The sequence below is a fragment of the Echiichthys vipera genome (assembly GCF_963691815.1).
Source record: "Echiichthys vipera genome assembly, chromosome: 4".
Lineage (NCBI taxonomy): Eukaryota > Metazoa > Chordata > Actinopteri > Perciformes > Trachinidae > Echiichthys > Echiichthys vipera.
Window position 1 is genome coordinate 6,756,541 of NC_139829.1, and position 144,179 is coordinate 6,900,719.

The 144,179-nt window shown below is 40.4% G+C and overlaps 1 protein-coding gene across 1 annotated transcript; it reads right to left on the bottom strand.

Moving 5' to 3' along the window:
• Positions 1 to 19,692: 19,692 nt before the first annotated feature.
• Positions 19,693 to 110,490, bottom strand: antxr2a (ANTXR cell adhesion molecule 2a). The gene is made up of 17 exons (XM_083912693.1): positions 110,001 to 110,490; positions 104,601 to 104,672; positions 101,959 to 102,030; positions 101,263 to 101,344; positions 101,045 to 101,149; positions 99,691 to 99,759; positions 98,357 to 98,437; positions 94,767 to 94,827; positions 92,895 to 92,990; positions 87,870 to 87,939; positions 76,667 to 76,745; positions 75,844 to 75,939; positions 68,775 to 68,825; positions 67,100 to 67,189; positions 64,614 to 64,784; positions 64,071 to 64,151; positions 19,693 to 22,355 (listed from the first exon to the last, which is right to left on the bottom strand). The coding sequence occupies exons 1-17, from the start codon at positions 110,174 to 110,176 to the stop codon at positions 22,317 to 22,319; spliced, it is 1,491 nt and encodes a 496-aa protein (XP_083768819.1). The 5' UTR covers positions 110,177 to 110,490; the 3' UTR covers positions 19,693 to 22,316.
• Between the last annotated feature and the right edge of the window lie 33,689 nt (positions 110,491 to 144,179).

Below are 144,179 nucleotides of genomic sequence, written 5' to 3' on the forward strand. Positions count from 1 at the left end.
AGATGATGCAGCTGTTTACAAAGTGCAGACGTGCCGATGTGTTGCAATTGTCCATAGAAAGCACCTTCATCTCATTGAAATTAATCTAAAGGTATTTCTGATTAAGTAAGAAGCAACACTTGTGGTGGATCCTGGATACTGTAGTTTGGGCTGAAGTTTCTAACATACCTGTGCCCATTGACTCAAAATCCATCCATGGGCAAAGTGGTTGTTTTTTTTTACATGTTACACAGACTCTGTTGGTTGTGTGTGGTTGCTACCAGCTTCACTATGTGCCATTGAGTAGTACAAAGAAAAAGTAGTCTACATCCTTCTTAAATATTCCTGAAGGAGCGAGAAAAATCATGGACCTGATCTCATAAGATAAAACTGTGAAAGAGCAGGAGGAGATCAGGGACATGGCAGACATCGTCCTGGCACGGTCTGCACTGTTAATTTATCTAGATTAAGTTGTCTTGATCCTCTTCAAAGAGCGACCTCCTCCATACAGCAGCAGGTGCTGAGGCAAGTAAAATGGCCCAAGATGATTGATGCCTTTTCAATTAGTCACAATGTGAGACCTTCACATGTCACTCTCCCTTCCTTATTAATGACATGCTGCGTTAATACCGGTGTGTAACAGAGCCTCTGAGTGAGGTTTGTAATTAATGTGCACGGCATTAAAGGCACACGATGACTGAGGAATCATCTGAGAAGAGCTGGAGGTGTTTATGTACTTCATTATCTACATGTAGTTCACAATGCACGCACAAACAAAGATTTCTATTCCCACAGAAAGATAGTACTGACATGTACATGATGAAGAAGAAAGAAGTTGGATGTAATCTCTCCCTGAGGCATTCTATAATTTTGTGTACAAGAGAGATGTCTCTGATGCATTAATATAGAACTTTTAATGACTGTTATTTGATCAGATGTCACCATCAAAATAGAATATATTGTAGGTAGCCTCGTTTGATTTTGTGTCATAATTAAAAGGATAGAGCTGGTGATTTTCTATATTATTTGTTATTGATAACTAATTCCATTAAAAGATTAATAATAAGAAGAACAAATAACACCTGTGTAGCCGCTTTATAGTGTTGCATTGTTGCCAGTTTGTTAGGTCCAAAAGCTAAAACTAGTAATGCTGATTCCATATGAATTACAGTGTATTACTTTCAGTAGTTATATTCAGGTCTTGACACCAACGTTTTTGCTCACCAGCCACTGTGTCCAGTGGTTTTCAAAAGTTACTAGCCACTCAGCATTCTCAGCAGCCACACGTTTGTCTATATATAGTATATTGAGAAAGAAATGCCCTTTACAAAGAGCTGCTTCTTATCCATATAGAAAAAAAGTGCAGGGATGTAGAAGATTAATTAGAGAGATAATTCTCCTGAAAAAACTCGGAAAGATGAATACTGTCTGTTTAAATACAGCATTTCATCAACATCATTTATCTATAACAACAATAAACACGGAAGTCTAATGCAATTAAAATACTTACAATTCATAAAACATAGAACATTTAAATATTTTTAATTGAAAGCCTTAGTAATGACTCTATATACAGGATATCTAAGCAGCAATCACGTACAGGTGCATCTAAAACATTAGACCATCGTGACATTTCCCCCCCCGTATATTAGATCAGTTACTGAAACTTTATGTTCTTTTACAGTTTAAAATTTGAAGTTTGTATTACAAATCACAAACAAAACCCCTTTTGCTAAGAAAATATCAATCAATCTGCGCAGTACTTTGTTTTCCTAACGCCATTATACATTAGCCTCTCTCTACCTGCCTTCCACTTGTCCTTGATAATCACGTCTGGATCTACTTCTCTAGTTGTAGCCGTTTTTCTCAACTTAACTGTTTTTTTTGTCCATCCGACACGGAAGTGTCATCCGTCACGAGGGCTCATGGGAGTTGTCGTGTTATTGTATCACTTTGCCAACAGTTTTTTAATTCCGATGACCTTTGAGAAGACGACAATTAAATTCAACCAGCCAAAGTGGCGAGTCGGAGCAACTGTGTTACCCGCCACAGCTGAAATTCACCCACATTTGGCGTGTGGGCGGTTGTTAATGTCGAGCCCTGGTTATATGTACAAACACAAAATGAGGACATTCTGTTCTTCCATTTAATATAAATTATGATAAAGTTAATATAATTAATCATAATAAGGAAGAACTAACAAATAAATTGACATGTGACGCGTTGCTCTCCTTTTACGGTTTCATATAGAAAAGACATTCTACACATTTTAATCTCATCTAATTTCCAATACAATAAGACATTTCACGTATGTTTTCCAGGCATTACAGTATTAACAATATACTGGAAACAGGATAAGCTGCAAAGCTGCTGTAGCGTGACTTCCGATCACCACCTGTCTTAAGAAGTGCAGGCCTTAAGCTGTGTAATATGTCAGCAGCAGATTTTCATTTGGCCCTCAGGACAACATCAGTGACCTGATAGCCATTGATCCTCCAGTATAGGTTTGGAGGTCACAGAAGTTTGGTCACGCTACTGGAGATTACAGCAATATCTCCAGACAATTAAAATATACAGGATTATACAGCAAACACATAACGAATAAACATGCATATGTGTTCACAGTGCATCATGTATGTTCCTGTTGTAGATAATACCCCGAGAGACACTTCTGACCTCAGCACTGGCTGAACAACTTCTTAATGCAATCAGGAACTTGGGTCTTTCACTGATCCTATCAGCTAAAATCCCCTTAGGCAGAACATGTGTGTTAGCCATAAATTCAGTAAATGCACAGCACTGCATTACCCTGTTCATAAAACCAGACATGTTAAATATATGATAATGATATACATGAAATACTGAGGTACTGACTGCGTTTGAAATAGTCGATGGAAATATTGAGAAGCTTGAGACATCCATCCAACAACAAAACACAAGCTTTACAAAACAGTGGCAGTTTTAAATAGTGGTCGATATGGGTTTTTCAAGGGTCAATGCCAATATTAAGAGAGTGGGGTGGCTGATATATAAAATACCAATCATGTTTGTTCTTTTTGCATCAAATAAAATACAGCAATTTAATAATAAAACAGAAAATTGCTAAACTTAAATTAGCATGTATTTAATGCTGTTGTTGTCTGCATTGTCTCTGTTTAGTTGTAGGCTAAAACTTGCAGCATTGTTTTAAAAATGGAGATCTGGTCACGGTTGCAGTAAGAGGTTTCCTGGTCCGAATCAGGGCTGCGGCCCTTCTGTGTGGAGTGTCTGCGTAGGTTTTCTCTGGGTTCTCCGGTTTCCTCCCACAGTCCAAAGACATGCAGATGTTAGGTAAATTGATGACTCTAAGGGCGCACTCACACTGTCCTCCCACACCGCCACACAGGCTTTAGGGTACTTGTCCCCCCTCCCTCTCCCCCGCGCCCCAGTCCCGTTTGTACTCACACTGCCTGGGCCTCGGCCAATGCTTCTTGCTGTCCATACGACATCACGCCGTAACACGTCACACGCATTGATTGCGTGTGTGTGGCTTTGTTTACAAATCTTTCCACAGACCTCAGAGTTTTTGTGCGTCTTGTCGACTGTTTTTGAATATTTTCATCCGACCAAATCTGCAGTAAACACTCCACCTCCGCATCACACCAACGTGAACCTTTCACCGCCATTGTTGTTGTTGTTAAATGTCCTCGCATGGTCCGTCTTTCTATTTTCTATGTCCGAACAGGCGGACATAACGCTACTGCCGTAGGGCTCGTGCTCATGCTCGTGCTCTTACACGTGCGCACGCTCGTGCTCGTACATGTGCAAACGGCTCCGCTAAAGCCCACCTCTTTCAAGCGGGCCGTGGGCGGCAGTTATGTGCGGAACGTGTGCACTCACACTGCTTAAACGTACTAGGCTTTAGCTGAAAAACCGGTTTTGGCCCGGGACAGAACGACAGTGTGAGTGTGCCCTAAATGGCCTGTAGGTGTGAACGTGAGTGTGAATGGTTGTCTTTCTCTGATAGACTAGCGTCCTGTCCAGGGTGTACCCCGTCTCACGCCCGATGTCAGCTTGGTTTGGTTCCAGCCCCCCACGACCCTGTTTGGGACAAGCGGTTGAAAATGGATGGATGGATGGATGGATGGATGGATCTGGCCATGTAAGCTGGTTTAGCTGGAAGAAGTTTTGTGTCTCCAGACACTTGTGATCATTGCCGTCCTGAGTGAAGGCATCGGCCAATGCAGATTATCTCCAAATGGCATTAATTGGCTTGATTTAATCTGCCGAAATGTGGTTATTGTTGTGAATTGAACCAAAAGTGCTTGGTTAGGTTCGGGACTAGATAATGGTCTGGTTTAAAATGAATACATTTGTTAAAAGACTGTGGGTCAAATGTTCCACAAACATCCTTAAATATGTCCGGGAATGGTCGTGGTGCAAGAGCGGATATTTGATCTTCACTTTTATTTTCGTGTTTTTTATTAATCACGTGTGTAGAGGCCTTGAGGCTGTGTTCAGAGCCACGTCATGAATGCAGCCTCTCCATTCATTTAAATAGGATCCCAGTGTTGGCACAGTGTGGGTCCCAACTCAGCTCCCCAAAAGATTGCAAGATTTTCTGGCAAAAAAAGTTCCACATGGCTCAACTTTTGCCATTTGGCAAGGCACTGCTGTTGGCAAATCAAATATGTGAAATCACACATTCCTGATAAATTACTTGGTATCAAGAATGGTGTAAAACTATTTACCTCCCAATTGTTGAGGCGAATGACACATTTAGGTATTGTTATCACGGAAACAGGTGTTTAGTTGTGCGGATTTTTGGCATTGATCCATTAACTCTTGATTCATGGTCTCACCTGTACAGCAGTGTAGGTACACCAGTGCAGACCCTTACATTATTAAACACAGAGCTATTTTAGGTCTAAACATGAATGAAGATGCAGATTACCCCTGAGTTATTTTCTCAGGACAGGAAGATATCATTTCCCCACAATAACTCCAAAGTGAGACGTCCTGATCAGATCACGAACGACTTAAACCGGCAACTTTAAACACTGAAGTCTCATAACTTCCATTTTAAAATCTATCTTATAATAAATAATTAAATGGTATTTTTCTGGTGTGAAGGAGGACTGAAGGACTGATCCTAATGTTTGGAAAACTGAGTAAAGTGAGTAAAGTACCATAAAGTTAGGCTGACCCTGGCTGGAGCGGTCTGAATACTGACCGTAAAGTGAAATTATATTTAATGTTGCACGGAAGACTGGGCAGCGGAGCCTACCAATTGATGTGTTGTGCTGTTTTTTTTTTCAGTTAACACGGTGAAAATACATGAAACTGGAATCGTCCTCCTTTATTATTTCATAGATAATAACATTGGATATTTTATTGATATATATTGATCTGGTTTTCATTTTAGATCACCTTAAATTAGTTATTTCTTTAAAATAAGCTACAGCAAGTACAAACGAGTGAGGTTCACTTCCCGTGGCCGTTCATGTCCCGGACTTGCTAAACCAAACCACAACCTTCTTTTATAATCCTAACCAAGTCAATTTGATGCCTAACGTTAACCATCACCTGTTGTAGGCTTAAATCTGTCATGTAACGGTAGTTTTGGGGCCTAAACCTAACCAGCATCGAAAGCAACCATCGCGGTCGACGTACGTTCGCCGTACGTTCGCGATTCGTAAGATATCATACGATTTTTGTGCAGAACTATTTCGCACGGTAGCCTCTGAACATGCGTGGTGCTGTATAATCAAGGGTCAAGTCAGGTCAAGTTTAAACAGAAAAGTCTTCAGTTTTGATTTGAAAGAACTAATAGTTGCAGCAGACCTGCAGTTTTCTGGCAGTTTGTTTCAGAAATGTGGTGCATAAAAACTGAAAGTTGCCTCTTGGTGTTTAGTTTTAAATTTAGGGACACAGAGCAGAACTGTGCTAGAGAATCTGAGAGGGCTGGATGGTTCGTAGCTGAGCAGAGGATCTCAGGAGTTGAAAAATGGAAAAAAGAAGCGCTGCTTGGCTCTGAAGTTTTGCTGAACCTAAAGTAATGAAAACAACCATGAAAAAACGGAGGCAATGAAAGGAATACCCACTTTTAAATGCAGCAACGAGGCTGGAACTGTGGGTAGGTGATGGTCTTTTATTTGGATCATGTGATCAAATGTTACATGTGGCACCCGATAACAACAAGTGCCAGTTCTACTTGATGACCGCTGATTTTGGGGTGCAAAAAGATGAGACGTGTAGTAGCGTTACTGCTGGTGTCTGACTGCGGTGAAGTCTTCATATCAGTGACTGTGCGCCACAGACGGGAGGGTGAAGGTTTGGTAGTGAAACGAGTGGGGGTGGAGGGGTTGTGGAGGTCAACCAGCAGCCTGGGGGCTTCCTCAGGTGAGAAGACGTCAAGGGAATCTAGAGCCGGAGATGGATTTTTCTTCACTGCAGAGCCGTTCAGAGCCCCGGGGGCCACTCTCACTTTGTCTTAATGTCATTGTCTTTCATCCGTCCGGGCAGGTGAGATGATTGAGGCTGTCCCAGCCAATTGTCCGAAAAGGATTTGATAGAAGAGCGAGTCAATGAGGAGGAGAAATGTAATGTTATACACAGGCAGTCAGTGGGACTGTGGTAGTCGGATGGTAGTTAGTTGTATGTGAGTAAAATTAGATTTGCATATTATTCTGTGACAAACAAGAACTGGCTATTCTTACAGGGCAATTATCTTAATAATCTTTCATCTAAGAAAATTCCAGTTTTAATGACAGAAAACTAATCATGGTGAGAGCAGGTTTTTGAATCTGTACCAAATCACGAGACACATTTAAATATACTGCTCGTTCTGTGTGGAATAATGTTTAGAAGGAGCTTCTGTGTCTGTCCTCTAAAATGTCTCACACTGACTATAGTGACTTGTATATATCAAAGTTTGTCACTAGAGTGTTTTCACATTCCTCTCCTGAAGGAGATGTCTGTGCACTACGTCACTTATCCATAAACTAATCAGCTGTCTTAAACTTGATGAGTGGCATGAATCCCGTCCATGCTGGAGAACAGCATGTTCGTCTTGATCTATATTTCAGTCAGTTAATAAAAGAGTTGGTTACAAAACACAAAAAAAGAACAGATTTTTAGATATTTTTCTTTTACTTTAACTTTAATCCCATTTTGTAATATTTACCTTTATGTTTATGAGCAAACCAAAGTCCTCTGTAACTACTTCCTTTTTAATCTGGTCGGCAAAACAGGATAATCATGAGGATAATCTCAATTATTAATAGTATGGTACAAATATGATTTACTGAGCAATTGTTTGGACACACGACAGAGCTGAAGCGAAACAAAGGCAGAATTATCATTAATGTATTGTGTGATCTGTTTGGGCGGCTTGGGCTCTGAAACTGCCGCTCTATTGGACGACGGTCATGTTGTTGATGTGGGAGTTTGACCTTGTTTGATTTAAGGTACCTTTGCAGGATTTGAGGATCAGAAAATGTTAATTGAAATGTGAAATTAAATTGACACTTCTATACATTCTGAAGAAATAGTGAGTGAAATGAAGTATCAGCAGTCTTCAGCACACACTTCAGATGGTAGCACCCAACATCCTGCCAGCCTCATGAATAAATTATTTCACTCCTCGTTGCCAAACTGTGCCACAATGAGCTAGACTGTATTTTTGCCATTTAAATTTCTGAGCCCATTTTCATGCAAATGGAAAATTTACTGTCACAAACCATGTAACGCTGGCAGTAACACCTTATCTTAATGAATATCAAGTGCGGCTGTATTTCCCTGCTGCAATAGCTCACTAATCAACTTTTAGTTGAGATGTGATTCATAAAAGGGACGATTCATGGCCTCTCGACTTACACTCAGACTCTGCCGCCTCTACGGCCGCGTTATAAGTCATCCATCAGATTGATCGCCAGCATTCTACCAAATGAAAATGATTATCGAATTACTGTGGCCGAGCCGTTAAAAGACCCCGGACTCGTAAAACTCGGAAGTTAGAGCTTCTCTGAACCCACTCAATTAAAAAGTACGAGGTAATCGCTTCTACATGCTGTTAGTTTGAGTTATGGTGGTTAGCGCAGTCTCTCGTCACTGGGGCTCCTAAGTCTATTGTGCAATTACTTAAGAAATGATACATTAAACCTTTAAAAAGTACCAAAGGTTTCAGTTCAGGTGACCTTTACAAAGTGCAGTAAAGTTAATAGAAAGTATGACTATGAGGGTGATTTTCTATTAAAACGGATAAGCTGCTGATGAAACATAATCCTTAAGCTGCCCTCCGCTGTCAGTGGCGTGACATGAATTCTTAGTCCATAAAGCCAAATATTGATATTAATCAAAACCTGAAAATGAATTAAGCCTCTTTACTTGTTTATTGATTTGTTTTTGACCGTTCCCACCAGGATGAACATGCAGAGTAAACAGCCAGCCTGTTGTTCCCAACTGGAACTCCTCGAGACTCGAATGTTTGATTTGCACTAAATACACGTTTAACTGTCACAACAGAACTTCACAGGTTAAACAACAACAACCACAACAACAACCACCCTGCCACCTGACAGGAGTGTTTTTTTCTACAATCTTTATTTATATGGCACTTTTCATTCTTTTTACATTAGCACAAAGTGCCTTACAGAAAATGAAAGCAAAACAAAAAAACAAAACAAAATATGAACAACAAAGAAACACCAGTAAAACCCAAACCTCCCAGTCCCAGAAATATACACACAGAGATACACAAAGACACACACATCCGCGCACATATACTCGCTGTTGCTGAGGAGACATGGCTGGGCACTGAGATCTGAGGTGAGGAAGAATCTACCTTTGGGGGTCGCACACACCAAGAGGAATCACGGTCTATGGCCACAGGGACCCCCCCAGCCCAGGCAGACAGGAGGCTCCACACCACTTAACTTTTAAGTTCACTTATCGTAAACTAAAACTGAAACTAAATTAAAACAGAAAAAGAAAAGGAACTCATTGCCATTACTTTTACTAATTTATATCCAGTGATGAAGATGAAAAAGAAGAGCCTTTATTTAAGTCAAAGTATTAATACCTCACTGTAGAAATACTGATTACTGTTACACGTAAAAGTCCTGGATTCAAATTTACTTTTTATACAAAAGTATAAAAAGTAAAAATTTTGCAGCATGGCCCATATCAGAATATTATATTATTATATTATTCAGTAATTATTGATATGTTAATGTAAATATACTGGAATGTTGCAGCTGATAAAGGCGGGGGTCATTTTATTTACTCTTGTGTAGCTTCATCTATAACAATATATGTTATTTAGTCAGTTGATAATATTTTGTATGAATAATCAGTCTGTGAAGAAACTAAAGTACCCAAATAAATGTAGTGGAGTAAAAAGTACAATATTTCCTTTGGAATGTAGTGGAATAAAAGTATAAAGTAGCATAAAATGAAAATACTCAGTTATCAAGTACTTCAAAATTGTTCTTATGTACAGGACTTAGTAAATGTACTTAGTTTCTTTCCACCAATGGTTATATCGAATGAGACCTCCACAAGTAATGGCTGCCTTTACTATTTCTGCAAATACAAACTACTGAATGAATAAAAAACATTTAAACCCAACTATAAGAGACATTAGAAAATAACTCATTTGAATGCAGACATTTTTGAGGAAGATTTCAAGTATCGTGTGATGAAAAACAAAAACATTCACTCTCACAAATGCAAACTAAGCTTTTAATTCCTTTTTATTTTTTGGTTAACAATCAGAATTATCTCACTACACTGAGGCATTCCTCACCTTGTGTCAATAAACACGATTCATCTAAAAATAAGAGCTTTAGCGCCAACACGAATAACGATTGGTCCATATGTGATAATACTCTCCATTTCAGAGAGGAGAATGACAACAACAGTAATTCCCTGCAGGCTTTTGTCCCTTTTGTTTTTGACGGCTACTTCGATTACCACCATATGACACTCGGGACAAGGTGACAAACATGTTGTCTGTGTGCACGTGGAACTGTTTGTTTGCTTCCACAAACCACCAGGTTGAGCTAATACCTTGCAGCCGTGGGTACATGAGACCATTTGGGAGGTGTCAATCAGCAGACCCGCCTTCTACCTCTCCACACTCTCTGCGCTGTGGACCAATAGGAAGGCAGAGAGGGACCTTCACCCTCCACCTTTCCCCCCTTTCACTCTCTCTGTCTCCCTGTCCTTCTCTTCCTTTCATTCACTGAGGATCAAGCCTCCATAATCCCAGGATTTTATATCTACCAAAACAGCTTGGGCCCATCAGCAAATTGCAATGGCATATGGTATAGGTTTATGATTCATCTGGCACATGCATAGCAATGAGAGCCTCATCATCCGTGGGCAAACACCGGGAAAATATTGTAATGTTAAACGATGCCAGCCATGGAGAGAAGTGGCACCGGCCGTGTGGGAGGGCTGTGTTTGTTCGGCCCAGCGAGCGCAGCAGCTGAGGTTGTAAACAGCTTTTTCGGATCTGCCGTCCCTCCTGCGGTCCGGGCTAGATTACAGACCGACTGGGACTGGACGCTCCAAGAAGAATCTCCAGAGGGAGGAGATGGAGAGGCAGGGAAACACACACAACAGAAAAAAAACACCATTTGATTAGCAACGTGAACATGTTGGCTCTGGTTTTTAAATGTTTTAGCTCTATAATGCATTACCATCAAATTAATTTAACATGAAATCGAAATGGAGTTAATGGAGTCGTTGTTTAACATGTTGGAGACAGAATAAGAGTTGGCCCTTTACGTTTCTGCAAACCACAGAAACGTTGTTAATTCACTACAATCTCTGCAAAGCCCCATTGGAGAGGGGATGGGTCACCGAGGCGATGGAGGCAGTGACTTTGTAGAAAGTAACCTTCGGTCTGGAAAATAATGACGCGGGTTATGTTGAAATCTGGGCTCCAATGGAAAATGATTTGATGCTGTTGTGATGTACATGTTTTTGTTCTCTTTATATTTCTTTTGAGGTTGCTTATGAAGTTTGCAGTGATAGTGCCTGAGACCATTTAAGGGGTGGGGTGGAAGGGACTGGAAGTGTGCTATTTGTTTGTCTACATGTGTTTTGCCTTTGTTTTGTTTTTGTTGTTGTTTTGTTTTTGATTTTTTTCTTGCTTGTTTGTTTGTTTTTTTCTCGTTACTATTATTTGGAAAATGTTTGTGTGGTTATGTGTGCATCTGTGTTAAAAAAAAAAAAAAAAGACACCGACTGGAACTGGAGGCTCCAAGAAGAATCTCCAGAGGGAGAAGGTGGGGAGGCAGGGAAATGCACATGACAAAAAAAATAAATCACCATTCAATTAGCAACGTGAACATGTTGGCTCTGGTTTCAAAAAGTTTTAGCTCTATAATGCATTACCCTCAAATGAATTTAACATGAAATTAAAATGGAGTTAATGGAGTCGTTGTTTAACAGCAAGATGTTGGAGACAGAAACATCAACATGTTAATATCCACTACGATCTCGACTAACATTACAGCTGTTTTGTCGTTCACTTCCTGCACAAGTTCTTCCATTTCTGAATTGTTGAAGTTGTTTTTTCTCTCTACTATTCCTTTCCATTTCTGTGTGGCTGTTTGCACACGGCCCTGCAGTCACATGACCTTTTACAGGGATTGGCTGGGGTGTTTACCTGCTAATTAGGATCATCTAGCACGCCCTTACAATTTACGAGGTACGAACATTTCAGAGGTTTAAGAACGCGTCCTGAATCCGAATAGACTTTTTTAAATAACAAATTTGGGGAAAAACTTAAAAAAATGTTTGGGTTTTGCATCTATTTTTTAGTAATTCCACGTTTCTATGTCGTTGTTTAGTTTCTGTCTGTGGTCATTTTACATCTATTTTTAGCATCTCCTGGTGGTCGCATCTCTGTAGTCATTTTTTGTCTCTTTGTGGTCCTTTTTGGTTGTTTTATGTATACTTGTGGTCATTTAGTATCTCTTTGTGGTCATTTTGTGGGGTTTTTATGAGTCAGGGCTCCTGACTTAATGCGCCTCTGGGCTCGTGCGCGGTAGGCCCGTTCACTAATCCATCCATGCTCGCTACCCGACCACCTGCACTAACCTTAACCATCTATACTCAACCATTGGAGGTTTATATACCTAGCCTTAACAATCTTGCAAGAATTTTGCACATTTTGGGTTAGCGTCTAGAAATTACCATGTAGTTTTCGTTCTAAACATATATGCACATTTCTTTACTGTAATTGAATGAATGTAAACACAGCCATTACACAACGGAGGTCAGTTTGAGAACTTAACCTCTCTCATGCACACACCTGACACCCAATGATCAGGACCAATGAGCGACACAGTTTAACACACTGCAGTCTAATTCATTTGGAAATGTAAGAGTAATGTAAAAAAAGCTTCACTGGGACAGCTCATGTGATTACACCAAGACTTCCATAAACGTGGTTATATCATATTTTATGCATACATTTCTGATGAAGGTAAATTTCACCCGAGTTGTCATTAGTTCTTCGCTGCCTGTTCACCCACAGACACAATCCACAACATTAGCACCATTTCAGAAACATCTGCTGGAGGAGTCGGGAGCGATCTGCCGCCTCCTCTCTGCCCGCTCCTCTTTGGAAATGTGACATGATTACATACAAACACCTCCAGCCAAAGTTTCCCCTCTGCCTTCATTAAAGCGCGACGCAGAGCGCTGCTGGCAAGGTGACTCGACCTGACTCTGCCACGGCTCCTCCCCCACCGGGACGGCACGGGCTCACACAGCCCATCGTGATTGGCTCAGAGGGCCTTTCGTCAGCCGCTGTGCTAGGTCAATATGGGTTCAGACGTGGAGCAGAAGCGACCGCGGCTGCCTGCGTGGATCTGCTGCTCGGAGGAGGCCTGCCATGAGCTGACAGTTGTTGGAGCATTATCATTAGCAGGCTCCAGACGGCCCGTTGACCCCTCCGGGCCGGACAGGTGATCTCACTCGGCCGTCTGACTCAACATATGCCCCCGCGGAGCTTTAACACACATATTGTGCCATCATTATTTCATACCTAGCAGGAGCATCTCTGAGCGGCGGCACAGATTGAGGTGCACAAGCAGGTTGCTGTGAAAATAGTTTTTTTTTTTCCTTCCATGTAGCAATAGGTGGGAGAGGAAAAAATGGCGACCTTTTGCATATACTGACCATCTGTTCGCTTGAGAACACATCCACACAATATTTCAAATATTAAAGTATTCTTAAGGAAATTATTCATAAAGGCAGTTTCATTAAGACATCAGTGATATTACTGTTGGTTCTCTCTGTCTGCGTAGGAACAAGACTTTGTCATTTTGTTTCTCTTTGTAGTCATTTTAAATCCATTTTAGTTGTTCTGTATGAATTTGTGATTGTTTTGCATCTCTGGTTGTTTTGCATCTATTTTTAGTAATTTTACATTTCTATGTCATCGTTTTGTTTTCTCTCTGTGGTCATTTTACATCTATTTTTAATTATTTAGCATGTCTTTGTTGTCATTTTTGGTCTCTACGTGGTCATTTTTGGTCGTTTTTTTGTATACGTGTGGTCATTAAGCATCGCTTTGTGATCATTTTGTGTTGTTTTCAGCAATGTTTTATGAGTCAGGGCCCCAGGAAGATCAGCATGTACTTCAATCATCATGCACCATGGCCCCTGTGAGACTATTATTCATTTATTTATTTATTACTAATGTGCTTCTGACACATTTTTGTAGGTAACAATACTCAGAACCAATAGTTTAATCTATAACAATGTATCATACTGAATGGGCTGATGAAATGTTTTCTATGTAACATAAAGTTGTATTTTCTCATCCATGAATTGTGTGGAGCAGAGGGCTGGCTGATAGGATGCACAGCAAAATTGTTTCTGTTGCGAGGCTGAAAAATCAGAGGCTGAACACTTTACATTCTGATTCTCACACGTCATGTTCATTTCATACTATAATATAATATATTTATATATAATATAAATTTGCAGTACTTACATATATTTAAGTACCAGAACACATACGATATCATAATATATATCAACGTATTCTCATTCAACAGGTTTATATGATATCTTACCAAATATGACGTTTTATTTTTCTTTAAGACCATGAACTGACCTTGAAGGTTCCATTTATGAAACAAAAGATGACGGTTAGGGTTAGACACCAAAAGGACTTTACTAGAAAAAAGGTGGTGGTTTGTCTTAATTCTTCCAGGACATGAACATCATCCCCCAGGTGAAAGTCTTGTGTTTTAGGGTTTATATTGTTATTAAATATAAAAAGGCCTATAATGGGACAGAACATTTCTCCCAGCCCGAGTGGAGTTTCACAGAATGAAAGTACAAGAACAAGAAATACAATACTTGAATAAAAGTTAGAGATCCAGGTATCGGATCGGTGCATCTCTAATTAAAGTACTGAGTTACCCAAGTCTGTTTTCTTAGTCGGTTTATAGGTTTGGAAAGACATTTTATTGCCTCATGGTTCATTATGATTATGTTTTATTGAAGTGCGAGCAACTGCCCAAATCTTGCGTGTAATACCATTGGACTTCTATTACACATACATTTGTGGGTTTCCGCTTCCTCGCTGCTCACTGGGAATAACTGTACACCAGTTGTAGTGACACACAGTGTGATCATCTTACAGGAATCCTAAAATCTTTATCAGCATATATGGTATATTGGGCTTTAAAATTCACTGGGAGCTCACAGAAAAGAGCATCGAGATAAAGCTCTCCTAATCCCCCCCACCTGCATTTTCCACAGCCGTCGCTGAACAGCAGCCCTCTGCGTCGCCTGAGAAGGGGATTTAGTTGTAATGCTCTCAGAAATACAATGCATAAAAATCAAGTGTCAACTCTAACAAGCTGTTCTTAGGGCGGATGGGCTGCCCCTCTGGATCTGACAGGGGTCTGGGGCTCAGGCTTTGAAAGGTTAGGGGCCGTGCAGAGTTGCTGCATTTGATCCCACCGTTATCCGAATTTCAGAGACAACTGTGCAAATCTGGATAACCTGGGAAGCCAGACGGGCTTTCAGGGGAGCAACAGCTGCTTAAGTCTGTCCGCTGCCTGCCAGAGAAACTTTATTAGGGGAAGTGGAGGTTGACATTTTATGGCAGCTAAGCCCCCTCCATCAAATTGCGAAAACAGAACCTTGTGGCAAAGCTCAGGATGGATTTAGGAGTTTGCTTGGTGTTTTCTTGGCGAGCGAGCGTTAATATAAAAATAGAAGAATGCAAAGACCTTCGGATGGTGCCGTCCTCGTGTGCCACTTTTATTCCAGTCAGCGTGTTAGACGAGGGATCACACCCAGATACAACAGTGAATTATTTTCCTCCTTGACTCATGGAAATTCTTCACAAATTTGCTGCAGTGATGCGTGACTTAGACTTAGAGACTTAGACTTCTCTTTATCGAACCCTTTGGGATGACTCCGGCAGGGAAATCAAGTTTCCAGCAGCTTACAAAAAAAACACAAGGGATGTGTAAAAAAAATACAGTATAGGATAACCAATAAACTCTTGGCTAAATAAATACAGGAGGTAAAACAATAAACAGTAAGCAATAAACTCTGAGTTTATTATATATAAAGTAGAGATATGAATACAGGTCAAATACAATTAATAGAAAATGAATTCAGATAAGTAAAGTGTATAAAAAACACATAAAGCGTATCAGATAAAATATGCATGACTGTATATGGCAGAAATGAGCAGTAAATTAAATATTGCATTGCAATTGACGAGTGAGGATGAGCGTTTAATCAAAGTCTTCAAATTTAATTTCTTTGCTACACATCGATCGTCGTGCTTCTCTTTTGTTTTCATATTTCCTGCTGAAATAAAGGATATCTGCAGCTTCTGAGCTTCTTTAAACACGCAGCATCTTTTGCTCAGCTGCTTTTACTCTCCTTTCAGATGTCTTTTCATCTCCAAACTATTTTGTTTGTTCGAGTATGGCAGAGTGTTACTATAGACTGAGCCCGTTTACATTACACATGATGTAGGGGCTTGAATGGCAGCGTGTTGAGCTTCTCCACTGTGACAAAATGGCACTTCATTAAACAATAAAGTCAGAACAAATGTCTCAAAGAAACTGAACATTTGCATTGGGAGTTTGTTATCCATTGAAGGCTACAGTTGAGTTTTTTCAGAATCTCTTCTCTTGGTTATGGTGGGGTTATTCTTTGCAGATGAGTTGTTTCCTTTTGTCATGTCGGTAGATTTTACTTTCCTTTGTTGCACTTTTCTTTACTCACTCTTTAGTTTCAGTCGATCTTTATTTGTCCCTCCTGTGTGAATACATTCATCTCATATGTTTTAGAAATACTTTGTCTATTTCTTCTCTCACATTTGATCCCACATTTACCACTTCTTGTTCTGTAGTGAGTCAGTGAGTCCTCATTCTCTGTGTGTCTGGACGGCGGTCAGCACCAGACTTCGGTGCAGAAACGTCAGCTTCTACAGGATGAATAACAAAGTGAGGTTAACAAGTGTTTTCTGCAGCTGCCGATCTGAAGCGCAACGGTGAGCAGAGCAGATAAGCAGATATTTCAAATCAAGCAGTTTGTAAACTTTAAGCACTTAATGAAAATATGGCGCCTGATGTCTCCAGTAGCTGCTGTTGGTGTTGCAGAGTCTGTGTGAACTGGTCAGCTGAGAGCAGTAATCAGCTTACGGAGATGATTCAGTTAGTGTGCAGCCGTACTGTCTGTAGATCAGCGTGACCCATCCAGGATGTATTTAGTCTCATTTACACAGAATCAGCAGCTCAAGCTTTGGAAACTACAGATGACTAACTGGTTTTAAAGGGTTCTTTTCTTGTTTTATGCAGATGTTTTTCAGCGAAATGTTGGTCAAGACTCGATTAAACTAGCAGACAGAAACACTGAGTCTAGTTACTTTTCACTGCTCAGCAGAACAGTTGGTACAAAGTCAGTGCTTCTGTGTCCGTGGTAAAGCTGCTTTTATGATTTTACAATATATAATAATAATACGATCTATTAATATATATATATATATATATACATATAAATATATATATATATTTTTGATTCTTTGATTGTTCAGTCTATAAAATATCAGAAATAAAGATTAATGCCTGTCCAAAATCTCCAGATGTGTAATCATCCATCTGTTGATTTTGTCTGCACAGTTCCCGATTTATAAAGTTGATTGTACACTCAAAGCCCAACAGGATTCACTTTATACAGGTCCTCATGTTTGGAAGCTGCAGACAACAACAGTTTGGACATTATCGGTTGATGTATTACTTACGTTCCGTACAATGTGTAATTTTCTGCCATTCTTTATTAAAACAATGAAAAAAGATGCAGTTGAGTGACATGCTGAAACAGCGTGGGATCATGGGAGTTTCTGTGTTCATTGCAGGGAGGTTTTTTTGTTCACCGCAGAGGTCTCCTCCACTAAAACTTTTTCATCCGCTTAAAACATTTAGTCAAAGATCTAAAAAGTAGATCGTAAAAATGTGTTCTAAGAGATAAAGAGGATAGGAATGTGAGCATTACCTAGAATGAAATGACACATTTCTCTGGTCTGAACATTGTTGGGAACATTTGGGATACTGTCAGAGCAAAAAACTCAACTAAACACAGAACATAGGTCCAGTTGTTTTTAGACATTTTAATGCAGAAAAGTTACATATTATATCTTTAAAACTGTTACAGTAATTGCTCTCGTCTTGTGTGAATTTATGGTTGAATCAGATCATTCTCTGCCCTTCTTCCTCTTCCTTGCATGGCCTTTCACGTTTACATGAATATCTGTGCAAAGTTATTTTGTTGAATAAGAAAATGTGTGAACATTACAGGTGGTGACAGAGACACTTGTTAAACTCAACACCATTTAACTTCCTCTACTGATAGAAAATGTTGAATAATGGTGGAAACTGGTTGTTATTGCTACAGCGTCCTGATGAACACCGGATGTAACTCAGGTTGGACTTAACTTGAGTATTTGGATTTTGTGCTACTCCAATACATTTGTCTGACAGCTACAGTTTACAGTTACTTTATAGATTACAATTTTCTTTCAAGAGCCTTTAAAACTATAAAACTTTTATCAGAAATGAAACCGACTGACTTTGTTTCAATGAGCTCCAACTCGCAAAGCTACAAGATTTCAATGCCAATTCCACTTTAATGCATCAAGAATAACGATCAGATATTTAAATTTGAAATATTTTGAGTCCTGCTCTCGATATTTTTTCAAGTACTTTCCTGATACTTTTACCTAAATTAATTTTGAAAATAGGAATTTTACTAATATTTATATTAGTATTTCTATAGTGTAGTAATGCTGCATTTATTATATTGAACGATCCAAATACTTCTTCCACTACTGAAGTGGACCCTGTGGAGGTAAACTGGCTGCTTTTAACCACTTGTAACTAAAACATACCTAATGTGCCTTAGTCATTAGCATGTTTTTACTTATAAAGCTATTCCTATTCTCTTTGTGCACTTTAGTGTTAAAGTCAGAACTGAAGTGGTAGAGAAAGTGTTTCGGTGTTCTGCACCCGCTGCATATTGATTTTAGCTTATATAACACAAACACTGAATGAGTTTCAAACTGTGGTGAAATGTGTTGAGTCCAGGCCGTCCATGTGCAAATGTTTTATGTCATTTTAGTGTTTTTTTTTATGTGCCCTTATGTTGAAACTCTGTTGTTGCTATTTTTGATTGATCTCAATGGGACAAACCTGGTAAAATAAAGGTGCAAAAACTAAATTAAATGACGTTAGATTCAATGATTAAATGAGGCTTATGATAAACTTCCTCTGCTTTTGGAGAATTTTTTATTTCCTGGTATCAGTTTTTTGTCATTTTGAAGAGCATCATTAAGGTTTTTACCATGCGTGAATTTGCTTTTGTATTTCCCAGTTCACAAAGACGGTTTATTCCTCACAGGATCAGCTTTGCATGCCGGGGACAACACGAGAGGATTTCTTAAGACTTTTAGAGGCAGAAATGTGATCAAATGTGATTTTGTTAAAACTACCTCCACAAGACAAGAGTTCAGCCCTTGAAAAATGTTTTGCTCTTAATAACAGCTGGACTTTGAACAAGGAATCACTTTCCCGGTCTGACTTCCAATATGGAGGAGGGGTTTAACGGCACACACACCCACATATACACACAAACACACACACACACACAAAACTCTCCTGGCATCTTGTCACAGCATGCAAACATGGATAAAGCAGAAGGTGTACGAGCGCATATTTTTTACTAAATGCAAGACCTCATTTTTGGGGCGTTGAAGACCTTGGAGGAATTCTCAGTGTGTGTGTGTGTGTGTGTGTGTGTGTGTGTGTGGTGCCTCCGGTGACTGACTTCACAGGGGAGAGGCTGCACACTGTCCACTCCTCCGTCCACACACACTCTGTATAATCACGTTCCCTGTCGGGCCCTATAAATCTGTGAGGGCCCAATTAAAGATGGCCTTTAGCATGTCCACCCCTACCAGCGCGCGTGCACACACACACACACACACTCACACACACACACACACACACACACACACACACACACACACACACACACACACACACACACACACACACACACACACACACACACACACACACACACACACACACACACACGTGTTAAAAAGAGAAAAAACAAAACACAAACACTGTTCGCTTTTCATTGGATGTGTATTTGACAACAGACTGCAGTGTATAACAAGAACATAACAAAAAAAAACAGTGTAAAACTCATTTAAAAAAAAAAGCTTTTGTTTTAGGTATTTTGGATGCAACTCACACACGTGTGTGTGCAGCTCAAGTGACCTGAACCTGGACTTAAAAGTGCTACGATACGTGAATATAAAAATGCAGTGAAAAAGACAAAAACTGTACAATTTTAAAGATAATAAAATGATAAATTACAGTTTTTTTTGCACCTTAAATGAGCTGATAATAATATAAGAAGCAAAAATAGTGCATGCAAATCAAATTCAACCCATAATTGGACAAACTGTTGACAAATATTTAATTAAAACATATCAACAATTGTGATAATCTACTGTCGAAGTTATTTTTTTAAATTTATAAGTTGAAAAACCTCATTAATTGTACACAATAAAAAATGTCAACACTATTTTTTCTTGCTTTTGGCGTTTAAATGAAATTAACACAGCCTCATTTAACAAGTGCAGAAATACAAAAATACTTCTTTTAAAGAAGGCATCATTTAAAAAAAAAAAAGGCACAGAGAAATTCAAACAATGATCCTTAACAATAGGTCATAATAGTGAATACTATGGTGTGTAATGATGTGTGGAGAGGACACAGAGGGGACGTATGATGTGTTATAAGGGAGACTCGTGTTGTGACTGCTATGTAAATATCTCATTAGTTCGGGTTAATAACATTCCTGTGCTCTTGGTTGTAACATATAAAAGACACAATGTAAGTGCTAAGAATTTGCTCGTCCAGCGACCGTCCAGAAAGAGGCTGATGAGCCTATTAAATGTCAGCCTGCAAAAATTATGCAAGAGGCTAAAAGCGTTTAAGTCGGACATAAATACCAGCACACCCCGAGGATTTGATTTGGAATTATTTATGTCCCTCCGATCGGGACGGAGAGGAAACAAAGGAATAATTAGACTGGCGTGTTGTGCGCCGCCCGTCCCGCGCGCCCTCGTGCCCTCCGAATGTGAGACGCTCACCCATTCCCCCTGAAACTTGATGGTTGTTGAACTTATTTTTAGTGTCATTTGATAAGCTTCCCTGCCTGCACAGAGACATCCCACTGACCCAGCCACTGGTCATTGTCTATACCGCTTCCCGTCAAAGCCGGCGCGCTTTGTCAGGTTTCGACTCGAATATCCATTTTACATCTGAAGTACGGCATCCGAAGTGACTGGATCATTCGAGCCTTTTTCTTCAGCTGCTGCCCCCTTTCCTCCCCCACAGTGTTTCCGCTCACACTAACATCATTTGGGATTGGCGTCATGACAGCGCGCTTGAGAAATCCACAATATAAAGAAATATATATACCCTGCTTTTTGGGGTGAGGGAGTTGGGGGTGGAGGTGGGCTGGAGGGGGGAGACATAATTTCTGGAAATGAACAATACTTATCCGTCCATCGCATCCGTTACTTTGGGTTTGCGTTTTGGACTCGGTGCGCCGTCACCGTGGTGCCGTGTCCTCTTTTCCCCTGTGAATAACGCAGTAACGGGTCATTCAATGTCAAAAGGCATAAAAAAGAGACAGCCAGGTCTTCACAGGCTGCTGCTTGCTGTTGCCTTTAATTATTTTAATTAAACTTTGATATTCCGTTGCCGGGTGAACTAGTGTGTTGGGACGCGGCCGGGGAAGCCCTCAGAGGATTGAGACGGTGAGGCAGGGCGGTGTCCAGGCAGCTGTAACTGTATCTTAAAAGTCTTAACTGATAGGCCTGTTTATGGGCTGTGATGTGCTACGCCTTGCTGAGCAGAGAGCAGACTGCACTGAAAACAGGGGCAAAAAACACCAAGCGCCATGTCAAGGTCTTAAAGGCATCAATCCCTCAAACGTAGCTGGAGATCACGCTGGTCAGGAGGCTGTCCTGCGGTCGAATAACGCTCTATTAATTTTCTTGTCCCGAGAGCATAATGAAAGGAAGGTGTCTTCTTTAAAAACTACAGGGCAAAGTCTTGGTGCCTTCCAATACCTTGGGGCATCCTGTCTACAATTTGTCATGCGTGTGCACTTCTCAGTGTTAAAATGACAAGATAAGCCAGTCAAAGGGCAGCCGCTGGGCACGCAGCACTGCTGAAGTTGGAGAGGATCTGTGATGAGACATTGCCAAAAGGCAACGGACTTCTGCACTTGTGAGGCCCACTGGGATTATTCCGACTTCCACGCCAAAGGCAAACAGCCCCTTCCTCCAGTTTTTTTTTCCTTTAGATAGCTTCCGTCTGTGTCCATGAAATTAGATTTTTCACAGAAGGCACAATATGGTCAGAATATGTTAAGCCTTTGGTGCGCACGAAAAGCTAACCGAGTCTGAGTGCTGAGTTCTGGGGCGCCCTGTGCCGCTTCTTCTTTGTTTGTTTTCTTCATTTAAAAAGATATTTGGTATCAGTAAATAACTTATTGAATAATTACCATTTCCCCCTGTGTGCTTTAAAAGAGTCTAAAGAGCAGGAAACCAGAAGGGAACTTTGTGCACAAAGTAGAGGGGAGTGAACAGATAGTGGTTTGAGCTGCAGGACGAAAGATCTTTAAAATAAAACCTGAAATTCTTCTCTCTCTCTCTCTCTCTCTCTCGTCCACAGCCATCAGCACACGTGGGTTTTCACTCAGTAGTCTCTCTTCTACTGATGCTGCACGCGGTTGAAATTAATACACCGACCCTGAAAAACACAGAGAGAAACAAAGGAAGAGAGGATGGTGTTACAACTTTCATAAATCAGAACACCTCATACTTTTCCTATTCAAGTACAGAAATTAAGCCCTCTTTTTGGACATTTTCTAATATTTCTAATTAGCATTTGTAATTTTTTCATCACGATTTAAAGGACATTATTCGATAACAGATTAAAATAATCAAAATGATGTCCACGACAATATAAAGATGAAAGTAAAGAACAAATATAAATATACTAAATATGTCTCCAAACACAAGTGAAAACAAACTACCGTATTAGATATAATTCAATGAACACAGTGTCATAATAACAGGTTGTACGTAATTAACATACATAAAACTAAATTAAAATGAATCTATCGAATGTCATTTCAGGACAAATAAAGTAAGAATACATTTAAATTAAGAATTTAAATTAAATCAAATGAAGCATCACTAACTCTGTGAACACTGACGTTAAAGACATCTCACTTTGGTCTCCTTGTGCATGGTCTCACCCACCATGTTTGTGTGTGTGTGTGTGTGTGTGTGTAGGCAGCTGTGTGAGCCTCTAGGTGCAGCAGCAGCCTGCTCACCAACAGTAGACCGACTGGCACCAAGAGGGAGCTCTCGCACAGCGAATCCCCAGCAGCCAGCAGGCCTCCACACACACACACACACACACACACACACACACACACACACACACACACACACACACACACACACACACACACACACACACACACACACACACACACACACACACACACACACACACACACACACACACACACACACACACACACACACACACACACACACACAGCACCTCTCTCCTGTGCTTACTGTGACCTGGTCAGTGAGCACAGGAGATCTTTGTTTCTTTATTTGTCTTTGTTCTGTATCCTTCAAACCAGTAAATATTCAGAGGCAGTGATCAGCATCACGTCTGAGGATGGCGCCCCGTTTAACAGCATTATCAGGAGTGTTTCTAATGGGACACGTTTGCCTCAGTCAAAGTGTCAAAACACACATTATCTCACGTGCTCCTAGTCCTGTCTGTCCATGAAGTTGACCAATGCAATGAGGGTGGAGGGAGTTTTGTGTGAGCTGCTCAAATCAGCTTTTTACCACAGATAATGTTTGTTCTTATGAGGACAATTTCTTGGTTCTAAATACGTTTTTGGAGTAAAAATAGTCATAGAAACATTAGTTGTCTCCCAATACAACAGGAGTCATAACTATTTGTGCAGGTGTAGTTATTATAACATAATCATGTCCTCTAAAAGATCTACATCTCTGTTTGTACATACAACTATGAAAAGTAATGCACTGTAGCTTTTATGTAATCCACGAAACACAGGACTTTCACCTGCAGGACGTGTGTTCACTAAGACAAACCACAATCTATTTTCAATCTTAGCCAAGTGGTTTTGGTGCCTAAACTTAACCGTCATGGTCCACTTACTGACGCTGTTTCACGCTTTTAGAGGCTTTAGACGTTGACCTGCACTTTAGAAAATAAAAAAAAAGTTTCACACCATGAGACTAATTTCAAAGACCGCAGACCCTCTCTCTTTCTCTCTCTGCACAGTGGTCAGAGTCATAACTGCAAGCTAGCTAACTAGCCAGCTAGCTGATATACTAGTAAAAATTAACAATTTAATGCTTCATCCCCAGCTTGGTGGCTCAGGGGACGCACAGCTTCATCTGAATCTTTACCTGGTATTTTTGTAAGCACACATGTATGTGATAAAGACAGTGGACAGATATTGTATCTGAAATTAGACAATCTAAAGTCCCACTGACACTGAGATAAATCAGTCTGAATAAGATGATTTTCACAGCTCAAAAGAGAAAAAATCCAATGAACTGTCGTCTGTCCAAAAAAAAGATCAAGCTGCAGCGTCATGTCAACAAAGAAGGAAACCTATCATGGACTAAAAATAAACCAGTGTTGGTTCAGAAATACAGAATGAGGAACGAGAGAAACACGATTGCTGAAAATAAAGATGTGTACTGATTTCTCTTATGTGAATGTCCTCTGGATGTCTCCTCTCTCTCACACTCCCACCCCAAAGATCGGTTCATTCGTTCATATATGAACCCAGCAGTCGCACTCGTATGTGGGACAAAACAAGCGGACCAGGATCGCCAAGAAAAGGCATACTCTGCTCGCTTCCAGTCAATCCCTGGAGCACTTAGTTTGTGGTGTGACCGCAAGCAACTGAAGGAACTGACTCATAACCATGGACATAAAAAGAAAGAATGGACAGCGGACCTAAAAATGGCGCTCATTCATTCCTATGGAAAGCTGCTCAGTGGCGCAATCTCCTTTAAGGCCTCCGCAATTTTTTGTTCTCGTGAACGCGGGAGGACTTACCGGGTGTAGAAATCTTCGCGTTTCGGAGTCCATGTCCGAGCGTGAAGCATGAAAAACAATAAAAAAAACATTGGACACAATGCACAAAAGGTTTGAGCAAAAGAGTTGTGTTGCTGCCTGAGCCTTGCACTGGGCTGTACCGACATGGGACCTAAGCTGGTAGATGTGTTTCACTATGGCTCTTTTTAGCCTCGGACCATCCTTCTCCTGCCCATTACTCGATTTTTGGTAGGGTCTAAAATAATGACCACATACAATTTTTTAATAGAGGGTCTGAAGATAATTATGAGCCTTTTGATTTGGTATCTAAAAGAAATTCCCCACATGGATGGGAGTGAGCGGGCGAATATGCTTCCGGGCACAGGACCGCCACTCCCACAGGCGAGTGCTGCAGTACCACGCTTGGCCGCTAAGCCCATGGTTGCATACGATTAGAGGGCCTGTCCTAGGGGCTTGCTCACAACATGTGGCTTACACTCCAACAGTGGCCTACCCCATCATAAAAAAGCAAGAAGAAGACTGCAGACAGCAGTTTACTGAAGCCAAACATCTTGGAATTGGGGAATTCTTCTGTTAAAATTTCTGACCAATGGGAGGGCAGTTTGCTGTCATTGCTCGGCATTTGTTCACACAGTGTAGTGTTGCCAAACTGATCAAAGGATGAACCCATCAGTTGTTTAATTTTAGCCCCTGAATCGGAACAAAGCAAACGAACAACATGTGGAATATCGATTAGATCTTATTGTCCAGGCCTGACCTCTAGAGATTCACCGTGTTTGTTTACTTATACTTCATAGTAATAATGCAGTTGAACTCGATGCAGTAAGAATATGCTTTCTGTTTAGGACATAACATATTTCCTTTTGCTTTACCATCACAGCCCAGGATGTGCTGAAAAGAATGTGTCTGTTTGCCGATTCTTGTCCCAACAGGTGACTTAATATAGGTTGTTTCATGCATATTTATTTATGGCTCTCCCCTCTTAGTCATATAGTCTTGGTTGATATCTTAAGGCACGCTCATGGACAACAATATTCATAAACTACTGCATGTTATGGTCCTTAAAAAAGTCCTTCTGCATTCTACACAAATCTCCAAAAGACAATCTGTGATTTTTAGTCGACTTAAAACGTCTTTAATTGATCGCAGCCTAAGGTGCACTGGCATTGAATCTGATTTTAAAAATACCTGATTTGTGTGCTGAATTGAATATGCAATCAAATCTCTTTCCTTCACTGTCTGAGAAAACAAAAGCAAATTCTTGCACACGCAGCCTTCACACAGTCCAGGTGGAAGCCTCCAATTGAGGTATTATGCACAGAAAGGACGGAGACATTGTCTCCTGAGATGCAGAGTGAACGCAGAAGTCAGTAGCCAGTTCGTCTGGTGTGGGAGCGACTACAGTATCTGCACTACAGTTTGGCTCTGGAGCAGAAGTGTGCACGGACCGACTGTGACGAGGGCTTTAGACAAGCTGGAGAATCTTCCATTTCTCATTATTTGGCAGGGCTGCTGGGTGTTTGACGGCGGGGTGGGGGCTTCGCTCCATCTCTGCATGGTAAGCCCCTCGACGTGCACCCTCTGCAACTAATCTCACATAGTCAACAAATAAGGCACATCAGATGCTGTTTTGGCCGCAGCCATCAGAGCGGCTAAGTTCAGTGGATTTTACGGGTTTTACAGCGCAGGGCGCTCGGTGAGGGAAGAAGTGCTCTGTGCGGCGGGCAGGATGGCAGGCGAAGCAGGGGGATCTGGTGCGAGGGTGAAGCAGGTGCAGCACAATACGGTCAAACCCATTCCAGCTCCCCTGTTCCCGGATGAGCAGGGCCTGACTTGGCAGGGAGCACTGCCTTGTAACTGGGCCATGTTGGAGAGATGGAGGCCCACCTGTGCCACCCTGAGCAGCAGAACAATAGTCTGAATACGTCAGCGTGGAATGTCAGTGAAATCTCGTCAGACGGACGGGAGCGTGACTGCAGATAGACGGGTGGATGAGTCAGGTGGAGAGATGGAGAGGTGAAGAGACAAGAGGAGGGGGGTCAGAGAGAAGCACCGACTTCCAAATGGAGACTGTGATTAATAAGCCTCATTACAGGCACTCCACTGGCTTTCTATTGAAACTAATGGAATTATATTGAACCTTGAAATCCAACTAAAATGATCACAACAGAATCCAATGTTGATATGTTTGAGAGGTCCAACACACAGAAGTAGACGGAAAAGAAGATCAAATGATGTTTATTAGCATTAGCAATCAATTACTATTATTATTATTATTATTATTATTATTATTATTATTATACATTAATTAGTCTGAAATGTCAGAAAATAAAGTGCGGTCATTGTAGAAAAAGATTCAGTAAATGATGATTTGAGGTGGAAAAAGCTGCAAATTGTGACACTGAAGAAGCTGAGATGTGGCATTTTATCTGATGAATTACTACAAATGATTAAATAATGATTAAAGCTCATCATTACATTGACTGCAACACTGTTTAAAGTATTTTTAGTGAGACCTTTTTTAAACATGTATGGAGAACACTTTTGTTAAGACACACGCACTGATAGTGTGATGTGTTTATCCACAAAAAAAACCCCCTAATATGCACATTTTGTTAATTCATTAATAAAACACAAGATGTCTCCTACTTCACTGCAGGCCCATTCTCAGTGTTTGTTCACTGGCTGCTCTAAGTTTGAACATCATACTTGTAGAAGTTTTAAATCATGATTAAAGTGACAAAAATGATCCCGGTAATTAAGGTTTTATCGCTGTCAAAAAAGGCCTTCATTTATTTTCTTTAAACATGTTCTGCTTACAGGGCAACCATCTTCAGCACTCTAACACAAGGCTGAGAAATGTTTTCATCGCCGCTAATCAAACCCACGTTGCTGCACCTGCGTCTTTAAGACCGTTGACAACTTCAGTTGATGCTGGACAGTTTTCACCATGAGTTTTTCAAAGTGTGGTAATCAAACATGGTTTTAATGATGATTCAAATGTACTGTCAGGAATTACACTGCACTTTTTTTCATTGAAACAGTAACCACTTCATCCCTAATAAGTTGCAAATTGGACCAGACCAAACTATTTGTGATGTCACAAATCCTGCTTCACAAAATCAGATTTTCAGTGATCACAGAGAATTTCCACTGTCAGCAGATAAATGTGTCTTCTGGTGTGAATCTCTGCACGGACGTCATTCTGCACAGTGAAGCTTAAACGTCCAGCTGTGGGAACACGAAGAAAACTTCCTAATCTAGTCTATAGCGGACCCTCGCTGCCTGTTGACAGGAGCAGCAGAGGTCCACATCTGCCCGCTTCTCAGACATGTTTGTCTCTTGGACTGCTGTTTTTTTTACTTAGGGCAGATTTCCAAACTCTGGGCCACTTAATGTGCTTTTGATATGCAACGATTTTAAATAACAGTTATCGAGATCTTTAAAATATTGTTTGGAAAAGGCTACTATATATAACATCATTTCCAGGGGGTTGTGACGCTCAAAAAAATGTTACAGACGTCTCTTTTGCCATTTAAGTCAACAGGAAAAAGTATTTTTTTGGGCCGTCACCTGATGACGGGTAGTTGTGATTCCATCGTTTGGCCTCTATGTCAAATTGGCTACACTTGCAAAATCTATGCCTGGGAAGATAAGGTAAATTGTAAAAAACGTTTGCCGCCTCCATTTCATTAAAGAGTATTTTTTATACTCTGAATAACATTTTGGGCTGGTGACAATGTCTGCAACCTTTGTCAAATCCCCCTGAAAAAAAGAGGATGTTCATGCTCCAAAATCTGGTCCTCAACAAAGGCTGGAAGGTTGTGGGAATGTTTCAAAAGACGTCATTCAAAAACAGGAAATGCTGGCCATCATCTGTTTTTTATGATATGTTTGCACACTGCAATCATGCCCAAACTACTCTGTTACAGCTCAGTTTAAAAGCCACATCTGCAAGCAGTCATCTAGTCATCCAGTAAATAAGCCAAAGTGAACAATGTCTCTGTTATTGACATGGATACAGTTGAAGACGAAACTTGTTTTGACATCTCTGGAGTGCATGAAAAGCTTTTAGTGAGCAGCTGGACACGTCTTCCAACTCGCCACAGAAATGAAGAGTGAACATTACTGATATTTTTATTCACTGTGGAATCCATTCATTGCGTGCAGGTGCTGAATTAGAGAGTTTTCAGTACATGCAACATTATGGATGGTGCCCAAACTGTCTGTGGGAGTTACATTTATGTCTTTCTATGGACTTTTTTCTCGACTTTCCCTCTAGAATTCAGAAAATAATCCAGAAATCTTCTTTAATCTATTAGTTCAACAAAACTACAACTCGAAAAAGGAAGTTGCCATGTGTTTGTCTCTTCTCAGTTTGAAATGAGTCTCTGCAACAATCTTTTGGGAGAAAAATAAAAAAGGAAATAAACAAAGCTGATCCAAATGTTTGTATTGGCTTGTCATATTAATTGATTGTATAGTTTGTCACATTTTACAATATCAAAAACTGAAAAAAGATGCATGAAAGAAGGCATCAATTTAGGTTACAGAACGAATCTCCCATCTGGACTGTAGTGTGAAAACACTTGCAAGCATGAGAGTTGTAATCCAGTTGCAAGATGCTTATTTTGCAGTGATAAGCTACAGGCTTTGAAAGATTTTATTACCAGAACAGAGACTTTTTTTTTTCTTCCACATTAGAGCTTTGCAGCCTATACAGTATCTTAGTTAATCTAGGGCTTACTTAATCCAACAGCAACAGGACGACTGCAACACTAGTCACATTACTCCATCACTTGTCTGTTGTTTTGACAAAATGTTAATGAGCCGAACAGCAAATCCACACTGCATCATAGAGCTGCTGTAGATGTTCCACTTTTTACTGCATGAACTACCTTCAGTATGTTCTGCTGCTGCACTTCCACCTGAAATAGTGTTGCTTTCTCCTCAGGTTTCAGAAATCACAAGGACTGTTCTGGTAAGGACGCATAAGGAGAATAATTACTCTGTGTATAAGGTAATGTTAGATCATGTCACTTCTCACCTAAGTGGAGATGTTTGAGATGTTTTTAGCTTTGTAAGCAGGGACTAGGGATGTCACCATGTGAGATTATGATATTGGAAATATCACGGTTTCAGGATTATTAATGAGTGAATATCTTATGGACATAATCAGTCTACTTTCTCTGTAAAATATTCAGGTTGAGCAGGTCCTCATAGAACTGGAGTTACATCCAGGTAACTACTACATGTCCCCACCAGATAGAGACAGTAAACAGGAAGACGTCACCTTCAGGAGAGACATGTTTACATTTGTTTTTTGTTTTTTTGCATAATCACTTTGTGGTCATTAAATAAGTACAAATAAATATTAAAGATAATCATAATACTTAGGTACGTACAGGGGTAAGCATTGAACTTCTTTGTGTTTAGGGGTGGGCGATATGACGATATTAGATGGTGAAGGATTAGAACGTGCTGACGATCTGCCAAAGCCGAGAGGTTGTAGAAACGTCTGTAGGGCACATTCTATCCTTTGCTGTTCTATGCTCTGCACAAACGCACCAGGTTTCTTTTTCCTCAGCCAAATCTCACTATTGGCTAGTCCGCCTCATGCCGGCCCTTAAGACACACTTATCAACCAATCATAGCGAACTACAGGCAGTGAAGAGGACATCTCATTTCCCATCAAGTTTGATTCAGAGAGTAGCAGGAAGTGATGGCACAAAATGAAAATGAATCGCATACCATTGATGCTGTCTGTCCACACTTATTCCTATAATTTTGGTAACAAGTTGTAATGTTTGACGCCTAATGTTTTTAAGAAACGAGTGCCGTCACTTCACAGAGGCCGCCTTCTGCCTAAACCTGCCACACACACAGACACCCTCGGTGCTCACACCAGATGATAACACAATAAACTTTTTCAACCACCTAAAGAGAAAGCACCCTAAACAGTCTGCTGAGAGTGAAACGGTGAGGAGTCCAGCCACATCACAGCCAGCAGAGGCAACAGGGAGCTATAGGTCAATTTTAGTTAAATGTCCTTTGGCGCAAATGGACAAAATTACACAAACTGATTCAAATCTGTTCTCTAAATGCGCCGTTATATATTTTCTCTTTTAGGGCTATATTTTTACATAGGGAAATACTTTGGATGAACTGTTCAGTATAATTAAAAATCAATGTAAAAAATGTGATAAAATTGTGATCGTGATTGTACTGTAAAAAAAACTGATCTGATATTTTTGCCATATCGCCCACCCTTTGTGTTCAACTTCTGTCGTAGAAGGTAACAGAAAAGTTGGACATGATATCAAACACAGGAGGGAGCTAGTTGCTTCTTCATTAGGGCTGGGTTTAAAAATAATTCTTTTTTTAATTAAAATAGATCTTTATTTGAATTTATGAAAATAAAAATCTAGCTCTTCATCATATGACACTAGAAGACCCAAGGAGTCCATTACAACTGTGTCATGCCAGCTTGTCTGTTGGGGGGTAAATAACGCTCCAAAGTTAGGCTTCATTTTGACAAAAGTAAATGTCACTGTACTGTGTCGACTGCTGTAGTGTATTAAATAAAAAAGTACATTCATACATCTACTTTGGGGACAGTTCTGAATATACACATGAATATTTTTTGATAATGCACCAGGTTAGAGGGTTGGTTCTCTGAGAATCTCTTTCATATCCAAGAGAAAAAAGTGGTTTTTTAACTGAAATATCTTTTAATTAATTCAATATTTGATTCAATTCGTAATTGATTTGGGAAATCAGCCCTATTCTTCATTATTGTGTCAATATTTTTACCTGCTCTAACGTACATATACACTATCAAGTGAAGGCAAAAAAGACAAAAAAATTGATCAGTCATTTTGTGATTATTTGGATCTGGAGCCTATTTTTCCTGAACTATATGGTAATTATAATGGTTTTAAGTTAATTCCTTAGACTGAGTTTTAGTGTCACAGACTTTAATTAAACTGGTAATTCTAAATCTGGTTGAAGCGTTTAAAAAAAGAGGGAGAGTTAACGTTAGTTCAGACTGATCCCTGCTGTTGCAATCCACCATAAGTACAAGAAATCAAAATCTTCATCACATAAACAGCTACCCTCTGTGGTGAAAGCGGCCCACTGTCCAAAGTCCACACAGTGTCATCGGCCCTCTTCGAGTCCCTGCCCGCCGAGCCTCAGCCACCAGACATGTGTTCTGTTTTACTCCGTGTCCTCGGCCACATATTGAACAAATTAAAAGTTCAAGTTGGAGGGAGAAGCACAGCTGCACGGGGGACAGAAGAGAGAGAGCCAGGGTGTGAGCAATCCTCCCTCCAAGAGGCTGCTGGCCTTCTTCTCACAGCCCCTCGTATATGCACACGCACACGCACACGCACACGCACACACACACACACACACACACACACACACACACACACACACACACACACACACACACACACACACACACACACACACACACACACACACACACACTGCCCACACAGTGCTGCCATCTGGCCTGCTGGGAAATCAGAGCCACCTGAGACTCGGCCAAATACATGATGCTCACTGACAACTCGGGCAGTTCTTTTTCATTGTATGGAGATGGATAAAGATTATACAAGCACATAAGGTACATGGGAGGACATCATTTGACGTTTAGCAGACATCTTGGAAAATACTGAAAAGAAACCATGCCTTGACATTTTTTCCTCCGTGTTATAAATGCATCATGTTCATATGTATACACTGGTGCGATAATACGTGTAAGAAGAGATATTGTTACAGACTTACTGACCGAAGCGCCTGCATCGTTGCCAAAAACATATATTCTACAAGGCCAAAAGTGTGTGGAAGCTACACTACACCCATATGTGAGAGCATGGGCATTAATCTGCAGCTATAAACAGCCTCCACTCTTCTGCTTTAGGGCTCTTCAACAGATTTTGGAAGCCTGCTGCAGAGATTTGCTCCCATTGGTGAGGTCCAACACTGATGCAGGTTGTTCCCACTTCATCCCAAAGTTGTTCTTCCACAACAAACAGGGGGAGACCACTACTCTGTGGAGCTGGTCTTTGTGCACAGGGACAATAAGTGTGGTAGAATATCTGTTTGGAAACGACAAAAGTCAATACAACTTTCTCAGTTGCGCTAAAAAATAAATATATGTGCTTGCTTGACATGGTTTTTAGTCTTTGAAGAAAAAGAGATGATGCACTATAGTGCCACCCTCTAACCAAACCAGGTGCTCACAAAGAGCTTTTTTAAGACCTTTTCCAGACATTTTAAGACCTCATCACTGCTTCGAGTTCTTATCGAGTACATCACACTTTAACTTACATTTTCTGCATATTGGTGTAAAGGGACCTTCGTGTAACTTTATCAAGCAGCCGTCAGTTGCAGCAGCTTTTCAGATCCAGCAGGAATCCATAAATAATCTATAGAATCCCACCACACGCCCACGCAAACTAATCAATGCTCAATTGATTGATCAACTTTTAACACTTTTTAAGACATTGCAGACACCCTGGGTGATATAAAAATCCAACTTCTGACACCATATTTACGTATCAGGCTTTTTAAACAGCAACACTGCGTCCAAACAGAGAGTCTCAGTGTGAATAAAGTGGATGGCTGATCCACTGATGGCTACTTCACTGACCCAGGGAGCAGAGAGGGAGTGAGTGACAGCTTGCAGTAAAAAAGTTATGGTAGCAGGCAGCAGCATATGGTCTGCAGACTGTCAGAGCATTGCTGGCTGCCGTTTCCTGCAGACAGGAGAATATTTTACCGAGTGGCAGAAAGAGAAACTGATGGTGAAGTAAGTAAAGCTTTATTTAGATGGCCCTTTTTTAAAAACACACAGTTACAAAATGCCTCACAGATAAGCGATAGCATTTCTGCTAGCTGTTTTGTTGAGGCTTTAGTCCATGTAACTTCATCTTCTGGGTGCTGTAATTGCTGTATTATGTGACATATTACTTTACATCTTACACTAAGGTATACTATACACTACTACATACTGTTATATTGTTGTACTATACTACATATTAGGTTATCACATATTTTATTGCTACACTACTGCACCTTATACTATGTCTCATTTGGTTTATTTCATTTTGTTTCTGTCTAGTTTTAATTAAGTACTTTACGATGATTGCCGTGGTAAACTTGTTGTTTCCAATTGAGTCTGGTGGCTTTGCTGATTCTTTTCATATCTTACTTGGTTTATTCCTTCAAAGTTTTGGTGAGTTTTACTTTGTTTCTGTCCAGTTGCGTCTGTATTTTTCTTTTTCCCAGCTGTGTGAAGTTAAATATTTTTATTTTATAGGGAGGAAGTGGAGGATTTACTGTTTACTAAAATTATTTAATATGTCATTTTTAGACATTAAACTGCTGATGCTAATGTGGCTCAGAAGGTAGAGCGGGTAATCATTAAACGAGAAGATAGGTGATGGTTCGATAACAGGCTCCTTCAGTCCACATCTCATGTTCTTGGCCAAGATACTGCACCCCAAACTGCCCCTTATGAATGGTTAGATTTAGAATTTTGATGAGACAGTGGCACCTATCATCAGTGCATGAATGTGTGTTTGAATGGGTGAATGTGGCATGCAGTGTAGGTCAATTTGACTGGTTGGAAGACTAGATAGGTGCTATATAAATGCACATTTACCACTGACAGATTTTTCAACAAAGAGTCAAAGCTGAGCTGCCCAGTCTGTATCTCAGGTACATTTTTGTGCAGACTGCCAGAGAAAAGGATGAATCTGTTTAAGGATTTACCAATTGGCCAAGACAATAGTAGCATATAATGAGTGACATTAAGTTGTCTGCTGTTGTAAAATATGAGTTAAGGAAGATTAGGATGCTCTCTTGATTTCAGAACAGAAGAAGGTCGCAGGACGACCTGGTGTTTTGCAGGTTTTATTGTTTCCTGCTCACTCACACACACACACGGTCACCGTGCATAATAATGCCAGCTAAATGTCTAAAATGACACAGCTCCTTGACTCCGTATCAGCCGTCTGCTGTTGCAGGGATAAGTGGTGTCTCCTGAAGCTTGAACATGGATGCCACAGTACTAAAGGTGCAGCTGTTTTCTGCCGGGGCCTCCTGCTTGCTTCCACCTCCCCCACCCTCTCAGTTTCTTTTTTTTTCAGAGTAAGTGCACATCATTGGCAGCTTAAAGCTCTGGGCACCGTCCCTCTGGTTGTTCCAGAGAAATGCCAATCGTTTTGGCGTCGACGGGGCCCTCACAGACGGCGGAGGAAGGCACAGATGGCACTAATGGACGAGCAGAATCCAACCGAGGGACCGGGACAGAGCCACACCGGAGCGCCGTCCAAATAACTGTAGTGTGAATGTACTGTATGGCCAACGCGCCGCTCTGCTCTAACGGGGACGATGCCACAGCAATGCGGCATAAAGAATTTAGAATGATAAAATAATCATAAGAGAGGAAAATCGTGGGAGGAACAGCGTGGACCGGTGCCAGGAGGATCAGACAGAGGAGAGATTGTTCTTGGGCTGATATGTGCTGAAGTGAGTTAGAAGGGCCGCGTCCAAGTCAACCCACTCCAGCTAGACAACTGGGTTTACAGCTAATGGACTGACTGAGACACTGTCTGTCAGGGAAGAGCCAGCACATAGGCCGCACCTTCTCCTGGTACAATGATGCTTTTGTACAATGTGTGAACCAGCTGATAGCCTGTTTTTTACGACTTGTGATATGACAGACTTACATTTAGACGTTTATTTGTCGCCCAAATCTTTCCCTCCATTTCCCATGTGCTGCCCACATACTGCAGATTTTAACATTTGCTATGCAAAAGCATTCACAAAAACATCCCTGTGTCTCTTTTGTAGCTAGTAGTGCTGAGCAGATGCTTGTAGGAAGAACTAGTCACACCTTTTAATGGTGCTAAGAGGCCACTGAAAAAAAAACAGTTTGGAGCTCTGTGTTCTTTTGCTAAAAGTTGAAATATTTCGGAAGGGTCATGATACCTTAAGTTTGTGCCGTTTTCAGCCTTCTGTGCCGTTTCTAAACATGCAAGTGGCTCTCTGAGCTGAGAGAAGCAGATAGGTGGGCAGATTGGGAAAAATTGTAGCTGACATTTTGAAACTGAAAAACAACACAATATAGATAAAAGTTTCTCAGGTGCTAGTTGGCAATAGAAGGTGCAGTAAAAAAGCGTTTGATGATACGAGTAAGATACTAAGTAGTAGCAGACTTTGGATGAAAACATGCAAACTGCACCAGCACCCGGATTCCACCCAAAAAAAGAAGCCAGTTCTGCAGTGGACACACAGCTGTTCGGTGTCCCAGAAGCTCAGATCTGCTGTGCTCACGCTCTCACAACATGTGCAAGCCTTCTGAACAAGGACTCCAAACACAAACTGAAAATAAAGAGGGGGCCATTTGTTAATTTTTTCTTCTGGGTGCCACAGTGCATCAGAATCCACAGAGAGCCAGTGGGCTCATCTGTACTTTTAAATTACGTGTCATCGCCACAACTGTCCTCCCAGAGAGGCCAGCAGAGACGCCACAAACACTCAGGACTGCTCTTAAAACATAAGCTCACATCATGTCTCCAGGCCACAACCCTATCAACCAAACAGCTCTTGGATTTGGTGAAATAACATATGTGTGTGTTAATACTTCACCGTCCAATGTGTCGATTTAATGCTAAATGGAATAAAGCTTGCTGTTGCTGTTTTTTTGCATACAGCACACAACACTACTGATGATAAAATATAGATTAACAGCATTTACCATTTCAGTGTCACACAGAGTAAAATGTTTCCCCTACTGCAAAATACTATTATTATTATTGTTACATTTCTGCAGACAGGATGTGCAGAGAATGAATGAAGAAACCCAACATCCTCTTTTCGGATTATGTGCACATTATCCAGCATATTTAAAAATCTTAACTGGTTGATGGTGGAAAAAAGAATGATTAGCTGCCAATGATTAAATTAACGCAAACTACTGATAAACGTCTTATTTTATGACTCTCAAATGTGAATCATGTCTTGTCTGAGTCTGGTTTCCTTAGTTTATTATGAAAGTGATTTAAATATCTTTGTTTTCTCACACATTTTTCACCATTTTCTGACATTTTATGGACAGAACAACAAATCGATTAAAGGAGAAAATGGCCGATATATTAATTGATAATGAAAATAAATGAAAATGAAAAGAACTCGACAGACTTCAAACTTTTTTTGGCTTCAATAGCCAAACACATTTCTCTGCAGTGCAGCGGTACGGTATTATAATCTGCCCAGAGATGTGACAGTGAGTATTTCACAGAGCAAGTTTAAAGTGCCGTTAAAGAAATGTTAGCGATGTACAATAAAGCATATTCAGTTTCACTTTTTATGACCAAAAAGTACATCTCTACACCGCTATCTGCTATGTTGATGTTGATTGTGTTGTCTGGTATTGTCGGTTTTGTTAATGTCTTGTTTCATATTGTGGTGTGTTCAGTGTTGAGGGACCGTAATTGGAAATAAGCCTTAGGGCTGATTTTAAAGTATGTAATGACTACTGTACAGTGCTGTGTGTTGAAATCAATCAACTAATTTTCAACAACTTATAAAACTGACATGCAGTCGAAATATTCAAATATTATCATCAATATTAAGACCGTTATTACAGGAAGTCCCAACAGTAATGTGTCTCTTTTAGAAATAATTTGACTTCTGGTGCGCAGTGGCAATAAAGAAGCAGCTTTGTCTACATACACAGAGGGGCGGTTTCAATAAATGCATGTTTGTATATATGTAATATTTGGGAGCAAGTAAAGAGCCGTTGGGGCCCCTTTGTTAAAATGTGACAGTGATGTTTGACTATTACAGGTTATACATTAATTCCAACCTCATAACTTCACCTTTCCCCAACACCTACCACAGTGTTTGTACTTTACACTTCCAATAATCTACTGAGGCTTTCAGCTTTTTCCTCTTTATTCCTTCACTTACAAAAACATTCAGAAAACAAGCTTATATGTTTAAGTCTCACTGGAATTATTTAACCTCTGACATTCAAACTTTTCCATCAGATAGATTTGATCTCCTACTGTGAGACCAACTCAATATGATCACTTATCATATTTCAATTCAATCGTATATCAACTCAATTTTGACATGTAATCTTAATTGATGATAAGAATCGCACATGGATTTGTATTCTGTACTAAAGTTTCTTAAAAATATAAAAATGTTTTTGTTTTGTTACATTACGTATACGTCGTATACATAAAAAAGCTTTACCATGTGGATATTTCATATAGAATATTAATTTAGGGAACTACCGGATAACCTGACAGATCGTGATATTATCGAAATATGCAGTGACCAAATTCTGAGTTTAGTGACATGAACAACATCCTTCCTCAGCTTCTTTGTGTCTGTTTAACGGCTGTATTTAAATATGACTTTTTGTCTGTATGTTGGACTGTTTAATTGTTTGTGTCACACCACTTGGAAAACGTATCTTGAATAAATACATGTTTGTATGTAATGTATAATAAACTAAAGTTTGAAGACAATAACATTTCTAGGCTAAAACATGTTGTACATCATCATATTTTTTAAACAGAGCTCTGTCCTCCACTCATGTTGCTTCAGTTGAATTGTCTGCCTTGTTGTTACCGCTCACTGGTTTTAATACGAGGCGTTTAATAGCAGCAGCCTGTTCCTGTCTGCATCTTCAGCGAGACAGCCTTTAATATTAAACTGTTTCCTTCCAGAAATAAATACCATTTGGTCAAAACTTTGTTGCCTTAAATTCATCCTTCAGACTCATTCGCAGAAATGTGCCAGTCGTGTTTTTGTCAGAGTAAGCACATCTATTTTCAAGTGTCGAACATCTCATTTTGGAATGAAGCTCTTTGATTGGCCTCATTTCTTTTTTTTTTTGGAGAGTGTCCTTTCAACGAGTGGGTGTGTGTGTTACTACTCCTGTTCCCTGCATGGTTCCCCCTCTTCCCCCTCCACCAGCGGCATGCTGGACGAGGTCACATGTGATCTGCTCTTAGCGGAGATGCAGGCCATGCGACAGGGAGGGCCAGTAATTGGAGTGAGCTGTCAAGACGGGGCGGTGTGTTTGTGGGTGTGTGTGTGTGTTGTGCACGTGCCAGGGAGGCTCCCCTCCTACAGGGTGGCACATATTAAAGTCCCTGATGAGACTAATGCAGGAGGAAATGGGTTTGGCGTAGCGCCCGGTTGAGAGGTTAAAAGGGAAGGCTGGTCTGGGCTGACCCCGACCTGAAATGAATCTGGAGCAAGTGCGAGAAACAAAAAAGGCAGAAGGTTCATTTGGATGTTTCTCTTTCATGTTTGTTAATTGTTTTTTTTTAATTGTTCAACTGGATTAGATTTACATTGAATAATCATATTTTTCTCCAAGTGATTCTTAAAAAAAAACCCCAAAAAACTAAAGGATTTCCCAAATCTAAAAAAGCCACCTCTCATATTTGTATCATTACTGAGTCATTGATCCTTCTGACGCAATTAGCGAGAGAGAGATCACAGCCCCTCGTTTTTCTTTTAAGAGTTAATCAACAAATTAAAGATGCAGATTTGCAGCTAATGGCGCGCCGTCATGAACTGCCGAAAACACGCAGCGCTTTCCTGCAGTTGACATGATTAAGTGCAATTAGAAAAAATGTAAAACAAAAGAGTTAATAGGAAATTGTGTCTAATCAAAGACACAAAGGAGATAATTGTGTTGCGCGTTAATGAATTAGTTATTATTAGTTTCTCTGACAATTTTGGTTTATTTCATCTTTGCCAGTCTGTGAACATCTGTAGCTGCCTTATTAGTGTTCGACTCTTACAGACAGATAAGTTACTTCTCAAACACATTGGGTCGTTTTTAAATTGTTTAATCAATGAGTCTGACTAGTTAAGGTTTTTCTTTTTTATTATTTAGTCTTTTGACCCTGATATTAGATTTCTGTTATTTGAAAAGGGGATTACTTCATATCCTGTCAGAAAAAATGATTAAAGTTTAAATCAAAAAACACGGTTTTAATGACATAGCTACATATAAACATTTGAGAGATTATTGTTGGTGATTTAAAACAAATGCGTGGTGTTGTGCTGTACAGTATATCCCAAAGGTGTTCTGCTTGTTAAGCAGAGTTCATAGTTGATTTACACTAAAGGTTCTTGGTTCATAATTCACAACCAAAATCTGTCTTCATGTTCAAATTTAAATCTGATTTTACAGCAAAAACTCCAGCTTTAAATCTCAACGGGAGAAAAGTTGTTATTTACGAGGCTGTAAACTAACAGGGTGGAAATACGAGCGAGCGGCGGCGGTGGCCTGCTACGCTGGGTGGAAAGGCTCGGTGATAAAGCATCTTGTTAGCTCTACTGAGGAAAATATGCTTATCAAGCCGCATGTTAATACAAGCAGTAAATAATGTGATCATCGGCCAGCGATGCTGGAAATATAACAGCGTGAAGGAGCCTGAAGCCACGCTGACAACAGGGAGGTGTTGTGTGTGAGCGTGGTTTTTTTTTAAAACATGGGCTACAAACTGTGAGAACTGGGTTAATGTGACCTGAGCAGTGAAGACAAGAGCAGCGAAACACACTGGGTGGACCGACAACAGGCAATTTACCAAACACACACATACATACAAAGCTAACAAAAGCTCACACAGCTGTGGAAAGGCAGGATGCATCATTAAGAATCAATGCAACATGATACATCAATGCACAACGAAAACTACAAACTCTTATCAAGAGACTTTATTGGATGCCTGGTGCTGCACTCAGGTTTAGTCCCATTTTCTGGTATAAGTGAAGCTGCAGAGCAAAAAATGAACATAATCTGAATGATCTTTATGCCGTTTGTGTAATGTCATTCCAGCATTTCTCTTTTTGTATGTTTCCTCAATTAACTAGAGGTTATTTTAGCCTCAAGACTGCATCGTAGTAGGACTACTCATCCATGTTTGCATAAGAGGACACCATAAGTAAGCTCAATATGTTTAACACTTGGCTACTTCCTTATACTTCAACTCTAAGAGATTTGAAGCTGCATTCAATGAATTTTTGACCATAAGACCACCTCACAGAAATAAAAACACAGATGCAATGATAACTTACATTCCTGGGTTACTTTTGATTCTGATTGTGGTTCCTGGGGATGCTTAGTTTTCTGAATTTGGTTCCTGGAGATTTTTAGAGTGCACTCACACTTGGCTCAGATGATCTGTGCCGTGCTTTAGCACGATTGTCCCACATCCCTCCTCCCCCGCAGCCCAGGCCCGCCTGCACTCACATTACCCCGAGCCTCACCAAGATTGCTTCTTACTTATACGTCATCAGTTTTTGTTTCGTGCAGTTGCTTTTGAATAGAAAAAGCAACTTTGACCGAATCTGCAGTAAACACTCCACCTCCGCATCAGACCATCGCAAATCCTTCAGCAGCATCTTTTTAAATAACCATCAGATGTATATGAATAGTCTCAGGACTGCCGTCAATGCTCATGCTCGTACATGTGCAATTGTGCTTTACTAAAGCCCAACAGGGCCACGGCCAAGACGTGTGCCTAATGGACAGTGAAAGTGTGCACTTAGTTTGGGTCCTGTGGACCCTGAGTTTCTGAGTTTGTTTGGTGAAAAAGACCTACCACACTCCTTAATATTGTATTTTTTGTTTAGCAATCAAGAGCCATCCAAATCCTTTAAAATGTCTAGTTTAACTGTTCAAATTAGCGGTGGTCTTGGAGTTTGCTATATCTTAATCAATCCAGTTAAAAACCATACATCGGCTTTTCTAAGGGCCGCCCTCTTAAGCTGCACTCAGTTCACAGGACTGTCCTCAGCCAACGCTCTTGGCCCTGCCGGTGGAAACGACTGTGAACTTGAGTCAACTCTGGTGGACCTGGGAGTTGGTAGAAGAATGGGGGTGGGAGCCTCGATCTGCAGTGTGATGAATTGTCGCACAGCATGCTCAAACCTTCCCCGAGGCCCAGGAGTGTAACTAACAAGTTTGGCAGGTCGACGCTGCCTTCTCAGGCGGTCGCACAGTGTTGCTTTGTGAAGGGGAGGCGGGCACTGCCTCTTTGTCTCAATGGAGACAAATCTTGGGCGAACTGTTTGTTTGGGGAAGGGGTGTGAACGGCACACAAGTCCATCAAATCAATTAGAGTCTTATGCAGAGATGGCCTGGCTTGGCCTGGGCTGAAGGAGCTTGGCCAGATCTTTTGTGAGGGGTTATGTGAGTCAGAGTGTTGCTACAGCCAACAGTCATGACTGGTGTACTCACAACACCAGTATCAGTGGAGGGAGGAGGGGTGAAAAGCTTGCATATGGCCAGAGCCAGTGTGTCACATTTGGGATAGAGTTCACATTGGGCTCAGATGCTCACACCAATGAACTTGTGAGAATTGTCAAGCTACAGTACTGCGGTCGTGTTCGAGGGTGAGATCTACTAGCTTAGAGGCGATGGGTAGAAAACCGACATGTGCAAGTCAAACTGCATGCATTTATCCTCCATCTTCTCCATACGGCAGACAATGTTTACTTCCTTTTTTCTTGGTACATGTGATCGATTTTATCATGTCCCTAGTGCAAATTAACTTCTACAAGAACTATAAGATTATAAAATACTTAAAATGATCTTTAATTATTTTATAGGCCAAGTTGAAATTTCGCTGATATATAAAGGATGATGATGAGGATTTTAAACAATTTTCATTATTTACTGTGTCCCTCAAGTCATTTTCCACCTTGTTACTTTGTAGTTTCTCGTAAAAACAAAACAAAAGACTACAATTCCAGCGAGACCATTTTCAGGAAGTGACATCATTTTTTGGAGAAGTAAAGGAGTAAAGTAGGGTGAACATGAACTCACTCATGTCTTTTTTTCCCAGTGTGTCATGATGTGATTCTGTTTGTAACAGTCACAATAAAGTTAATAACAGTCCCGTTCATGTGTAGAAGGTAGAATATCGCCAATGTGTTGTCCTGACAGCTAACCATGTCACTATTCTTATATAATGCAAAAAAAAAAGTGGACAGTACTCTTTTGTTCCCTGTAGTTGCACAACACGTACTATTCTAAAGTATTGATGCAAGAAGAATGTGAGTAAACAGTCATTTCTGAGTGCATTTTCATAGAATCAGCACTGTTTAGAAAGGAGAACAACTGTGTAAACCATAGCACCTGCAGTATGACAGCTCATCTGAGGTTTAGGTTTTTTTTGTATGCAGAAACAAGCATAACTGTAAATTTCCTGTGAAAGTACAAATGCTTTTTATTTACATCTCCTTGTGTGAAGCGTCATAATTTATGTTCCACTCAGTAATCCTGCATGACTGGAGAGAGGTATCGTTCCGGTCAATGATCTCGCTTGGATCCTTTTTCAGATCAATGTCAACTTAATTACTCAGGTGACGAAGAAACGCAAATGAGTCTGTTCTCACTTTCTAATGTGTTTGATTTTATTTCTCTGTTTTTAAAAATGTGGATCAACATATACATGGGATTCAGCTGCAGACAATTGACTGGATTTCATATGCAGGCATACAGTATGTTTGTACAGCAAAAGGAGACTACTTTTGTGATTAAGTCATTGTGATTGGTACATGTATGGGCACATTTCCTGTATCCTAAATTTCCCTCAGGATCAATAAAGTATCTATCTATCTGTCCATCAATCTATCTTTCTATCCTTAAAAAAAGTTTCGATTCTTATTCCTCTTTCATACAACCTGAGCCTCATGAAGAAGAAGATTGGGTTGCTGTAGAGGTTATCTGCTCAGTAAAGGGATGCAACTAACGATTTTTTCTTTGTCGATTAATCGGCCGACTATTTTCTCCTTTAATACATTAGTTATTTTTAATCTATAAAATGTCAGAAAATGGTGAAAAATTAAAATCAGTGTTTACCAAAGCCCAAGGGGACGTCTTCAAATGTCTTGTTTTGTCCACAACTCAAATATATTCAGTTTAATGTCTTTGAGGAGGAAATGAACCAGAAAATATTCACATGGAGAAGCTGGAATTAGAAAACTTGGACTTTAAAAAAATATACTCAAAACGATGAATTGATTATCAGAAATTGTCAACTAATCGATTCATTGTTGCAGCTCTAGCTCAGTGCTAGTAAAACTTACTTACTTAAACAAAGTGTTCAAAGAAAACAAATCACTTTTCCTGCTGTAATATCAAGTAGTGCTAAAAAAAGACAAATATTAATGATTCAATTTTCATTGAATCTATTTAAATTTTTCTGATCATCAATATCATTTGATGGGTCCAGAAATTAATCGAGAAAATAAGAAATTTAACAGATTCATATATAACAAAGACAATCTTTAGGCGCAACCTTATTTTGCTGTAATTGTTTTCTTTTCTTAAAAAGCCTATTTAGCAAAATACGGATCAAATTATGTCAATTATGTTTCGTTTTTTCACATCTGCCAACATAAAATAGGCTTATAGAAATACTTTATTCATCCAAGCGGGATAATCTACCGTTACAGCCTCAGACATAAGGAGCAATACTGATACTGACATATAAAACTGATAAGCCAATATCCTCAGATGAATCAGCCAGTCTCCAAATGTCAACGTCCACATGTTAGAAAGAAGTTTGTGCCACTGCTCTTTTCATGATTCTGAGCCTTTCAGTAGCACTGATTGCACTGTTTAATGAAGCAGGTTCTCCGGCTCTGCAGTGGGTCAACACTCGTTTCAACTTCTGCTGCTGCCATGAGCACAAATCTGAGTGCGATCTGCATTATGTTAATTTATTTGCATATGTTGGGAACTACAGACACACACAGTTGCCTGAAGCCTCATCTCAAACAGTCAGTATTAAGTGTAATTATTCAGCAGTGTGGAGCGGCTCCATTCTCTACTGCACAGCATTAAAAAGGCTAATAGAACTGCTGTTTTCCTAATGGCGAAGTTGGTGGCCATGTAATGCATCACTATGTGCACAATGCAAGTCTCACCAGGAGGACCCACATATGATGTTACATTAACTGGCAGAGAGCATTTCGTTGCAAGTTTCCAAGTTTTTTGGGGGGAGTCAAGCTGTACTGTTAGGGTGGCATGCATGCTAATGAGCGACGCCTCATCCTCCAGTCTTTTATTATGCGCTTTTCAACACAGCGTGTCAAGATTATTTCGGAAAACGCCAGCTGTCATGTTTTATGCATTCGCTTTTCAGTTCAATTTCTCTTTCACGTCGCTATTGCAGAATGCAGCTTGACTTGTGCTTCAGCCATTATATTTTACAGCGTGCAGGTTTCATACATTCACTGCAGATGCTGAGGCCTTGATCGTATGCCAGCAGACTTAGACTCCACATAGCGGTGATGGAAGATGACACCAATGTAACGTCGGGATGGGAGTGTGTTTGGATACAGCTTCATTTCATTATCCATTCGAAATGATTGTGACTTAACAGTTTGTTTTCCTGAAGGAGTGAAGCAACAATGCTTTTCTGGGTCAGTTCTTCCAAATATTTTCATTGAAATATGAAACAGAATGACAAGAGGTAGGGATAGAAATCAAGAACAGGTAACAAATTGGAATCAAAAACAAAGGCCGTGTCTGAGCTAATCGATTTCTTTTATCAACGCTGGCATTTTTCTGACAAACAATGACGTCGAACAGATGCTGTTGGAAACGTGAAACAAGAAGGAGTCATGGCAGAGAGGAAGAGACGGTCCTAAGCGTAGCGTTTTAATGATGTCAGCGCCACACAGGCAGGAATAACTGTAAACCCAGCACAAAAAACCTTGGATTACTTTTTTTTTCACACAGAAAACTTGATACATAAACTGAAAAATGGATAAAGAATTAGACCGATAAGAATTGATTCCGTCATTGGTATCAATAAAACAACAGGTGCCTCTTCAAGCCAGATGTTGGTTTGTTATTTGCAAGAGAAAACTGACTCACTTTTAGAAAAAAAGGAAGTTAAGCAAAAAGGTTTAAAAAAAACAAACTATTACATGTTTATAATACCCACTAAGATTTCTTTTAAGAAGTATTTGGTTTGGTATCTCTACCAAACTTCAAGTATGGTAATGAGTCTCCAAACATTTAAAATGATTCCCTTTCCTGCTTTTTGGTAACGTATTAATTTCTTTCATTGCAGATGTATTCAGGGTGCCCACTCTTTTCCTGAAATCATTTTCCAGGACTTGTACGTAATGAGGTAGGGATAAAGGTTAAATAAAAATAGATAGAAGTTCATTCTTAGCTAAAGGAAAATCAGAGAATGTTTCCAAGACAACACACGATTTTTCAGGACATTTGACTTAACATAACACATGTTCAATATGTTTTCCATGCCTGGGACATTTGTCAACAAGGTTTTCCAGGTTTTCGAGGACATGGGAACCCTGGTATTGTAGTTGCAAGGCTTTTGTAAATGAACATGAATGGAGACAGTATCACCTGCACACTGACTGTCAGGTCTGAAAATGTTTTTTTTCCCCGTTCACTTCATCAGTGTTAAATAAGGAAAGCTGCCTGAAAGGATCTGACGTTTCCTGTTTAGCTCAGATGATAATACACCCACTCCATTCACAATAATGGTCATATATTTTCCTTACTATCAATACATATCACAATACGTTTACAAATGCAAATCAACTCTTCACACATGCACTTTGATTTCTATTTCTTATGCAACTTCTTTGATAAAAATCTACTTGGAGTCTTGAATTTTGAATAAATGCATTTTGCAAAATGTGATCCCAATGAAAGAAAAATACATGATGATATAGAAAAATGATCTTACATCATAAGAGCAGCAGACAGCAGGACTATCAGACACACTGCAGGAGAAAATGGACTTATCAGTCTAAGTGCAGCGTAGCAACTCTCACGTACTCGATCTGTCTAATTGACTCAAATATCCTGCCCTGAGATCCCAAAGGCCCCCACACACACAGAGGCCCCCTGTCCCCTCCGCTTTCTCCTCCATAGCCCCGGCTTCATTAGCAGCAGTTTGCATCATCCCTGGTGAAAACGTCACATGTCATCAGTGACTCCATTCTTTATCACTTCCTGCGGTATAGACAGTGTAACCTTCAGAAACCTGCTGCCCACAGTTTTACGTCTTAATTAGGAGCACTGTCAGAGGAGCCCAGCGCCCCTCGTCCCGATGTGAACGGACAGAGAGGGATGGAGACGGAGAGGGAGTGTTAAAGACGCAGAGGAGGACAAAGTCAGACGTGAAGGCAGCGGACAAAGGCGGATGAGAGAGAAGGAAGGAAAAGATGTACAGTGGAGGAGAAAGAGAGAGAGAGGGGCAGGCAGGGGAGGGAGGGGACGAGGGCACTGAAGACACTGGAAGTTGTGACAGCGTGCAGTAAAAGAGACGACAGAAAGTAGGGAAAGAAAAGCTTCATCACGCAAAGACTATGATAATTCTCAGGCTGCTGTGATTTAAAAGAGAAGTATACCAACTTAAAAAGGCATGCCGCATATTTGAGGCTAGATATACTTTATAATGTGCCAATACCAGAGCTGAACTTTGGCACAAAACAGTATTCAACATGAGAAGTTAAGGTCCTTAAATGGTTTACATTGACTAAGGTTTCACTTGGTACAACAGGCTCATTTTAGTCTGTACCAACAAAGTATTAAGATATATCATACAGATATGTTTATGGAAGCTGCAAATGCTTCAACAACACATACATCTGAAATATTTAGACGTGAAAATGCAGAGGCCAGTTTCATAGGCTTCAGGAGACACTACAGGACAGGTGAATATGGTAAAACCAAGCCCAGTTTGTTACTGACATTAAGACAATTATTTTTTGTATTACAAGTTTTCTGAAATTTAATGTCTGAATAAGCGAATGAGGCATTATCTTTATTTAACTCTTGGTGAATCAATGAGAAAAACCTAGACATAATAAAGCCAAAGTAAAATGTATATGTATTTTTTTCTGTGATAAAAAAACAAACATTTTTCATTTCTTACACAAGGAATGAAGAGAAAAAGTCACATATGTAGTTTTCTTTTCGTCAAATCCAGCAGCAGGAGATACAGAGAGGATGAGGATGAGGATGGAAGACAAGCAGAAGCGAGTGGAAGTTGTGTGTTGGCTATTTGCTCGGCGAGAAGGAGTGAAAATCCGGCTTAGCGGCGAAAACACTGGAGACGCTTGTGTCCTCGGTTTTCGGGGACAGCTGACGGGTTAACACTATTAAGACTGCAGAGAACACAGGACTGAATGTGCATCTGTGCTCCCAAACAGTGGGATTGAACGGCGCTTTGGTGGCGTTCGCTCAGACACAGACAAACAGACAGACGGGCCGCAGAGAAGAAGAAGCACAGGGAACGACTCAGGAATGCAGATACTTTTTGTTGTTTTTCCTCTTTGTTACCACACTTTTTATGATGGCTTTTTATCGCTATGGGAGTTCATCAGCAAACAGCTTTAAGATGAATCCCTGACGGATGTAGATGGTCGCAGTATGCTGTGGTCTAATAGTTTTTCTGTCGTTTTGTTTTGGTTTAATTTGCATTGTAGGTGCATGTACAGTATTATGCCTGAACGTCATCTTTATTTGTGCCGTTTACAAATGGAACCTATAGTAAGACAAAGTGTCCAAACAAACAGATAAACAACAAACAATAAAGAACACTCCCAGTGAAGCTGCGGCGACGAGCTGCTGTACAGCCATGAAAAAAGCCATTAGAACACTTAAGCATTAATTAAATCTGTATCATCATTACTCAGTATAATTGAAGGTGAGACAACCTATCAATTGTAAAAGATCACACTGTCATTAAGGTTAATAAGCTGTTTTATAAACTATCATCATTACCTTCAGATACATCTATTTGAATGATGAATGGCATATTGATAAAATAGGTGGTAAAATTGGCGTCTTCTTCAAAGATGGTGTACGACGGCAAGGCCGAGGTGAGACAAATGAGACACAGAGGCGAGTGAATCAAAGTCTTATCCTGATGAATACTTGATTCTGCCTAAAAAAATAACCATAATGAGGATATTTCATGAGGTTGGACAGAAAAAAAAGGAGATGACAACTACATCTGGAACCCCTTCAAGAATGTTTTCAATTAGCCGCTGGGCCGTTTTGGCCAACTATTGTCACATCTGCATCTTTTCTCTTCAACCAATTATGAAACACTGTGATTTATTCATGGGATACTCAGGCTTCAGTTGGGATAATGCAGGAAGAATTCAAGCCCAGGAATGACAGAAAGCATCCAGCAGTTTCCTTCAAGAAGACATCTGTTTAAATCACAAGAGTCACGCTGTTTTCAGTGAATAAAACTGTGGCTGCAGAGCTGCTGGTGTGTTTTGAACAACTGCACAGTCAGAGGTCACATCTTCAGCCACAGGACATCACAAGGAAGTCCACTCACATTTTTTGTCCCTTTTCTTAAGGATAACACACCGACTGATACAAGATTTAAAGACTGATACAGATTTCAGATGAGAAAAATGTGCAGGATACCGATTAAGCTGCCGATATATAATGAAAATAGACCTTTTCTATGTGGATTTTGCACTGATTTAACTCTGCCAAGGGACAAATAACTTTATTTAAGAGTACTTATTACACGTTAAATTGTAGACCAATTCTAAATAAATAAAGAATGAAAGAAAAGAAATAACTAAATAAACATCATGTTCAGTATCTGACAATTGCTGACCATTGAAGTAGATACTAAATAATATTTAAATAAAATAAAATAAATAAACAGCTAAATAGTACTATATGTTTAGAATTAAATGTGTATCATTTAAATAAATAAGTCAAATAAATAGCTAAATGTTACTGTACTGTACTTTCAGTGTCAGTCACTTGTTCACACAGAAAAAAAACATTATTATATACATATATATATATATATATATATATATATATATATATATATTTATATTATTATCTAAGTATTTTCAGTATCAGTCAAATGCATTTAATAAAATATTATATTAAAATAAATAAAATTAAAAAAAGTATATATATATAATTTATATATATAATAAAATATATATAAATAAATATTTAAATAATTAAATAGCTAAGTAGTACTTTTTTTCCCAATATCAGTCACGTGTTAACAATTTAAATTAAGAAAGCTCTATGATACCATTTCAAAATCATCCATGGCATAATTTTCTATATTATATATCCTGTAAAAAAGAATCATTTTCATATCGGTGCATATTGGAAAACATATATGCTGATACCAATAGATACCGATGTGTCTGTGATAGGCCGATATTAAGACATGTATCTGTCTGGCTGGACTCCAGACAGATAGACAGACAGACAGACAGACAGACACGCGCTACCAATCATGTGTCGAGGTAAAACCAGGAAGCAAGGAATCTCTCAGAAGCTTTTCCCCCTCAGCCGAGGTCACTTAACACTAAATTAATCAGTGTCAAACAAGAATTAAAACGTCTTTAAAGAGCTGTTGAGCCTACAGTTTAGGATGAAAGAGCTTGGGTCATTTGCATGCTAAATCTCATTAGCATAATTAAGATCATGTTTAAAAAAATGGCAAAGGCCTGGCGTTGAAGGAGTTAACGAGGTGGAGCCAGTAATTGGACGAGGAGTGACCCGCTGACAGGGACGCGGCTAATTCACTTAAATGGTCACTGGGGGTCGATACAAACTGATGTAATTAGCGTGTTGGTGGTGCCTTACCGTTAACAGAAAATAATAACAAAAGAAAATTAAAGAAACACATGAAATATCTGTCAGTTACTCAATAGGATCCAAAGACTGTAGAAATACAACACACCAAAAAGGAGAAAAAAGTCCCAAAAGATGCTTTGAAGAGCAAACACCTTAGAGTGAATGACTTATCAATGAGTTCAGAGATCTACTGTATTACTCTTCTGAAAATATAACATCCTTGTAAGATTGATAGATGATAGATAGATAGATAGATAGATGGATAGATAACTCAAAACATGAACTCATGAAGCTGTATTCCCCATGTGTTTCATCGTTTGATAGCATAAGTGGGGCACCTAGTTTTTTTATTTGAACACGAGAGAAAAAGAAAAGAAAAAAAAGACAATTATAGAATAAATGAACCAAACAAAGTAAATGAACTGACAAAATATTTAAACCAATTTAACAAGTATATACTTATTTAACACTACCCTTTCTCCAGACTCTATAATTAATAATCATGTATTGACTTCCATTTTAAACCATTTCATAATGTAAGGATCAGACATATTGCCTATACTAATGAAAATGTTAACTATACATACACCCACACATAAACATAAAGTATACACTCATTGGCCACTTTATTAGGTGCACCTGTCCAACTGCTCGTTAACACAAATTTCTAATCAGCCAATCACACGGCAGCAACTCAATGCATTCAGGCATGTAGACATGGTGAAGAGGATGTGCTGCAGTTCAAAGCAGCATCAGAATGGGGAAGAAAGGTGATTGAAGTGACTTTGAACTTGGCGTGGTTGTTGGTGCCAGACGGGCTGCTCTTAGTATTTCCAAAACTGCTGATCTACTGGGATTTTCACACACAACCATCTCTAGGGTTTACAGAGAATGGTCCCAAAAAGAGAAAAGATCCAGTGAGCGGCAGTTCTGTGGGGGCAAATGCCTTGTTTTAGTCAGAGGAGAATGGCCAGACCGGTTGGAGCTGATAGAAAGGCAACAGTAACTCAAATCTCCACTGGTTCCAACAGAGGAATGCAGGAGAGCACCTGTGAACACACAACACCACCTACTTTCTACAGAGAGGGAACAGCAGCAGAAGACCACACTGACACTTTATTAAGCACCAGGTATGCCTAATACAGTGACCGGTGAGTGTAAGCACACATACATTCATTCACGTAGGACATTTAACCATACATACCACTTCAACCAAGTGTATACCATCAACCATCAAAGTATATACCTTGTCTGCATTACCTCCACTAACGTCATCAAATTAAATTGAATAAAATGTAATGAAAAAAGAATGAACTTTTAGAGAAAAGGAGCTCAAGTGTTGCATATTTATTGTGTGGTTATTGTATTGACTGTCAACACTGCTGAACGCTGCAATCATAGACTGTATATAGTCTGCAATCATAGTCTTTGAAACCACTTTAGGCACGTTTCCACAAGCCCTATAGAGTGGCCGCTCGGAAAGTTTCAGGGCACGCCCTCTCAAATGGCTGTTCACTCGCCGTGTTTCCATTAAAAAAAAAAAAAGGCCCGACAGGGATTTAAGAGACTCCGGGTCGTGTCGCAGGTGGTCAGCTGATCAGTGATACAGCGTTGCGCTCCACTTCCTCAAAGTGAAAACTACAGAATAGTTTGATTTAAGGTGGCCCGTATGATTCACATCATCCCGCTTGCAGTACTAATGTCACGGTGTTAGTATGTGTGTGTGTGTAAAGAGAGATGGAGAGGGAGCACGCAGCAAAGTGCCGTGCCACTGCGTTCTACTACACCACTGGATAAAAGTATCTACTCTACTTCACCGTGTTGTTGTGGCGTCTGTACTACCACACGTCACAACCCGCTTAGAGTTATCCAATCAGCAATCGGCTAAATCTCTACCCGGTCAACGGTCTCCTGAGCGACTCACCTGCAAATTAGGGATGTTTTTGGCAAGATATACCCACCTCATTCAGCATAGTCGACCATGGTGGAAACGCACCTTTTGTGATGGTCAAACAGAGGAATTACAACCTCCGTGTTGGTCACTTGATGCCATTGGGCCCTAAAATACATATTCCCGTTGACTAACATGGTTAAAGAGACGTCCGTCCCCACAAAATGATGGAATAATATCAGAATTTGATTAATTTGGTCCGATCAACATTTTGAAAGTAAAATGATTTAATTCCTATTTTTGTTGACAGAGTGCTTATAGTCTCTAGTGCGCTTGGTTTCTCATCCAGGTATTAAAAGACGCCAAAAATTGACCTTTTTGGCACCACTGACCAACTTTCATTAGGAATGAACGAGGCTTCGTCTTGAACGCTGTATCCAGTTCTCTTTTTGTCATGAATGACAGCTGGGGTGGGACATTGAAGCCCCCTGATCCCTACTGCGCAGGCTGTGGTTGCAAAATTACAAAGATGGCGGCACCCTTTTCCGGGCTAATTATGACTTCACAATGGGATGAAGTGGAGCCTGGTCTTCCATCTTGATGATGACACTGCCACACTGAACTCTACCATGAAGGAGCTGATGGTCCATGTGCGTGGGTGTGGTACCTGTTGAGGTCCCAATACGGGTGCAATCTAGGCCTGGAGGACAGATCAGCATCACTGTAGTGATCGCTCCAAAAGCTCAGTGTTTTTATTTTACGTAGTGTATATTTTAGATACACAACATATGATTTTATCACGATATGATTCCATTGAACGACGACAAACGATCATATCAATAATTAATATGCTGCATAAATGCTACATTTGCACAAGTTGCACGGCCCACAGTATTGGAACTTAAGTTTCCAATACAGTCTTTGTGTGGTGGGCAGTTGGCGGGGTAACAGGGGATGAATCTTCACCTTTAAGAGAGCGAGTGACATGCAGGAGTTTTCACCAGCTTTAGAGGAGCAACGGGACGACAGCAGAGAGAGGGACAGAGGAGCAAAGAGGAGGAAGAGGACGAAACTCAGACCTGCAAACCAATGAACAGAGCCACATTACTGACACTTCACTGCTCTATTCACAATAAAGGAGAGGCTCGACGTTCAGGGTCTTACACACGATACACAATAAAAAAAGGAAATATTTAGAACACGCCTGCAACAGTGTTTTGCAGATTAAATCAGATTTTTACAAGACAAAATAATAAAAAAAAAAGACAATTATAGAGTTATAATGAAAGGGTAATAGTAGCTGTAATTATGATGGTAAAGGATTAAAGTACAAAAAGAAACTTGTCATGTTGCACATTCAGAATTACAATCTGAGGTTCACATGTTTGTATGTTTATTCATGACCGCATGTCTGTTATCAAACACAAACATTTTAAAGCGGATCATATTACATGTAGCTTCATGCGAGCGCCCTTCACTACATATTAGCCACCACCGTCACACCGTTACATTTATGTATACAAAATACGAGCAGGCTAATTGAATATTCACTGTGAACATATTCCCTGCATAACATGAATCCTCGCTTCCATCTTTTTAAAAATTCAAATGGAGGAGGAGGAGGGGGGTGTGCATTAGAATACATTACTGTGAGTATGTGTGATCCTCCCCCTCCTCCTCCCCCTCCTCTATATGTCTGTCAGGAGGTGAGCCGAGGAGGAGGAGGAGGAGGAGGGCAAAGTGCACGCGACAGAGCCGGCCTCGGCAAAGCTGACGTTAACAATAATGTAATTTAATTAAAGCCAAGATCCCAGCGGTCCTCGCCAAACGATGGGGCTTTGATTTTAATAGGTGATGAAGAAGAGGCTCGGCACACAGCGACGCAGCCGCCCCTCTGACCAGTCTGAGGGGTTCTGGGAAAAAAGGCACGGGCAGGACATCAGTTTAGATCGTATCAGGCAGAAGGGGCAGGAGAGATAGGGGAGGCGGGGGGATTTGGGTGCAGGTACCAGCCCCGGCCACCCAAACACAACAACACCGATCAGCTAATGGAGAGGAAAAGGGGAGCGCCCCCGTCACTGTCCCAAAAACAACACCGGGAACAACAACGCAGGAAAAATACTTTGATTAAATCTCAAAGTACTTTTGTAGCCGAGTGAATGACGCAGCGTTCAAAGTGGATTTCACTGCATGAATGAGATTTAGAGGGAAGAGAAAAACAAGAGCTAATCCAAAACTGAGCGAGGAGAGATCAGAGTCCCAATCTTCACATGCACAGAAATGACGTTAAATCTGGAAGGATATTAAAATATCAAACAAACAGCTTGATTTGTTTTGTTTTTCTTCTTTTTTTTTTGTGTGTGTGTGTGGGGGGGGGGGGGGGGGGGGGCAGACATGTTGCTTCAGAATCTGATTTGCTTTGTTGTTACTGGAAATCAATCTCTGATCATCCTTTTTAAAAGAATGTAAAACCTTGGAATGAAAAGACTGTTTGTCTCCATTTAATAACATCAAATACTTTAAGCCTGAACTGTAAAAAATATGTGCATATTTTGTTTTGCATGTGTGTATCCAGATATAGATTGTTTCCATATATACTGTATGTGATGTGTACATATATATATATATATATATACACACACCACACACTATAGCATATTTTCTGGAAATTCAATAAATAAATAGTATTAATTAGAATTGAATATGTAAGAAAAATACAGAATTTTCTCATTTTATTACCAACTTGACTGTAAAGTATAAACTCAAGTTTAAGTTACTATATTTTTTAGCAATTTAGATGATGTAAATGTGGTTGGTTCCTGATGTCTCAATCATCATTTTCTCATTATTTCTCTCTTTTTCCCACATTAGGGTACTTTTCACTACTCTCCCCCAACCAGCCGCCACCAACAACAATTAGCTTCCTTTACCCTGGTCCGAGAAACACACACACCACACACACACACACACACACACACACACACACACACACACACACACACACAGACACACACACACACACACACACACACACACACACACACACACACACACACACACACACACACAGGGTCCCCTCATTGATAATCCTGTTACCAGCCAGGTCCCTGCCTGGACTTGCCGTGCGGGGGCATGGATGAGGAGGGGAGGGAGGCGAGGACGGAGGGGATTAACATGGTGGTCATTATCAAATTTACAACCAGTCATACAGACATCTGCCCTACTTTTCCTCGGTTAATGTAAAAAGAACTAATCTGGTTAAGAGAGCACGGACGCGCCTCATAAATCGCCGATGCTCTCCGCCGTAGTTAAAGCTGTCACTTCTCTGGTGGGGGAGCGGCGGCTGAATGGAGCTGTCAGCTGGCTACTTGTTAGGGCTAACAAGGCCGTCCACTGATAGGACTAATGAGGCCCAGGGCTCGACGCTACCCTGCACATCCCACCACCACCACCACCACTACTGCTGTTTCTGCTGCTGATAATGTAAAAAGAGCCCCGAGGTGTGAGAAAGAACATGGATCAATCGTGATTATTAGCGACAAATAGGAATGAAAAACTAGATGCAACCCGTCTGAACCACTTTTAATTTTGGCAGTTACTTAAGATTAAGTCCATAGAAAAAAAAACAAAATGCTCATTACTTTTGTTACATTTGAGTCATTTTCATACTTTATAATTTTAGTCGACAACAACTCAAAATGTCTCAGTCCAATTTTAGTCAGTGAAAAGTCATTGCGTCAGGCACTCAGCTCTCCTACTGTTATTACAGACAAGTGAACTAACCACAGACATTTGACTATCCTACTTTTATTACAGACGTATGAACTAACCACAGAAACTCGACTGTCCCACTGTTATTACAGACATTTGAGCTAACCACAGACAGCAGTAAGCCACCAGAGCAGCACCTAGAAACGTTTACATCATCAGAAAACACTACTGAACTAACTGAAAAGATATTTTTTGCACAAAGCGTGACAAACCTCTGCATTAACCCTGTTGTCCATCTCTTCTGTAAAACCCACACTACTCATACACATTGCAACAAAGCAGCAGAAAACAAACGAACCCTAGATAAATCCGGAGCCTCATCTCTCCTCCAATGCTTCATTATTTGCGACGCTTTGGTTTAATTCCAATTACCTTTGTTAATTAGGAAATCTCATGCTCTCTGATCTAGGGGTTCGTTTCAACTTAATGTCATTTGCCAGGTTGTTTACTTTCGATTAAAGCCTTTTATTGTGAAATTAAGTGTTACATTTGTTTCAGCAAGGTATTTATCTGTGATGGTAAACATCCTGACTGATGTCAGTGAATTAAGGTCCTCCCACATGCATCAGCCTGTGTTTATTCTACATTAGTGCTGCTGTCAACTCTTTCTTTAGGCATATATTATTACCACATTAGCATATTGTCTTATCAGATGTTTAGGTACCAAATTATTCCTTTCAACGGCTGTGGAGAAAGCAAAACGTGGGCCTACTGTAACGCTAAAAAACCTTCAAAGATGTGTCATCATTTGGCTCTTCTCAGCCTTTTTATTTTAACGCTGAACAATACAGTTTGATGGCTTTTATTAGTTTCAAGAAAGATGTTCTCACCATATTCAGTGTGGCATTGTAATGCGTCGAGATGAAAGCAACAAACGGGAAGCGTGAAAGGATGAGTATGTGTGCATCTGTTTACATTTGGTTTTTTTTTAACAATACCGAGCAAATATTTGCCACCGCTTTACATACTGCGATCAAGTGACAAAAGATGCAAAGAAAGAAGCTGCTCAACACATCCTTTATGTACAAAGACTGAACACACAGTCTGTTAAATGGATTTCACTGCTGAGCACAAGTGTAAAAATGTTCTTTAAGGCTCTGAGTCCATCGCAGCTGTTTCACCTCCTGTATTATCTAAATGGGTCATTGTGTATCTCTCAGGCCATAATCAGCCTGCCTGATTTCCTGTGTGGCAGCCATTTCCTCTCTTGGATCATTTCCATGTGACCAGCCTGTGCAGCACATACTGACACACCAGTAAAACCAGCATGGCAGCCAGTTTACTGCTGATCCTATAGCATGGCTCTAGTTCAATGTTTAAATCTGTATTTAAATCTCATTCAGTGGTGCAGCGAGTTGGGTTTAGCTAGGCTTCTAGTGGTGGTATTAATCATCCAGTATGTTTGCACAGTATGTTAACAGTGATATTTTGCTCTTTAAACCACTAACCCCGACATCTACAACTGAGCCACAGCTGTTGCTATCTGCAGGACTAACTTCAACTATAATCAGTAGGTGGCAGAAATGCAGACACGTGAACTTGGCTTGGGTTTTGAGGAGAACTTGTAGCATTTATTCACCAGCAATAAACCGCACAAGCAGAAATGTCAGCAAAACGTATCTCAGTATTGTGTTTCTTTTCCTTTTTCTCTCTCTTCCTCGGGGATGCAGCTCTTGTTAGACAAATCTTAGTTTCAAAAACATTTTTAAAAATACATTAAAAAAAAATCCCTGATGCTTAAGCCCAGTGGGTAGTCGACAGTTCTCACTGACTGTTCCGTAACTCGTCAAGCACTGACATTTTGGAACGGCAGACGCGTCTGATATTGATGTACAGTTCACATCATTGCGACTACTTTAAGCTGTTGTGCTCCAGGTTACTCCTGGTGCACCCTCTACTGCAAAGAGCTGCTGACATTTAAACCAAAAAACTAATAATGGTCGGACTGTCGACTATCGCCATGACAAGTAACATTAGAGTTAGAATAAACCATAAAACTTCAAATGTAATTGAGTAGAAAGTAGAACGTAGGAAATCAGTGTAAAAAGATGCCTTGCTTTGGAAAATGGTCATTTTGAGGATGAGGTACAACATCGGTGACTTCATTTCCCATAATCCTCCTCGGTTCTTGTTACAAAGATGAAGTTCTGATCATCTTTGCTTTCTGAAGACGATAAACATATTGGGAGCCCCCCCCCCCCCAATCAGACGCTCACTCGTCTACCATCTGCCATCGAGAGAAACTTGATCTCTGTTTGCGCTGGAAGAACATTTCCCACAAAATGTGACCCGGTGGCTCGCAATGTAAAATGCAGTGTAGAGGCCAGACAGAGGCTGCCAATGCTCTCAGACGCGGCCTTGTTTGTTTACACTGATTACACTACCGTCTCAAAATGAATGTGGTAATTACCGATCACTTACTGATGTTAAAAAGCTACATGTTGCCCCTTCATGCCAGTCAAATATTTAAACTGAAGCGCAAATATCTTGGTCCAATTTCCAGCCTAATGTTTCACTTGGCTCCATTTCTATGCAAACAATCACCTCGCAGCATCCTAATTGAGCCCTGAGAAAGCGGCAGGCACGACACTGAGCTGCTGAGGAAGGAGAAAATAAGCCCAACCATGTATTGCTGTGACCTCCAAGGACAGCTCTGCCATGCCGTGCCATGCCAGGCTACGCCAGGCAAGCAGACTGTCACCTCCACCCTTTGTGGCCCTCGGCTTATGCCAGCCTTGTCCTCATTTTTTTTCTCTTTTCTTTTTCTCTCACACCTCTCTTTTACATCCATCCCTTCCCTCCCTCCATGTGACGGGACTCTCCCAGAGCAGGTCCCGTGGAGTCCCTCTGCTCACAGTCACTTAATTAAACGCTCCCACAGCAACCGTCTACAACGTGACCGATGGTTGTTAAATTAAGACGCTGTCACAGCCCGGGCACCGAGCACTGGCAGGTTGAAGGAAACATAAACCAGCTGAGGGAAGAAAGGAGACAGAGAGAGAGAGAGAGAGAGAGAGGGAGGTGGGGAGCTGTGGTTTACTGCCTTACGTGTGTTCTTCTGTGCAGTTTCTTAGAGGCAGGTGGACATTCTTTGTTGACTCTAATATTAGAGTAAGACTGGTTATTTACATTACTTGGTTTCCATGTAGTCTCTAAATAATAATGATAAAAAGTCTCTAAGTTATCTTAAAATTATGAAAATCAGAAGCTTTTAGAATCTAGTTCAAATTGCTTGTTTTTCCCAAAACCCAAAGGAACGCAATACACAATGATGGGAAAAAGTCCTAACATTTAAGCTGCAAACACAGAGATCAAAATCCTTTTTTTTTAAATGACATGCACTGGTGCATGCAACTTTTAAAATGACATGCACCAAATATAATTTCACTGCAACATTTGGACCATCGACCACCATTCACTGACACAACATTACGAATTACAAATTTTACCTGCATGTGCATATGTACAAGCCCTGAAACATGAATTACTTTTTTTTTTAAATGAAATGTACCATGCATTAACTAATCCATAAATCAACAGCATTGTTTCTGCTGTAGCTTTAAATTCTGCACTCTTTTCTACTGGTTGTTTTACAGTCCAGAGATTTAAATTCTTGTAAATTACTGTTTCGTTCAAAATAACTAATAGCACGATGTCGCATGTGATGGAGACATTTTAGGACAGGAGAAATAAGAGTTGGAGGTGGTTTGGTTCAATGTCTGCAGAGGTTGTGCTTAAATGACGTTTGAGATCCTGAGCAATATCCAAGATGCTTGTAGGAGGAGAAGCACTTCTGGTTTTCTTCTGTTTCCACCCGGAGGATCAGTACCCATCACCTCATTAGTACTTTTAATCCAAAAAATCTCCAGATTCAGGAAGGAACTGCCCCCACATACAAAAAAATAATGAAAAAATGTGTTTCAAAAACTCAACAACAAATATGTTTAAGCCACAGTGTAAAGGGTCCGTCAGATAATACTATCAACCTCCACGCACAGCAGTACACTCGGCCCACACGTCCCCCTGGTGAGGAACAGGTGAGAGGGAGAGGAACAAATGGAAATCCAGACAGACTCAGAAGGACTCTAACGCCTGTTCTCTGATTTTGGCTTGCCTGCTATTGTGTCTGTTTCTGCAGGAGGACTGAGAGTGCTTAATGTATAGTGATGCATCATTCATGGCACACCTTGTTTGGACATTTTGTGGACAGCTGCTTTTTTTTTTTTAGAAAACAATACCTAGAGTGTGAAGGTGAAAGGGGTGGAGGGGTGAATGAGAGGGAAAGATTTCTGAATGCACATGCATGCACACACCACCGCCTCTTCAAAAAGAGCCTGAGTGAGCACCAGAATAAGGCCATCCTCCCTCCCTCTCTGCCACCTTCTTCTACCTGCTGTCCCCAGTCGATCCCCGGCAAAACTTGGCGGCAGATGTTGCCGTGCTAAGTTGGCTCTGAAGTGCCTCCCCGGCTCCCCTGTCTCACCCACAACACAGTCAAACCACATTAGATCTCTTTATTTGTGCCTGGGGCAAGTTCGGCACTGCAGCTGTGTCCACCCCCGCTCTACCTTTGGTGTTGAAGGCCCTCGGGCGCTAAATGTGAGACCACAAAAAAAAAGAAAAAAAAACTGTTTCACTCTCATTTTCTGTCTCTCTGTCTCTCTTCTGCATCTGCTGACAATCCAGCAGTCTGGCTCCGGGCGGCAGTATTGAGACAGAGAGGGAAGGGGGTGGGGGGTTCAGGAAAGGAGACTGCTAAGGGAGGGAACAGGGGTGAGGATGGAAGGTCTGCAAGGAGAGGGGGGTGAGGGAGGGTGGCATGGACACCCGGGTCCCCGTGCTGAACAGATGTCTGCGACAACCTGCTTCCTTACACCTGTACGAGTTCTTGTAACCCCGCGGAGGTAGCCTGATGAAAAATTCATGACCCTGGAGGTTTCCTGTCCGCCATCAAAGACCGTTGCCCTCCGTCCCTCCACTTCTCCTCTCCCTTCTCCACGTCACCGCTGCCCGCTCTGCCAGCTACACCTAACATCCCACCGGACAGTTCAGTTCAGCTCCTCTCACTTTGATCAAGTCAAGTTTATCCATCTCATTGAGGACCAAGCTGGAGGCCAACAACAGGAGGAGTGACTGACTCGACATCAGCTCTCTAAGAACACAAGGGACAGTATTAAAAAAAAAAATACTCAGCAAATAAGAAAGGAATATATAAAGTAAAGCTGAGGTGGGGAAACATGAAGTAAAAAAAAAACTAGCCGGCCAAAATGTGTCCAATGAGAGCCTTGTATATGACATCATGAGAACAAGCAAACTGCGTTAGCCTTTAGCCACTCCGCTAAAAAGAACACGGTGTTGGTACATGTGTTGCCAATAGTGACAACAAGTTATCGGACAATACTCATTTATTTTCTTCTAGACAATAAATGCTGGAACCACAGATGTCAGATTTCCATACTGTCTATCTGATGCTCTGCTACTTAAACTTATAGCGAGGGGCTGTGCACACTAAAATTATGGTTATTAATTATGTCAAAATAGCCATATCAAAAGCGGAGAAAGCGGAAGAGACCTGTCTTCTTCCCAGCACTTTACATCCGGTGAACCAGACGAAGTTACTTTTCATTTATAATCGAATCGATTCTATCTATCTATCTATCTAATCTATTTGTTGCTACTCCTTTTGGAAGAACTGGAAATGATTTATATCAAACCGAATGAAAGTCAAATCCGCAGTACGTTCATTTTTACTCATAATCAAAAATATTTGTATGTATTTATAAAAAGTATGACGCTAGAAAAACTGCTTAAAAAAACATCGCCGTCGACTGCTTGTTTGGATGTAACTTCAAACACACACAGTCATAGTGGCCTCCTGTGTGATTCTGCTGCATACAGTCTTCTTGATCAAAGACTGAACAGTGGAGTTTTGGCCCAGTGATCGGCATGTGAAAGAAGCGAGCCAGCGGTGTCTGGGACTCCGCTGGCAGCTTTTTCTTCCATGTCCCCTTCTTTCCTAAGTGCTTTGACACGACTGGTTTACTCACCAGTGGTGCTTTGCTCTCTGTTTCCTTTGCTTCAGAAACAGTTTGCTCGGAGCGACTCAGGTGACCTCTTGTGTGGGAACATCTATCATCTCTTACGCAGTGGGAGCTGCAGCCATGATGTTTCCACATTCTGCCTTTTTTCCCTGCTTAAAAATCAGTTAGAGGAATATTGGGCAGGGGAATTGTTGTTTTTTCAACATGAAAAACAGCAGCCCTTTCCAACAAGGGTACTGCAGAAAAATCTGTGTATATGAGTGCGGTCATCAAATGAAAACCCTGGCCTCCTCATTGAGACAACACAAACAGCACCAGAACATTTCTACTTTATCAACAACTCAAATGATAATTAAGTCCTTTTTAGGCCACAGAGTGATTAGACAAAGACTTTGTCAGTCAAATCAGATCTGAATTTTCATCATGAATATTTAACTATTCATTCTTCTGTTTGTCCATAAAGACTTTCAAGCAACACTTTATTGAACTGCCAGTTTTTTTGAAGCAGGGCGTTCATAGCTCCAAGCTAATGAGTGCTAATGAATGCTAACTATGCTAACGACGGATCGGAAAAGTGCAACAACATCTTTTGCCAACACTAGATATCAAACAAAAGCCAGACTCTATCGTATGGCATGATCAAACAACGGTTAAATGTTAAAAAGTAACATTTTAACCAAACTTAGCTCCGTTCTTAACCATAGTCTCTGGATGTGGATGTTTATTTTTTATAGTGCATCTTCTTCAATTTTCTAAAGAGCACTGTGACGCCCTGAGTAGCAACTGGCAGGCTCACAGCTGGCCCACCGGCTCGGTTTTTTCCATGTTCTACAGAGCAGCAAACGTAATTTCACTTGAGACATTTGCAGTTTGACATCATCCTGTGTGAACCATTAAAAAACTCTCATGGTTCCTATTCTCAGGGCGTTTTCAGAAGAGGAAGATGATCACCAGAGTCCCACCACAGTGGATAAAAGGCTGAATGTACACAGCATGTATGTACAGTATGTATGGATGACTCATGATTTCCAGTGCAGCTTGTGCTTGAAACTACTCTAGAGGTGTTTCTGCCTTAAAACTGGTCAAAGAAATGAAATCGGAATGCTCTATCACTCACTTCTGCAAACTGATTCTAATGTATGTGATTCATTTTGACACATTGCTCAGTGTCCACAGCAGATAGTGTGGTTTGTTGGTTTAACAAGCTAAGAACAAACCAAAATATCTGGTTAACACTGACATGGTGGCCGTTTGTTAGCAGTGTGCTCTCCTAACCGCCTGCGGGGCGTCGGGTTTCAGTGTGTTGGTTTGTGGTGCAGATATGCTTCCTCTTCTCGTTGAGGTTGAGAAAAGACAAGAGTTTGACCATATTAGGTTATCCCCGTCATGCTTCCCTCAGTGAGTCATTGCAGCTGCAGCTCACATCGGCCCCAGTTAGGTAACAACAACACAATGCTCAACTCCTGCCAGCAGATTTCTCTGCTGAGAGCCAGATTATTGAACCTCCACGGCATCAATTCAATACTGCAAGAACATAATGTAACTGTAATTGTAGTGACTGATAAAAAGGATAAAAAGTACTCTAAGTCATACTGGGGATTAGGGCTTTTGTAGAAGGGTTACAACAACAGTAAATAGTCAACAATGAGAGCATCCACACTGCTGACTGAAGCAGGAAACTCTCTATTTAGATCTGTAAAGACAACAAACTGATGAAACAGATGACCACTGATCAGACTTTGACTCACTCCCTTCAGGCTGCAGGTTTGTGAAAATGAAAACACAACACAGCATTCTGACACGGATCACACACACACACACACACCACAGTAAAACGCCCACGTACACGTCACTGTTTATCCAATGTTGCATGCCTCTGCATATTTCTACGTTTTGTATTTTAAGGCCTTTCTGCAAATAATCATTTTCAACAGACTTACCTTGTCTGCATTTGTGGGTCGCATGAGGGAAACTCGGTCATACTGTCGCCCCAGCAGAGCCCACAGAGCATCCAGACGACCCTGATGAAGGAAGAAAATGGGCTTTTAGTTCAGCAACATGTAATACATGAAATATTGAGTTATGGAGGTCATTTTACCCTTTGTAACAAACAAAGGATCACTTACAGTATTAGCTTTTATGTGCTTTTAAGCGCATTAAACTAGAACCTGATTGATGGGATTTTTTGAGACCAATATAGATTTTTAGAGGGGAGAAATCCACTTATTTATGATAGAGTAAAAAATTTGAGCAGGATAGAACAGACCTTTTCTATCTGGTCAAAAAGACAACAGTAAAAATCAACTGGTCTTCCTCTTCCTTATTACAGAATCTACATAATTATATCTGTTCAATCTCAAGTTGTTTTTTATAGCAGTCATTTTGCAAACAAACATCATTAGTTAGAGCAAAGAGAACTGAAAAAAAATTCATGGTGAAAGACGAAGATGTAACAGTTGCAGGTGCATGGGTGTAGCGCTCACCTTGATGGGAGTGTACCATTTGTTCTCGTTTCGATGGTAGGTGCGGGCAGGCTTCGGGGTGGGACGTTTGATCATCGGCTCCTCTGTTTCCTCTGGTACTGACACGATGGCATTCTTGGCTTTCTCCAGCCTGGCTCCCTCCTCGGTCGAGCCCTTCTCACCCCAACGCACCTGGACATGTGAATGCAGGCACGATTTAGGGGACTATAAAATTCAAAGTATAAATGCGACATTCGGGCTGACCCCAGTAGTGGAGTAACTGATCAGGTTGGAAATGGCAGGTAATCGTCAATGAAAAATGAGTCCGCAGCAATTTATTCTTCTCAAAAGGGGGGATCTGCTGCTTTTTTTGGTTTAATATAATGGTTGAAAAAGACATCTTGAGAACATCTGCAGACCCAGCAAATTACAATTTTACTTTTAGTAAACAAGGGGGGAAAAAAAGACTGCCTTTGAGTATTGGACAAAATCCAAAAACACAGTTTCCTCCACTTCTTATAATGCAGCTTGAAGTTGTATTTTAAAAAAAAACCCTAACCCATAATAGCCATGTCTTTATTTACTTCTCCACATTTGTACAGTTTGTAACGCAGGCTTTCTGTTATAAATTTGTATCCGAGCCATACACATCCCCATGACATCATTGGGGTGATTTTCTCAGACTCGTCAAACCTCCTTCAGACCCACAGAGGACGTTACACAAGTATTTTCACACTTGTTGCAGCTCCTGTAAGTGGTGGTTGACACGGCCCCAGTTTGTAATGCTAAAAGTAATTTATGAGGAAAACAGACACCAAAAAATCTGTTTCTTTGAGTGTATAATATTTTTAGAATATTTTCACTGCTTCACATTGCTGTCAAACAATATAAAGCATTGCTGTTTTTCCAATATAAAGGCGTGCCGGCCGTCTTCTACTGTAGGTAACACGCTAACTGAAGTAAGTACCTCATACAACAGCTCTTCAAAAGATCCAAACTATCCCTTTGGTTAAAAATCTAAGAAATCAGAAACTACTTAAAACCATCTATAAACAGCCAATTATCTGGCAGAGGAGGCGGGACACACTCTAACCTGTACAGGAAAGATAAATATGATGATGATGATGATAAAAAAAGGGAGATCGACTACTGCTATCACTATATTATCCATAAGAAAATGAAATGACCTGACAACCTGTTTTTGCTTGTATCAAATAAGCACATTTACATGTGGTGTAATGTGTTATTGTGTGAGCGTGTGAACGTCGGCCTGTGTGTTAGTTAAGCTGTCCTGATTTTTAATTGAATTCATCACATCTGTTGCAACGAGGCGAATAAAAAAATAAAAAGAATCCACCGTCACATGAATGGGGAGAGGTGATTAATTAGCGACACGGTTTTCAAGCTGTAGGTTAAGCCGTGACAATATAGAACAGCTTTTCAGAATCATCTCTGGGAAACATCCCTGGCCTGCCGCATCAAGAAAAAGAAGAAGGGCTGCGATGAATAAAGGAGACGTTGTCACCTCAGCCAGCTCAATACGCGTTTGAAATATTGGCAGTGGCAAAATGTTGGAGGTGGAGGCGTTTTTTCCTCAGCGTGACGCCTTAAATGTGGATACAGGGGAGAGGGCACGTTCATCTTAACAAGCACCTCGCTCCTCATCCGCAGGGGGGGAGGCTTCAGAACTGGAGACGGGCTTGTCAGTGGGAATCAACCTGCTACAGGAAGAAGAGAGGGACGTGATGGTTGGTGCTCGCGGCTCACCAACACTCAGGGGGAAAAAGTCAAGAGATAGGAGCTCCCCGAGGATGCTGGGAAATCCCTGTAACACCACCAACTTCCTCAGGGCTGAGAAGTGGTACGAGGGTAAAGAAAAAACAGCGAGGGGGGAGGAGGGGAGCTCCCCTTTTAACCTGGATTCCCTTCAGAGGAGGCGGATAACAAAGAGGCTGCCAAGGTTTGGGAGTTGAGAAGAGGGGAGGAGGTGGAGAGGAGAGGTGGGTGAGGTGGATATGTCAAGTTGACAGCAACACTCAATCCTTCATCCTGGAAATGACTTGATCCAATCAGGCTCGGACGGCCAAGGACGAGATGGCAGGGCCTGTCATGTCAGAGGCGTCAGAGGGACTGACGAGGACAGCGGCCCGGCCGGTCACTCAGCCGGTCCCTCCTCCTGCCTGTGGAGCTCAAACTTTTAGCTTCAGAGAGAACGCTCACTGTCAGCAGTTTTCTCCAAACACGGTGCAGGTTTAAGGGATAACAGCCGTAAGGAATGTGTCACCTCCTGCTGTTAAGGGTTTTCTCTTTGTAGGTTTTTTTGCTGGTTAGATTTGAGTGAATAAATCATATCATATAATATAATATATAATAATATCATTTCACACTGAGATATTTCAAGGAGATTCATGTGTCAAACACAATGGAAGAGACGTGTCTTTGACTGTGATTAAAGTGTTTCATGCTGCTGAAAGCAATATGTTGGGGGATGATGTTCAGGCTCTGACCTCCATGCGTTTGATCCCTCCAGCTCCTCTTCCTCCATAGTAGGAGGCATCCACAGTCGGCCACTTCTTCTTAGGCAGCTCTTCTGGCTCCTTAAAAAGAAAAAGGGAAGTTCAGAGACTTGTGTACAGTAGAAATAGGTTTACTGCAGATGGAGCCACATGCAAACCATCTAAACTCAAAAGGAAGGTAGTGCAGGACTGTGCTCTGTTTTCTTTCAACCCCATTTATCAATATGTAAATGCACTTCCTCTCAACAGGAAATACTCATTCACGTCATTTTGTCAGGGAGGAAGAGACACTCATGCCCCTTCACCTTCTGCTACAGTCATCTATTCTTTCAATGTCGTTCATGAATATCAAGGATTTCATCAACTAAATAATTTGCTAATTTCCTCAAATTGTTTTTGAATCCTCTGCAGATGAGTCCCGTGTTGCAGAAGGAGCTCTTAAAATATAGTGTTCATTAAAAGACCAAAACCTGTTTGTGCATATTGTGATGACAGATTTTTATGATAATTACATCATTTTCCAGTGAGGACAAATGGCTCATTCAACATTAAAAAAGGTCAAAAAACACAAATCAGCTTACATTTCTCAATGGTATACCAGCGACAACTTCTCAAATGTTTTTTTAAGGAATTGTTCAACTATTTGATTGAAACAAGATCTCCAACATTCTGATGTCGGTGCAGTACAGAGCTTGGGCCAGGAGGTAACTAGCCAAGCTTAGCATACAGACTGAAAGCACAAGAAACAGCCATAAGACTTGGTCTATGAGACCACATATATAGTGCATTATGAGTGCATTTATAGAGAGTTATAATGCAATCATAATGCTTCATGACTACACTCATATAAACATTATAGATGTGATGTATAATGATTTATAAATTGCTCTTGATTGGTTATAAACTAGAGGTTGACTGATGGGGATTAAAGGACTCTATTGGGTATCCTATTGAGGCCTCTTAAAGAACGCATTCATCATAACTTGGTTACTAATAAATAAAGTGTAATGCATTTTATGCATTTAAAAGAAAAATAATTGAAAGATATCAAAATGTTAATAAATCATGTACAGAATTTAAATGTGTCTGCCTCATTTTTACTACATATATATGAATCATGAAAACAGCGTACTGGGGGATTTAACAAACCATCAATTACGCCACTGTACGCAGTCAATGTAATAGATTCCTTTAAATACATTTAGACTTTACTTATTTACTAGCATTATGTGTGTTTATGGACGTAGTCAAAAAGCATTGCACTATAGATGTGGTTACAGAGAAATCAGCCTACCAGCACCTGTAACTGTAACAGAAATGTTAATGTGATACATTGTGGTTTCAGTATGACTTACTTCTTTAGCAGTCTATGGTAAGCTATGCTAAACGCTACCTGGCTCTAGCTTCATACTCAACACATAAAACATGAGAAGAAACAATCTTCTCATCAAACTCTTGGAAAGAAAGTCAGTAAACCCATTTCCAAAAACATGGAAATATTCCTTTAAGAAAAATCTAAGCAAATTGTTTTTTTTTTAATATTTTGTTTTTTTCAATGTTGTGTAATAAAGTGCAGTATTTGTTCTGTGTCTTTGCTTGATGATTTTCTTTTTATTTAATATATATGAATATGCTGGTGTTGTGATAACTAAAGGGATGTACTCACAGGTGGTGGAGGACGGGAAGGTGGAGGAGGCGGTGGCGGGTCTTTGATGACCTGGATAAAGAGAAAAAAGCGTCAGCACAAAGTCCATCAGGGGACGCACACAGACACGCACACGCTCGAACCTTGTCAAGACGAGCCCAGACGAGGCTGACGGAGGTGATTCGTGACAGGTGACTGAGTCAAACAGAGAGCGTCCCTGAGCTCGTCACATAGCGGAGATGCCGCCGCTGCTGCCAGGCTGCTTTGTAGCTGCAACTGGCACCCCATCGCCCCTCTGACTACTGATTACAAGGATTCTGCTTGTAAACCAACATCAGGGGCCCCCTGTGCAAAATAAAGAAAAGCTGAAAATCAACTTGTTGACAGGAGAGTCTTTGGGGCGAGCGCCGCTGCCCGTTTAGCTCTTAATTAATTGGATGGGGTTCAGCGCTCCCAAGCAATCCCCCCAATCATAAAGTCCTAAGGAGTTAATTAGCTCCAATGAGATACAGAGGAGGAGGCTCGGCTCCAAGCCATGTTGACGCAGGAAGATGAGTGGCGGCATATAAACACACAGAAAAAAACAACAACAGACACATAATAACGACACACCTCTCCCGCAGCAGAGTGACCAGCCCGGCGGCATTGTTCATGACAACACTGGATGACATGACACCTGAGGAGCAGGTTGTCCACAATGTGATTCCACTCAAGGACAAGATGCCTCAACTGGGGTTTTTCAGATGTGCACCGCAATGCAAAGAGCAGCCTGACAGTGACATTTGTCAGGTGTCAGTCAAGACGCTTCACATACTGCTGTCCAACTTTTTAACTGCAGGACTGCTGCCACTTAGTCCGTCTGAGAGAGGGATCATGTGAAAGGAGAGAGTTTATTCTTGTGTGCAGCTCCCAAAACACAGAGGTTCTATGGTTCCAGACCCATATGCTGCAGGAACGCCTCATGCTAACATTATTAGTCATTATTATTATTAACTGGTGAACATAAAAACTATTCTGATAATCAATTTAACATTTAAAGCCATTTTCTCTTGAGAAATAGGAGATCGTCCGTGTCAGACGCCTTTTCACTCACTGAAAATACTCTGTTTGGTTAATGCGAGGGGTGGCACCTGGGTAGGACATGCAGTAGGAAGGACACAATGCCAATTACACCACATTCACGTAGCCAGTTCCAAATATGCTCATAAACAAAAGAGTCTCTTGCTGATCCTTGAATTTATCTGAAGAGTTCAGCGTCAGTCCTTACCGACAAAACATCTTGAATCTCAACATTTTTCGTTGCAATCGACGTTTTAATCATTCTTCTTCTTCTTCGTCTGCTTCGTCTTCTTCTTCGCCCAGTCGCTCGCTGTGATTTCTCTGCACAATGAGCTGCTCTGTTCACACATGGGCTCAATCAGACCTTACTCTGACTTTGCCATAGGATGCTGGCAAGGGAAACTGCCATTTGATGCCCGGTCCAACTGATTCAGACATTTGTTTTCTCACATACAGCTCCTCCAGGTGATGTCTAAATTTCACGTTTGCAATGCGTGTGTGAAAAGGGCTCAAGTTATTTATCAAGAAAAAAAATACGCCAAACATTATCTGGTTCCAACTTAACAAATGTGAGGATTTGCATTTTTTTTCCCTGTTTGATATCACAGTAAACGAAATATCTTTGGTCTGCTTGCTGGACAAAAGGTTGCAGCTGAAGTCGCACGTTTATCGACGATGTTTATTGAAGATGAAATGATAATGAAAATGAGGTTTAGTCCTTTGCTCTTCAGCAAAAGTTGATAAGAAAGGAAAGAGTGTTTCCTGTTGACTTCTCCACCCAGATGTTCCTAGGGTTGGTCTGAGATAAGCCTTAGTTCACTGTTCCCTTCTTACACGTTAGCTCCAAGACAGTAGCTGGCCTACAAATACTGTGCATAGAATTAACCTGAGGACATTTTTCAGCTTGAGATGTGCAGCCAAGTGGAAGGCAGACCTTCGTCCATTAGTCATCAAAGACGGATACTTCACTGTCATCACTGGTCTGCATTTGCTAAATCGGTTTTGGAGGGGAAAAGACAGCAATGTAATAATGGCATATCATAGATCTTAACAGCTGTTTCATTCACTGTTAAGAGCAGGGATGCCATTACACTCTACATACTGTTGTAATTAGAATAATGAAAAATAATCAATTAGGGTTAATTAATTGCTCTTTGACACTCAACTGGCTGTAAGCAAATCCAGTAAAGGTCTTCTGGTAGCCTCTCCATACGCTGATTAACGTCATTTCAGCCACACCTTACGTTGACGGGATTATCTCTTTTTATTAAGTAATTATGCAGCAGATTTTCTGGACATATTGTGGGATAAATAAAGCATTATACAAATGACTGGGGCTCTGCTGCTCTTTCCCAGCTACCTGATGGACAGATGTGAAGAGGAGGGTTCAGGAGCGGCGTAATTAAAAACTAAACCGCCGGATACTTAGCCGTCTGACATCAGGTCCCAGGGGGTCGCCACCGCAGTCATGACTCCACGGGGAATCCCACCAATCAGAGAAGCTCGGGGCATCGTCCCCATATGGCTCTCTGTTACTGTCCAACTGGACTTTATAATCAGTTCGTTCCCAAACTCAAACTCAAACCGTGTTGTGTCAAGCTGTTTCAGGAGGCTTATCGTGACGGATTAGTGGCAGGTAGCATATTTTTGAAAAAATGATTTTTAACTTTTAACTTTGGACTCAGAGGAACAAAAACAAAATAAGATAAAAGTTCGGCATCGGAGAGCAACGCTGACAATTTTTGAACGTGAAATAACATGAAGCCATCTTAGATTATGAACATATTTAGCACCAACTGAGTTGAAAATATGTCCAAAAGTGCATCCAATTCAGCAGTGAATCATATATACTACATCTTCCGTGCTGAATCCTTTGATTTGAACTGAAGGCAACTCCGTTCCGAGTTTAGTTTCCAAACAAATCATAAACAAAGAAATTACCATCCCACAGCTTGTATGACCTCTCTCTTGGCATCCCTCCATGCGGGTGAGAGACAGAAAGAGAGACAGAGAGAGAACGAGAGAGAGCGAGCGAGAGAGAAAGAAAGAGAGAGGGAGAGAGAGGGATTGTGGGAAAGAGGCTGGGCGTGTGTGTGTGTGTGTGTGTGTGTGTGTGTGTGTGTGTGTGTGTGTGTGTGTGTGTGTGTGTGTGTGTGTGTGTGTGTGTGTGTGTGTGGTGTGTGTGCGTGGCCTCATCCCGACTGCTGAAACCTGGCAGACTGGGGGTTTAAATATTAACAAGCCACACATGGCCCTCCTTTTCTGCCGCGTCCCTCGATGGAAGGCAACAGCAGCTCTCTCCACCAAGACAAACATGTCCGTGGCCAGACATGCTGCAGGGGGTTTACATTTTAATGCCTTTGTTGGTTTTCCAAAATATGCTTCCATCTCATCCTGGATGGGCTCCCTTCAGGTCCACAAAGCCAGGTGACGTCTATCATTTAAGGGGCGGCGCAGGGTTGTTGTGCGGGGAAGCGCTGGTGGAGGGTGAATTTGCCTTTTATCAGATCTCAGTAGAAAAAAAAGCAGAGACACAGAAAAAGAGCAGGGTGCACCATCTGTAGCCCCTCTCTCATAGCCCCAAACGATAATCTGGTGTGGATTTTTGTAAATGGCTGGTCTTTTCCAAAGGGGGATGTTTTCATGAATATCCACACTAAAGAAAAGTTTAAACAATAGCTTAAAAGAAAGAAACACCTTCAAGTTGTTGAAACGGAAACAGTGAATGGGGAGCTCAGAATTTCATTGCAGTTTTGAGATTCGTTAGTTACACACAGCCTCAACCAATACGCCCTTTCACATGGGACCGGTAACATGTGGCGATCTGTGGCATTAATGAATAACCTTCTAACCTCCACATTTGCACGTAATATTTAAATTCCCTTTAATCACCAGAGCCTCTGAACTTCAGTACCTATTATACATTTTGTCTTTCCAAGACTCCCACTCGATGTCATTTATTTGTACTCCATATTAACAACACTTCACTCTCAGATCTGGTACTAGTAGTTATCAATGCTAGTATTGATACTGCTTAATTATATCATATTTATTGGTGCTCTTAGCAATCTAGTAGGTGTATCAGTGCACAAAAAGCCCACTTTATATCAGGGAATTGATTGAAAAAAGTCAATAGCAGTATCCTTGAAGTGATACAGATTCTAACAGAGTGCTTAATTTGATACAATCTTTTCTAATTTTATGCATTTATTAGTAGTAAACTCAATTTTGGCACGCTAAAATGCTCCGACTTTCAAATACACCTCATTCGACTTCACCACACCACAGACTGTGTGAGTTGGACCTGCTGCGACTTAAACCATACAAATAGTCATTTTTTTGTAGATCTGGGTACAAAAAAGGATCAAATGTAGGTGTCATTTGATTAGAGAAATGTCAATACTACTTGGTACTGGCCTGCACAAGACTCATGAGTTGTATCATTAGCAGAAGGATGAGAATAAGACAAAAAGTAGGTGAACTGAAACTGCTAAAAAACATGAATTTTGCACAGTTTAGGTTCTGAGATGTTATATGGAGGTCATGTTCAATCATAAGTGTGCAAACTATTCATTTGTTGGGACAGTAAACAAACAGTCCTGATTGATTGAGCACCTGTTTAGTTTAACAGGTTTCCCACTCAAAAGAACTTTTCAGGACTTCTCAGGAGTAGTGCTGGAAAACAGAGGACAGCACCTGCTCACAAACAGTCAAATAATTTAGACCAAGTGAGACGTTTCATCGGCTCACGGCTCGATGCCAAAAAGATTGTGTTCTGCTCGTGTGTTCTGCTCTTTATTGTCACACACGTGCAGCTTATCATACTCATAAGTGGAGTTTAAAGTTTTATACACACCTACAGGTTTAAGTGTTTTGAGTGAGGGGCTAAAATACAATTACAATTTTCCAGGGCAACATAGATTATTTCAGGATATTTGGTCATTTTAATCTATTTCCAGGTGTTTCCATGACTGAAAAAGTAGTCTCTTAATTACCAGGTTTTCCAGGATGCGTAGGCTCCCTGTTTAAGACCGGACTTCTGAACCTCTCCCTACTCCAGGATAGAATTAATTTATCCAAACAGAACTGGGAACACACACACAGCAACAGCACCTCCCTGGATTCATATACAGTAAATTGAGGTTAAAGAGTTGGATGATGAGGTTTTGTACCTTGAAAACATATTTTCTCTAACAGCTTCTTACTATAAAGACACAACATTTCATGCAAAAGTTAGAAAAGTTTTGGTTTCACTAGCGATTAATATTTTTCTGTGTTTCCTCTGCACTCTTCTCACTGGGGTGTGGTGGGCAGAACTTAGTTGGAAAAACATGCTGTCACCGATCAGGGTTTAACAATATAGAACTGAAAATGTTGTGACAGTTGACAGTTACTTAACTTGTTATTTGAGGGTATTTTTTTAGCCAGTCGTATTATTCTAGTTTGGTAGGGTACTTGTCTTTGTTACCACTAATACCCAACTGTGTGCGTCACCTCAGACATTAACAGTCTGTGAATTAAATGTACATGCTCTACATCGTTTGGATAATTGTGTTCTCAAAATGCTCAACATATGCAATGCAACATATGCAAGTTAGTATCCAGCAGTTCCTGATTGCTTGGGCCCCGTATGTGCGTTTTCAACAGAAGACTTTGGCGTACTCAACATTTCCAGGTTCACATTGTTGTCAAGTAGACGACATTAGAAATGATGCAGATCAGCTCAGTTTGTTTCTGAGTAAGAACGAAGGACGTTTGTGTTTAAAAAGCCTTTAACTTTGATTGTTGCACATTAAAGGTCAAAGCGATACTTAATACTTGAAATCTTAAGTGACCTTTATTCATAAAAATGTATAAGGTACTGTATGTTTAAAGCATCATAATGTCTGTAAACATTTTTATGATATGATATGCACTTATTGTAAAAGGCAGAGCTTTGTACTGTTTACAATTGGAAGAGTTCATTGACCTTCATTTGGATGGAAGTCAGGCTAGTGAGCTCTGATTGGTGGGTGTCTCCCAGATCAAATTTCTATGTATGATTCCAGTGCTGCTTGATAACAAAAAAACATGTTCTTGATGAAGAACGTCATCACGACTTCACAATGTGCAACAGCTTTGTTGAAATTGTCTTGTTGTTCCTTCTAATTTTGTCCAACCCTGATTTAGAAAATCCAAACACACAATCTGCACTTTCCTATTCAGATTTAGATACTGCCTCCATTAATGAAGAGAGGAAGTTCGAAAATTAACAACAACAACAACAACAACAACAACAACAACAATAATAATAATAATAATAATTACAGGAGGAGTAAGAGGAAAAAGAAAACAGCAGAAACTAAACACTGACTGACGGGATTACTCAAAGAAGAATACTGTTTACCAAAACAGAGTAAGTATTTTAAGCTGGAGCATGGGCATGAGAGATTCAAATGTGATTAAACCATAAATAATCTCTGTGATTAATCACTTCAGTCCCCAGGTAGGTCCAACGTTAGTCCTGGGCACACAGAGATGCTTGTTAATTCATGCAATCTGTCACTCACATTCTTCTCCTGCTTGTTTTGTTTAGAACACAAAATGACTTCATCTCTTCTCAGAACCTGGGCGTGATGATAAACCACTGATGGGCAGGATGTACGCTTCACTTCCTGTTTGAGGTTCTTCCTGTGAGGTGTGTTGCTAGGCCACCGTGGAGGAAAGAGGTGGACGGGAGGTGACGTGCTTGAGCAGATGTTTTACACCGCTTCCTACAGCCGGCTGTTGTGTATGAGCTGACACAATTGAACCTGCAGCTGAGCTGCTGGTAATCACTGGCTTTCTGACCGGGCATTAACCTCACATGCTTTGAACTGAGTATTATTGACTATTATTTTTGTTATTTTTGATTGCAGGCAAAACACGATATTGCAGAACAGCATACTGAGTTATTTGGCATGTTTTTCCAGAACGGAGTCTATGAGTGACTGAATCAGCAGCTCTGGTTGGTCAAAGTTGGATATGTTATGAGCAGTGTAGCAACACTCACCACTGTGCAGCAAAGAGGAAAGAACCACCACATGAGGGCCAGAGCCACGAGGATCAGCAGCACCAGGAAGACTATCGCCACCACCCAACCATCGGACTGGAAAGAGAAAATGGCAAAATATATAATGAATATACTGTATATATATATATTTATATATATTTTTATTCAGTATTCAGCCAAAAAAATTAATTTGGAATGGTGAAATTAATCCAATCACTGCTTTAAACTAAAACTAAATGTCTGGTGATTACATGGACATATCAACAAAGATGGGATGCAGATCTCTCTCTCTCCCTCTCTCTCCTTTATTATTAACATTATTAATAATACTATTTTTCTTATCGTACACGGATACATGTTTTATTTATTTATAAGACATGTTTTAATACTTTTTTTAAACATTTATAATAAAAATTATCATTTTATTATTATGATTGTTGTATAAAAATGATGATTTATGGTGTAATTTTAACTTCTTGCAGGTATTTACCTTGTATTAACAAGTTTACTTTTAAAGTTTCTACTCAACAATCCAAAAACCTAGTGAGAAACTTTGAAGTTGCTTCTGCAGAAAAAGCCTCATCACATGATTCACATGGAGGAGAGGACGAGTGGCCGTCACGTACTCAAACCACAATATGTGCAACACTAACTGACACATCAAGTATGGAAATAAGGTTATGAAAGCGGTGTGAGGGAACGTTAAAGATAGCTGGGTTTTTTTATTACACATACAGGAACAAAATACAGAAAATAATATCAGAGCTCAGGTTATCTCAGATGCTTTCACTTTGTGGTAAATGTGAAGATAACTCAGACTCACACATGTTGAAGCAGTGATGGTGTAAGCGCTGGAGATGAAGGACTTGCCACCGTTTAGGCTGATGAGAACATCCATAGTCCTGTGAAGAAGAGTTTAATGAATTCATCATATCTGATACTCACAAAGATACAAAATAAATGGACATTACAAAGGAAATCCTCCACAATAATCTTGCAAGAAATATATTTATGACATGCAAAAAATAACCCTACGCACTCAGAAATTGCAGTGCAGAAATGTTATTCTATGCTCTAATTTTGCTAAACAAAGGGTGGCTGTGGCTCAGGCGGTAAAGCTCCTCCTGTAGACATGTCCAAATTTCCTTGGGCAAGACATCGAACCCCAAATGTACTCCTCATGGTCAGACCAGCACCCCGCATATCAGCTTGCTGCCATTGATGTGTGGAGTGTGTAAATAAGAGGGAAATTGTTAAGCACTTTGGATTAAAAATGCAGCCATTTACCTCTTGAAACGGTATTTCATTTAAAGTTATTATTTGATATAAAGAAGGATTTTTATCATCTTTGATAGTAAAGGTCACTGTTTAACTGAAATATATTTCAGTGGATATGGGATACTTTTCAATTTCTGAGAGGAACAAAACACACAATTACATTTTTGAATTTTTCTCTTTATCTGCACAAAAAAATGTGCACTTCATTCTCTTTTGGATAGAGACAACATCACAGATGTACAGTCCACTGATGCTGGACAAAAAGCCTTGTCAATCATGTCTACATGGATTTTTAGAGACAGTATTTCAGTTGATATCTTTGTCACAGCTTTTCAACTACTGAAACATGAGGGATATTTACCCCATAATGTCTTTTTGAGTAAAAAAAAAGAGACTATTTTCTACAAAGGTCATAAAGTACTGTATATCAGCAGGCTTATACAAAACATCCATGTGACTTCCAAATTTGACAAGGTTTGCTCGTGAAGTAAAACACTTTTCTCTCTTTATTCAGTTTTTGTATTCTTAAATTTAGTCTGGCGGGGCGGCGGTGGAACAGTGGTTAGAGCAGTCGCCCCATGTAAAGAGACTGAAGGTCCTCGAGGCAGCGGCCGCGGGTTCGACTCCGACCTGCGGCCCTTTGCTGCATGTCTCCCCCTCTCTCACCCAATTTCCTGGCTGTCCTATACAATAAAGGATTGAAAAAATGCCCAAAAAATGATAATAAATTAATAAAAATGAATGAGTCCGATGCTAACATTAGCATGCCGCTCAGTAGAGAACACAATGATTGCAAACTAAAACAGTCAAACTCAAGAGCGAGGAAATCCTCTCATTATCACAGCCGTCAGCCTGTGTGGATGAAGTAACCTGACTCGCAGTAACAAGGCTCGTGAACTCCTATGACTTATTTAGAGGGAAAATGCGGAAGCCAAAATGGGCGCAATTAAAAACCCTAATGATGAACGGCACCGCAATTTCCATATGTCTATTACGCCCAATCCAATTACCGCAGGTTTAATGAGAATTCAGGATATGGAACGCCTGATATCCTCCCTGCAACACACACCAGGAAAAAAAGAAAAGAGGAGAGAAAGAAGTCTGCATAGTGGCATTGTGTGTGTGAGGGGCCAGCTGTGAGTGTGTGGTAGCAGCGTACAGGGGAGGCCTGCATATAAACTGGTGCTGCAGAATAATAACAAGAGCTCTTTTTGCTTTTGCTTTGGATTTCGCCTGAGGCAGTGCCTTGGGCCACCAATTCTCCTGTGGTTCACAACAGATGAGCAACCATGACCATGTGTCCATTACTATGCAGCGGACTCTAAATATTCTAAAGTGACTCCTTTGCACCTTTTTTTTTTTTTTTAATTTACCCATGCTTAATATTAAAAACGCAATTCATGGAACTTTAAAACTGGAAGAACTTTGACACTTCACTCAACTTGTTGATGCCTCCACTTTTTTTCCTCTTTTTATTTCTTAAATCTATGTTGTTGTATGACCTGCACTATAGTATGCAGTATTAACATGCAGTAAATATACATTTATTTGTCTCTTCTGTGATAATGTGATATTGTAAAGTTGGGGCAAGACTATAAAAGCACTATGCTTATGCTTGCTCCTTCTTGAACGCATCATTTTTTTAAGGAATTGATTGATTTATCTGTTTGTGTTTTAAATAAAAATCAAATCAAATTATATTGTACAATATGTACAAAAGGGCCCCAGAATATATGAACTGTCAAACCGACATAGTTGGAAACCAACATTATTACAAGCTTTTATTGAGCAAGCTTTAGGTCACACAGTGTTCCTCGTGTTGGGTTTATGCTGTTATTTGGATCATTTACAATCATTTTGTTTGTTTCCATATCTTGTGTTTGTTGTTTTCATGAAGGACCACTTTGGAAATAACTGTTTTTAGAAATGTTTTTAAGTGTTGTATTATTGTGTCATAATTATGATCTGCATGGTTGTGCTTTTAAATTCCAAATGAAAATTAAAATCTATTCTTTAAGTCACTTTTAGTTCAGTAATTGTAGTTGAGAAAAGCTCGATATACTCGATATATCGATATTTTAGGGTTAACTGCTGGTGAGAAAATTGAGATTTTGATAATAACCATCAGTAATGGGGATAAAAGGAAGTAATAATAAAAAAGGCATCACGTTACCGAGATGCCGCCTTTAAAACCAGTTAAAGATGTTAAATGTTGAATATTTCCACATCTGTGTATTCCACACACTTTGATCTGCTCTATGTGCCCTATTTCTAGAACAGGTATTTGGGATCCTTCTGTACCTGCGTATTGAGAGGAGGTTTGACTGTGCACTGTTCTTAAATCTACAAATACAGATCAAATGGAAACCCCACAAAAAGATTTGAAAAGTCCTGAATCAGTTTGCTTCCAACAGACAACATCCCTTTGTGTCCATGAAATGCCGCAAACCTCTGCAGCTCAGCGAAGCCGTTCCAGGTCCTTGCATGTTAACTAAAGTGCTTGTGCTGAACGGGTGAGGGGAGAGGCTAATTTAGCTGACACCCTCAATCCGTGATAATGGTGGGCAGGCTGTTAATCACGCTGGAGGTGTGGACCTCAGCGGCGTGAAGGAAGAAAGCTCCCAAGCGAGTTACACTGACAACCCCCCCCCGCCCGCCTGACATCGCTGGACATCCTTAACGCACCACAACCCAACCATAGTCAGTGAGGCCTTTTTTTTTTCTTCCTCCCTGAGACACTGACTGCTAATTTAGCGAGTTACTGTTGAGTAGGCAGAATCTGCTCCAGCACAGAGGCATAAGTCATAGATACTCTTATTTCCATCCCTTTTTTAAGATTAAGAGTGGTGGTTAAGAACCATTAGTCATTGAGTGACAATGTCTATTTAAAGTGTGCCAGTTTGTGTCACTGTTTTACAATTAGTGCCGAAATCATCAGTTAGTTGCAATAGCTGCTTCTATTTTTTGTTAATCACAATCATTTTTCAAGAAAAAAAATTAAAAATTAGTTTCCAGCTTCTGAAATTTGAGGATTTGTTGATTTTATCTGTTTCATATCACCGTGAATTCAAATCTTTGGATTGTTGGTTTAGAAACTTGATTGGTTAAAATGTGCTTAATAATTGCCTAATTGACAACGAACCTCTGATGGATGAATTGATAATGACGCATTTCAGTTGCAGTTTTTTGTGAGGTCGTATAAACAACTGTGTGCATATCTGGTGATGTTACACCAAAAACTAGGATTTTATTTTCATATCATCGTTTCGTGGTTAAAGTCCCAGTCGGCAACATTTGTTTGATCATATTCACTGAAACCGACACTCTGCTCTATCCCATAGAAAACATAAATCATTTGGTTTTAAAAAAAAAAAAACGTGCCTCTATGTGCACGTAGAGCCTGTTGTTTGTTTTGCAAAAATCCACAGCGCCCGAGTCATTCTGTCTACTCATTGCATGGCTGACTCTCAGGCACAGTTCGTGCACACGCCACTGATTCCACCTCCCTGCTCCCGCATGTTATAATATCACAGGCACACGCCTCAAGCTAGGCATACGCTACATGACGTTAGAAGTTGCTATCTATGAGTAAGTTGGCCAGCCTACCTCCGTGTAGCATGTACTCCATGCTGTTTATTGATGACAGAAGACACAGGCGCATTAATAGGGATCTGGTGCACGCGCACTGTCTAGCACTCGATGGGAGAAAGCGGAGGAGCTCGTGGTGGTGGGGGAGGGGCGTGTGTGAGTTGTAAACATTCAAAATTTGACTGAGTCAACACGATCTGCCAGATCGACTGCAGCTTTAATATTCTTCATCCGATCACAAGCGGGTGGCGGTGTGGCTCAGCATCTCAGAGCTGTGAAATAATCGTACCTTTAAGCTTTATGCAAGCAGTACATTTATAGTTGTGTGAATAAACATTTATAAGTGTACTTAAAAATTCTATTCAACAGCCTTCAATGTGTCCTTTATTCAAACAACTTCCTTTTAAAAGTCTGTGTTTCTGTGGTCAGTCCAGCAATATGTTCAGTTTAATGTTATTATCTTTAATACCACAATCCAAATCACATCCTTAATGTTGACTATACTCTCATGGAGTGCAGAGTAAAGTTTTGGTGAGCATGCAAATGGAGAACAGAAATGCAGGGTGTCAGATCCAGACGGCAAACTGGATTTGAATCCGATTGATTTAAATTTGATTATCGGCGCTCAGCGCAAGGCCTTGCGGCTCCACCAGGAACGTCTCTTGTTAGTATTGAAAGTAAGTAATAGCCTCAATATTGGCGCAGGAAAACAACCAATTGCCAATTATCCCTTCAATAGTGGATATTTGATCCAATTGCACAAACCCACCGAAAACTTTTCTGCTCTAAATTCTGCATTTTTTATACCAAACTACGGTGAGAGAGTGTTACACAGGCAACAGCGAGCACAAACAGGAAATAAAGAGTATCAAAAAGTCTTAAAAAGAAAGAAAAAGGCAACTGACTGACTTTAAAGAAAAAGGAGCCAGATGAATAATTTAAAACAACACTCGCTGTCATTTAACTTTGCCATGGTGAGAGCCAGTGAGTGACACTGAGGAGCTGCAGCTGCTCGATGGGTCGATGGTTATGTTTGAATAAATGGAAGATGAGAGGGCAGATTGTCACGGGGCCGAGGGATCAGTCAAAACTTCGGTAGAGAGCGACACAGGCTCCCAGGGACACCAGTTGAATGGCAGTAGGCTTCTTCCCCGCTGCAGATCTCTGGCTCCACATTGAGAATACTTTCTCCCTAGGCTTGCTATAATCTGTCAGAAAGTAAGCCTGCCATGACACTAAGCTTTGGTGATGCAATGCAGCTGGAGCGGGCTGACAATGGTGACGCTAATGGCTTTCAAACTTCCCTTAAAGATGTGAAAATTGAGGAGGCTGAATAATTCACAGCAGAGCATATGCAAGGCCTGTCACTCGGCATCCAGGAGTCATCACTCTGCACCCGCTTGTGTGGCAGAAGTTCTGACGGAGAGGAGGAAACTCGTGGCCTCGTAAAGCCTGGGGACCAGATGAGAAGTTGTGTTCCAGGGTGAGACATCCACCATTTGGAAAGAGTGACATGCACTCTAACAAACTGACTGATGCTACGAAATTAAAGTGATGTTTTTCTGGCGTGGCATCTGGTGACGGGCGGCACGGTAGGCTGGTGGTTAGCACTGTCCTGGTTCGAATCCCGGCTGGGGCCCTTCTGTGTGGAGTTTGCATGTTCTCCCTGTGTCTGCGTGGGTTTTCTCTGGGTTCTCCGGCTTCCTCCACCAGTCCAAAGACGTGCAGGTGTTAGGTTAATTGATGACTCTAAAATTGCCCTTAGGTGTGAATGGTTGTCTGTCTCTGTTTGTCTCTATGTGCCCTGTGATAGGCTGGCGTCCTGTCCAGGGTGTACCCCGCCTCACGCCCATAGCAGTCCTTAACCACAAAACTGAAACTTTTCTGACCATTTTCCAATACATTCATTTTTGTATCAATGAATGGACTTACTTAAAGAGATATTTTACAGGTCTGTGTCATGGCAATGTGGGCATGTGTTCAGATGAATGTGGCTCATCCCCGTGGAATGGAGCATCAGATATTGGCCAAATTCTCTGGATGGTTTAAGGCATTTACACACCAGGGGCATTATTGTGTGCGATTCATTCTCACATCAATATATTCTTTTGAGCTGTTGCGTTTGTCATGAGCACTTTCACACAGAATGCAACTATTACGTGGTGATAAAGCATCAATTCTTTTTTGGAAATAAAAGTGAAAAGAAGACATTAGGGATTATAAAAACAAGATCAATTCAAGACGGCAAACTTTCAACCCTGACAGAGGCAGCGTATAGCTTCTGTTCTTACCTTTCACAATAAAAGCCCTAAACTGTGTAACTGTTGGGCAGATCAGGCCGAGCACATCACTGGAATGGACATCGTCATTTTTGTGTAGTTAATTATTTTTGTCAATGTTAAATTATTTTGTGATAATGCTGCAGATTGATTTGATTTTACTGTATTTACTAGATAAGGATAATTGAATGACAACAAACAAACGTAATGCTTGCAGCACCAGCTGCATGATTTCCAAACTGATTAGCTGGGATGATACATTTTGTTTCAAAGGCTCTCAAGATAAATTACGAAATAATTAAAGGGGTGAGTAGGGGGGAAACATTGTTATACAAAAAAAATGTTTCTTTTTTAAGGCAATCTGAGAGAAAAAAAAACCTCTTTGGTTGAACAAAGAGGACTAACTTGTGATGGACGGTCACAAGTGGATATTACATAATTTCAAGAGGTCACAAGTTGTAAGTTGTGAAATAAGCATCCTGTACAGCCTGAAATGTCACAAAGGGGATATTAGATTAGGAGATTTTTCAACTCCAATGGATTCTTATTCATAAAAAAATTAGCTCTTTAGTTGATCTATGGACAGTGTTTGTCTAAGAAGCTTTAATCATCCGACACTGAACATTTGAGATCTGGAGCTGACATGTTGCTCCTTGCATCCTTCAATCAAAGAGAGCGGTTTCCAATTTTATCATGTGGCATTCAGTGCACATCCAACATGTCTGACCCACAACATGGAGGACAATCAAACACCAGGACATCTTCATACATCTTCATGGTGGAGCAGATGGAGTGATGCTTCTGCGAGCAGCAGCCCTGGGAGGGCCTGTTTAATTATTGACAAGCATTAGCATTAGCTACTGTACCTGCTTTGTAAAGCAGGTGTCGACTCCCCCCTCAGTTATTTTTTGCCCTCCACCATTATTGTGAAAACACCAGGTGAGGACATGCTGCTGCAAGAGCGCAGCCGCTTAACCTCCCGATCGACGCCCCAGCAGGGGATCCTGGCTCTCCTATTGGGGATACACAGAGGGGGAGGGGGAGGCAGGAGGGAGCGGGTCGGGGAGGTATGGTAGGGCGTCAGCAGATGCCAGTGTTTCAAGCCTGATGCCGCAGCTGTCAGCACAGATGATGCCTCCACTGTGAGTGCTCCTACACAGCTCAATGACCAACTGAGGACACTGTGATTCCTGGACATCGAGGCTGAATGTGGAGCCGCCTGCTCAGAGTTCCCGGTGGGACAGTAAGCTGCAGCTGAGCACCTCAACTCGAGTGACTGCTGAATCTGAAATATGTTCCCCAGCAAACCATGTTCATGAGGGCAAATTCAAGCCGTGTTTTGCTGAGAAGAAGGCCTCGCATGTCACCAAACATGGTTTAAAAGGGGAAACAGGGAAAAGGCAATTCTTCTTCGGCTGAGTAGAGCCGTGTTTGCGGAGCGCCCTGTGCGCCGGTAGCGGTGATGGAGCAGAAGCAGACAGATGGACAGAGACGGAAGTTTCCAGGCTCCGCTGTTCCATGCAGGTGGTCCTGGGTGCAGGGATTGTCAGTGCATGGTGAATTATTTAAATGGAGAGCGTGGAAAAGGGAATGGCTGCATCTGTCACACATCCTTTTAAAGCCCCTCCAACAGATGTGTTTACTCACCGCCCGTACCAGCTAACTACTTAATGGGTCATCATCGGCAGCCAAGAGTTAATTAAGCAGGCCTTTTGCAAATGGCGGGCACGTAGCATCACGGGCGCTGTAGGCCTGTGGCTTACAGATGTAGTCGCTCAAGTCCATCTTTTTACTGCATCCTTAGTTGATTGAGAGATACCACATTCTGTTTTGCACTCCTTTTTCCTGGATAAAGCAAGGAGGAAGACTTCTCCAGTAGCTGCTACTTTAAGACCAGCTGGAATTAAAATGTTGTTTTCTCCACATTGATACGTGAAGAGAATCAGGTGAATGCAAAACCCACTGAATTGTAAAAATTTCCTATTTTACTGAAAGTGAGGCCAGCTGCGAACAAAGTGTAACATATTGCTAGCAGCTGCAGGAAAAGTGAGTAAAAAAAAGAAAGAACAAACTCTAGGGAGCAAAGACCCCCGCTAAGTATGCCCGATCTTTACAATGTATTATTTAATTGGCAGAAAATGTAAATCTGCTTCAAAATTGCCCTCAAAATAAAAAAAACATGTTTCTTTTTAATCTTCCCTTCATTGGTGTTTTGTGTGTTTTCCTTATACAATGCGTCCCAACATGTAACTTGCAGTTCACCCTGGATAAATATGCAAACAACAATACCCCAGTTATAGACTCTCTTATTCTTAAGCACTGGCCCCACAGGCCAACAAGCAAAACTAACCTTAATAACCAATTATATATTCACATTGAAAACTCTTTGTTATCATATGTATGGAATATATTATCTTGCAGTCTCTCAGTTCAAAGTTCACAGAGACAAGACTGTAAGTAAAAATACGGTGGATTGTGAGACGAGACCGAGTACGACAACATCGTACCGGGTGCTACTTACCTCAAACGATCCTAAGTGTTCGCAAGTGTCTAAACAGAGTAGGGAGAAGAGCGGAGGGCTAAAGCCAACTCTTTATAAGCTGCTACATCATGATTTTAACGGAAAACATGGTTACTACAGCGCTGTTCCCGATTGCGCCATTGAGCTAAAGGGACGCTACGTCTTCCGGTCTCATTCTCAAACAGGGACCTGATTGTGTGTCCTCCGGGTCAAACCCTGAATACATTTACAAAATATAACATTTGTATAGAACATGTAGCTGCAGTTCTGGACACTGTTTAGACTTCTGAATAAAGAGTCAAATACAGCCGAACAGACAAAAAAAGATAGTGTGAGAGTTGAATGCATGTGTCATTGTTCTGTATATACAACATGCACTGCGGGACTGTGTGTGCACTGACATACAGGTGCAGTATGTTGTGTGCATGTGCATGTATGTGGCTTGTGTTCAAATAGTCTTTGTTAAAGCCATTACTTAATGCAAGAAACAAAACAAAACTGAAAACACGACAGCACGTCCAACTTCATGTTTCATACCCTTCAAAAACTCATGTTCCTCTTTAAGCATCTGGCAGAAAAGCATGTTATCAAGAGCAGTATGGACGTTAGAATGAGAGGATTATCTGAGGTGAGGTTCAAGTTGAGTTGGAGTAGTTACAGCGTTGCCTTCATCATATGATACATAATCTGTTTTAGAGCTTCAGGAGCCGGCGGCACTCATAATCATACATTTTTGATTGGATTGGAGTCACGGAGGACATTAAAATCTGTTGTTTCATCTCAAATGCCTTAGCGATCATCTGTTATGGTTTGGGATTATAAGAGATGACGTGAAGTCAAACAATAGCTATGCAGCCAGGAATAAATGCATATTTACAATCTTTTCACTTAAATCTTTGTGGGTTGTATGTATGGGGTGTTTTTTCTGTCGGGCTGCTTTCGACAATGTTTACTGCATCTTGACGCTACACCAAACTCTTCATCCCTACATCTACTGTTTTAACATACAGCTAATCTATAGATTTACAGAGTTGTTAACTGTATTTGGACAAAAGAAAAAAGAAAAACTGTGCATGTAATAACACAAGACACCGAAAGGATTTAAAGCATCTTATGATAGAGTTATGGATGATTAAAATAACACAACAACAGGGGGAGAGCAGCAGGAAAATGACAAATGCAAAAAGAAAAGAGGAAATTAAATCGTTTTGAAAGAATTCATGCTGGTAAAGTAACAGAGGAAGTATCTGTGCGCGTGTGCGTGCATGCATGGTTTTACAGAAGTAAGACATGATTCCCTCCGCTGGTTTCTACTGAAATAAGCTTTACCAAGAAGTTGGGACGTTTACACATTGCTTCTCTATGGAATTATAATGATTTATAGGTGAGCATATTACATTTTAGTTTGTTCTATTTAGATGGTCCCATTTGGAAAAAAAGGCCGGAGTTCATTTAGATGGTTTCTCTCATCCCCATACCAACAATACCTGAACTTAAACACGTCTATAGAGACACTGCACCAGAAAAACCTACATATCAGTTATTTTGGAAAACTTACTTCATGAGAATATTTATGTCATACTACTGTTGCCCACTTACGAGCAATATTTATGGGATTTGAAATGATCCGCCAGTGACTACATTAGTATTTTTCTCTCATTGTTATGTAATTTATTGGGAGGATCTTCAAATGAATTGTCTTCCCTAATTTGTTACAACCGAAGATAAAAGGTTATTTGAGCCATTAAACCATAATAATTGTAAATAAAAGTATTGAAATTGTGTCATTTTCATCGAATATTACTGAATAAACACATATTGATCCAAAAGATTTCTAAATGTAGACGCATGAACAAAATGTTTCTTGACACTATAAGTTATTTTAACGCTGTACATTTTTTAGTTTTGGGGATATTATTATTTTAGATCGTTAGATCGTTAGTCATGTATACAGGAAGATCTCATGTGGAGGTCTAGTTTTAAAGGGTTATGGGGAAAAAAAAGGAAAAATGGGACAATTGGGTCATTACGATCATATAAAATATTATATAAATAATAATAAATAAATCTATATTATAATATATCATTAGTATATAAATAAATCATAAATATATAAATCTACAACTAAATAAAAAATAATATAAATGAATATATTATTAAATAAATAAATAGATAATATAAATAAATATATCATTAAATAAATAAATGAAATCTGATCAAATCAACTGTTTTTTCTGTGTGTGATAATGGAAAAACATTAACATAAAAAGTCGACCACAGTGATGATGGTTATTAAAGATGCAATATTTGCACCATATGCAACACCAACTCCATTCCAACAGAAATCACGGGCTACTTACTGTCCCACGTCATAGAGCTTCGGTGCAGGACACAGCAGATAATCATTACGCACAGCACTTGGCTTATGATCTGTAAAAAAACACAACCACACACACAAAACAGTGGGTCAGAATGTGTCCTCAATAAGAGCCACTGCTTCAGGAAATGTAAAATACAGCATCTTGTTCTTTTTAAATTAGTTTTTGTTGTACCCTTGTCCCCTAAATGTTGATTTAGATTTTTAAACTCTTTATTTTATCAGCCATAGTACATTGATACCGAGGCATCTCCACTTATTTTTACTTCGTGTTTTTTTTCCTCTATTCAATTTCTGTTTTTTTTCCCATAAAATATATATTTAATTCTCCAATATATTTCTACTATCTTCATTTTTAATCTGCTTGTGGGACATTATGTCTGCCTTGAGTTCTCTTTATGAACGCTGTCAAGCCAGGGGTGCTTTGTTTTTTTCATTGTCATTTCTCTCCTAATCTTATGTGACTTCACCAGGCTTTATTCCAGACACTTTACATATTTATACTTCGACTTCATTGAAAATTGTATTAGCTAAGCGTTGATTGGATATATTGTGCCTTTCTTATGTCTTACTGTTTTACTCATTTACGGTCTTCCCTTTTACCTGCACTTCCATCGTGGTCAGCACTGGTGTTTGTTCCTCCTCTCTTTCATACTTAGAGGGTTATTTTACACATTTTAACCCAGGTCTGTGTCATGGCAATGTGGGCACCGTGTTCAGATGAACGCTGTTTGTATAGCGGATCCTCAGAGATTTGCAAATATCCGCCGAATGACGCAAAAACTAAACGCTGTTAATCTGAAGGCAACTTGCACGTTATTGCACAGACATGGATTAAAAAGTGGCTAAAGTATCTCTTTAACAATACACAAAATGATATTAAATATATTTTTTCAATATATTTTGTGAGCAAAAAAAATTACCACTACAGTGTTAGTTAGTGGGCAAAAATATTTCATTATTTTGAAATATTCAAAAAGCGGAATATGAAATAAAGTGACAGTTATTATGTGAGCAATATTACAAGATCATTACCAACTCAAACGAACGCAAAAAAAATGTTTAAACTTAAAGAAGTCAATGAGCCAACAACACCCTCTGGATCACATGGGAAGGATCATAGGAATTTTCTAAATTAAATATCAGTTATACTGCATATTTAGAAGTGAATTATAATAATGATTTTGTCGTCATGTACCGTATTTTTCAGATTATAAATCTGAGTTTTTTTCATAGTTTGGCCGGGGGTGCGACTTATACTCTGGAGCGACTTATGTGTGAAATTATTAACACATTACCGTAAAATATCAAATAATAGCCCGGGCTATTATTTATCTCAGTCACGTAAGAGACTAGGCGTATATCAGCAATCGTCACACACACACGTCAACCAATCAAAATTCGGCGGGGGTCATGGCAGAAGTGCATTGTGAAAAAAAAGATGCTACCTGCTACTTGGAGTTGGTGGAGTTGTTCAGAAGTGACACCGAGGAAGAAGAGTTCAGTGGATTTAGTGATTAGGAGTGACAGTTTGTTTGGTAAACGTAGAGTATGTTCTTTATGTTATAGTTCTGTGAATGACTCTTACCGTAATATGTTACGTTAACATACCAGGCACGTTCTCAGTTCGTTGTTTATGCGTCATATAACGTACACTTATTCAGCCTGTTGTTCTCTATTCTATTTTTATTTTAAATCGCCTTTCAAGATGAAATGTCTATTCTTGGTTTTGGATTTTATCAAATAAATTTCCCCCAAAAATGCGACTTATACTCTAGTGCGACTTATATATGCTTCTTTCCTTCTTTATTCTGCATTTTCGGCTGGTGAGACTTTTACTCCGGAGCGACTTTTAATCCAAAAAATACGGTATGTGATATTTCAACGCTAGTTTGAGAGTTGTACAAAGGTTAAAAAAAGGGAAAGAGATGACAGTTTGGATTATGATTGTGTGTGTGTGTGTGTGTGTGTGTGTGTGTGTGTGTGTGTGTGTGTGTGTGTGTGTGTGTGTGTGTGTGTGTGTGTGTGTGTGTGTGTGTGTGTGTGTGTGTATGTGTGTGTGTGTGTGTGTGTGTGTTCATCAGCACAGGTTGACAGAGGCCTGAACCATCTTCATCTATGGAGGTCGTTCAGATTATTGATATTTTTCTCCTGCTCGTCTGCTCAGGGCTCCGACTAGTTTGGTGATGGAGAAGACTGTGGCATCTGTTCCACATATGTGGTGTGTGTGTGTTCAATAGTTGCCATGATGCCTGTCCATAATTATAAGGTGCCCCACTGTTAGAAAGGTCTGGGCTGAACACATGCAAAAGCCAATAAGGGAATAAATAGCCCCAAGTGGGCGAATGTGAGACCGTCTAAACTGAGAAAGGACTAACAGGAAGACATCTGCTAATGGCCACTTCCTCATTCGGATGGAGTTCTTTTTTAAAAAGGAAGAAAAAATATGCTCAAGTCTTCTAGTTGAGTTGAAATGTTGAAAATCAAAAATAACTTGTCAAGGAGGGAAGTGTTGTCATTGGCAGTCGTCGATCCCACAGATCCCACGGCCAAACGAGAGCCTGAAAAGATTTTCTCTCGGTGCCAAATCCTGTTTGCTTCTTGAAAAAAAAAAAAAGGATTTCTTCGACAGAACAGACTGAAAGCTCAAAATTAGGAGCACGGTGACCTACATAGCCTCCTTTTCTTCTGTTCTGATCATATAGAGGATAAAGGAGAGCTGCTGAAAACAGGTACAGGGGGACACAGTGCCTGGTCTTTGCTTTGAACACACACCATCAAGCCCCATCGCAGCAAGTTGAATAAGAAGAGCCGGAGAGAGATCTGGTCACTCATGTATGATGTTTGTTAAAGAGAGGCACCACCATGAATGACCCATCAGACAGAGGTGCATATCAGTCTTCCTAGAGCAGCTATAACTGCCTGTGAAGAGTAGATTCAGAGTGTGTGAGTTTTGTTGCTGGGCTCAGATTCAGTCCGCTCAGACTGTGTTGACTGAGTTCTGTGTGTCACATCTTTCTGTTAGGGATCCGCCGACTGTGAGAATTTAGCAAATACCGTTGATTTTTTTTTAGTTGTTTAGTTTGTTTATGTTATTTATTCCCCCGTTTGTGCCAGACAAAAAAAACATTTAATTCAATTATTTTAAAGTCATTGAGCCCTTCATAAAGGAGCACAAATTTAACCACACAAGCATCCTTTAATGTAACCGTCTTCCAAATAGAAAATATAAATATATATATATTTTTTTAAACTGCTTCAAAAGCCTTTTTAACATTTTAAAATTGTAATCCGTAAGAATTGAGATTGATAAAAAATGGACGTAGGATACCCAGCGGGGTCCGTTCGCTCAACTTGATCCAATCGTCCTAAACATACAGACTAGATTGTTTTTTTGTACCAGGCCTTAAACAGATTTAATTATGCCGTGAAAACGGCCTGTTTAACATGGGGGTCAATGAGAAACTGACTGCTCTATTTTGCAAAATACGATCCGTATTGGATCAACCAGGAAGTCGCTGTGGTGGGGGCTTGGTTGTTTCTAGCGGCTTCTTTGGCGGTCAGATGTTACTGCAGGCGAGACTGTGGGACTTCATCTCCCAGAGCTCCTTTGGAAACATTGTCGACTGTATGACGTCAGTAGATCGGTAGCTTTCACCTGCAGCGATGAGGCGTGATACCTTCACATGTTCCACACTGATAGGACTTCCGAAGAGAGAAGAGAAACGATGTAAAAAGCGTCACTAACTGTGCACCGCATTTGATTTTAGCGCCGGAAAGTCTCCACAGACACTCAGATGGTATGGGAAGTGCTTCCATTAGTGGGTCAAATGATCAATCACCATTGTTTTAACTCAATCTCTGATAGATAGAAATTTAACAGACAATTAACTTGATGACAATCTGACAGTCTACAACTTTAACACAACGTACTGTGTGTGTCTATAGATTATCGATGTTCGGCCGATAAAATGGTGAATCCTTATTTTCCAACGGTCACCGTTTCTCTGACTGTTGAACTCGTGACTGGAAAGCATGTCATAAGTTCCCAATATGGTGATTTTGTTGATTATTTACTGCTTTTTTTCTTCTATTGATATTGATATGTTGGAAAAAGTCTTGCAAGGTGCCCCTTTTAGGAACCGCTGCAAACCGGATGTATTTGGAACGTGGACACAGTTCAAATTTGCTCCACTGATTGTTTTGAGTGCAACTAATGACTGAAAGACATTAAAAAAGATGGCTTATTATTATTATTACTATTATTACTATTATTATTATTATTATTATTATTATTATTATTATTATTATTATTATTACTATTATTATTAGGTATCAATGTCAAAGTTCAGCTTTCAACTTTGAGATGTGGTTCAAAGTTTCAGAGAAAGATAGTACAGTAAGTGGACCTTGAGTTGACGGAGAAAGAGTCCACGATGAAGCCCGTGCTAGCATAGAACTTCCTAATCTCTAGTTCTAAGATTAGATTCTAGTTCTCAGTATGACATGTGGGTAATACACTTCAGAGACTCTTCACTTCTGCAAAGGAAGTGCATGAGAGCCCTCGTAGATTTACCGGTAATGCATGACATTCAAACTGCACTTTGGACTTCATTGTTTCATAATTTCACAGTGTTAAACAGATTTATTGGATAAAATGTTAATGATTCATTATTGAATGAAAAACAGCTTTTTTCCATCCCAAGTACCAATAAGTTGTCTTTGCTTTACTGTTGTCCTCCCTGCTCATTCTGGCTCTGCCAGATGAACGATTATTGTCAAAACACCCACAAATTCCAGTTTGACATTTATGCATGCTTTGAGTTACATTATGTAACTCCACACCTCTATGTGACTAGAGAACATCAGAGCTCTGCTGAATGAACTGTTTAAGCTGCAGTTTGCAGCCTGATCTCATTTGAGCCCTGTGGTTAGGGTCTCTGCTGCACATATGTCAAACTGAATGTAGAGTGACCTTTAGACACTGATCATGATTCCCACCACTTACTGAAGGTTTGCTGGTCTACTATGAAGCTGCAGACCACTCCTTCATTGCTGCGTCCGAGAGTGAAGCCGTTCCCTCTGAGGACGATGTCGAAGGACTCTGTGGAATGTAAACAAACGGGACATTAGAACGTGCTTACAGTAAACATGTAGTGTAAAGAGAGGCCTTTGTCCTGTAGAACTACTGCATGCTCACAGCATCCTGATATTATCTGACATCTGACAGCAGGTCCCTCTTAACTAGACTAAAATTTTAATTCTGTAAAACGTTTGCTGACCGATAGTTCATTTTCTCATGCACTGGTCAATTTTGATACTTTGGGCTATTTTTCTTCCTTAACATGTCTTCTTTTAGACCAAAATACACACTGGAATGCTTATTTTACTACACTTGCATGTTTACATTTCTTATATTCATGAAAAATTAGCCTTAGGTAAGGTTTTATTTGTGTATTTGAACATAAAACGTAAGAAAACTCGCAAGTCAATATTTTCTTGATGCCAGTAATGAACTGGTGAAGTATTATGGTGATATATTCTGTATATTAGTTAAACATGTTTACCCTATTCACATTTAGTAGCCTTTAAAATGTTTGAAGTTGTCAATATGCATCTTTAAAAGCTGTTTTCTCATTCTCAGGCATAGATCTCCACCTCAGCAGCACTTACAGACATCAAATTTTCCAGTTTCATTCCTCTCTTGATTCTGAAGGTTTTTACCAAAAGCGTTGGGTTCATATATCAACCTGATATAGTCAAGTATTTTCTGATTTATGGAGTGATAAAATTAATATCTGTAAAATCCTTTGACTCTTATACACGTCAACAAAATGAAACAAGCAATGTTCAGGAATATGAAAGTCAGCACATATTTCATAAGATTATGCCTCGATGCATATTTGAACTTAACATTTCAGAAAACTTGTAATCAAAAATGATAATTGTTTCAAAGTCTCCCCTCTATTTTCTTATTAAACTAAGTTTTCTTTGTTTGTTTTGTGTGCAGAGAAAAGACTAATGACCACCCACTGTTTGGACAATTAGCACTATGGAAAACTTTCATGGACTGCTAGTACTATGAAACGTTTCATGAATACGATCAAAAATCTATCGATGACTGTCTTTGGTGGAGAATTGAAAATGTTGTAATTTACATAATGATGCAGCAATATCCGTGTTTTTGGATGGCTGTCAGGAAAAGAGGGAAACCTATTCCTTCCAAACTATATTGCTGTAAAAACCAGAACAAAAATGTTTGAACTTCATGTTCCAACTTGTGTGTATCTTATGTTGTGTTTCGCACAGCTGGAGCAAACAGCATCAAGAGTCTCTTTTCACAGCTTGAGTTATGTGCTCATGTATCTGGACATGTTATTTACACCAGTGGTTCTCAACCTGGGGGTCGCCTGGGAGAAGACAGACCACAGATTTATGTTATTTATTTTTTACTTTTCTCTAACTTTTTTTCTTGTGAAATACTAAATACTTTCATGTACTTTCATTTCTATAAAGGCATTCTTTAAATGCTCGCAGCTCATATTTTGAGTGTGCCATAAACAGACATAAAGGCTCACACGTAGCCCTAGCTAAGAAGGTTGATAACCACAGATTTAAGTGGACCACCCTCAGAAAGGGATGTTTAAGGGCTAAAAAGTTGCAAAAATGTAAAGCCATTTCCATTATCTGAGCTTTCGTGGGACATTGAGGGTCCTCTGATGGCCCAAGTGACTGATCTACTCCTTGTCCTGTAAGCAGACGTGCTACTTCACCACACATTTTACCAAAGATGCCATAAGTTCAGGGAGCAGGCAGCGAAGAGTGGGAGTCCTGCATAGAGAGTGAGCCTGATCTGTGCAGAATGACTGACTCCACTCACCGTTCACACAGACACTGGAGGGCTCCACGCTCAGGATCTCTGTGCACGACCGCTTTAATATCTGGAGGATGAGGGAGAAATAAAAAAAAAGACATGGGTACATTATCGCTTGAGGGCCAAGAATAAATACATCAATACTGGCCATTATCGGCTCTGTCAAGTTTAGAAAACAGATTAGGGTGCAACACCTGAGAAATGTCTCACTCCCGATCGGGGGCCTGCCGGCTAAAAGGAGAGCGCTGAATATCAGCGGCGAGGAGAACAGGAGGGAGGAACGGCAGCTGTGTCAGCCTTTATGGGAAAATTATGCAAGACTATTACATTTCTCGGTTCTATTAAAAACCTCGGGGATCCTGCATTATCATATAAAGAGGCCTGTGTGAGCACACTGTCATGGAGCTTCTCTATCCGCTATGATTCAATAAATCAACAAAAGGACAAACTATGCAAATCCCAGTACACAGTGGGTAAAAAGAAGCATATTAACTGCAATATAGGACACTTGAACCTTTCATTTGATGTTGGGTGGAACTTCAATCTGAGCAGAGGAAGAGGGGAGTGTTTACAGCGGCCTTATTAAATATGATGGTTTGATATGGACTCGTTAAAAGGGGAGAGGGTTGTAGATGACAGCTGGGAGGAAAAAGATCTGCTGCTGTTCCTCTGTGCCACTATTTTCCCCGTCTAATTACTTCCTTGGCAGTGCTCATGAAAGAAAAGGGGAAAAAAAGAGGATTTGAGTGTTTGCCGGCCTGAAGCTTAGAATGACGGAGGAACCCGAGGAATGACATTGTTTTCCAGTCAAGTGTAGAAATGTAAAAAAAAAAAACTTCTGCTCCAAAACCAGAAAGTTGCCATTTGGAAAAGTAGCACTTAAATAGAAAAAATATTGGTCAGCTGATATTATCACAGACAGACCAGTCAGACTGGTGGTTTTATATAATGCTAAAAACAAGCAGTAAGTAATTGATTGACAATGAACAACCAGTACTATTCATTTTCAGTTGACTGATACTGAATATGATGTTTATTCAGCCATTTTTTTTTTTTTTATTTATTCATTTTCTCAGTGTTCATTTCTTGAATTGGCTGACGATGTCACACATTATCTATATAATGTATGATTGTGTTAAATATTCTTTTTTTGTTTAGGAAAGCAGCCTTCTGTGTACCTGTGCAGAGTCATACTGGTGAAAATAACACACAGAAAAGGTTTGTTTTTCAGTATCAGTCTTAAAAATATTTTGATAATAGATTTATCGATTGAGTAACTTGAAAATAAAAAAAGCTAAATTCTCTGATCGCAGCTTGTTAAAGGTGAATATTTTCTGGTTTATTTCCTCCTTTATGACGGTAAAGTGAATCTCTTTGAGTAGTGGACAAACCAAGACATGAGAAAATGAGCGACAGATTAATCGACAACGGAAATAATCGTTAGTTGCTACTTGGAAGACCTTATATATTAAAATCTAAGCTCTGAAAGCTCAGATTAGAGGCCTCAGCGTGGTTAACCTCAAACAGCACAGTGACAAACTGTATTTACAGGCTGCAGGGGGAAAGGGAGGAAGTCATCCAAAATACCCAGAGTCATCTGAAAATGTCAAGCCGCGTTGTAACTGCGGTGCGGTTTCTGAAGGGATCAGGCTGCTTGAGTGGTTTAGGGGAAATAATTAGGAGGCAAGGTTCATGATGTCATACATTATTTAACAGGAATACGTCAAAACATCCGAACGTCAAAGTTACTGTACAGGCCGCTAAACTCAGCTGAATGTGCTCAGTGGCTAAAGGAAGTTAACGGTAACGATGTGGCTACATTGCAATTTGGGGTTTTTCCAAACAGCCCTGCAGCTCAGACAGTGTAGCACAGGAAAAAATCAAAAAAAAAAAAAAGAAAAAGTAACGGTGCAGAAACACAACTTTGCTGAGCTCTTTCTGTATGTTCTGTCACGCTGGTCGCAGAGGCAGGGTGGATCCTGCAGTAAAAGGCTGCACAGATGATCTCAAATCCTCAAAATCCGACAGAGTGAGGAGGCCAACTCGTCAGGAATCCAGTATTACTAATCAGAGAAGAATGCTTGTGCGCGCTGGAAGCGTCACTGTGCTCAGAGCCTTCGAAGGACTGAGGGGGATAAGCTTTTCTGTTGTTGCACAAGACGCTCTTATGCACAAAGAAATAAATATATAAATGGCTTTAATGGACGACCTTGTGAACAAGACTTGTGTGCATGTAACAGCACAAACCGATCAGAAGCATATTTTCTTCTAATTATAAATAATCAAATCCATATTTGTCAGAGGCTTTAAACACATTTTAAAGTTAATCATAAAAAGCTGGATTCAAATGCTTCTTAGAGATGACAATATTCTAGGTCAGTGGAATTTTTTCCTTTAGCCTTTTTCAGGCTGCCACTCATTGTGACATTACTTTATAATGAGCCAACAATTAGGATTACACCTGTTTCCAATGAATCCTGAATGCATTTTTATCATTTCTTATCATTTTGCTGCAAAATGTATAAGACTCAGTTTAGAGCATGCCAGATGACACTTGAGGGGCATGCATTTTTTACATTTCATTTGTTAAACTCATTTAAGAGTGTATATTCTGCACTTTATCTTCTGCATCCAAGCATCGTCCCACTTTCACGCGGACGGAGAGACTCAGTCTTAGACCCTCCTTTACTTGACAGTCATGTTCAAAGCGACATAATCAATCATAGTTATTGTACTTTGGATCACACAACAGAAACAAGACACACCCTTTGGCTCTGCGTCCCTCCAGCAGCATGTCTGACAGCTCCGTCTACTTCTGCCCTTTCCCTAAACACTGCCGGCCTTGTCAGCTACGACACAGATGTAAGTCCAGCTCAGGGCAGTGTGCTCTGCAGGGCTCCAGGCTCAGATTCATGTACAAAATGTTGCCATACAAACCCCCGCCTTGGCTGACAGCGTTTAGGCTAAAAGCTGCAGAAAATGGAAAGTATCACTAATTGGCTGGCAGCGGACGAGGAGGCTGTGCGGGGAAACTTCATATAAACACTAAGTAAGGGACTCTAGTCACTGATTACAGCTTTACAAGACAAGATGGGTTTGATACGTTAATGCTGGCTTTTATTGTGAAGTTTTCATCCAAAATAAAAGCATTAATTGTATTGCAGCTGGTGCAGTGAGAGTTTGGATACTCGGCACAATAAAAACACTGTGTAGAGGATGTCATATGGACAGTGACTAACTGTCAAGCTGCTGCCTTTCCAGCGTCTTCATTTGCTACAGAGTGGAGAAGACTTTTCCTTCTTTCCATCTACAAACTGAGGACATGACAGGCTGCTATTTCCACAGACATTTTCCATGTAGCTTAGCGGGAAGTTCACTGAGGTTTTGCTTTCATTTGTGACAAATAAAGGAAACACATTTTTATTTTGCCCACCTGATTCCCAAATTAACCCCAATCTGCACTGTTACCAACTTTAATTATTTCTTATGTAAGGGAAAAAAATCCACACATCAACCTTTAAACCATGACTGAAACTGAAAGCCAAACACTCACTCACACAAACACACACACACACACACACAGCAGGCGAACTTACAGAATTGACGATGCCTTTGAGTGCGTGGAAGCCATCTTTGACAGGAAACACTTGGTCCTTGGTGTCCGCGATATCAGCAAGCTGCCGATACCATCAAAGACTTGAGTTAACAAAGAAGTACTGCTGATTCTAATGCTGCTTTCTTCTTTTTCTCTTTATGACTGAGCACTGTCTTTCTTTTCATATCATGGGCAGGAGGAGACATAGCAGATGGCATGACTGTGGCAAACACTTTGCTTAACCATGAAAAAAAAAAAAATGAAAAAAATGAAAAAATCACTGCAACACAAACTGGAAGCAATATTGCCTTTGTTTTTGACTTAATAAGAGCTCATCACAGGATGGTTACCAATGGTTACAAGGAACGGACACATTTTTGGAAGAGAGACAGTAAAACGGAAAAGATTCTGACTTTGGTGCAGCTCAGACAGTCTGACATCTGCTGTGGAGACAATTAATAACTAAAGTAGTGATTGGATGTTTCTGTGGCCAATTTAAACTGAGTTGATTTCTAAACAGTGTGATGGGACGAGAACTGATTTAACAGCCAACTTTAAAAGACACCTTTAACGTGCATAATGCAAATGTTCACAGTCAGCTTTATTAGTTACACTTTTGGGTTCAGTGCTCCAGTTATTCATCTGTGTTTAACTGATTCTCACCCTGCTGGCCTGTCCACGCCTGAATGATATCAAACAAAAAAACTACACTCTTAGTAAGTGCAGAATACAATACAAGGCTGTTACTTTTATCAGAATAATTGTGAAGAATTATCTTGAGTGAAGCAAGCAAAAAACCCAAACCTGCCGACATACGGATTTTCTGTGGTATTGGCAAATGGTGCCTACCCTCAACAGCCCTGTCCCCATATAACCCTACACACACATAAAATAAATACAAGGATGTGAAAGTAACTTAATTGGTGTTCACAACAAAAAGTACATCATCAAAAGTCAGCAGGTCAAGTTTACAACACAAAAGGTGAAGTGTGAAGTGTGTGTGTACAGTCATTGTGCTGAAGGACGTACTTTTTTCTGCCCGATGGTGGTATGCATTTAATATATTCAGATTTTTAGGTGTATTATATGAAGCTTATAGCAAAGTTACAATGACAATGACAACTTACTGAAACATGCAAATGAACATCTGAAAAGTGGATTAAGCTGCTTTTACTGATCTCACTTCAAGACGTGGATTTCCCACACAGGTAAAAGCACTGTTTACCTTTCTCTTCCAACATGGAAACATGTCTTTTGCTAATCCTTCAGCATACATTAAGTAACAGACTTCATTGGTGTTTTGACTGCTGCAGATTAAGACTAAAGCTTTCTTACCTGCTGCTCATCAAAGTCCTTGATACCCACACAGTAAACACGAGCGCCGAATTTCCTCGCCTCATTAGCCTGCAGAATAAACAAATGTGGAGACGATGTGCCCGAGGTCAAAAGAAAAGGAAAGACCAGACTGGAGCAGGATGTCCAGACATCAAAATGATTTAAGGAAAAAAAAACACACATTTCACTCATTAAAGTCTCAGTAGGCAGGAAACCTAGAAAACAGGTGATTGTTGACTCTACATGGGTCTCATCTCCTCAGCTCTGACCCGAGCTCTTCCCTCCAGACAAGCACGGGCATCTGACGCACGCACTTCATACACACACGGAAACAGTCCCTGAGGGAATCACCTACTTGACAAAGCTTCTCTTTATTTTTTTACGTTATCTTCCATAATGTCCAAGTCACAGGTAAGAAAATACTTTTTTAAACGCATAGGGATAGTAAATAGTATTCATAGTAAGGCAATACTGAACAGAGCTGAATGAGTTCATTAGACAGCCGTGGTGACTGAAATGGATAACTAACTTTACTCATACGTTCACCTGTATCAGTTTGCTTACTCGTCCCGATCATGACTTGCGTTCTCGGTAGCCACTGTGACCAGGCTGTTTACCTGGTAAATCAGCCCAAACAACTGAACCCCATCACAGCAAAGGGAGTTCTTAGAGGACAAATCATTTAGCAGTTTACCCGTCAAAGAGAAGAACAGCGAGCTCCGAGTTCAGGTTCAAACCAATGTTATCCCCAACTACTCTTATATGCTGATATTGATACGCGTTTGATTGTTGCGTTTGTTGTCCGACTCTCTTTATGACAAATCCGTCTTCCTCTTCTTAGATTGTTTTGCACTGAACACGAGTGTTTCCAACCATGGAATCTTTCTCTCAATCCTTCCTGTCCGGTCATCCGCCATTGCTGCAGACTGGGTTTCCACCGGAGAGACGTGAACGCGCATCTGCTTTAGTAGAACAGCCAATCACAGGGCTCGCTGTCTCAGCTGCTCTGATTGGTCAAAGTCTTCCGTCACGGGGTAGATTCTTTGCAGGCTGCAAACAGAGCCGAGGAGAGACGCAGAGGTCTGATCTTCTCTCACATCACTTTATTTAAATTATCCCTAAGGTTTTTATGGAAGATTTTGCCTAATACTGCCAAAAATAAATTGCCTACTGAGCCTTTAAATAAAAGGAAGACAACAGAATATTTGACAAAGCTGAGAAAGAAAGAAATGTATTTGTACTTGCAGTTTAATCAAACTAAACTAAAGTAAAAGTGAAGGGAGAAGTGCTACGTCAGCTCTGTGAATTCTGTTTTGACAGCACAATTTCATCGCTTTGAGGATGTTAATCTCACCTCTTTCACTGTCAGCTCGTGAATGTAAACGTTGAGTTTCCCGTCTGTCAAAGCCAGGACGATGCTCGACGACTTGGTCGTTTGTTTCTGTATCTGAGCCGAGGCCTTCAGGGTCAAAAGACGCAAAACATTGCATCACATGCCAATCCCACAATCATCGTAGATGTGTAAAAAAGCTACGGAGCAGTAACTGCATGGGTTTGTGAAGGTTAACTGACCTCTTTTATTCCCTCGTGCATGTACGTTTCACCTGCTGGCTTCACGTCCCGCAGACGCTTCAGACCCTCTTCTATCTCGTATCTTAAAAACACATCAAATAAACGGTTGACATCTCAAAGGCTTTTGTTGGTATTTAGAGGCGCAGTGAGAATTAAACTTCTAACCTCGACCTCAAAAATGTCACTATGCAAACATTTCACTCTAGCGGCCTGCAAGAAGAGGCCAAGTACATTGTTAACTCAAATCAACACACTTTCATAGTATGTAATTAACAGCAAGTTAGGATATAATAAATATGAATAAAATCAGAAATATTATAATACGAGTATGGTATTTTGGTATTATAATGACAGCTTTATGTTAGTTTATAGTAAGTTAGTGTGTTAGTTTTGTATTAGAGAGATTTTGATTTCAAGAAGCTAACGTCTTTGGATGATCATTAACAGGGTGTATCTCATGATACGATACGATCACGATACTGTACGTTGCACACGATACGGATAAACGATTACAATTCTGCATTATGTGATACATTGCAAAACAGTCATCAACGGTGCATCATGATATCTGTGTAACAGGAGAAAAAGTTTCCTTAAAAAAGGCAGGAAGCAGGAAAGTGTTGTGTTTAAACCGGAAAAGCCCAAGTTGATACTATCACAAATGTGTTCCAGAGAGTTTATTTCACAGCTCAGTACCTGTCTCCAGTCAGAGGCAGCAGGACTTGTGCTTTGGCCGAAAAGACAATGAAAGAGACTCTCATTCTGGGGCTGGAGAGAAAAACAGAAATCAAACATTAGGAATAAAAAAACCTTTAACAAGATATCTCATTGTTAAAATGCAACAACAAAAAGCTAGGACAATATGCTTTATAATTCTTGTCCTTCCTTACTCCATTAAATCGTCACTTCTGTCTCTCATCCTTATCAACCATCAACACAAGCAGGGCATGTAAAACCATAAGAGTGGATATTAAGGACTTGGTGTGACTGCAAAGCTCTTCCATGGGTTCAGTTCAGGAGAATGAACGAGGCTTATATAATGAACCGAACAGACGGGGCTCTTTTAACGTCAACTAATATTAGTGTATGACTTAAAACAGCTTCAGTGGGACTGAAGGAAGTGATTAATCAATTCACAGACAGGAAACATGTTGTGATGATGAGTCATACATAAACACACACACACACAGATCCTGTCACACAAATATATGCTCTGTACCTGAGACAGTTTAAGGGTGTGAACTTGACAAAGTGTCTCTCCTCTGTACAACCAGTGCCGTTCACATTCAGTGCCCCTCTGTCGCGTTGTAGCAGACTCAGAAATATTAACTGATTTTTTTCTGGTTTCTGCGTAAAAGTGCAGCTGAAATTTGTCAAAACTAAATCAGCACAGGGATACAATACGACACGATACGACACAATACTACACCGACTACAGGCTGCTTTCCTAAATTAAAAACTAAATATATTATTCATATTTCACATTATTATTGACACAATGACTTACATTGTCAACCAATTCTAGAAATGAACACTGAGAAAATAAAGATTAAACAAATACCTGAATAAACATCATGTTCAGCATCAGTCAATTGCTGACCATTTAAATTAAGACTAATAAAAATAAATAGCTATATGACAGGATTTCTACATCATCCCGAGCATTGTTTTTATGCATCATATGTTCTGTAAATAGATACCGATATGCCTCTGAAAGGCCTAAATCTGCTAATAATATCAGCTGACAAAATAGATCAGTCTGGCTCTACACTCTATACAATTAGAAGCTGATGCTGATAATTGCATCATGTGGTCCAGTAACCGATCAATACACAAAAATACTGGTTAATAAAAAGGTAACCTAATATAACAATATCACAACAATATAATGAATAATAAAACAAATCATTTCTACACAGCTTACATATTTTAAATTTAAATAGCACTGCTATTAGAATTGGTAAGCGGAGAGAAAATGTAGCATCTCAGCATCTATATGTAAAAATATTAATAAGTAACCAGTAACTCCAGCCATCACAGCTCTGGAATATAATGGATGTACCAAATAAATTGTTACTGAGTAAATGTACTCGGTTACTTCGGCAACAAACGCAAAGCACACGAGAGCCATCGCACATGGAGAGAGTTAAACTTCATGATAGTTAAGCGCACAAGTGTTTCCTTCAGAGATCCGAAGCCTTTGGAGCATAAGGAGAGGTGCTGAGATTTCTCACCCACGTGACACATGGCCCAGTCGCGATCCTCCCCCGCAAACATAGCACAATCTTTAAGCCACACGGCCAGATTTGGCTCGCCGGCGGTAGCAGCCGTATACATCCACATCCTGTCTGCAAGTTTTTTTGGAGTCATATGTGGACTAAAAACTAACCACGCTACAAGTCACAGATGATAAATCGTGGGTGGTGACTTCAACGTCAAACTTAAAGGCTTTCAGTGGAGCTTCTGACTGTGCATGTTAGCGCTGAAGCAGTATAGAAAGACTATGCTGATAAAGAAAGCAGTGATGCCAAGGACATATCAGAGGGTGGTGGTGGGATTTCGTTCTCTTTGGAGAGTAGGGGGGGGGGGGTTTATGAAGGAGTCCAGTTTGCTCCACATGGCGGAACAGAAGAGCTCTTGGTGAGCGAGCATTGTCTAGCAGATTGTCCTCGTTGCCTTCCAGTGTTCTTTTGCTTTACTGTACATTGTCTGCCTGTCAGCCGTTCTGTGGTGGAAAGCACGGGATAAGTGTGGAGCTGGACCCCCCCGGTGCAAATGGCCATTCTCACAGCCCAGAAGACTGCTCCTCTCTGCCACCCACTCCCACCTGGTGCCTTTGCTATTTTCTTCAACCAACCACTTCATTCTGGCTGGGTCGCCACCGTCTGTACTGTGCTGGCGCCGGCGCCGTTTGACTCAAACGTTATGCAAGCTGAACGTTTCAAGCCGGTTTCTCTGGTTTTGTCTTTTTTTTTTTATGAATTATGTGGAAAAAGGATGTCATAGATTTTTCAATTTGATAGTTTGTAAAACAGGTGGACTCTCGTAGACTCTTCAATTATAGTCATGTATCCCATAAAGCAACCAGGATGATTTTAAACAGACGAAAAAAATATAGAGGTATTTTATTTTCCCCCAACCAATCAGCTCATTTAACTTAATTTAATCAGCTCTTTTATATGAATTTTAAGTTTTTGCTTGACCTCGCTTCATCTGCAGGTCTGGGGAGCAAATATTTCACTTATTTCAATATATGGACATAATGAAACCCTGAAACTTTTGTTTCCAATTAAAAATGTACGTAAAACGTCATGGAAGCTGCTGACTTTTGCACTCACCTCACAAATCTATCAGTAAGGTTCTTCACAAATGAGTAAATTTCGACCCAGTCATTGGCGACACTTCCAGACCTGAAATAAGAAAATGACAGTCAGTTTGCAGCTCGTCAGTGGCAGCAGATTGTGTGCTGGGGAGTTCAAAAAATACTGTACAGTATTTGTGCTTTGTACTACAACCACACTTGGATAATAACACCAGCCACATGCTGGTTAATTGTGCCGATATCACTGTGTTCTGTAGCAGCCTCTTCAGCTGTTACAACACTCACATGTTCACAGGAGCTTTGTCTTTCTACAAATCTACTTGGCTGGTAGAGTCACAATTCATTAGTCCCCCCAATGAAAGGTAGAGAAATCACCAAAGTGATATGAAAGTAACGTCTAGGGCAGGTTTTTTAGATCACTTGTCCATCTCAAGGAGCAGATAGGCTTCATTTTAATCAATGAATTAATCCACACACAGTTTTGGTGCGTAATTTGATTTTGTCCAGTTTGAATTGGGTGTCTTTTTCACAAAGATCTGTGCAGTAAAAATACTTATTTCTTTCCAAAGTTGATGATTTTTGGAACAGTAAAAAGACTAACAAAGACAGTTTTGGTGCGCTTCAGTTTGTTTCTTTCCAGTTGAAATGAAGTTTTGAGGAGTTAACGAGGTGAGTAAGCTTACGTCTCAGTTGTGAAAGAGAGACACTTGAATCCAGAAGGTGTACATTTTTCTGTTAAATAAGGTAAGTAATATAATATATGTCTTTTAGTGACAGTTTGTGAGTTTATTTTGCATACTTATTAGTGTAGTGAAGTGTTGGGATTGTCAGATTTATTTTATTAAGGGAGAAAAAAATAGTTATATTATTTTTACTTTCCTACTTTCGTTCCTGCTCTTCTTCTTTCTGTCATTCAGACTTTTGCAACTTTTCTTCGACCCCTTATGTTTTCTCCTTTCTTCCATGTGCTCAATCCTTTCCTTCCTTAATTAAGACTTGGTAATAATTGGAAACCATGCGTACATTTCTCACAGTAAGGAAAAACTTGTGTTAGCTGGGTGTCAACCTGTAGCCCTTCCCACCTCTCGACGAGTCAATTCGACCACAATGAAAAGAGTGTGTAAAATGTGCCCCTGATTTAACGATAAAGAGGTAATTAAAGCAATAATTACAATCCAATGTATGTGCGGAGAACATAAAACAGAAGGGTTTGACCATTAGGAGGCTCATCTTTCATTCCACCTCTCTCTCCTCCCTTCTGCTGCTGCCTTAAGTGAAGGTCACACAGCGGAGAGACGAGCCGGCCGTCAGGGTAAAGGAAACTTCCACTGCACTTTGAACACACCGAGTCAGAAGGTAATTAACGTGTAGGTGTGGCATTTAAAGTGGTGACGAATGCATTTAATTGCTCCAGAATGCATCGGATTCACGCGTCGATGCAACTCATCTGCATTTCCATAACTTTCCTTCCCAATCAATTGTGCATTGGTGGCCATGGCTAGTATCTGCACCTTTTTCTGTTGGTTACAAACATGGCAGGAACTAAAGAGGAGCTATAAATCACTGTAAGTTATATAAAGTATAATGATAAAAGATTCAATATCGTCTAAGATTTTTGTCTTGACATCAAGAGGTATACATAAACATTTAAGGCTGAGTTTGAACATGAGCTCTTAGGCAAAGATATACATCAGGCTATCATCCAGAATCAAGAGAAACATAGTAACGTTACACACAACTTTTGTTTAAAAGTCTATATTGGCGAATAATGGCTCACGTTTTAATCCCTTTAATGTTGGGGCGTAGAGTACATAAAACGGCAAATACAGTCGCAAACCAGGTTTAGATGATGTGTTAGTTACTCTGATAAAGTTTTCAAAATGTATTTGAGCTTAATTATATAAAGAGTGAATCACTTTGCTTATTTGTTCATCATAATTACAGGACATTTTGAATGAGTCAACACCAGTGATCCCCTCATCATGTTGTTATACTGTGCACTGATTTAGTCTTAAAATATAACAACATTTGGGTTTGTCATAAGTCAGAACACAAAAAAAATTATAAAACATCTGCAAAGTGGTGCTAAAGAAAAAAAATCATTGTTTGCTGATTGCATCAGGGAACTTTACAACAATAGTTCAAGTTACTATCAGGTGCACCTGAATGCATCATGAAGTGCGGTGGTACACTCAGGCTTTATGGTTGGTTGTTTTTTTGCAGAACTCACATCTCCAGCAGTGGCCATGTTGCGTTGAAAAGCATAGATGCAGGAACTGTTTCTCAATAAAAAATGTATATCGTTGTTTAAAGGTGTTATTGTGACCAGAGGTCACCAGTGAGATAATTTTACTGGCAGGATAAGTCTTGGTGCAAAAGCAGCACTTTGCCCCTCCCTAAAGACCACTGAGGTGCCCTTGAGCAAGGCTCTTAGGGCGCACTCCCACTGTCGGTCCGTACCGTGCCCCGTGCTTTAGGGTACTTGTCCCCCCCTCCCTCTCCCTCCGCGGCCTAGGCCCGTTTGTACTCACACTGCCTGGGCCTCGGCGAATGCTTCTTGCTGCCTATACGTCATCACGCCGTAGCACGTCACACGCATTGATGACGTCATCGCGATGCGTCACTTTGTTTACAAATCTTTCCATAGACCTCGAAGTTTTTGTGCGTCTTGTCCGACTGTTTTTAAATATTTTCATCCAAACCAAATCTGCAGTAAACACTCCACCTCCGCATCACACCAACGTGAACCTTCACCGCCATTGTTTTAAATGTCCGTGCATTGTCCATCCTTCTTTTTCTATGTCCGAACAGGCACACATAAAATGACGTCAGAACCGCCATAGGCCTCGTGCTCTTGCTCGTGCGCACGCTCGTGCTCGTACATGTGCAAACGTGCTTTACAAAAGCCCACCTCTCCCGTGGCGCTCCTAGGAGCAGTACGGTTGCACTCACCCTGGTCAAACGAACTAGACTTTAACCGTGAAACCTGTTTGGGCACGGTACGCATGGACAGTGAGATTGTGCCCATCTCAGCACATCAGAGTGGGACTGCACTGGTCAGCCTCTAGGTGTGAATGTGTGCAGATGTTTGTTCCTGAAAAAAGGAGCTTGGCTCTCAGTGAAACTTCCCTGAATACAAAAAAAATGGGCTTTACTTTGTACAGAATGCTGGAGATTACAGCTGCAACAAATACTGCGGCACAAACTGCTGACATTGCGATCTTAGTCTTATCAGTACAATCAGGAAGTCTGACAGTCGAGCTAACTTATCTGCAAGGCCAAAGTAAACTTCCTTCAAAGGAGACATGCTACTATGTGAAACGCTGACAAACTGATGACGGAGCAACCGTTGCAGATTAGGCTCTTTTACGTATCACAAATATAAACGTGCATGTTTACAGACACACATGCACTCTGTCCAACTTTTGCCAATAATCTTGGTCATCATCCTGTAATTTAGCAATTTAGATGAGGGCGGGGCAGTTTGAAAATGGGTCAGGGGAGCAGTGCTTCAACACAACGGCCCTGAGTATTGGCAGGTGTCCAAGTTGAGGGAGGACACAATTAAAAACAGTTGCTGTCAAAGCTATAAACTCTGTATAACATATTGGAGGTCTTTTTGCATGCCGCTACTACAAAGTGTTGCTGAACTGAATGTACTGTATCAGTGGCTGTGCAGCATCTGTATGTTTGATCCTCGAAAATGCACTTCGACTGCATACAAAGACACAGGAAGTGGTACGTTGCCAAAATATTTTCGAAATGGTGATGCAATTTTTAACACACGGCATTCGAGGCATGCTCAGTGATGTTTCACATCTTATTTCTGCAGATATTGCAGGGCTCAAACACACAACACAACAGACATATGTTACAGTCAAAATCCTGAGATTAAATGACCGGGGTGAAACTTTGGAGATTTTTTAACTTCACTAACTTTAAGGGATTTTCCATGCCTGAGAGAACCTGGTTTCTTCACTGTCAAGGCAAATAATGACCATTTCCTGCTTGGATTGATTTAGAAAAGTATTTTAAAGTAGTAATTATTTTTATTGTGAGTGAGGAAGAGGTGACAAACTTCCATTCTTCCGTTTTCATGGTCAATGGCAGTGTCTCACGTGAGGGAACGTCACAACAGCCTGTTAACATTGGTGTTGCTTAGAAACAGCATGGTTAAGGCTTGGTTAACCTACTTGGTTAGTGTTACAGAGAGGTCATGGCCATGGTTAGAGTTGTGTTGTTCAAAGAGTACTCTCTTCCTCCGGTGTAACCACGGAGCATCACACGACTCGAGCCAATCAGGGGCAGACCTCAGTTACCCATCAGATCAGAGAAGTCACAAACCAGAAGCATGATAATACACAACCTTGCCTAACTTTGAGGGACTGTACTGGTGTTTTGAATAGGTTTGAATATATTTTTTAAAACAGACATTCTAATATGAAAATAAGTAAGGCACTCAGGTGGGTTTGAAAAAGTTAAAAGCCCTTTATTTTTACTTTAACTCTTTCAAAGATTGCCTGCACTTTTTTCTTATTGATCTGTTTCCATTTGCAAGAGCACCGGTGGTTTGAGGGACACCGGCAGCGCTCCTGTGATCCTGTTGTTTATTAAAATGAATGTATTACTATGCAATAAGACTGCATGTAGATTACATGGCTGACCCCCCCCCCCCCCAAAAAAAAAGTCTGATCCTAGAATCGCCCCGAATGTCCACATACATACAGACAATGTGCCTTTAAACAAGCCGCCAGGACTTCCTGTACCGTTGTGATGTCACTATTTGGTCTTTTCTTTTGCTTAGTTTTATGTGAAAAAGATGAACTGTTATTTCTGTGCATGTGTGTAGGAAGTAATATAATATCTCTTTTATTTATATATATATATATATATATATATATATATATATATATATATATATATATATACATACTGCTGCTTAAAGTTAACTTAAAGTCACGTCAGATATATAACTATTCAATAACTATAATAATGATGATTAATAATGAATTTTTTTTTCCTGCAGCTGTATGTATATATATATATATATACACATACATATAGATAGAAAGTGCCTCTACAGCACTGTTACAGTCGTTCCCCGGCTGCATTGATGATGCAGAGAGAGCACACATGGAAGACCCAGAAGCACTGACCAATCAGAGCAGACTGGTCTTTTTCAGGAGGGGGTCTCAAAGAGACAGGCGCTAAAACAGAGCGTTTCATACAGAAGGTATATTTAGACAGACAGTATGAGGAAAACAATGTGTTTTTTGAACACTTAAGCATGAAAACATGTTCTAGCAGAAACTAAGAATACCAGTATTAATCTGAAAATGAGGACATGCAAACTCAACATTGAATTCCATCAATGAGAGACGAACAAAGAGCCGTCAAACTGTATCCTCTCACTTACTTGTCTAAAACAAAGTAGAGGTCGTAAGCTCCGTGACAGGATGCTTCTTCTGCCCAGCAGGACGACGCAAACAGACCCAGGAGGAGCACAGCGACCGCCGCAGAAGTCCACCGACTCTTCCCGTGGAAAAGTTCACCCTCCTCCGCGGTGAAATAACGTGACAACTTTTCCAACATCGTTGCCACAAAAAAATACGTAGTTAAACGCGTCGAAAATAATAAATAACCTTCAGGGAGTTTCACAGAGAGGTGGTCGAGTGTGAAGTGTGAGCAGCTACATGTCAAAGTTCCTGCAAAACAAACCAACTTAACTGACTTGAGACCTGCGAAATAAAGGAAATCACCGCCCCGCCGTCCTCAGCTGTTTCTTCATCTTCCTGACTCACCGTTCACTCACATCCTCAACAAAACACCAGCTCCCGGGTTCACACGGACCCTGTTTAGGGAGGTTTCTCTAAAGCACCGCTAACAACAAACTTCACGGTGCTAAAGTACACACACTCCGGAGAAAAGTTAGGATGCATTCAAGTAGCTCCTTCGAAGCTCGTACTTCTGAGCGCTGATTGAAAATGGTTGTAATGTCATGCAAAAGCAAGGGAAATCTTTTATATTTCCTTAATTATACTCTTTTATATCCACATTTTCTTGTTCCTATCAATTTCCTGTCAAGACACCTTCCTTGGACTATTTACTGTGAAATGTTTTGCACAACATTTTAGCACAACCCCTACTACTCTACTCATTGCACATCTTGCATAAAACTGCACGTTTTGTTGTTTTTAACTGTTACATTGTACATAATGTGTAATATATATATATTACAGTATCTTTTGCATGTTTTATGTTAATTTCTCTATTTATGTTCTTGTCCACGGTACTTTGTTGTTATTTTTTTGTAATTATTGTGCTCATTGAACACCAAGGCAAATGACTTGTATGTGAAAACATTCTTGGCAATAAAAACCTTTCTGGTTCTGATTTTGATTTTAATGTCTCTACTTTCTCTGTGCTTTGTTATTCTCTTTTTTTTGTTTGTTTGTTTTGCCTTGTTTGGTTGTATTTTCTTTTGTTAAGCCATTTGTGACATTAAGTAGAGTGCTAATAAAGTTTATTATTACTCCATTACACCTTTTTTTTTACTGAATCAATAATAACACTTTATCAACATTAAAAGAAGGCTACTAGTCATTGTGACCTCATTTAGAGTATACAATTACTGATGCATTTTTTATCAGGGCTTGGTCGTAGCATATCCTAATAGTGGATTCAAATATAAATGTATTAAATATTTAAGTTGCGAAACAAAAACAAACTCATGTACCTTTAAAAGCATCTAAGAAGTATCAAAACACATTATTTAATTATCTATAAAGTCTGATATGCGCTACAGTCCTCCAAGGGACAAATTATCATTACAATGGGCACACCGGGTCAGCCACACAACCACCTCAGTGGTGGTCTACTGTACCACCCACTTCCCCAATTCCTACACCAAGCTCATCAATTCTTGATGTGGCTCAGATGTTCTCTGCTCAAATCAGTATCTGCCCTAAACACATGTCCTTAAACGTCTCACCAAAGCCTTAACACAGGGCATGAGGTCACAGTTTGTTTCTTTGTGTTTGCCCAAGTTTCCGTCTAATCTTTCCGACAGCAATTAAAGGCCTCATCAGTTTCCAGTCCAGTGCGCATGACTGAAGTGAAGGCAGCTGTTGGACTTCTGCAGAACTGGAGGTCCAAGTGCACACACCCAATAACATCTGTATCTTCTTTTGCACAGAGCTACTTAATGATACAATAACAATAGTTGCACTAGTCAGAGCTCATCAGGTATCGTGTTTATTCAGACTGTACAAGGTCAGGGTAGTTCAAGAGCAAGGCACTGCCTCTGCAGGGGTTGGGGGCTCCAATAGTGCCATGCAGATGTCTGCGCAGTACAAATGTAGACTGCTGGGATAAAGTCTGCCAGACTCTTCTCCACTATGAGGACACCCAGCATCATTGCATCCGGTGTTTATCAAATTGGGGGAGGGGGGCATGGTGGTCTGGTGGTTAGCACTGCCGCCTCACAGCAAGAATGTTCCTGGTTCGAATTCCAGCTGGGGCCCTTCTGTGTGGAGTTTGCATATTCTCCCGTGTCTGTGTGGGTTTTCTCCGGGTTCTCCGGCTTCCTCTCACTGACCAAAGACGTGCACGTGTTAGGTTCATTGATGACTCTAAATTGCCTGTAGGTGTGAGTGTGAGTGTGAATGATTGTCTGTCTCTGTTTGTCTCTATGTACCCTGTGAACGACTGGCGTCCTGTCCAGGGTGTACCCCAACTTACACCCGATGTCAGCTGGGATCGGCTCTAGACCCCCGCAACCTCGATAGGGTCAAGTGGTTGAAGATGGATGGATGGATGGATGATGATTGGGATCGGTTTAAAGAAATACAAACATACCAGGATGTTATTCCCCCTATCCCAGAATGTAAACTTGTGCAGCCAGACTTGTCTCCAGCACAACGATGTGTCTCCACTCCCTCAAAATATCCCAGATACAGGCTCCCCAGTCTATACTCACACCTTCAAAGTCCTGTCCATATACCCAACGTACAATGTTTTGTAGCATTAAGTAACTAATTAAAACCAAACTTGAATTCTGTGTTTCTTATAATCAGACAAATTGATTATTTTTGGTAAGGATGTCCTCTCACCTTAGCTTAGCTGACCATTTTGGCTGTACTCCAATCTTTCTCAGAGCTTCTTTTTCTTTCCCGGGATGACGTGTTTTTTAAAAACAATTTGTCTGATTATAAGAAACACTCAATTCAATATGGATAAAGAAGACATCAGGAACACCATCGATCTAAAACCAAACTTATCAGAAAACTGAACATGTGAGCAAACAAGACTAGTTTGCGTCAGCTTTACCCAGTCATTGTACATTATTATTCAAAAACTATTCGACAAGAGACCTGAGTGATATTTCATATATTTAAAGACCAAAATTATTGTTTTATTTAGCAATACAAACAGTGTTAGAATTTAGACAAAATATATTTTCAGAAATTTGGTCCAAAAAGATGTCATTCTGTGAACTGTGGCAGATCTCTGATGCTCCATTCAGCGGGGACTTCTGCCATAGAGACAGACCATGAGCACAATGCACATTTTGCTATGAGACAGACCTGGATTAAATTGAGTAAAGAATCCCTTGAAAGAAACAGTCCTGGATAAAAACAAAAATTGCAAATGTGTTGCAATCAAAACCACATGGTTCTATTTGGCCTGCAAACAAAGCAGTGCAATAAGGCACACAGAGTTTTAGATGCATCCATTTGTTTCCCATTTTTTAAACCATTATAACTGATTATATTTTTGGAAGAATCACACAAACTGCACATGCAAGGGAATATGCATATTCTCCTATTCTCATAATTTCACAATTTCCCCCAATATTCTTTTAAAATCCATGCAGAGAGCCTCTGAGTGAAGCACAGACATCAGCTCGTCTTGCACTTTGCCTGTGACAGACTTTATTTGAAACAGTATGAACATGTGGCAAACAAAGCAAGCTTTCAAAAGTCTCTTTCCCCAAAACAGAGAAAACAGTCACCCTAAAGGAAACAGAAATGGGTTTTTTTGGCTAAATGAGAGCAGGAAGAGGCTGCAGATGTGAGTTCTGACATGCGTGAAATCAAACATGTTTTAAATTCTCAGATTTAGCATTAAAGGATTGCTTTTGGGGAGTGAGACCTGTTTTCACAACCCTTTGGGTTTCTTCACTCCTTCTTTTATAACTCATGTGTGGAAAGAGGGTGACGCTCTTCATGTGCGCCCAAGAATAACTTTGGCCTGTGCTCCTCCAATAACACACAACAGAAACAGACCCCAGAACAAAATAAAACTGTTGAGGAAATGTTCAACTCTTCTAACTGGTAGCATCACGATACATTGCAGTTATTTAGAGCAGTGGATCAGTTGTGTGTTGAAGTACATTTTCAATGCTTTATAACTAAAATAACTAATTGAAAGCATTGGGCAGCATTCACAGATATGACATGTAACGGGGCAAGAGAATGCAGAATTTTCTGTTCAAACCTGAATTAAATTGGACTTGTTATTCAAGGCACATTATGGAAGCTGCAGGGGCCTCCATCCTCAGCATGGATGGCTCATTGTGTGATTTAAATCCCCAACCCTGGCAGACTTAGTGCATATCTATACTCACTGATCTACACAGGGGGCTGGAACCTCTAAACCTGACAATGCACCATGGAGCTGTATGCATATAACTGAAACCTCCCTCATGTTATTGCTGCCACGCTTCACCCACTGAGCCACAAAGCACCCTTTAACCACATTTAATATGAACATGTGGCCAAGTGACATTCCAAAAACCCAAAAGTCTTCAAGGCAATACCAAGAGGGATGACGCAAATGTCCTCACAGTCGTATCACATCTATTGACTCAAGATGAGCAATAATGTTTCATAACTACTGTGTATCTCCCCTCAGGCTACAATGAGCGCTAATGATACCTTTCTTCGTGACGTACTTTCCAGGTCATACAGGGAATTCCAGGTTTGGTCTTATCTGATCCCTCATGCCTCTTGTTTGAACAAGGTGTGTGTAGCTGCTGGAGGATGTGACTTCAGGCTATGGAATTAGGTAAAAACACTGACAGTCACGTAAAAAAATAACACCACAGCTGTTGTTCAGCTCTACCTGGATTACCTGTGTCTGTTGCAGCAAATCTTCTCAATAAAAAGGTAAAATTAAATGGTTTTATACAGCTACAGTAATTCATGTAGGCGTATATTTCTTGTTTTACAAAAGTGTGTTGCTGGTGATGACACAACAGCTTGCACCAGCATTGAAACCCATGTAAGTATAGCATCAAAATAAAAGTTTGTAGTGTTCCTTACTGTCTTGGCTTTAATTGTGCCATGACATACTGTGATTGTTTTCTACTTGCAGAGGTGGGACAAAGATATTACCTGTGTTCCAATACCACCATACTATTGGTATACCAGTCAAAATATGTCCTGCTGTCCTCCTTGAACAGCATATATGAGCAAGAAGGTCAACGTTTAAATCGCAATGTTATGAACAGCATGTACTAAATAAGGGCAGCTGCAGTTCATGCCAAAAGGAAAAAGGAAAAGAAAGTCTAAAGCCTAGGCTTTGAGTCTAACCCAGGTAGGACAACACAAGAGTAGATTCTTACTCCCTGTCCTATCCCACTCCCACAAAGAAACACTAATCCCATGACAGATTGGAAAAAAAAAAATCCTAGGGTGACCCCAAAGCTGAGTTGTTAGAACACAAACAGCATGGATACAAATGCCTTGAGCCATGAGTCCCTGGTTTGATTCCTGGCTGGCAAGACCAAAAAGTAATTTCCCGCTCTCTTTCCTCACATTTCCGTTCACTGTCAAATAAAGGCATTAAAAAATGAAAAGAGTTCGGTCCTGCCCTGATCCTGAAAGAATGACTCCCATCCTGTCCCTGTGTTGTGTTTTTTTTTCTTCTAAAATCTGACTTATTGTTATTATGATTTCTGTCCCAGACAAGTGATGAATAGTGAAATCCCACAGGAACCCTGTGACCCACATGATTCCCAAAAATTGTCAGCTTCGCATAACAATTAGTAAGTTAACAAAAAAAATAAATGCATTTTTAAAATTTGTGTCAACCTGATCAAGTGTGCCTTAGTGTGTGCCAAGTGGGCTCCCTTTCCTGTGATACAATTACAAAACACTGTAATTTTGTCAGTCGAATATTTTCCTCTTACCATAAAAGGGCATGGATGTGATGGAGTATGGTGTGACGTATACCTCCGAGTAGAAGTGGCCAGCGGCTAGCTGTCGCTCAAGAGGCCACACTCCTAATTATTCATCCATTTTAACCTTCAATAAAATAAAAACTAGCCTGGTACAGGTGACTGAGTTGACCTGCATCAGTAGCTACACGCCAAAGCGTGGCAGGAGAACGGCAACTGGTCCATCTTTTCATAATGCAGTCAGACACTTCTGATAACAATCTGGGACAAAAAACAAGCGCTTTGCACTCTGCGATTACATTGCAGCCCGGTAAACGGCGACTGGGCGGCAGGGCTCTCACTCAATACTGGACGAATTTCATCTAATGTTGTTCCCATTAGTCACTTAGACACAAATGCAGGGTCCAGTTTGAAGAATACTTCAATTCCCCTTTAACAGAACTGCATTTGGTTGCATCCTGATTGCTTTAAACTCTTATTTTGCCCTTCTCTCAGGAAGAACTCTCACCTTATTAAGTGTAAGAACCATTTACTCAGATCATAGCTTCTACTGAAACACGGATTATATTACAAAGAAACTACATTTTCTTTTGTTTTGCATCAGTGTGAAAACTGCGCTGCCACACAACTCCATATCAGAGAGCTAATTACCACTAACACACCTCATCAAATCTGAATAGTCCAGAGAACAGCGACACACGAGTATAATTATCTGGCAAATCAAAGTATAATTAGATTTTAATTAGAATGTTAATTCTTTTGCACGCCATTTGGTTTCAGTATATGCTACCTAACTTGGTGTGTCCTGAGCAGGGCTCCATAAAACAAAGAGAACAAAAAAAAAACAACAAGCATGTATTTCCCATAATTTGGCAAATGTACGTGTATATATGAATCCAGTCACTTGGGAAAATAGTTGTAGTCGTGGATTTGTTCTGGGGCTTTTTAGCTGGAGGAGAAATCAAAAGTGACAGTTAAAACAACAACACTAATTTATGGAAGCAGTGAAGTGTTGAAGCTAATCAAGAGATAAGCCCATGACAAAATGCAAAAGTGCAAGAACAAACAAATAGTTCTATTTGAATGAAGAGGAATAGCAACGTTTTAGTCCACCCAAACATAATGGATGATGGGATTTATTTTAAAGAGTTTCATAAAACGCTGATAAACCTTTGACCGCAGTGTTTAAAATGATTACTTTCACATTAAAACAAGGAAAGAATGACTAATTTTACAATAAAACAGAGGTTGCTAGCCATTCCCCCTCCAAACGAGCAAATTTAAAAATGTCCTCTACACGGTGAAAAATGGATATAACCAATGACCATAAGTTACTTCATCAAGATCTCTCTCTCTCTCTCTGCAACATCATATACTACAGCTTAACACAAAGTCTTGAATGCAAAGAATATTAAATTCATAAGTGTTTAATGGTGTGGTTTATGATCTAAAAGAATAAACAGGTTTCTACAAGCTTCCTTTCTGTGCATCTAGTGCATGGATCTATTATAAGAACTGAATACCGCATACCTGATTTCTCCTCATCAGTTCAATGAGAAGTAAAGCTTTAAAGTATGTTTTCTCTGACCAAGGGACTCTGTGATTTGGTAAATATTGTACTGTTCTAGGGCGACACGGTGTTGTAGTGGTTAGCACTGTCGCCTCACAGCGAGAAGGTTCCTGGTTTGCGTCCCGACTGGGGCCTTTCTGTGTGGAGTTTGCGTGTTCTCCCCATGTCTGCGTGGTTTCTCTCCAGGTTATCCGGTTTCCTCCTCCTCGCCTCACGCCCGATGTCAGCTGAGATCGGCTTCATCCCCCTGCGACCCCGACAGGGACAGGCGGTTGAAGATGAATGAATGTACTGTTCTGTTGGCCTGTTGTACTCTTTCGTCCTCTGAAGGCCCTTGAAGTTCAGAACTGCAGCATGTTGATGATGCTTCATCAAGAGAGGAAAAAACTTGTTATCGATAATTGGAGAGGCGTCAAAAATTCAAGGCACCTCAAGAAAACCAACCAAAGAAGTATTAGTCACGATAACAAAGATCCATCGAGTCCTAATGGCATCTATAACTCCTGATTACCTTAATAACTGTTATCTTAGCTTGTTTTTCCTCCTCTGAGAAAGCATTGTTTGTCACTAATGGCATCTTAAGTTGAAATTGAGTGCCTTGCCCACAAATAAACAGCATCTATCAATCATGACTTAGGGCCAAGTGTCAAAACACGCAACAGCCAAAAGCGTTTTTTTTGGTGTGTATGTGTGAGAGTTAGAGTTAATGGTAATTATGCACACAGTGACCGTCTTCTGCTGTTTTTAATAAGCAATTTTCATTTCATAGCAACATGTAAACACATCAGCTGCTCCTCCTCAGCTTCATTAGTTACTGGTGTTACAGAAGGCACGCCGCCATGTTGGAGCATCCTAGTGTGGTGTTCAAACTGTGCGTTATACTGGATTGGATTTGTTATTCGGCAGCATTCAGCATGGTGGTTCGTCCACTGCAATTACATATTAAGTAAATTAGGCAGCAAAACGAATCCCAACACCATTATAAGCATTCAAGTTGACCAAGGGGCGGCAGTATTCCAGTCCACAGGTGACTCAGCTGGGAAACGGAGGGTCGTGGTTCGAGTCCCTGTGGACCGTGAATGGAGCATGGACTGGTGGCTGGAGAGGTTCTCCAGACTTCTTCAAAGTCACTTTGTAGGTTGGCCATTCCAAATGATCAAGAGAGACAAACAAGGTCAGAGGTTATATAATCTCTATATGAGATGTTTTTGTATTGACCAATCACGCTTGTGTGGGCTTTGTTTGCCTGCAGGTAAACAGTGCGGAGAGCAAAAAGTGGTGGAATGCATTGGCCAAAATGTAATCTCAGAAGACATTGACTGAGGGAGACACTATAGGTGTATAGAATACAATGTCTCACTTATAGATAGCATTATGAAACTTAAGACAAACATTATATTGCAAGTTTTCTGAAAGCTTACATTTAAATATCTTTTTTTTTTTGCATAAATGTCAAGAACAGCAATGTGAACATTCAATAAAGTTCAAAATTCTGGTTTCATTTTGTTGACATATTACAGTCAAAGGTTTTTACAGATATCTCTTTCTATAACTCCATAAATCATAAAATATTTTTTTATTTCTCCATGTTTTTAGGAATAGAATGTCGTATAAATGAAGCTGTGAATAATATATGAACAAAACCCTCTGTAAAAACCTGTAAAGTGTAGATAGGAATGAAATTGGAAAGTTTGGTGTCTAAGTGCTGCTGAAGTGGAAAAAAAACTCATTTTGAGAAAATAACCTTTTAAATATATGGATTGTAAAATTCAGACATATGGCAACACACTGCAGGTTAAAAGGGTAAAAATCTTTAACTGACAGATATCACCATGAAACTTCCCCAGTTGACTACTGACATTTAAACAAATATTTTTTTGTATTGCGACTTTTCTGAAATGGTCTGTTTAAATATGCAAATGAGACATTATCTAATGCTAACTTTTAGGGAATTCAAGTGAAAACTACAGACAAACACACAGTTTAGTAAAATAAACACCTAAATGTGTATGTTGGATGTTTTCTTTCCACTAGACTGGAAGAAGACATGTTAAGGAAGCATAATTGACCAGTGTATGAAAAAATGCAAATTATGATTTTGCCTGCAGTGTCTCTCCTTGAATGTATCTGCATTCATAGGCAAATATCTGTTTAAAGAGAGGTTGTCTCAACTCGATTCTTGAATCTCAAGTTGCTAATCGGACCCTGCGCACAAAAGAGCTACACCACCGTTTCCCTGAGAAGACAAATCGATAAGACTGACTAGAGGTTAAATGAATCGGTCTGATCATTTAGGAGTGAGATATGGCTTGATAGAGTTGTAGAGAATATATCTGACGATCAGCTTTTATCACGATTGTTGTAGAACCCAGAGGCATCACACTGTTAAAAACAGTTGGAGAGCGGTTTGTCAGACGTTATATATAGATGTTTGTTTGAGCTGACTTCTTATGGGTTCACCCTCCAACACATCCCTGCAGGATACATCTTTACTGGCTCCTCGGAGGCAGACGTTAGCATTTAGAGACGGACAGGCAGCCAGGCATCGTCCACGTAATGAAATGAATCCACGTTTGATCCTCTCAGCGTCTCCCGGTAATTGTTCTTGATTCCCCCTTTGTGTTTCATGCTTGACTCCCCCACTCATATCAGGGCCCGTGTATGAAGACGTGCTCGTTCTCCCTATCAGTGACAGCGGAGTTCAGTGATTAAAAAATTAAGGATCTTCTTTGCCTTAATCTGTCTCGAGGCTTCCTTTTTCAGCTGGCTTCTGCAGGAACATGTTTGGCAGTGACAGCACCTCTGCTCCAATGTTTAATTGGATTAGAGGGAAATCTGGATAAATACACTCTCAAGACGGGGCGTTGGGGAGGGCTGGATGAGGGGAGAACAGGTGATGAAGTGGTTTTAGAATTACCTTTTCAACTTCTTTCACTGCCCCTGTCTGAGACATGAAGGATTTCTCTGGCGTGGAGTATCATGGGAGGAAGTGAAAGCCCCGTGTGAGGACGTATGGATTAATTTTGGGAAACATTAGGCTGAACCGATTAATGTCAAAGTAGGTAACATTCAGCGGTTTCCTGATGTTCAGCAGTGGGGACGGGGGCAGTGCAAGGTTCTATTAAAGTCTCTGTTTAGTTTGGAGACTGAACATGATGGGATAGTTTGCACTGTTGTGTAATATTTTTCAAATCGGACTATTTTCATGCTGTTACGTGATGAACATTCTATGTTTTTAGCCACACTAGAGGTCAGCCCATCACGTCAATCAAGCCTAAAATATCTCAGCAACTTTTTAATTAATTTTACTGAAATTTAGTACACATATTTGGTGGTTTCCAATTAACGAATCCTACTGACTCTAAATATCCCTTGCCTTACATCTCATGCCACTGTAGGGTTTACATTGTTGGTTTTCAGTTAAATGTCTTGCCAAGTAGACACACGTACCGTGCCATTTCACTGTCTAGAACAGAATTATATGATATCATCATTTTCCATTGTCTGTTTCTCTATGCTTGTACTCCTCTACACGTCAAAGCCAAATATTGTACTTTTTACTCCACTAAATTTATTTAAAATATTACCGAAACATTAAACGTGCAGTCTGCAACATTTCTTTGATCATATCCACTGAAACCGACACTATGCTCCAATAAAATAACATAAATCATCTGGTTAAAGAACGTGCCTCTATGTGCACGTAGGGCTTGTTGTTTGTTTTGCAGTAATCCACCTCGCCTGTATGATCCTGTCCTCTCAGTACAGAGATGACTGTCAGGCACAGTTTGTGCACATGCCACAGATTCCTCCCTTGCACATGTTACAATATCACATGCACACGCCTCAAGCTAGGTGCATAATGACGTTAGCAGTTGCTATCTATGAGTAAGTTAGCCAGCCTATCTCCTTGTAGCATGTACTCCATGTCGTTTATCGAGAGAAGAGACGGGCGCGTTCACAGGAATCTGGTGCACATGCACTGACGGGCACTAAATGGGAGGAAGCTGAGGAGTTGGTGGTAGTGGGGAAGGGGTGTAAGAGTTGTAAATATTTGAAGTTTGACTGAGTCAACTCCATCTGCCAGACTTACCGACTGCAGCTTTGAGATAGATTAAGATTTTATTGATCCCCAGGGGAAATTCATCAGCTCCAGCAGATAATGTTTATAAAGTATCATAAAGTATAATTTAAAGTAAGTTCAAGTTCATCTTTGCATTAAGAATTATAATACAGCAACATAATATACTTTATTCTGAAGTGTGCCAAGTTTATTTTGATGCCAAAACTTTTGCACTTTTACTCAAGTAAATATTTTAATGCATAATTTGACTTCTAATAGAGTCACCTTTTGTTGGCTAAACTTAACCATTATGATCATGTTGCGGTCACAGTTTCACAGCATTAAACGTTATATTTCACAAGATATCATACAAACCTGTTGATGAAAATATGTTGTCCTGTATACTGTCTACTGGATGACAATAAACATTTGGGATCTCCGCCTTGTAAAATACTTGTAATTATCTAAATTCAAATGCTCCCATTTAAGACAACCAAATGAAACAATAATCATGAAATAAATGCAAATACAATATGAATGGGTGGTTTTATATTCATGCCACCAAACTCTATTTTGATCTCGTCCAAACTCGTAAAGTAATGAAGTCTTTGTGATGGAGAATATGGAGGACAGTCAAATCTCTGGTCTCTCTCTTCAGGTTAAAAGAAGATTTCTATAGAGCTCATTCTGCCTGAGGTCATGTGATTGTTACCAACATTCATGTCACCTCACGTCCATTTATATTCATACATACACAAACACATGCAAGATTTCTTCAGGGGGGTTATGAATATTTATCATCATGGTGGAAAGAAAACCTAAACTATACGTTCAAAATATTTATTTCAGATCAATTGTTGTGGCATATATGGACTTGACATGAGTTATTTCCTGATAAACACAGTTTTGCAGCAGATTTCCACCAAGTGTTTCCAAAATCTATAACTCAAAACTCTGTGGAATTCATAGTCAGGGCCAGACCAAACACAGCAGACAGATTTCATAGCCGTACAATAAAATGATACTCCTGGTTCCTGATTTATTCATGCTTTGCACTCCGTCCTGGAATGATCATCAGGGAGACAGAGTGATTTTTCAGCCATTAGAATTTAGAAAGGCCAAAGCCTGAGCACAACTAAACTGAGCTGGTAACCTAACTATTGCTAGATGAATTTCGTTCCGCCTTGCTTATGCCTAGCTCCACTCATCCATCTGGGATCCTTCCATAGGAGAGGTGTTTTAGATGGCTGGGCCTAATCAAAAATCCTTGCATATGATTGGATACACCACTTGTCATCTTTATTGACGTGCTACTTTAACCACTCGAATCAAAACCAACCTGTGACGCTTATGACAGCGACGCAGGGAAAACAAAAACAGAACAGCCAACATCTTAGATATAGCAGCAGTGCAATCAGCACAATTAATCGGTAAATGATTAATGTCGTCTGTGCAAGGAAAATTTGCGAATGAAAGGCCACTTAGTGCACAGCGTACTTTCTCGATGCGAGCCGCCATTGTTATCTGAATCAAAACAGTTGCTTCTCTGCTACAGCACATCTAAAAAAAATCCCGCCCGGTGGTCCTGATTGGACCGACCATGTCTCACTGGTCCCTAAATCCTTATCCTATGGACTCATCCCAGATGGATGAGTGCAGCTAGGTAAAAGCAAAGCAGAAGGATATTTATCAAGCGAGAGTCAGGTTATCGACCTGGTGCATCAGTGGCCTTTTGTGCACGTTTTATTTTTGAAAGAAATCTTTTACAAATAGCCACAACAGGGAAATGGGGCTGCTGTTTGAATACAAGATAAGAGATAGATAGATAGATACTTAATGGCAACCCTTTAATATGTAATATTGTAAGATAATATTACACATTACCTGCCTTTCCAAAAACTCAGTGAAGACCTGCTTCCTCTCTCATTTCAGACACCGCCGCCAGTCTTCAAAAACACAACCATCAGTTTGCATCCATCTCGTACCTGTCTCACACTCCCACCAGCCTCCCCCTTCCTCTCCTCCCTCCCCCTCTGTGTTTTATTTACTTGGCTGACATGCAGCCTTTGCGCTGGCAGCCTTGTCCATCAAAAGGCACCTGCTCCTGGTGATTGTTTGCTCACCTTCCTGTCCAGAGCGCTGCAGATGAGTGTCAGCAATGTTTCGCCTTCACCAGCTTTTGTTTTTTTTTTCTTCTCCACTCTGATGAAATGTCTTCCAGGCTGACGGGCCGCCTGTGCAAACATCAGGTCAGAGCGGTGGCGTCCTGAGGCAGCTTGTCTCTGGAGAAGTTACTGAATTTCATCACATTATGTTGGTTTTTTTTTGAGGAGTATTTTGTTGAGACTCTCTGCGCAAGTGTGTAAGTTGGGAATTCAGAGTGTTGCTCAAGGATATTTCATCACGTATGACTGTTGATAGACACACTGCTTATTATCACAGAACGATCCTGTGAACTTACAGGTACAAGATGCACTCTGAAATCGAACTTCTCTGCTCACCACGTAGATCCTCGAATACATATCCAGAGGCAACGTACAATAAGGAAAGGCGCAACATCCAATCATATGCACTCGCTGATAAATTTATGTCAACTGCAGCAGCCACCCCTCAAACCTCCTCTAAGTTTTTGGCATTGTCGCCAAGATTTAATGTTTGTGCATGTGTCTGTGACCATTTACCATGAGAAAAGTGTCTGACTCAATTTTTAATATTTCAATTTTTCTGCAGGGAGTGGGCAGGTTCTCTATGGTAGAAATGTATTGAAACCATTCTGAGGAAGGTTATATGCTTTACATTAAAGATTAGAGATCAAATAAGTGAGTGTCTGCAGCAACCCACCGTCTTCATGAGGTGTCTGTGGTTAGTTCACAGGTCTGTAATTACTGACTGTAAACTAGAGTCGATTGAATGGCTGAAGTGAAGATACAAACTGGCTTGGTACGACACGCTAACATGCTTTAGGTGCGCTAGATAATACCAGATAATACTTGAAAGTTTGCTGAAAGTGATGTAGTTAATGGTGTGTTTTTTTTTGGAGTGAGAACTGCACCCCCTCAATGTATTCTCACAAACAGGTATACAAGTATACTACTGATTATGTCATTGATTAATCGAGTAATCTAGAGGACTAAAAAATAGCAAAAAAAATGTATATAGATCTTTTTGAGTAAAAATGTATTATAATTTGTGTTATTTGGCAAAAAATATATTATGTCTGGGCTAGACCTATTTGGTGGGGTAACCTAACAGTGCTGTGTGTGTTTGTGTGTTTGTGCGTCTTTTCTTTCTTTGAAGCATTTCTTCACATTACGCAGTCTCCACACTGTCATAAGAAATAACCATTAAACAAAGACCACAATGATGGATTTCCCTTCCTCCTCTGTACTTGGCCTAATCATCAAGGGTTGTAGAGGTGTGATGGGGGAAAAAAACACTAAACAAGCTGAATTTGGAGTTCCTCAGTTTTGTGGTTCCTGAACTTTTAAGTTCCTCTATATCCAGGATCTTTTGGTGGAAAATGGCTCACTTCCTATGATGATGATGGCACTGTTTGTGTGTGAGTATTCTTCCAATAATGATAAATATCATACCAATAGGATGAGGTCACAGGAAAAAGCGACACTGAGTAATATACAACCTTTATCAACCTCTATTGGCAAACACTTGCCATTGCAACAACCGGAAAGACTTGATTTCCTCTGACACAGGTCTTCTCTCGCCTCCATTGGCAAGATCTTCCAAAGGAGAGTACAGACTGGAAAATCACTACTGAAAGCCTGAAATCTGATCACAAATAGTCCCTATGCAGACATGTCAATGCTATTTTCTTGTTATAAGGCTGTAAAAAGGTTGCTGCTGCCTCTTTAGGTTTAAATTCAAAGTAAAAAGTGTCATTGAATCGAAGGTTCATGTTTGAAATCGAGTTGTAAGTTCATAAAAGGTATTCAATGGAAAATCAAGGTTACTGTATAGATATATAAATATATAAGTGTGTGTTTGACTGAATGAGTACATAAGAGACAGAGAAACTGTGAGTGGAACAAGTAAAGACAAAGAGAACGTACAGCAAGAGCGCAGCCGCTGATGTGAAACCAAAGTGGACGAGGCTTCTCCAGTAGCTGTTGCTTCACATGTCAGGCTGCGGCGCTGCTGAACACTGACGGGGGCTGATTGGTGAGGGCCATCCCTTTACGGCTTAATGACTGTCCCACAGCACGCTGTCCCCTCGGGGGGGAAAAACACTTTTTTAAAGAAGAAGGAAGTGCACGAGCCTTGCTGTCGCTTAAGTTGGCAGCAAATAATCCGTCCAGCCTCGTCACCTCCAGTGCAACCCACAATCCCCCCCTCGTTCCACCAGCCCCGGTTCAAACCGCCCCGGGCTCTTGGAACAAGATAGCGAAAGAACAATTGCTGTGTTCACAGTTCATCTTGCCGATGTTTTTTCCAGCCTGTCATGGGAGTCTTTGCACTTTTCTAGCGTTAGAAGAAAAACTTGCTGGCACATTGTTGTTTTCTCATGGCTCAGGAGAGGGTTTGACCTCACATGACCTCGCAGGTGGAAAGGTGCTCTGGTGAATGTATCGCAGCACAGCATGGTATTTAACATTAGTTTAATGCATGCACAGCCTGATCATAATGGATAAAGTGGAGGTCTTTTGATCATGCATAACCTCTCAGTGACTGCACACTTTCTGTTTTAACACTTGTGCGCAGAGAATTATGTTTTTAGTTTTGTGCCATATTGTATCTGATTACCTCTTTCTTAGAATGGATGCATGGTTACGAAACCAGAAATGTGACTGAATGTTCTAGGAGTTTTCTATAAACATTTTCTATAATATTTATATATACCAACTATACTTATAAAGGATTTAAAAAGAGTGGTGTTTCTTGATTTTAATTAAATTAATATCAATTTAGGGATTAGACCAAGGAACAAGTGTTTTAAAGCCAACGTGAACAAGAAGCCCTGAAAGTGAAAGTGATGAGATAGGTGTGATATAATTGAAAGTTCCACAATATAGGGATTAAATGGCCTTTGTGGTTGGGAGTATTTTATAACATCTCAAGATTTTTGAGCATTTCTGCTTTTTTCAGTTGGACTACACATCTCGATTTTTTATTTAATCCATCTAATTATTTCTAGTACTTTCTAGTAATGTGTGTATTTCATGCAGATCTAGTTTGATATTAGAAAATTCTCGATATTGTAGCATTGCAAGGTAGCTAACTGAATGGAGGTAGAACGAAGAGGACAGAATGAGCGTTTCTTAGCTCAACAGAGCCTGGAGTTCGATAAGGTTTTCCGTTCATTTTGGTTTGTCTGTCAGCAGCATTGCAGAAAAACTTAATTTTCATTAAACTGGGTGTAAGGGTGTAGCATGGGCCAAAGAACAACCCATTACATTTTGAATCCGAATCACAGGGGATGGGGGGGGTCAACTAAATTATTTTTCACTTTCGTTAACATGGCGAGATAGGGCAAGGCTTTGACAGAGGTCTGCGCTCTCTGAGTGAACTTTTATAGCTTCTTTCATGATTTTACCATGTTGCATATTCTTCTAAAAGTGTTATTTTGGTGTTGTTTACGTTGTTGATGAGCTAGAAATGTCAGATTATCTTCCATTTTTTGTAGCTTCCAAAAGTTTCTAATGTTGCTTTAAGAATAAATGAGATTCAGACATCAGTCGGCCAACCGACCAAACAGGGGCTGTTTGAAAGGTGTTTCAAGTTAGATAGTTTATTTCACTGTTCCATATTTATTTGTATTCTGATATGTCTCCAACAATATCTTGGATGCAATTTGATATTTCATGTTGTGTCATTTTCTCCCTTGGCTTTGGCTGAATAAATGAAGAAGTCCCCCCTGTTATCAGCGCTTTAATGGATTTACCTAAGCAGTCACACTTGAGTTCACACACAGACATACCTCCTCACTCAACTTGACAAGCTTGCCGGTCCGCATTTACTCTGATGACCAGGAGTATCTAACGCATGTGACAAAATCCTCAGACAGACCAGGGCGGTGGTGGTGGTGGTGGTGTTGGTGGGGTGGGGGGTTGGACCTCGCCTGCTCCCACTCAGCGTCACAACTCTTGACAGCTGCCATTTTCAGTACCGTGCTTCGCCCTCGCAGCCAGCCGACCGCCAAGTCCCCATCAACTTTGCTTTCCCGCCGCCTTTTCCTGCTCAGGTTTCCAGAGCGCAGACTGAAGACAGCGGAGGCTAACTGCCGCAGTGTCGCCAGAGATTAGCAACATGGGCTTGAGGGCCAGCAGGCCACCTCCCCAAGCCTGAGTGATAGCTGGAAAAGACATAAAAAATGTAATGAAAAAACATCCTGAACTTTGTAAGAGTCAGAAATGAGGTTGAGGTGGAGAGGATGTTCTGTCTGATGCTGAAAAGATGCTGATATGATGGCTGCCAGCAAGGTTAGAAAACTAGTGTGACTACACAACCGAAATGCAACACACCAGCCCTGTCTCCTAAAACATTGCATTCTGAATTATATTTCAAGGAAACATATCCAGGATTACACGCGACAGGCACAGTTTTAAACTTGTGATTAACATTGTGAATTGAAACCAAACTGCTTGGTTAGGTTCAGGAAAAGATGGTTAAAATAAGTTCTATGTTTGTTATGCAACTTGTAACAGTTACATACATAAGTTAAAATAAGTCTACACTGGCTTTTGGTTTCACACGGGACACGAACAGTGGTCTTTCTTGGGTGGAAGTCCTGCGTGCTTGACTTACCATCTACGCTGAGCTCTGACCTCCTCAGACTTTTATATCCTATTTTCGTATTTGCGATATTTCAAAAAAGAAAGAAAAAATACAACTAAATACATTTCTCTCAAAACATGAGAATATAATTTAGTTTGGGAATGTAATTTTTTACATAAAGTTCTAATATGAATTACATATAGGCCTATGTAACTGATGAGGTTGAACTCGAGGGTATAACACATTTTCAAAGTTGAGAATGGAAGCTGTATTTTCTCCCAGAAAGGAAAATGGAGTAACAGGAAAACAACCAGGAAAGGAGCAATAAAAGAGTTAAGAGAGATAAAGACTAATCAGTTGTGCTGAAGTTGTAGATCTTTAAATGGCGTGTGTTAGTGGGTTAGGGCAGAATGGGAAGTATTATTTGTGCATATTTGCCACAAACAGCTAATGTAGGCTATAGCTAGCAATGGACAGAGTGCACCACAAACTCTTTTCTCTTCTTTCTTTTATCTCTCCTTTTTCTAAAATCATTTCTAAAATTCACTTCACATTATATCTGAAATTCCAATCATGACTTTTCATCTTGCATCATCAGTTGAACATTTCAATTCTATCAAATTTGAGCATGTTAACATGCAAAACTAAGATGGTAAATCATTGGGACTGCCTGTTACCCCAAAAGGCCTGTTGCTCCAAAAATACACACTCAACCTGCAGTAAGAAAGAGTCTTGTCTGGATGGTAATCCTAGGTTTGCAAAAACTCTTGCTCGCTTCCTGACCACCTATACTAACCATAACCATTCAAGTTCAATGCATAACCTTAACCATCTCATCAGACTTTTGCAAATTCTGGCTTACTATCTAAACACGACTGTCTCCTAATATGTCCCACATAGTCTGTATAAAGGTCTGTATAAAGGTCTCACACCATCACTGTAATAATTAGCCATGTGCTTCTTTTTGTTAGAGTTAGGGGGTTACAATGAATATTGATCCAAAGAGACATTTTTTGGTCTACAATGGTATGGCACCCTATCCTGACTCCGGCACATGGATTGATTCGCATAATTCGCATTAGCTCCCTGGGAGCTCTCGGTTGGAGATCTTTTGGAAAGAGGCGAAAATACCAGTTGCTATCACCACCTATGTATGTTGGTGATAAACAGGCCAAAGCAACCAATCAGATCAACAAAGCGTATGACGTACTAACAGAGCGTCAAGGCAAAGTAAACAACATGTCGGTAAAGGATATTTGCTGTTTGTGTAACATGAATTTATGGATAAAAGGCACAATTTCATATTCCAACAGAATGATCCAAGAGAAAAAAGCGTTAGCGAGAGGCTTGCTCGATAGCTGAGCTCATCTCATCCACGGAAGCTACAGTTGTTTATACTGAACAGTTGCTTCTTGTTGTGTCACACTATGAGTCGCCTCAAAATCAACACTGATGGGTTCAGTTGCTTGGGCAACCTTCTCCAAATTTTCACTGATCTGCGAGTAAAATACAATGGCGCTCGCAAGATCAGGATGGTCTCGCGAGGCTAATGGCACCCTAATTATCAGCATGTAATCAGGGTCATGTTAGCATTCAGCTAAAAGAACCATGGTGCCTATGTAGCCATAGAGAGCTGCTGGTATTGTTTTGATAAAGAGTAACAAAGAAAACTTCTCAATTTTTTTTTTTTAGACAAACACTTTTTAAACTACTTAAATGTTGAAATTGTTGAAGTGATATAATCTGTGGTAATCAAAGGGCTTCACAGGAGTGGTGAGTAGCTAGCTACACGTGGATCAAGAAGTGATGCAACAGATGTCTCACTGATAAATGTGCTGGAATAAAAAAAAGAAATATCCATTTGTCCCTCTGTTTTCTTTACCCAAGGCTCTAAAGTAAAAGACCAAGCCAAGAACTGAGTGTAATATTGGACAAAATTTGACAGAAAATTCCCCTGCTGTGACAAGCCGACTGTGTTGATTCACCACTCTTATGAGCTAAGATGCACTGGCTGAGACACAAGTGATTTTCTGCTCCATGCAGTGTCTTAGAACTGTAATCAATAACGTCAGCACGTTCACGTGCCAATCCTGAGTGAGAGAAAACACATGTTGTAGAAGTATCGGAGCATTCATGAGTAATCATGCCTGGCCGAGCTGCAGGAGTGAAATCAAGCCATTGTGTGTTGGAAGTTATTATTTGGAGGACAGAAAACACAAATGTCAATTCTTGTAACCAAGAAAGCAGCAAAACAAACAGAAAACACAATTAACCTTCCCTCACAAGCAGTCTTTATTTTAGGAGGAGGCGGCAAGACGGGAAACATCCTGTGCCCTCTTCTGGGAATGTTTTATTAGGATACAACAGCAGGAAATTGTTATTCCTCTCAGGTTCTCTTTATCTTCAGAAAACCACAAAACTGATTTCACAGTTTATTGTGCTCCTCATGTTCTAGAAGTTCTTTTTCATCCATATCTTGAAGCTTTGCTATGTGTTACAGTGTTACAAAACGTGGATTTTACAGTATTTTGACCTGATGATGACATTCCTGGCCACTGTCCTGAATGTTATAGGTTTCTCCCTGCTCTAACACACCTGATTCTAACAATTTTCAAACCTATGACGAGCTTTAGCTGCTTGATAACGAGCACATCATTAGAATCAGGTGTGTTGGAGTAGGGAAAAACCTAAAACATGCAGGACTGTGGCCCTCTAGGACCGGAATAGGGCATCCTTGCATTAGAGGAACAGCTGGAGCTGGGAGGTAAAAAAAAAATCTGCTTTTGCACTGCATAGTACACCTACTGGACTCCCTCGTTTTTGGTTTTTCATTAGCAAAAGTTGTGGATAGTACCTGGTACTTTGGAACTAAAACACTGCAGACCACTGATTGGTCAGAGAGAAATGTCACTACATCCTTGTCCCCTGCTGGGACATCCTGCACACACTCACAATTTGTAATATCCAGTTACTGTTATGCTATTTTTATTCACTCGACCAAGAAATGAATAAATGGCAGCCAGCAGAACTACATCGTACAATTGATGAAGTGCAGACATTTCTCTGTGTCATTGTGGACATCATAGTATTCAGCAAGTGTTGAGTTTCACACGATGTCCATGTGGCGATCAGCTCCAGCTGACACTGAGGGGGTACTGTCTGCACTGGAAAACAAAATAGCAAAATGCTGTTTCTTCAGAGATGTAGCATGTTGTGGAAACAAAGCTAAAGGCACTATAGTTACTGGGGACCATGAATATCCAAAATATGTGATATCAATAGTTTTAAAGATTATTTCCCCTTGACTAAACTGATGGGCAAAATTGAACAGTGGTTCAATATCGAGGGACAGGGTCACCAAAATCATAAAAAGTTGATAAGATGTCTTGTGATGGGCCAGAGTGTTGCACCAACTCAATATCTTTAAGACTGTCCAGCAATGATTTCCTTAAAGTGTAATTTTGGAGCAAAAATCTTCCCATTGTCATGCATCAAATAAGCCATCAAGACAGTTTTTGTTATGTAACTATTAACAGAGAAGAGATGCTGTTGTTTTCATTTCCCCAGGAGAGTTGCTAACAGTTAGCAACTCTACTGGATAACAGTTAGCAACTCTACCGGATTTCTCCGTTAATAGTTGTTAGATGAAAAAAACTGTCTCGATGGTGGAATTTCACTTTAATCATATCTTGCAGCAAACTGGGGTAACCCTTCATCCGCCTGGTCCATACTTAGAGAAAAAAATTGAGTAAATACGTTCATGCACTTCGTCATTAACAGTCAGATGATTATATTGGTACCACCTTAATCAGCCTTTTCGTAAGTCGGCCTACGGAGGGACTTAACTTTGCTGAACATTAAGACTGGAGGAAGCAGTACAAACATTATCCATCCCTGCAGTCCAGAGAATACTGCACCCAGCTATTATTCGCAAAGAAATTGTTACAGAATTTAACTTCCTCTAAAAGCAGTCATTATCATTTTAAGTCTATTTTCTCAAATGTCAAAGAAGAAGAATAAACTTACATTGTATTACGTAAACATCAGTAGAGATTTACTGTTTAGTTTTGGGTCTAAACTTGATATATTTTGGTTCTTCAACATCCTAAGAGTTCAAAAAACTATTTTCAAAGTTTGACGCTGTCAGATGCATGTTCACTTCAGCGGGCAGCTGTATCTCCTCTTAAAGTCCACTGACTGTCTTCACATCTCTCTGGGAGCATCCATAGGAGCATCAGCTATAACAAGCTCCATCTCAGCCTGGAGTCATGTCCCTGTAATGTACACCAGGGAGCCGCATCATCTCCCTTCACATAGGATTCCTTTGAGGACAGCCACAGCCACAGCACAGCACAGCACAGTTTTTTCATCTCGGACTACTGTGTGAACTTTTAATGCGATTACCGGCCACATAGGATGACATGAGTCCAGGCCACGGCGTCCGTTTTCCCAAAGCGAACATAAGAGGTTTGGATGGATGGTGGGCAAATACCCCCGCACATCCCTCCTGGCAATCAATCCAGCCCTCCTTCTCTGGTCATCCTCTAATTTCCAAAGGGTCACTTGTCTAATATTAAAGGGCTGTGACAGTAATGAGCATTGTGGATGTGTGGTCCGAGGCTGCAGGATTAAATGGGCGCACTTACAATACCAGTAAACTCGGGCCAATCTCAGCAATATTTAGCCGGACGTTGAGCTGCAGTGCCTGAGCCTCAAGTCACGTTAGCTTAACACCAAACGCCACTCAAGTACAAGGAGGTGGGGTGTGTGTGTGTGTGTGTATGTGTGTGTGTATATCTAATGCTGGAAGCTTTTACTAGATCCGAGGCCAAACATTTCAATGGGTCACATTCTTGGCTTAGCAGTGAAACATTCGCTGCTTCCCAAAGTCTTTCGCTCCAACTTCCTCGAGCAGTTTGAGTGGATACACCTGAGCACCGCTTCCGTTTTCATTCATCTCATTTATCACTGCCACAATTACAAAAGATTGCTTGATTTGTACATGAAATTAGGAAGTCTCTTGTGCCTGTTTAACAACTATGGATTCCCTCTCTGATTCTGACATTTCTGTAATTCTTTTATCTGAAAATCTGCTGGATTTAACGTTAAACTCTACATGCCAACCAAGTTCATAAAACAATCAGGATTTTGAATTGAGTTTTGTCACATCCCCCTCCACACTCTGATGCCTTTTTCTTTTCTCTTCTCGCACGCTCTCTTTCAATCTCTGCATGCTTGAGGCCAAGAATATGAGACCAATTAAAAATCAGAGCAGGGTCCTACAACCGGCCTCTCTCCTGGCAAGCGTCCTGGTAACACGTTGCACATTCTTTGCTCCAGAAAAGCATTGCGCTCACCACCCTACCCCCCCCCCCCCCCCCCCCAAAAAAAAAACACATAAGACAAGACAAACAGGGTGGCTGGTGGTTCGGGGATGCGTGCCAGGCTCAGACATACAACAAAGACAAAGGAGATCACAGTGGGAATTAGGGGATTTCCCAGAGAGCAGAGGGGAGGATGATGGTGGTTATGAGGTAAATCTGCTGTGAAATCTCCCCCATGTAGAAAGTGTTGAGGTCAACGCCGTCTGCTGAGCCTTTGACGTGACAAGAATGAGGTCGATGTACCCCGGGTGCATGACCCCTGAGTAAGTCCAGGGAATAAGGTGCCGGGGGCCATGTGGAGCTTCATTAAAAAGCAGGGGGTCACTCATTAAGGGCAGGATCCTTCCCTCGGTTTAAACGTCTTGTAAGGAGAGGGGGGCTTCAAAGCGATTATGGTCAGACATGGTTATCCATGTCAACCAGGGTCAGAAGTTAAAGGATCCCTGGTGACTGCCGGCATGTCCCGGGATGGTGCCCTCATCCCTTCAGCTCCCTGTGAGGCATCGCTAGAAGTCCAGAGGGATTTATTTCCTTATTAAGTCATACCACCACTCAAAGTCTGAGAGCCATATGGAGCTAAAACAATTTGTAAAAAAGGAGTGAGTTTTTGTTCGATCTCACCCTGAGGTTTAGGACCCCTCAAATACATTTTCAGTGTGTTAATACATCATTAAATATATTTATTCATTTTGTCATTAAAACCAACCTTCCCTTAAAGTTTAAGTTCACATACAAAAATATATTTTTTTTTAGTGATCACTGTTCCTCCATTTTTTTGTATATTTTTTAACAAGTGTGTCCCATATCCTGTTAAATTTCATAGGTTGCCCTTAAATATTATACATGATTTTTTTTTTCTGGGGTGCAGTATGACAATAATTTTCTCCACGATGTTTCATTAAAGATGGTTACTTGGATTTCCAGTTAATTTATATACATTTTTCTGCTCTCTCAATATAGATATTCTGGGTTCCAGTGTAGCACCATTTTATTTTCAGATTATTGGGGTGAAATTGCTGCTTTTTAAATAACTAGTAAGCAAATAATAAGTAAGCCTATTTCATCTTAGTCAAGTTAGTCATGAAAACAACAGTAAAATTCATAATCTTTCAGTTTGTCATCAGTCAGTTCCTGGTAACTCCCAGTTGCTTAAAAACAAGACATAAAAACATTTATTTATTTTGCAAATCAGATTAACTCCTGTGTGAGTTCCTGTTAGGACCGGAGCCAGAGCAGCAATGTGGCGATAACGTGTCTCTTTCATCGCAGCTGCATCTGTGCTGCACATCTCTTGTGGCCACGTGCATTTTCCTCTGCCCATTTTACACTTGCTGCTCATGAACGTCAACGACGGGGGTCCTCCGCCTCCTCACTGAGGCCTCTTTTAACATCACTGTCAAAACAACTCGTTAGCTCTCTTATTGAATATTTCTCACCGAAACCCTTCTCGCCCTGAACGACGGTCTTCGGAGGCTGCATGGGTTTTCGTTTTTTTGTTTTTATTCAGTTTTTCAGTCTGTCAGCCGACCCTCTACCCCCCTGAATTCTCATTCTCTGTCCTGTCTCTCTGTGTGTTTTTGTCTCTTTGAGATGAAACTTTGATGCACTTATGGAACGCAGAGCTCTCCCTGTGCAGGGAGTCTGAGAGGGGCCACACACCCCCAAACACACACTTCCAAATGCCCTTCATGCAGCAGCTGTGTCCCACTATTTGCCCCCCCCTCCACACACACACACACACACACACACACACACACACACACACACACACACACACACACACACACACACACACACACACACACACACACACACACACACTCTGCTCTGCTCGCTGCCCGTCGGGATCCGGCTGTGTGTTTGCTGCTGCTGCTGCTGGCTTTGATTTGCTGTTTTTTGCGGCGGTCCTGCAGCCGGCCCCAGCCTCCGCAGGTTCAGAGTGGTGGAGATGAGGGTGTGTGCGGGAGGGTGGTGGTGCTGACAGCCCCTCCTCAAGGCATTCCACATCATTTGTCATCTTCATCTCACAGGTTTCTCTCTCTATCTCTCTGCCACATCAAAACCGCCCTGGCCCACCACCAAAACATTTTCTAACAGAAGTTTTGCATTAAAATTGGTGACATGAGCTTTATTCACACAGGACATGATGTGTGATGTGGAGACAAACTCCGTGTTCAGCAACGCTTGTGCACTGAGTAATGGCAGTCACTGGGAAGTGTGGGCCTGGGATACCACAGAGTCAGACAACAAAGTAAAGATATTAGAGGTTCATGTTTTCAGTTTGGATTTATATTGTTTCCATGGCTGCATCCATTCATTTCTATAGGAGAAGAAGCAGAACACTTATCATCAACTGAGGTACAGTATGTTAGCATGCCACTGGGGCATATTCAAAATATGTTTGAGTACAAAGAATGATTTCTAATGATTCTGAAAATGAAGTTATGAAAGTCCAAATCGAAAGACATCAAAATCAAACCCTCATAATTACCGTTTATCACGAAAGAAAAAAAGTGCCGTTATTTAAAGCGCTCTTATACTATGTCACCCCATTCCCTCCTTTGCTCCAGACGTAATTTCTGCAGCAATAAATATGTCTAATACTCACAAATGACAGAGAATAACTTGTTATAGTTATATTAAAATCACTGGACACCTGAGGAAACCATTTGTTTTTGTAATTGTAACATTACGTAGAATACATGAAGAATTGTGTGGGGTTTTTCTGTTTTTTTGTGCAAATCAATACATCTTAGTGCAATAAAAGCTTTAGTAACATATAGGACAAGTATTGCCTGGCTACACTTTATGCTTTCTTTGTGTGTACAGTTTAAAATAAAGTTTGCACTGCTTAGAGCTACATTTTCCTACAATATTATGAAGTTACACTCACATCCCATCTGACAGGGATCAATATATATTAATAAACTTTTTAAACTGGGGAATTCAGTCTGTTTGAATTATCCTGGTTACATGTGAAAATGAGAGCAAAGCCAAGTGGAGCATTTGAAGAGTTTGGAGGACATCGCCCTGCCCAGACAGAGGCAGACGTGCAGCCTCTTTCCCAAAGTGTGTTACTGTGTGTTGGGTTGTGTATGGGAGGCTGCCCTGAGGGCAGAGGAACCTGGAACATTAAGCCTTGCCATGGCAGCTCAGCGCAGCTCTGAGCCTTGAGCAGCTCTGGCAGCCTGCTTGGGGTAGAGGTGGCAGCGGGGGTGGCACAGGTTTGCAAAAGGCCCCTCAGCTCACTCCTCTACAGTCTTCTGGGACACACAACCCCACTCCCTGTCTGAGCCCACAGAGATGTCTTTGTCACTTTATTTTTGGAATCACGTATGCCACAGAAGGCAAAGTTGGCCTCTGTGACCTTTGCTTGACTGCGTTGGTCCAGAAACAGAAAGCAGCAATAATTAAAACATTTTGGAAGATGGATGCAAATTACCAGGTCGTGTTCAGCGGCTGGACGGTCTTTGTGATACAGACTGAAAATGTGACACTACTGACACTTTGAAAACATCCCAAAAATAATCACCTCTGGAGCAGACGCCAGGTTCTTCTCTGCTCCTGGGAATTGAGCTGAAAAGCAACAAACAAACAGGATTTACATGAAAGAAATTCTTCAAAAGTAAGCAAGTTCAGCACAGTGTTTGAGTGCTTCATGGACTGTACGAACTGGTGAGAGACCTGCTTGATTTGATTTGAGCAGAGATCACAAGAAAAAAGCCTCAACTAGCCAAGTCATTTGTCAAGCTTCTGTAAAGTCACACACTTATTTTAACCCCAACCATGATCTTTTCCTAAAAATAACAACACAGCATAACAACGCGATGCAAACCATAGAGCATTTCATCACTTAATTAGTGTAATGGAATACGAGTTAAATACATAGTAAAAGCTCTTTGAACTTGGCTTGGTTTGGTCCAAAATAATCTCTTTTGGGGGCCCAACAAAACAACAGAGTTGGTCAAAAGTCATTAAAATTCTGTAATATTTGATGTATCATGGAGCAATTGAAAAGAAAAATACCTACTATTCTGTATGTTTTTTTTATCACTCTCCCTCTCAAACAGTTGAATATCCTCCGTATGGATTCAAGTATCTGGTCCAAGTGTGAAAACTGAGACGGACCCAAGACCGTTGTTCTGGACCCCACCCAGGTGTGACAGCAGCTTTCACACTTGAACAATTGCACCAAATTCTTAGAACGAACAGCCTCAGGTTCAGTCAGCCCGAGTGTGAAAACGCCCTTAGAGAGCCATCACACCTACACTTGATTTTCTTGGAAGGGTTGACTCTGTTACATTTGTGCGCTTGATTCGTGTACGCTCTAACAAGAGAACAAAGTCATTTAGAGACCAATACGTTTGTTCCACAAGGTGAGATGGTCATTGTCAAAACATAACAAGAGCCTCAGACTCTGAACTGCAACCACCTTTAGCTCTTTAGCTAATGTCTCTTTCTTATCTACACTAATGGAGATATGTCTTGTGCATCTTGGTTTGGACAACCTGTTCTCATATGACTGCTTGGTCAGGACCCCTTGGCGATACTTTTAAATGGTACCCCTATAGTGTCAGTTTTGCATGTGCAGGGTGGTCCAAAGGAGGAAGTCAGGTGGTGTAGTATAAAGTGTGATAAAACGGAGGATGTCAGGGTGGGTGGATGGGATGGAAAAGCACAGAACTTGCAACCAAGACCAGACTCAAGTACTACAGCCTTTAGTTTAGAAAACCGAACGACTTGGTAAAGATTAGAAAAAAATGTTGTGGTTTGGCTTAGTATTTCTTAATTAGTACTGCCAGGACATGAACACCGACTCCTAGGGTGAAAGTCCTGTGTTTTTGGAGCCTTCCACCACTCTGACACTCCAACCTAGATATTATTGCTCATATTCTACGTCACCTGATTTCCTTTTTTGCCCTGGATGTAATTTCTACATTTATAAATATGCGGATTACATGTATTACAGTGCATTGCTTTTGATATACAGCCTGAAGCAGTAGTACCGTTTGCATTTCCATTTCGCCACTACAGGCATCGAGAGATACATGTCTATTATTCTCTACTATTTTCTGTGCTGTTGTTACCTGTGATATTGTAATAAGTGGCTGAACAATGTCATCAATTCACGTTGGCATCAGTGGCATTTTCTGTTTCAGCTCCAGGTGTTATTTCTATTATCAGTATTGGGACTGGGGGAGGATATTTCTTTTATTCCTCTGCATGTCTTCTCTATAAATCTGTTCAATACAGTCCTTTTAAAATTGAATACAAAGAGCGCTCTTGTTATTGTTTCCTCATGTGTGAAAGTGGCAGCGCAAACATCTACGTCATTGTTTAATCCCTCATCAAAACGTATTTGACAAATTTTTCGCAACTGTCCAGGAAACACACAAGATATACACATGATTTCAAATATAAGCATGGATTTAGCTCCTTTACCCTAAAGTTGTAACTCAGCTGTCAATCAGACGCCAGAGAAAGAAGAGAGCGCCATTGCTCTCACTTGTCCACACAAACCAAACACAGGTAGAAAATATTACTTGATATGAACACAGCCAGTTTTTCTTTTGTCTCCCTCCCTCCCTCTTTCTTCTCCTCTCCTTTCTCCCTCCGTCTCTTCTCTTTGTAGTTAGAGCACCAGAAGCTGTGGAGAGAAGAGTCCAAGCCGGCCAACAAAGCTATTGAAGCATTACTCCCCTTCCTCTCTCTCTCTCTCTCTCTCTCTCTCTCTCTCTCTCTCTCTCTCTCTCTCTCTCTCTCTCTCTCCTCTGTTCAGGCCTTGCTGTGTTTTTGGCAGTTACTACTGACCATCATGAACGTCATTGCCAATTTTTGTGAAAACTGGCACATATGGCAGCTGAAGTGCCATATGCCATACAGAATATTTTTTGGCCGTTTCCCCCATTTGTATAATCGCTGGATCCGGTATAAAAGTGGCTCATTATTAATTCATTCCTTCCCAGTTTTTTTTTTCCTTTTCAGTTCCCCTCTGTGTTTTTTTGTTTTTTTTCTAAATTTCCTTCATTTTTTTCCAGATCCATTTGATGTCTATGAGGACAGGAACGACGAGTTAATTTAACGTGCAAGTGTGGGGATTAAAGAATTTGGATAATTCAAAGCTGTATGTGAGGGATTACTGCCAGTGCTGAAGTCCATCTTCATGCATTAATTTGTTTGTATTCTGCACTACTATAGCATAAATTAGGCTTTTAAATGCTTTACATAAACATTTTACATTTTACGGCAACATAAAGACATCAGTAAATACCTCATTTGTGAATGTTAATGCTTGTAGGCATCTTTTAAAAGGAGGTTGCTAACAAGTGGCTAAATGAGACTAGAAAGGTCATCACGCTGTACAAGAGAAATCAGTTGGAAGGTATAGCCCAGGGGTGGGCTATTCCGGTCCTGGAGAGCCACTGTCCTGCATGTTTTGGGTTTCTCTCAGCTCTAACACACCTGATTCTAATGATTTGCTCGTTATCAAGCAGCTGATGCTTGTCACAGTTTGATCATTGTTAGACTCAAGTGTGTTAGGGTAGGGAGAAACCTAAAACATGCAGGACAGTGGCTCTCTAGGACCGGAATCGGCTTCCCCTGGTATAGCCTAACATTAGCTTTTTGCATCTGGAGATTGCGTCTACGCTTCAAAAATCATAAAAGTGGAGGTCTTTGTGGAGATTATGTTGCCGCTTGAAAGTATAAACTTTACCACATAGATTATTTTCTGCAGTAATTAAAAATCCAATGTTAAAATCCTGTTGACTTTTTGCACTTTATGCTTCCTGATTTCTCCACCTTGTATTTGGTTCCTACAGTACCATCAAAAAAGTGAAGCCAAAACATCTGGATCACCCCCTGAAGGCCGGCTGCAGTATAGGTCATAAGTCCAGCCCCTTCATGGGCCAAGTACACAGCAAAATAAGATAATTTCTGTTATTTCAGGTCATTTCACACAAATGTTTGTTCAAGTGTTTATTTTTCTAATAAGTATGGTTTTGATTGGTTATTTGATGCTATAATAACAGGGTGAAATGTCATGATTGACAGCGGTGATCGACTCGATTGGTGCGGCGTGTGTATGGACGGGACTTTGATAGCATGGCTCCACTGCCCGATCCATACTGTGAGTTTTTAGCAGACCTTATTGAACTAAAAGTGAATTTCTTGGGGACTATTTTCAGCGGCGGATTTAACCACACTGGCAACAGGATCCAACAGAAGGATCGATGAGAAAAAAAGAGTTAGAGAGTGACTTTCTCTATAGCTGAGCTCATCTCGACCGTGGAAGCCTCCATGTTGTTTACACTGAACAGTCTCTTCTCGTTTCATCACACTTAAATCTGCCTCAAAACCAACGCTGATTGGTTCTTGGCAAACTTCTCTAAATTTAGACTGTTTTCAGGATCAGGATGGTCTCACGAGGCTAGGTGTACGTGGGATTGGATTAAAATGTACTAGTACTGTGTGTGTGTGTGTGTGTGTGTGTGTGTGTGTGTGTGTGTGTGTGTGTGTGTGTGTGTGTGTGTGTGTGTGTGTGTGTGTTGGGGGGGGGTCCAACAGTGTGGCTCACTGATGTGTTTTAATCGTTTTTGGACAATAATGGAGCTCTATGGCACAGAAGCTTTGACTCTTTTTAAAGGGTTTGTTGAAAATTTTTCAAATATACATTATCAGCATTGTAGTTCTCTCAGTCAAAAGTTTTTTGTTTATTTCTTTTTGTCCTTTTCGTCTGCCGGCTCTTACTTAACCACCCAGTTCTTCTTGTTTATTCTACAGGTGCCAAAAGGCAAAAAAAAAACAAAAAAACAACCACATCACTTCCTGTGTGACAGAGGAGGAATTAAAGAGTACATTTTAAGAGCTACCCTGAACTGGCTGGAGGTTGAGTCACTGTTGTGTTATATCATTGACACACACAGAGAGAGAGAGAGAGAGAGAGAGAGAGAGAGAGAGAGAGAGAGAGAGAGAGAGAGAGAGAGAGAGAGAGAGAGAGAGAGAGAGAGAGAGAGAGAGAGAGAGAGAGAGAGAGAGAGAGAGAGGCATTTATTTTTATAAACGTTGTTAAATGAGCCAAAAAGCTCTTGGACACAGAGAGGCCTTTTTTACCGCTGCCTGTTCTCCCTCCTCTGTCTCATGAACAGCTTTCACGTTCCTCTTCCACTATCACAGGGGTTGTCTCCTCATGTGTGTCTCCGTCCTTTCACACACAAACACACACACACACACACACACACACACACACACACACACACACACACGAGCGCACACACACACACACACAGACAGACAAACATTCCACACTCTTCCTCTTAGCTTTTGCCTCTCTCTTCCCTCTCCTCTTCTGCCCTCCATTGGAAAGAGACTGGAAGGTCTACACTGACTCCCACAGTCGCAGTCTTGTCTCGTCCGTCATTGTGTCACTGATTTTCTTCTTCTGTAACTCTTCTGCGTTGCATCTGGACTTTGTTTACAACAAAACTCAGGGCAGAGGGTCATCATGTTGATTCACCGGAACAACGACGACGTCACACACGGATACAAATCACTCCCTTGATCACTCACAGTACATACAAAATTTTTCATTTTCAGTGCGTTCCCAACCCCCTCGTCATAAGTTATGAGGTGTGACTGTCGACTTTTTGTATGTGGATTTCAAAAGGAAGTAAGGATTTGAAGAAAATCTGACAGAACTAACACAATACTGAGGAGCAAAATCCTCCTGCAGTCTCTCTAATTCACCCTCTGACCTTTGCATACTCATTAAATTAAGATTTTGCACACTTGGTTTTGTTTATTTGTGGCTCTAAATCAGCAAACTGAAGTGGGCACAAGGGGTTGTTGCTCCCTCAGCTTTAATCAATTATAAAACCACCTGAATCTTCAGGAGCTGCTCTCATTGGACACATTTAAAGTCATTTTAAATGACTTTGACGCCGTCACATCTGGCTGTAGATGTTGCCATTGTTTATTAATGTTATGATATCTTATAAGACTGTGGTTTATTATATGTTTCCATTTAATTGTCATATGTTTGTTTGTTTTATATCTGAAACTGCTGCCCGTCTTGGCCAAGACACTGTTGAAAAAGATATGTTTACTGTTGGTTAAATAAAGGTTAAATAAAATAAAGAATTCTAGAAAACACATGTTTTTAAAGAATCTATCTCTTCATATTTCCAATATGAGCTCAAGATGATATAAGGCTCTAAAAGTGTGACACAACTGAACAATCACATCTTTAAAACTTGAATTATATCAGTACAGACTAAAAAAAAACTATAAAAAAACGAAATGCAAAAAGAAACAACCTGTCCCATACTGATCGAAGTCCCTCTTGTTTTTAACTTGATATTTCACTGTAGACTCTTCCACCATGTGGCACTAGTGTAACCTGCTGTTATAGCCATGCTGAGTATGAACCACACTTATCTGTGCACGCAAATATTAAAGAGCATGTGTGAGGAGCTGTGCAGGCAGCAGCCTCCCTAAGCATTGCCTTCCCAAAAAGAAGAGTATACGTCTCTTCTTTGTGAGAATGTATGAGTGCACTTTATTGCATAAATCTGACAAGCTAACGTAATTTTAATTTAAAAAATGGCAGAACATAAATGAAATACTCTAGGTAGAAAATGAGAGCTGATATCAGACACAGCCTGGGAAACAAGTACAATCTGAGTCAAATATGCTTAAATTCCTTTGGTCACAACATTACTGTTAAAGGGAAAGCTTTTGTCACCACTGTGTGCACAAGACTGCTGGATTAATACTATACTGTATGTAATAACTATAACAATTATTATTATTTTTGCAACTTGTTGCTGCTCATGTGGGGATTGTTGGATCAAACCATGGATAAGTCTTCACCTACTCTGAAGTGTCTTGAGATAACTTTGGTTATGATTTTGCACTGTTAATAAAATTGAATTGAATTGAATTGAATTGAGTGACGACTAGAAAAGATTTAAACGATTTAACAGAAAATGAAAGAGATGCAGATGTTAGATTTCTACAAGATTCATTTGTTGCATTATCTCAGCTGTAGACCATGAGACAGATCATAATTAAATGCATCAATACTGAGGTTTGTCCAAGTTTTTGTGACAAAATGTGTAAGCAAACACCTCTGTTATACTCCACACCATGTCTTAAACCCTTAAACACTCCAAACACTCACAGAGGGATGTTTCATTTAAAGTTGAGTCCAATTAGTGGCATGTCTACTACAACTACTGAAGAACTAAAAAGATCTGTGATTTAACTACTTTAGGCTGTTTTCTGAAGGGAAAAAGTGTCCCATCTTCGTTTTTATTTCATTTATGTGTGTGTTGGACCACTAAATACGCTGCACGCATCAAAGTGGAGGGAGATTTATCAAACAGCTTTGTTGGAAACATTAACTGTCAACACGTCCACAGCTGAGGACTTTGACATCTGGGTGAATAACAGTGTTTTTCCAGTGAGGTGTTTACCCATCAAAGATCAATGCATTACTTTCTCGGGCTGCTTTTCTTTCTTTCCCTGAAGCACCAAACATTGCTTATATTTGATGAGATACGGTGACAGGAAGACAGTACGTCCGGGACGCAGCGCTGCCCGTGTCTGCCTGCTGAAATCTATTTGCAAAAAGCTTCTGTTGTCATTCTCATTATACGTTAAATAAA

Bases quoted from the DNA above. Each gene is read 5' to 3' on its own strand.
- antxr2a (XM_083912693.1), bottom strand. From the start codon at position 110,176: ATGTTGGAAAAGTTGTCACGTTATTTCACCGCGGAGGAGGGTGAACTT. The intron at 101,345-101,958 runs GTACTGAGCTGT...TGTGTTTTTAAG, and splicing joins CTGCCTCTGACTGGAGACAG to ATACGAGATAGAAGAGGGTC. The intron at 68,826-75,843 runs GTGAGTGTTGCT...CTCTTTATCCAG, and splicing joins TTCCTCTTTGCTGCACAGTG to GTCATCAAAGACCCGCCACC.